General features: G+C 44.9%; 20 protein-coding genes, 2 long non-coding RNA genes and 1 other non-coding gene across 35 annotated transcripts; 14 read left to right on the top strand and 9 right to left on the bottom strand.

Moving 5' to 3' along the window:
- The first annotated feature begins 1,461 nt into the window (after positions 1-1,461).
- Positions 1,462-2,441, top strand: LOC100828058. Its single transcript, XM_003581468.4, has one exon. It carries the CDS (start codon positions 1,727-1,729, stop codon positions 2,033-2,035), a length of 309 nt encoding a protein of 102 aa, XP_003581516.1. The 5' UTR covers positions 1,462-1,726; the 3' UTR covers positions 2,036-2,441.
- A 1,658-nt stretch (positions 2,442-4,099) lies between these two features.
- Positions 4,100-6,394, top strand: LOC100842920. Its single transcript, XM_003580259.4, has 2 exons — positions 4,100-4,427; positions 5,892-6,394. Exons 1-2 carry the CDS (start codon positions 4,178-4,180, stop codon positions 6,101-6,103), a joined length of 462 nt encoding a protein of 153 aa, XP_003580307.1. The 5' UTR covers positions 4,100-4,177; the 3' UTR covers positions 6,104-6,394.
- A 205-nt stretch (positions 6,395-6,599) lies between these two features.
- Positions 6,600-13,776, bottom strand: LOC100842302 (acyl-CoA thioesterase 2). 2 transcript variants are annotated; one of them, XM_003580257.4, is made up of 17 exons: positions 13,577-13,774; positions 13,409-13,501; positions 12,832-12,899; positions 12,040-12,121; positions 11,846-11,892; positions 11,590-11,715; positions 10,907-10,984; positions 9,344-9,431; positions 9,029-9,141; positions 8,351-8,413; positions 8,225-8,280; positions 7,855-7,947; positions 7,603-7,659; positions 7,422-7,523; positions 7,267-7,315; positions 7,099-7,167; positions 6,600-7,010 (listed from the first exon to the last, which is right to left on the bottom strand). In XM_003580257.4, exons 1-17 carry the CDS (start codon positions 13,590-13,592, stop codon positions 6,933-6,935), a joined length of 1,278 nt encoding a protein of 425 aa, XP_003580305.1. In that variant the 5' UTR covers positions 13,593-13,774; the 3' UTR covers positions 6,600-6,932. The 2 variants fall into 2 exon arrangements, with proteins under 2 accessions (XP_003580305.1, XP_010240231.1); XM_010241929.3 differs by having other exon boundaries at positions 13,409-13,776.
- Positions 13,777-16,250: 2,474 nt separating this feature from the next.
- Positions 16,251-17,576, top strand: LOC100827746 (cactin). The gene has a single exon (XM_003581467.3). It carries the CDS (start codon positions 16,251-16,253, stop codon positions 17,574-17,576), a length of 1,326 nt encoding a protein of 441 aa, XP_003581515.1.
- Positions 17,577-18,128: 552 nt separating this feature from the next.
- LOC100842612 (5-amino-6-(5-phospho-D-ribitylamino)uracil phosphatase, chloroplastic) lies at positions 18,129-20,664 on the bottom strand. 3 transcript variants are annotated; one of them, XM_010241928.3, is made up of 2 exons: positions 20,507-20,664; positions 18,129-19,457 (listed from the first exon to the last, which is right to left on the bottom strand). In XM_010241928.3, the coding sequence occupies exons 1-2, from the start codon at positions 20,657-20,659 to the stop codon at positions 18,393-18,395; spliced, it is 1,218 nt and encodes a 405-aa protein (XP_010240230.2). In that variant the 5' UTR covers positions 20,660-20,664; the 3' UTR covers positions 18,129-18,392. The 3 variants fall into 3 exon arrangements, with proteins under 3 accessions (XP_010240230.2, XP_024311779.1, XP_024311778.1); XM_024456011.1 differs by having other exon boundaries at positions 18,129-19,386; positions 20,507-20,635; XM_024456010.1 differs by having other exon boundaries at positions 18,129-19,416; positions 20,507-20,620.
- A 1,997-nt stretch (positions 20,665-22,661) lies between these two features.
- LOC100827446 lies at positions 22,662-26,343 on the top strand. Of its 2 annotated transcripts, none has more exons than XM_003581466.3 (4): positions 22,662-22,769; positions 22,844-23,232; positions 24,847-24,901; positions 25,734-26,343. In XM_003581466.3, the coding sequence occupies exons 2-4, from the start codon at positions 23,074-23,076 to the stop codon at positions 26,129-26,131; spliced, it is 612 nt and encodes a 203-aa protein (XP_003581514.1). In that variant the 5' UTR covers positions 22,662-22,769; positions 22,844-23,073; the 3' UTR covers positions 26,132-26,343. The 2 variants fall into 2 exon arrangements, with proteins under 2 accessions (XP_003581514.1, XP_010240229.1); XM_010241927.3 differs by lacking the exon at positions 25,734-26,343 and adding an exon at positions 25,205-25,661.
- Positions 26,344-26,591: 248 nt separating this feature from the next.
- LOC100827131 lies at positions 26,592-29,023 on the top strand. Its single transcript, XM_024456070.1, has 3 exons — positions 26,592-27,173; positions 27,280-27,572; positions 27,688-29,023. Exons 1-3 carry the CDS (start codon positions 26,966-26,968, stop codon positions 28,972-28,974), a joined length of 1,788 nt encoding a protein of 595 aa, XP_024311838.1. The 5' UTR covers positions 26,592-26,965; the 3' UTR covers positions 28,975-29,023.
- A 1,253-nt stretch (positions 29,024-30,276) lies between these two features.
- LOC112269507 lies at positions 30,277-31,197 on the bottom strand. Its single transcript, XR_002961364.1, has 2 exons — positions 30,868-31,197; positions 30,277-30,756 (listed from the first exon to the last, which is right to left on the bottom strand). It is a non-coding gene; the product is annotated as an uncharacterized LOC112269507 (long non-coding RNA).
- An 855-nt stretch (positions 31,198-32,052) lies between these two features.
- TRNAC-GCA lies at positions 32,053-32,124 on the bottom strand. Its single transcript has one exon. It is a non-coding gene; the product is annotated as a tRNA-Cys (tRNA).
- A 1,278-nt stretch (positions 32,125-33,402) lies between these two features.
- LOC100842001 (cis-zeatin O-glucosyltransferase 1) lies at positions 33,403-35,042 on the top strand. Its single transcript, XM_003580256.4, has one exon. The coding sequence runs from the start codon at positions 33,477-33,479 to the stop codon at positions 34,896-34,898; it is 1,422 nt and encodes a 473-aa protein (XP_003580304.1). The 5' UTR covers positions 33,403-33,476; the 3' UTR covers positions 34,899-35,042.
- A 201-nt stretch (positions 35,043-35,243) lies between these two features.
- LOC100841697 (putative cis-zeatin O-glucosyltransferase) lies at positions 35,244-37,851 on the top strand. The gene has a single exon (XM_003580255.4). It carries the CDS (start codon positions 36,281-36,283, stop codon positions 37,679-37,681), a length of 1,401 nt encoding a protein of 466 aa, XP_003580303.1. The 5' UTR covers positions 35,244-36,280; the 3' UTR covers positions 37,682-37,851.
- A 1,698-nt stretch (positions 37,852-39,549) lies between these two features.
- LOC100841393 (putative cis-zeatin O-glucosyltransferase) lies at positions 39,550-41,325 on the top strand. Its single transcript, XM_003580254.4, has one exon. The coding sequence runs from the start codon at positions 39,698-39,700 to the stop codon at positions 41,111-41,113; it is 1,416 nt and encodes a 471-aa protein (XP_003580302.1). The 5' UTR covers positions 39,550-39,697; the 3' UTR covers positions 41,114-41,325.
- A 6,217-nt stretch (positions 41,326-47,542) lies between these two features.
- LOC100840786 (cis-zeatin O-glucosyltransferase 1) lies at positions 47,543-49,243 on the top strand. The gene has a single exon (XM_003580252.4). It carries the CDS (start codon positions 47,580-47,582, stop codon positions 48,978-48,980), a length of 1,401 nt encoding a protein of 466 aa, XP_003580300.4. The 5' UTR covers positions 47,543-47,579; the 3' UTR covers positions 48,981-49,243.
- Positions 49,244-49,834: 591 nt separating this feature from the next.
- On the top strand, positions 49,835-52,601 carry LOC100826515 (AT-hook motif nuclear-localized protein 9-like). The gene is made up of 5 exons (XM_014896058.2): positions 49,835-49,969; positions 50,644-50,702; positions 51,374-51,511; positions 51,739-51,900; positions 52,089-52,601. Exons 1-5 carry the CDS (start codon positions 49,867-49,869, stop codon positions 52,290-52,292), a joined length of 666 nt encoding a protein of 221 aa, XP_014751544.1. The 5' UTR covers positions 49,835-49,866; the 3' UTR covers positions 52,293-52,601.
- Positions 50,406-52,305, bottom strand: LOC112269328. The gene is made up of 2 exons (XR_002961040.1): positions 52,163-52,305; positions 50,406-51,892 (listed from the first exon to the last, which is right to left on the bottom strand). It is a non-coding gene; the product is annotated as an uncharacterized LOC112269328 (long non-coding RNA).
- A 191-nt stretch (positions 52,602-52,792) lies between the features above and the next one.
- On the bottom strand, positions 52,793-54,891 carry LOC100840484 (probable phospholipid hydroperoxide glutathione peroxidase 6, mitochondrial). Its single transcript, XM_003580251.4, has 6 exons — positions 54,657-54,891; positions 54,265-54,341; positions 53,788-53,849; positions 53,477-53,595; positions 53,094-53,261; positions 52,793-53,000 (listed from the first exon to the last, which is right to left on the bottom strand). Exons 1-6 carry the CDS (start codon positions 54,702-54,704, stop codon positions 52,968-52,970), a joined length of 507 nt encoding a protein of 168 aa, XP_003580299.1. The 5' UTR covers positions 54,705-54,891; the 3' UTR covers positions 52,793-52,967.
- Positions 54,892-56,770: 1,879 nt separating this feature from the next.
- LOC100840177 (copper-transporting ATPase HMA5) lies at positions 56,771-63,008 on the bottom strand. Of its 2 annotated transcripts, none has more exons than XM_014896192.2 (6): positions 62,502-63,008; positions 58,751-60,142; positions 58,418-58,672; positions 58,205-58,327; positions 57,514-57,990; positions 56,771-57,423 (listed from the first exon to the last, which is right to left on the bottom strand). In XM_014896192.2, exons 1-6 carry the CDS (start codon positions 62,961-62,963, stop codon positions 57,013-57,015), a joined length of 3,120 nt encoding a protein of 1,039 aa, XP_014751678.2. In that variant the 5' UTR covers positions 62,964-63,008; the 3' UTR covers positions 56,771-57,012. The 2 variants fall into 2 exon arrangements, with proteins under 2 accessions (XP_014751678.2, XP_003580298.2); XM_003580250.4 differs by having other exon boundaries at positions 62,514-63,005.
- A 3,008-nt stretch (positions 63,009-66,016) lies between these two features.
- On the top strand, positions 66,017-69,044 carry LOC100839879 (serine racemase). The gene is made up of 7 exons (XM_003580249.4): positions 66,017-66,210; positions 66,773-66,979; positions 67,071-67,157; positions 67,241-67,471; positions 68,060-68,133; positions 68,223-68,409; positions 68,648-69,044. The coding sequence occupies exons 2-7, from the start codon at positions 66,792-66,794 to the stop codon at positions 68,892-68,894; spliced, it is 1,014 nt and encodes a 337-aa protein (XP_003580297.1). The 5' UTR covers positions 66,017-66,210; positions 66,773-66,791; the 3' UTR covers positions 68,895-69,044.
- Positions 69,045-69,351: 307 nt separating this feature from the next.
- LOC100826202 (actin-depolymerizing factor 6) lies at positions 69,352-73,504 on the top strand. 2 transcript variants are annotated; one of them, XM_014895849.2, is made up of 7 exons: positions 69,352-69,822; positions 70,332-70,470; positions 70,595-70,686; positions 71,195-71,288; positions 71,795-71,878; positions 72,678-72,945; positions 73,051-73,495. In XM_014895849.2, the coding sequence occupies exons 1-7, from the start codon at positions 69,535-69,537 to the stop codon at positions 73,199-73,201; spliced, it is 1,116 nt and encodes a 371-aa protein (XP_014751335.1). In that variant the 5' UTR covers positions 69,352-69,534; the 3' UTR covers positions 73,202-73,495. The 2 variants fall into 2 exon arrangements, with proteins under 2 accessions (XP_014751335.1, XP_014751334.1); XM_014895848.2 differs by lacking the exons at positions 69,352-69,822; positions 70,332-70,470; positions 70,595-70,686; positions 71,195-71,288; positions 71,795-71,878 and adding an exon at positions 72,393-72,593 and having other exon boundaries at positions 72,680-72,945; positions 73,051-73,504.
- A 1,857-nt stretch (positions 73,505-75,361) lies between these two features.
- LOC100825574 (BEACH domain-containing protein C2) lies at positions 75,362-97,042 on the top strand. 2 transcript variants are annotated; one of them, XM_010241922.3, is made up of 31 exons: positions 75,362-77,339; positions 78,183-78,970; positions 79,787-80,488; positions 80,957-81,091; positions 82,511-82,615; positions 84,012-84,125; positions 84,258-84,334; positions 84,500-84,581; positions 85,458-85,790; positions 86,412-87,034; positions 87,457-87,541; positions 87,885-88,079; positions 88,943-89,494; positions 89,570-89,713; positions 89,935-90,429; positions 90,776-90,924; positions 91,136-91,205; positions 91,307-91,390; positions 91,476-91,532; positions 91,612-91,680; positions 91,768-91,854; positions 91,934-92,050; positions 92,468-92,617; positions 92,850-92,934; positions 93,012-93,132; positions 93,783-93,879; positions 93,974-94,087; positions 94,481-94,847; positions 95,306-96,093; positions 96,184-96,306; positions 96,490-97,042. In XM_010241922.3, exons 1-31 carry the CDS (start codon positions 75,590-75,592, stop codon positions 96,556-96,558), a joined length of 8,727 nt encoding a protein of 2,908 aa, XP_010240224.2. In that variant the 5' UTR covers positions 75,362-75,589; the 3' UTR covers positions 96,559-97,042. The 2 variants fall into 2 exon arrangements, with proteins under 2 accessions (XP_010240224.2, XP_014751333.1); XM_014895847.2 differs by lacking the exon at positions 91,307-91,390.
- A 2,175-nt stretch (positions 97,043-99,217) lies between these two features.
- On the top strand, positions 99,218-103,708 carry LOC100825268 (putative glycerol-3-phosphate transporter 1). Of its 4 annotated transcripts, XM_010241921.3 has the most exons (4): positions 99,218-99,284; positions 99,411-99,500; positions 101,635-102,706; positions 102,800-103,708. In XM_010241921.3, exons 3-4 carry the CDS (start codon positions 101,710-101,712, stop codon positions 103,363-103,365), a joined length of 1,563 nt encoding a protein of 520 aa, XP_010240223.1. In that variant the 5' UTR covers positions 99,218-99,284; positions 99,411-99,500; positions 101,635-101,709; the 3' UTR covers positions 103,366-103,708. The 4 variants fall into 4 exon arrangements, with proteins under 4 accessions (XP_010240223.1, XP_010240222.1, XP_014751668.1 ...); XM_010241920.3 differs by lacking the exons at positions 99,218-99,284; positions 99,411-99,500 and adding an exon at positions 100,481-100,635; XM_014896182.2 differs by lacking the exons at positions 99,218-99,284; positions 99,411-99,500 and adding an exon at positions 100,656-101,034.
- Positions 103,709-112,953: 9,245 nt separating this feature from the next.
- Positions 112,954-113,908, bottom strand: LOC100839363 (glycine-rich protein 5). Its single transcript, XM_003580247.4, has one exon. The coding sequence runs from the start codon at positions 113,817-113,819 to the stop codon at positions 113,247-113,249; it is 573 nt and encodes a 190-aa protein (XP_003580295.1). The 5' UTR covers positions 113,820-113,908; the 3' UTR covers positions 112,954-113,246.
- Positions 113,909-129,595: 15,687 nt separating this feature from the next.
- On the bottom strand, positions 129,596-132,227 carry LOC100839057 (vesicle-associated protein 1-3). Of its 3 annotated transcripts, XR_002961393.1 has the most exons (9): positions 131,791-132,227; positions 131,623-131,693; positions 131,450-131,531; positions 131,240-131,355; positions 130,984-131,148; positions 130,851-130,898; positions 130,414-130,476; positions 130,093-130,170; positions 129,943-130,003 (listed from the first exon to the last, which is right to left on the bottom strand). XR_002961393.1 is itself a non-coding variant. In XM_024456392.1 (8 exons), the coding sequence occupies exons 2-8, from the start codon at positions 131,662-131,664 to the stop codon at positions 129,890-129,892; spliced, it is 645 nt and encodes a 214-aa protein (XP_024312160.1). In that variant the 5' UTR covers positions 131,665-131,700; positions 131,791-132,221; the 3' UTR covers positions 129,596-129,889. The 3 variants fall into 3 exon arrangements, 2 of the variants coding, with proteins under 2 accessions (XP_024312160.1, XP_003580294.1); XM_024456392.1 differs by lacking the exon at positions 130,414-130,476 and having other exon boundaries at positions 129,596-130,003; positions 131,623-131,700; positions 131,791-132,221; XM_003580246.4 differs by lacking the exon at positions 130,414-130,476 and having other exon boundaries at positions 129,596-130,003; positions 131,791-132,221.
- Between the last annotated feature and the right edge of the window lie 3,396 nt (positions 132,228-135,623).

Here is a 135,623-nt window from a genome sequence, read left to right as displayed (position 1 = left end):
TCCTGCTGCATCCACTGCTATAACTTCTTCATTTTCTGATTCATCATCTTCTGGCAAGTCCATTTCCTCAGAATCATAGTCACTGTCACACTCTTCTTTAGCCTTTTTCTTTTTGTCAGCACTCTTATCATGCACATCATCAACCCAGTCATCAAATAGATCATCATCATCCTTCCCTATCTCATTGTCAGAGTCTACCCACTCTGAACCACCGTCATCTGAACTACTTCCATCAGCATCTACATCTCCATCTGCTGGTTCAGCATTTCTTCTGCTCCTGTGCATAACATTGTGGTCAGGCAATCTCTCTTTCCCTTTAGCTGCTTGGCTAGTTTGTGCATTGTTCATGCCTGGTTTCCTTGGGCTCAAGACAGGAGGTAGTGGTGGTGAGCCAACAATGCAAACATCATCCAAACAGATGTCGCTATAAAGCTCATCTTTATGGTCAACATACAGTGAGAAAACCACAAACTTTGGAACAACCGAAGCCATTGCTAAAGTGTCTGCATCACTGTCAACAGTGCGTAATCCATCACCCATGTTCTTCCCAGGAAGAAGCCAGTACACCTTACACTTGTCATGAATGTAGCCCAACTGTTCTAGAAAGTCCTAAATCCAAAGTGGTGACCAAGTTTCAACCTCACATCCATCAAACCATGCAACACTGCCATCTACATAAGACTTGTTCGCACTGAAGCCACAAAAGAATCCCCCATGACAGATGCTTACAGAGAACAACGAATCACTTGGTTCTAAGCAGATAAATGACAAAATTTGTGCTCAAATTCATACAAAACTACTTCTACCTATCATTCACTACAATTAATTCATACTAATACATCGCGAAAACAGCAATGGCGGCGGCTAGGGTTTTCGCCAGGCTAGGGTTTTACGTACCGTACATCGGCTGGCTGGCTCCTGGCTCCCGGCGGACTGGGGCCATCTCGGCGGAGTGGCCTGCGTCGTCCGCCGCCCGGCAATGGCGGATTTTTCGCCGTCGCACACGTCGTCGTCGGGTCGCCTCTGCGTCGCCGAGAAGAGGAACAGTGAAGAGGAACGAAGAAGAAGAGGTGGGGCTCACGGGGGAGAGAAGAGGAGAAGTGAGAGGGTTGTGTACAAAATCGCAGTCCGCGTGGCACCTGACCGGTGGGCCGAACAGCCACGTAGGCAGGCGGCACGCGACAGAGCGAGTTAGAGACCTGTGATGAACCACTTATGAAAGTGTTAGGACTAAAATGTGTAGATTTAAAAAATTGAGACTAACTTAGAACATTTGCGAAAGAATTAGGACCTCCGATGCATTTTACTCCGTGAAAAAAGAAACACGTTGCTTGCAGTCCGAAAACGAAAATCAAGATGATGTGGCCTCACGGCCCAACCGGAGGAGCACAGGCGAGCTCCACGCCAACATAGAGAATTCGCGATCATCGCTGGCACACACGACGACGGAATGTGCCTCGGCAACCCGAAGCGAACAAACCAAACCTCACACCACGCACCTGTCACGCCACCTCCCCTCCAATCGCGGCCGTCCTTATCGCATCGCACGACCCCACTCCTCCCATCCCCTGGCCGCGCGTCCCCGTCCGCCTCGATCAGCTAACCCAGACAAAGGCCAGACCAAGTGAGCAACCAACCATCAATACCCACCTTCACTCCCCGTCCCGGAACTCCATTCTGTAGTCTCGGTTCTCTCCTCTCACTCTCTCTACCTGCAAGGCCTGCCATGTGGGCCTCGCCGGGGAGGCTGCCGGCGACGGAGGAGGACGCGGGGGAGCAGCGGGCGGGCGGGGGGCAGATGGCGTCGTGCTGGGGCCGCTTCGGGGTCGCGGCGCTGTGGCAGAGGCTCCGGCAGCTCAGCCTGGCGCGGCGGAGGGCGCGGCACGGCTCCATCGTCCTCGGCGCCGGCGGCGGGCTCAACTACGACCCGCTCAGCTACGCGCAGAACTTCGACGACAGCAGCCTCGGCCTCGAGCACCACGAGCCGGACTTCACCGCCAGGTTTGCGCCCGCCCGCAACGGCACGCGGGCGTGATCGAGGACATGCCTGACGATCGACGCGCGTGAGGGCTTCTTGGCGCCTTTTTGGCATGGCATGGCATCCGTGATCCATGCGCGTGGTGTGTGGAGAATTCCTTTTGCCAGCCAGTAGAAGTGGCTTCGTTCGTCTCTTTCAGTGGTAAAACTGCCATTACTCCACAGGGCTTTTTTTCTTTCCAGCTAAATGTACATACATACATGCATGTCTTAGGGATGATGTAAGTAGTTTTCGATTGGTCTGCGGTTCCTTTTTTATCTGTCGATCAGGTACAGTGTTCTGTTCCTAAATACTTATCGCTGTTTTAGTGCAAACAAGTATTTAGGAACGGAGAGAATATATTGCTATCATCGGACCAAGCAGAAAATAACAGGATGAGAAAATGCTTGCTTGTTAGAACTTACGACAGCGTGTCAATTTGTTATAACCAAAAACTGAGGACAAATTCCTCTCTCGAATTTCTCCGCTCCAAATGAAGCCGCACATGTTCTGATAGTACTTCCCAGCTTCTGTTTCCCAACAATAACCTTGTTCCATTCTTTGTGTCCAGTACACGTCCAAATAAGTTGCTGGACTGATTTACTTGGTTGGTAGTACTTTTGCCAAGACTACCATCGACTTTTCTCTCCTGTCCTAATCGAACTGTTTGATAGTTAGCCATCTGGGTGCCTTCCTCCGTTGGAAAAGGGAAAGGGACACGACTGATATGCCAATTTATTGAGGAGTGTTCGCTACAAATTGTAGGTTAGCTTTAGGAGGGAATATTCTTGCGAAAAATCCATGATGGCGGACATTATTCCAACTCGATCGGATAGCGTATCAACGCGCAACTTGGGAGAAAATGTCAGAAATCAGGAACATCGATGACATTATTCCTTCTCCATCCGATGGATGCAAGCGGGCAATAATCAGCAGACAGACGTAGACAGACATGCTCTCCATATATCACTCGTATCGTATGCTAAAGTTATGTTTAGCACTGGTATTGCTGGATAAAAATACAGACGCAGATAGTTGCTCGCGAATACGGAATGAGATAAACATGTATAGTCTCGATAAAATATTTTAATATTTATTAAATGAAAAATATAAAAGCACGAATCATAATGAAAAGGTCAATCAATCGGTCATACACTTGCAAGGTGCCTCTCGAGGTGAATCAGGGTAGACGTGTCTTTTGTAAAAAAGAAGAAGTAAAAAAGGACATATCGCAAAACCGTGTGAGCTATACTCTTCGAATTTGGCTCACATGGAGAGGCGTCCGTTTGCATGGCTGGTTCCTGGTTCCGGTCCTGCCGCGGCAGGGTTGCGCACACAAGCTGGCCAAGTGCTTACACGGTGGCACCACTCTGGAGTTCAGTTCTTGTCACAAACCAAACATACCCATCACGCCGAGTTTCACTTCGATTGGCCAAGTATCATCCGCCGCCAGACGTTCAATGCCCTGAAGACCTGAAGTCGACATTTCAAAGAGGGGAAGGAGTGGGGTGGGGTGGGGAAGAGGAACGAATATAGCCCATCGATAAACGGGTTGTGTCGTGCTGGCCCGCTATGCCGGATGCCAGGCCCTGGCACGACACACCAGACTGGCTGGGCGGGCAGCCCGTTTAGCCGACGCAAATTGGGTTCGTGGGATTGAGATGGCTGGATCGAAGAAACGAATATAGCCCATCAGACCTGTCGATAAACGGGCCTGCGTCCCGTCCAGTACAGCCTAGGCCTAGCAAGGAGAAAAGGAAGAAAAACAAAAGGAGACAAGGGGGGATGGGCTGTGGCCTAAAGAGAGATAGGATGCAATGTAAAAATCTAAGGAAAAAAGCTAGACGGGCCATGCCGTGCTAGCCATGGGGTCGAGTCCAAGGCCCAAGTACGGGCCAATCCGGGTCGCGGACCGGCCAGGCCGGCGAGCTCTTTTAATAGGCATGCCCAGGTGGCGAGCTATAGGAGCGAACCAACAATGCGGGTCCCCAGCTCAAAAAAAGAAAATCCCCCTGAAAAAAGCTCAAAAAAAGAAAAAAACAATGCGGGTCCCCAGCTCCCGTCTCGCAAAATTGAATCGCCCCTCTACTCCTCTAGCCCTCCCCCCCTCCCCTTTCCTCCGCTTCTGCTCGACTCTGCACCCCGCGCTCCAAACTCTCCATGGCTGGGGGCTCGCTAGCAGCTGGAGCCACGCCCAACCGGCTAAAGCGCAAGGCCCCTGCCTCGTCCGCTGCCGCCACCTCCACCTCTGAAGGCGAGGAGGAGGCCATCGAGGAGGAGATAGAAGAGTTGGAGAGGGAGGTTGCCGATCTGGGCCGCCGCATACTCGACCACCGCCGTGACGCCGCCGCCCGCTTCGCCGAAGACGCAGTCTCCCGCCTCGTCGCCCTCCGTCCCCCGCCCTTCCTGGGTATGCGCACTTCCGGCCCTTGCTCTAGTACTAGGGTTTCTGGTTAGTTCGTCCACTTGTGTGGGCTTACAGCAATGTCCCCCGTTCGTGATTTTCTGGTAGTCAGGGTTCGGGATTAGGGAGACAAGGGTTTAAACCATATTTGGATCTAAGTTGACCCATCGAGAGATACGGAGGGAGGATTATTTTTTTAAAGTAGTGTTGCAAAGTAGCAAATGGATGGAGAAATTGTGGAAAGTATAAAAAATGAGAGCTTTTTCGGTTGACCAAATAATCTGAGGAATCCGTGGTTTATAGTCTAGGTAAGTTATAATTGGGACTCTGGTTGCCAGTTTGTAGCAGACAGTATTTGCTAAGGCTCGTTGTTGCTGAACTGTGTTGTGCTCAAGTTATTTTAAAATCCATGGTTAAAAAATTGGGCAGAAAAATACTTTCCGTTCCATAATTCTTGTCGAAATATTACATGTATCTAGACGCTTTTTAGGAATAGATACATCCATATTTGGGCAAATTTGAGACAAGAATTATGGAACGGAGGGAGTAGAAAATATTGGCTAGATAAAATAAGCAAAAGCTGGTTAGGAAACGGGATTATTATAATCTACCGCAATTCCAAACCTTGGAAGCACTGGTAAGGCTGGGTTAGCCGTATCCACGTGCTGACATGCCGTGATACCGGGATATGCGTATCCTGGAGCATCCCATCTTTTCTGATTAAAAAAAGAAAATAAATTGGGGATATAGTGGGACATGGTATGGGATATTCGCCGGATCCATGTTTTGGCTTTTTTTTTTTTGGAAAATGCCGTATCCCCATGTCCATATGCGTGGGTCGGTGCTCCATAGTGCCAAACACAGCCTAAATCAATGTGCTTATTCCCCTATTGACGAGTTATAGTAATACCGACGTAGTTCAGTTATGAAACAAATGCTTGACAATTTTATCATCTGGCCTTATATGATGTGCAGTGTTTACTGCAAGTGAAATGGAATTATGTGAAGTCTGGCATATTATATGAATATATGTAAGAGAACATGGTGCATGATCATGTGATAAGGTGCACCCTGGCAGAGTAGTCTGATCGGCTGTAGTTTCAACTGAGTTTGTAATTTTGTCGATAATATCTGAGAATTGCTTCTTGCTTAAGTACTTATCTGCAAGCCAGCATTATCTGCTCTTTTATACCTTAAACCTAAAACAGTGGATCATTCTTCCTTTCTTTTTTCCTGTTTTCCCCTATGCGAACTTAATTAAATATTTGTGTTACTTCATCACAAGTTAGTCCTTCACACTGTCATTCAATCAAGCACTTGAGTACAAGCTCAACCTGCTACTTTGCAATCATGGGTGATAAACATCATTTGGCATGGAATGAATAAGCGGAAAACCTAAAATAATGCAATGAGAACGAATATACGCAATATGGTAGTTCAACATAAGCTGACAATAGTTGGATATTGCAGAAGTTCCAAGTGAACCACAGTCTATTGCTGGATGGCATGCTGGAGCTGAACAACAGATGCTTGAAAAACTGAAGATCATCAAATCCAAGCTCGATCCTAATGTTGCTGTTATGCACAAGTTACTGAAGAATTTGAATGGATGTGCTGCTCGGATGGAGAAGCTGGAGCAACTGAATGTGAATATACATCCTGTTTTCCAAAGAAAACGGTAGCCATGACTATGTGTTGTTGTTTGATGCATTACGCAGAAGGCTGTGTGCTCACTCAGCAAGTGTACTATCTGTAACATGTTGGTGTTTAAATATACTGATTCAGTAGTATTTAGCAACAGACCAATTGCTGACACAAGGCATCCGTAGTTACACTTTGGGTGTGATGACTTGTTGTCTACATGTATTTAATCAGAAAGCACTGGGTGTAGCTGTTTTCGTGACCACTTCTATAGACTGTATTCTTACATTCTAACCTGTTGCTTCTAACCATTTCTATGAAAGATTACGAAAGTACCACGGAAACCTACTTGCATTGCACGTACTTCACATAGTAGTTGCGATCACACATCCGGGACAAGGTTGAGTCAAAAGCAGTTAAATACTGATTATTATTTAATTAAGATTGGCAGATACCGTCCGTTGTCTCTTCAGTTTTTTTCCTCGATTACAGGTTTGCTTGTAACTGGGACCAAACTCCAATATTTGGTAACATGCATAGCTGACCAAATTCCAACATTTTCTTTTTCCGTATAAGTACAATTCAAACAAATATGGAATCATACAGGCATGTGTACAGATGCAAACACCAAGCCTGTCTTCTAGCAATCTGCAGCGTGATATTCTGACTTGAAGAGCATATGCAACTTCTCCCTTATTGTCCAACTCATGCATATTTCTAATAAGTTACAGAAGACGCTTTGTCACTTGTTGCCAAATTTTCTAGATATATATGTAGATGCATTTTGGCTCAACGTATGTGTTACATGGAGTATATAATAGCAAAACCAGACGAAGAGAAAGGACAGATAATACATCTCTTCTGCACCTCTCAAAGCTTCGGTCTTGGGGTTTGTCCAGGCGTCTTCGCACGCCTAATCAGCGCCTCTTGGGTCAGCGACACAATGAGCTGACAATTTAAGGAAGATGATCTTAACTATTTGGATTACAAAACTAGTTAGCAGCATTCAAAGCTTTGAAACAACAAATAGGCATACCTCTCCTTGCCGGTTGAACATACGTCCAGTAACAAATCCCCTGCCACCGTGTGCAGATGGACTGTCTATCTGTGTTTGTTTCAGGAAAGATGATGTTGCAATAAGAGCTTCTTGCAGAAAGTTTATTTTCTGTCAGCAACAATTAAGAGACACAAAGTGATAGCTTACCACATATAACAACCAGTCATCGGCTTTCACTGGCTTGTGGAACCACATTCTGTGAAACATTAACAGGCAACATAAAGAGAGAATAGCGATTTACCGGTATGCTGGATGTGGTAAATTAAAAATTTCGATATCGAGTTTAGAGTGTTCAAACATACGAGTGGTCAAGACTGAGAGTGAATGTCTTCAAACCCCTCTCCCGGTGAGGATTGAGGCTGACGCCCGAATATAGTAGATCCGAAGCATATGCTACAACACATCTGTAAAACCATAGAGCAACTTAATGGACATACCCAACAATCTAGAACACGGACAGTGTATGGTGATGAAATGGCAAACCTATGCAGAGCTGGATCCTCTGAAAGTTTTCCTCTAGCTCTAAACCAATAGTACAAGCTGAAAAGAATCAGATTCAATACTGAATCAGACCAGCTAATAGCATGCAATAGGATCTATATCAACATTATGGCTATCGAGGATCTATATTGAAGCTTAGAATTTCTATTGAAAAATATCTGCGAGGTTTTGCAGTGTAGTTATGGGTTAGTTAGTGAATCTGAAGGCCACAAACAAATTTAATGGTGAACTTACCTTGGTTCATGTTGAGATGTAGAATCTTCACAGAACCTCATTTCAATGGGCCAAGGGACAAACTTCTTCTTGGCAGCCGAGTTTCTATATTGCCTGCAAATGAGTTAACTGTGAGGGCTATGAAAGCATGTGATAAAGAGCTGAACAGACTTTTAAACTCATATGATAACTGAAGTTTAAGAGATGTAATATCGAAATTTCTAAATGTGATGTTTGCTTGTTTCATTACCATTTGAAAATAGTACACATAACAATCGTCATGCTTTTCTAACTTAGCAGAAGATACTGCTTCTGAAGGCTAACATCATCTAAGGACAACGTTGATTTAGCCAATTATCAAATGAAATGCTTAAAAGTCACAAAAACTTACATTGGAAACCGTGGATCAGTGATTCTTCTTTCTCGTATCTCCTCCATATTTAGAAGCTGCATTTGATTACTTAATCTCAATACATTTTTCCCATGGGCATTAAAGGAAAGTGATGAAACTCCTTACCTGTTCTGGAGGAGGAACGTCAGGCATGATTGCAGCCTGATGCTCAAACCCTAATTCTTCCTTCTGCAACAGGATCAAATGAACATAAGTTAAGACCCCATTTTTTCTTCAGTGGTAGACTGATTTCAGGAGGTTGACCCTCCCATATATCTCAACCTAGTAGTGTCACTATAGTTTAATCATACCATAGGACAAATTTATCCCTGGGCCATGATATTTTTAGATGATTGATGTCTGAGACAAAGAATGATACTGATCTGTTGCTAATGCGAGTAAAACAACTCTTGGTTTAACACTTTAAGAACTTAACTTTGTATAGCATGATTGTTCATGTTTGATTTCGTCAGCATGGGAAGCTCTTAGGATTATATGAACCTAAAATTGAGATAGTGCACAGAATCTCTGTTAAGTCTGGCACACTCTTCGTCATTTTTCATTTTTGTGCACAGTAGGTTGGAGATATGGTGTGGCTTAGGGAGTTAAACATTAAAATGAATGAAGGGACGGCAATTTGATACAACCTTTTTGAAGCTACAAATATGGCCTACTAGCTAACATATTCTCAGCAGGAACAAGCTACAAATTTTCCCAGGTTATATCACAGGCAGTCTTGAATAAATATTTTTATTTTGCATAACAAACGCTTCTGCCATTTTTCATAAGACTAAAGATAATCACCTGGAAAGAAGCAGTTAAAGTGAATATAACAAGGCCTTTCTGCTTTGCCTCCACTTTTCTGGTGGCAAAGCTGGTTCCATCACGCTCCCGGTGAACTTGATATATTATTGGCACTACAGCAGAGGACAAAGAAAAGATAGAAAAGGACATAATTTTCTTTGGATAAAAGTAATAATGCACTAACGATCACAATAAAAAGATCATTATGTAGCAGGATATTATTATGAGCATACTAATAGCTAGAAGTAATATTATACACTTCTGCATGACAACCTGGTTATGGAAAAATGAGCACAAAAGTTTAGATATACTTACTATTATTGTCTCCTGCAATAAGAAAAATTGCATGCAAACTGTGCACAAGTTTCAGGCAATCGACCGTCTTGGATGCTGCTGCTAGTGCCTGCATGAGGGTTTAAAGATAGTGAAAACCATAGGCAATGATGTGTTTGTACATTTTATTCTACCCTTTGTTCCAAGTGTTTTCCCTGTCCTTTGGAAGTGTAGTGGAATGAGTTCTGATGACCGCTAACTAAGCATTATAATTTTTTTATCAAGCACGGATGAATGAATATGAATAAGATCGACATAATGTTGAAGAAGTATGTTTGGCCAACAACACCTTTACAAGATACTTGTCTTACGGAATTCACGTTCATCAATATACCATCACAAAACTGACTTTTTTCCATTTTGTACCTTCAGTGAACATCATTTTAAAAAGTATGCCAAAACTTACCAGGGTTCTTAGTATTGTATTGAAAATAAATCTATAGTGAACAGCAACAAGGACAAATATGGTTTCAAATTGATTATACTGTGAGTTCATATAAAAATATAGTACTCCCTCCGGTCCATATTACTTGTCTCAAATTTGCCCAAATATGGATGTATCTATGTTTACAAAGTGTCTAGATACATGTAATATTTCGACAAGTAATTCTGGCCGGAGGGAGCTATGTTGCATGGATACGGCAAAGACCTGCCGTATCAGTGCAGAAAACGTACTCAGAACGGGGATACGCACAGAACGGCTAGGATACGCATGTCCTCAGTTAGCCCGTTTTTTAATTTTAGAAAATAGGAAAAGGCTAGCTGGGGTACGCACGGGAGATACTCAGGGATACATAAAGGCCTGTTAGACTTGATCGGTGGCCCATTAGAAGACGTGCTCGATGGAAATTGACTGGACTAAAAGAATACCACGTACGCATCGACTCCTCTCGCCGTGACCTATATCTGTTTTCTGTGGCAGAGCCCTGCTTTTCCATTTTCTATGTATTTATACCTATATAATAGCCGTATCCCCGTTAGTGTATTTTTAAAAAGAGCCGTTTTCCCGTATCCCCGTATTCGTATCCCCGTACCATGTAACATAGGGAGGGAGTACAAGAATTCAAATGAAATCTGCCAGTAAGCGGTATATGAATCTTGCTATGAATTCATACAGGCATTAAAACGAACCTTTATGTGGACTTCTTTATTACTTAATTTCGTCAAAAAGGATAATTAGCAATACAGCGTCTCCCAGTTGAATACATCATGAAAGATTATATCAAAATCATAAACATCACCAACAACAAATACAATATAGCATGCATTGAAGAAAGTTGACTACACTTTTCCAAGGATAAGATGTTTGTGTGTTACTGAATTTGTCGTTGCAGAAATATTCTTGTGAACCGTATGTGATTTCCAAAGTTGAAGGAATTCAGAAGCATGCTTGATTCCTTTGTAGCATTGACTCAGTGGTTCAATGTTTCTACTTAAGTACAGGAAGTTGGGTGCCCCTTCAGAGCGTAAAAATCAAGCGGCCAAACACATGGGGTTGGCAGATATAGATGACAGAAAGTAAGAGAGAGAGTGTTTGAAGCATGCCTGCCCAATCAATTGTCCTCCAAAAACTTGCCTAAAAGTTGGAGCTTCTGGCAAAGTAAATCCACGAAAGATATCAAGCTACAAAACAGAGACAGGAATTGTGGTGAGCAAGATCACTAAATAAGGGACTTAAATGTAAATTATTATCCTAAAAGTTGGAGCTTCTGGCAAAGTAAATCCACGAAAGATATCAAGCTACAAAACAGAGACAGGAATTGTGGTGAGCAAGATCACTAAATCAGGGACTTAAATGTAAATTATTATGGTAGCATGTTTGTCTCTTTAATTTTTAAATCAGGAAATGCAAATCTGAAACTGCCGGGACTTATACTTCTTTCTTTTAGGTAAAAGAAAATAAAATCCCACGACCAATGACCATATCACATCAACTTTTAGCCTTCAGTCCGGTGAGCAAACTACAACTAGCAGGCATAACATATATGTTACTCCCTCCGTCCCATATTAAGTGACTCAAATTTGCCCAAATATGGATGTATCTATGCTTAAAAAGTGTCTAGATACATGTAATAGAAAGTCACTTAATATGGGACAGAGGGAGTACAATATTTGAGGAATTAGTATGTCTGATCATTATTCCTCCAGTTCAGTGAGAAAACTGCAACACGATTTATACCTCCTTAACAAATAGAAACGTCATAGACAACAGCATACATCAGAATTACCTCTAATGGCTCCAAATGCAAAATTTGTTCCATCAAAGTATGGTTTTCAGGTGTTTCCTCTGCATTCCAAATTGTCTTTGTTTGCAGCAGATGCCCATATTGATTTGGCAATACAAAGCAGTTCAGCTGCAAGACATGACTAACAATAAGCTAAAGCCAATTACTGTATTTGGAAAAGCCTCAGCTAATATCATTGCAAAAGGGATTCATAGCTAATAAAATGTCAAGTCTGAAATAGAAATATGGAAAATGGTACCTTCGACACTGCAATAACATTTACTTGATGAACGGAACTATTGGTCCCTGCAAAACAATGTAAAATGTTAGGAGCTACAGAGAATAATACATGAAACGTGGATTGTTTATCTTCTCATGCAAAGTATGGATGTACTTGATGAAAATAGATATAACCTGTAACAAAACTAAAAATCATGTATAGAGAGATCTTACCATAACCAAAATAGTCATATTTATTTAACACATAATCTGGGCGGTTTGCTTCTTCTGTGCTTGCAGGAGTAGAAACTTCGGCCTGCCAAATAACAAGAATATCTTTCAAGTAACAGAAAATTTTAGCACTAAGAATTCAACTTGCCTCTGCCCCCTGTCCCCTTTTGGTCCATTGCTAGAATACTTGACCTAGCATACTTTGTTTGCGACAACAAATATACTCCCTCCATCCCACATTAAGTGTGGCAACTTTGTCTAGATACGCATGTATCTACGCACTAAAACGTGTCTAGATACATGTGTATCTAAACAAAATTGCGACAATAGGATAATGTAACTAAAAAACATGACAGTAGAGTAGTCCGAATATATATCTAACAGTTTTAGCAGGGGAAGGCTAAAGAATAAAACGACCAGGTTTTTGCTCGGAAGGTCTGAAATCCCCAGATTGAGTCTTTCACCCAGAACACCAATGAAAATAATCAATGCTATAGAAATTTATAACATCATTTTGTTTGTAAATTTTTCAGTAGCTTAGAAGGAAAACAATTTTCCTAACAGATTCTGCTTTATCAGTGCTCCTCTATCTGTAATGCCCAGAAATGATGCACTCCAGCCATTCGAGTTGTGTACTGGCATAGTATTGCCTTTTTCGGCAATAGTCCCAACCACTCAAAGTGTACAGAAACAATAAAACGTCAATGCTGAAGATGAATGTTAGTCTTACAATGAACACTGTCGAAGAAAAGTATTTCGATCAATAAATGAAATAAGAACTAGCATACACTATACCTGTCCATCCAATATGATGCAAAGGCCATCTACAGGTTCACCTTCACGAGCAACGTATTCACCAGGTTCTGCAAAATACCATCATGAAAGCTAAATGCATAAATCAACTTGATTCTACGCCACACTAAAGGAATACAAGCTCAGCACCTTTCTTGGTAAGCACATACACTGAAGATGCAAGGGCTAAGTATCATCAAGTAAATGTACACTATATTATCTGGGCACTGATAGCAACTCAACAATCTTTTGTAATCTAGTTCCCAATTTACAATACATTTGCTCTAGATGATTAATGTTTAATACGTATGCTGACTATAACAGATACTACAATTAAACTAGTAGAACACCCATCGGTGAGCTCTGAGCTTGCACGCGAAATCATGTATGCAAATTTGAGAGTACAGCACTACAAATTTAGGGAATCACTAATACAGGGAGCATCTTTCAGTAGGCTAACAGTACAGAGTACTTTTAACTAAGCAGAGAGACTTAGGCTGCTGTCGCTGTTACTAGAAAACCCAATCGATCGATCGATCTAGGGGTGCTGAGACATAGCGACGGAGGCCGCACTACTTACCGTAGTGCTTGACCTGGACGGCTTCGGCGATCCTGCGGATGGACGAGCCGGGGAGGCGCTGCAGGAGGGGCACCTGCCCTAGGAATTCCGTCACTGCACACCAATGGCAACCGTCCCCCAAATTAGCCAGAGTCGCTCCCAAATTCGGTAGGCTCTGCGCTGCTTTACCTTCTTCCTGATCCATCGGTGCTGGCTGTCGTCGGCGCGCGGCGGGGAGCTCCGGGACAGCGAGGCGAGGCAGGGGCGCTTCAGAAGGCGGACAAGAAATATCTCGAATTTAAACGCGAAAGAGATTTGGCAGGTCGGAAACTTGTGGGGAGGAGTTGGAGGACGAGACGAGAGAAATAAAATTTCAGTTCATTATTGTTTTCGGGTTTCTGCACGTGGCAGATGTGGATCGGCAACGGCAAGACCGCGGGTTCGCATGTCAGGTCTGGGGTTGGTAGAGTGCAACTAGCTTTTCACAGTGGCAGTGGGGCTGGGTGATGGGAGGGCCCATTAGTCAGTGAATTGCGGACTCAAGCTTCCCGGATAAAATGGTGGTAGTTAAAGGCGTGTAGCATGTGCGCTTCCCGGATATATCCTGATGCCGCTGAAGCACGCGGCATCTCTCCCTGATTATCGTCACGTTTATATATCCTTCACATGTTGCTAAGGGACTCTTTGGATCGAAAGATTAAAAAACAAAGGAATAGAAAATAACATGGGATTGAAATGCCATGGCATCTTGAATAAGGATTCAAAACATAGAAATTGTTTGAAAAAAGTGTTTGGATGTTCCTAGGAAAAGTATAGAAATTTTGAGATTAGATGGAGTAAGAAAGGAGAGAGATAGAGAAAAGACTTTCAAAGGAAAGTTTCAAAGAGGTTAGACCTCATGCCTGAATTCTTCCAAAATTTAGAGAAAAAATTCTTGTCCTATGAGATTCCTTTGGTGCAAATCTTACAATCCAAATGACATCTATAAGAATTATTCCTTAGAATTGGAATCCTCTATTTTTTCTTAAAAAAGCCTGCAATCCACGGAGGCCCTAAAAGTCCACAGGTGAATTCGTTAGGAGTAAATATAAAATATCACATTTCAGGCAACGTACTATTAAAACTATTTTTTTAGTGTTGGTGCAAAATCATCACTGTTTCTTTTGTACCGATCGCTCTTATTACTGATCTCTCGCTTCAGCACGAATTAACAATAAATCTGATGTCATTCCAGTGTGGTGCTTTTTGTGATTCACTAGTCGTGCAAGAAAAGACACTATATCATGATATACTGATGCAGATACCTTTAAGGACGTCGACAATTAAGAAAATACATTTAATGGCATAGTTGTACGTAGAATCAATATTCACTCGTCACGTCATCTAAATTTGATGTTAAAATAATACGCACGGTGGGTTATATTTTTAAATTGGATCTACATGACTTGTTAGCATTAAATTCGATATTGTATGATGGTAATATGGTCAGCTTTTACCTAGCTCTAACTCGAGTCTTGGCTAAGAGTCTGAACCTTCACGAAAAGACGGTTATCTTTTCTCTACTATTTCTCTCTCCTTAACATCATCAATCATATAATAAAAAATCAATTGAAAGTTGACCTTTACGGATACGTTAAGCCAAATTCATGACATTAGCAAGAAGAATGAGACGCTCCTTTTAAGTACGTAAATAAGGATTCCCCTGGTGTGACTCGAACACCCTGGCTTGCGGCTTGATGTTAGCACTATCTCTCCATGCTATAAAGTGTCAATATCTCTTCTTGGTTGCTGGACCCTTGTAACTGCCGTGATTTATATATTTCTTGCTTCCTCTTTTTCGATAGAACAAAGATATTCATTAGAGTCGACATGTCCAGTGAAAAGTCCAATTCAATGCAAACTATTCTCGTAAATAACTGGATTAAGAAAGCATGGCTCTGATCAAAAGTGGAAGTCCCACCAACCACTTAAACTTGATAATAGGTGGTTATGTGCAAAAGTTTGTTCAACTGGTTGTGAGAATTCCACATTTGATTCAAGCTGTGCATTTTTAATCCAATGTACTATGATGATAGTATTCAAGTTTGCACTGGATGTTAGTTTTCGTTGGACATGTTGTCTTCGTTAAATAACTTTGGCATTACAGAGAATTCCTGGCAAAAACGAGAAAAATAACCATGTTCTTGGAGAATTCTCCACCTTCATTAAATAACTCCGGTATCATGATAGTTTTCAAGTTTGCACTGAATGTGAGTTTTTATTAGTCAAGTTGATGGCGCACCGCCCCCGCCGCTCAACTATTAGAGCCCAACTGACGGTGTTGCTTGCGGACGTACCAAGACTAAGGTCCATGAGATTGGGGACCAACCTCCCGAAAAGAAGTCATTGTCTGGACAACATGAATCTTTCGGTCCATGTCAGTCACCACCGATTAGGATGTAAGTGGGATCCGGTTATGTTGTATTTCTAGTTCATAAGAGATTTGCTAGTCCAAAATTTTGTTTAAAATTTGAACTAAAATTTAGAAATTGATCTGCAAGTGGGTTCTTTGTGGGAGATCTCACTTGACAGTTGACACCCTACACCGCTCCAAGCGACAGCATCCGCCGGCCACACCCTCACATATGGTTGTACTACTTCGCATAAGATCTTCAAGATGCAAACGCACTGACGCACGGCGTCAGCGCACCGCACGGTACTTCGCCACTTCGGGTCGGTTGTTCCCTTCGTCTTTCGCTATAGGACTCGGAGTCGGTTCACAGGCCTGATTGGAGTCGGTTACGGGGGACCGACTCGATCGGCGTCCTCCTTTTAAATAAATCTCTGACGCACGGGAGCCCTTTGGTCTTCTGTCACGCCCCCAATGGCAAATCCCAGCGCCGCCTCCCGCGCCGAGGAGATCACGCGCCCGTCGAAGTCTCTATCCAAGGCCGCCCACCGCCGCGCCGCCGCCGTGTCCCAGAAGCTCGCCGCGCGCGGCCTCTGCACTTTCATCTGGCACAAGAAGCTCGACCGCGACCTCTCCCGCGGCCTCGTCCCGGACATCGTCTCCCTCCGCTCCGAGCGCCGCCGCTGCCTCGCCCGCCGCAAGGAGGCCGCCGCCGTCAGCTCATCCTCCGCCGCTGCCTCCCGGCGGACATCCCCGCCGCCGATCACGACCGCCTTTCTGGCCAGGGCGGAGGAGGACGCCAAGGAGGCGGCATTCCTCCTCGAGCAGAGCAGGCTCCGGGCCGAGACGCGGTTCGGCCACGGCCGGCCCAAGCCCATCGACTTGCTCGTGAAATCGCTCGACGGGACGCTGCGCTGCGCGCTCTCGGCGTTCCGCGGCGCGTCGTTGGAGGACCTGCGTGAGCTCGGCAAGCAGATCGCGGAGCCTGCCGGTCTAGACAGGGCGAACGGGCCCTTCTGGGAGGCCGCCAAGGTAATGTGCGACGCCGAGATCGCCAAGGCCGCCGGGACGGCAGCAAGCCCCTGGACGGCAGGGGGCAGCGGGAGCCTGCTATACCCAGTGATCGTTGCCGACGTGAGAAGAGACGTCGGTTGCAAGAGCGCCGAAGAGCTCGACGAGATGCAGGCGACCATCGCCGCGCGGCTGGCCACCGGCCAGGCCATGGTCGTCGAGTACTGGCAGGAAGTGTTGGAGCTCATCCGGGTCGAGAGGGCCAGGAAGTTCCTCGAGGAGAATTACTCCACACGCGACGACGCGCCGCCCGCGTTCGACGGCCATGACGAGGAACCTGAGAGCGCAGACGACGACGGAGACGGCTTCGCGGACGCCGACGAGGAGGAGTCCGAAGCCATCTGCCCGGTCGCGGTGCCGCGGACGCTGACGAAGCCCAAGTACATCGCGCGGGTGCGGTCAGGGTTCGAGTGGAACAAGTACAACCGCGTGCACTACGACCATGACCGTCCCCCGCCCAAGACCGTCAAGGGCTACAAGTTCGTCGTGTTCTACCCTGGTTTCACCGGCACGAAGGCTCCCGAGTACACCATCCACAAGGACGGCGACGGGGAGAGCGGCGAGACCTGCATCATCAGGTTCCACGCCGGGCCACCGTACGAGGACATCGCGTTCAGGATTGTGAACAAGGAATGGGAGTATTCGCGGAAGGCGGGATTCAGGTGCACCTTCGACAGGGGTATCCTGCACCTGAATTTTCACTTCAAGCGCTTCTTTTACAAGCGATGAGAGTAAATAGAAGAGTGTTGAATTACTGACGCAGCAGGAGATCGATGAAATTGATACTTCATCTGTTTATCTTGTTCAAATGTACATGTTCATTTGCTAGCTACTGCTTGTTGTTTCGTTTTCGCAGTCCGATTGTTCAAGCTTCTGATTTGGAGTGAATAGTACGTCTGTACTCAGTTGAATATCCACTGATCCTTCAAGGTGGCACAGACCCGTTTCATGTAGTTAACAGTACTAGACATAACATGCGGTTAATTTGGATAAGAAGCCAGATATTCCTTCAGCAAAGAGTATCTGCAATTGTTTCAGCATCAATAGAATTTACGAAATCTGCAGGTCTACACAATCCTTGAAAGGGACAGATTTGGACCCTGAGGGTCAGTTCTCCTGTTTTCTGTAATTTAAGACACTCAAAATTATGAAGCTTTGTCAGGAACATAGAAATGTGCTTCTGTTTTCTCTGGAACAAACCTGGTAGATTGAAGGAAATTTCAAATTTCAAATCCAATATCTCAGCTCTTTTCAGTTGTAAATAATCATAGGCAACAGTACTGCAAAATAGAAGAAGTAATATAGATACTCCGTACCACACAGGCAAGAGAGTTACAAGGTGGACAGTTTCGTACCTTCCGACTCTTCGCTGTTAATAAAGCATCTTGCTAAACTCAGTTGTACATTACAAGAACCAAGAAGTTCATCCAGGCTATCCTGATCTAATGATACTACTTGGTCTGTTACAAAATGTAATGCAGTACTGAGGTTACGACATAGTTATAAAGAACGGCAATATATTAGTAGACAATGCCTGCAGAAACATCACTCCTCGATCAGAATCTCCATGTCCATGTCAGATCGTCTGCCCCTGCACCCAAGAATCTCACCATTGGCAAGCTTCTGCAGATCAACAACAGAGAGCTGATCGAGCCATCTCACAACATGGTTTGCTGCATGAAGTTCATAGGCAGGGTGTCGGCTTGCAACCGCAACACATCTCATCCCAGCAGTGTGTGCAGATTCTGTTGTCAAGTTTGAGTTGCCCATCACAAGACAAACATCAGGCTCAAGACCAAGTTGCTTTGCTGCAACCTCAAACATCTCACCATCAGGTCTCCCGCAGCGGAAGTCCTCCGCCGCCACTATAGCATCAAAGTAGCCTTGCAGACCAACAGCTTTGATCTCTTCTTCCAGGCTCGTCCGTGGGCGAGAAGTTGCAATTGCTATTGGGATGTCAAATTCCACAAGGGTGTTCAAGAAATCGAGAACACCTGGTCGCAGCTGGTAGAATCGACCTCGGAGCTTTTGATAGACTGCCTCCTTACGTGCTGCCAACCTTTTAATTTCTTTTGGATCACCAGACCAATTTAAGACTTTTGAGATAGCCTGATCAGTTCTCATTCCCTCAATTTCCTTCAGTACTGCATCCGGGGGGAAAGACTTTGACTCTTCGAGTGATAAGACATACCACACCCGGGGCTCTAGATCCGGGTCATCATCTTCGACAACAACACCCTCCCACTCCAATATCACACCAAACCGATTACCAGCCACAGCTCCTTCCTTCCGCTGTTTCTTCTTTGGGGCTGCTGGTTCCTTAGCCCTTTCTTGCGACAGGAGCAGCCAGCTGAGGCTTTCAGGGAGCCTATAAACAAATTTGTAGAACACATTGTCTTCCTCGTGGGCCTGGGGGGTCCTCTTGAAGTCAGTTGCATGGGGCTTGAGATGTGCCATCTTCACCCTCATGCTTTTACCCCCAGATTTTGCAGTTGAATGCATGCTCAGTGTGAAATGTGAGTTGCTTGGCCAGCATCTCCTGTATAATTTGTGAATGAGCTGGTGGGAACTGTCAAGTAGGCTGATGGATGAGATCATTTCTTCAAAATCCTATATAGTTGCAAATCAATTATTAAGCGCTTTGCAGCAAGGTCGGTTCAGCCCATGTGTGAATGAGCAACGAGAAGCTAGCAATTTCACCCATGTTAAGAATCTTCTATACCTAAATAGGGGATCCCCACTACATGATTTCTCTAAACATGCAAGCATGCCACCTCATCATGTCCACCACATGCATGTCACCTCATTAAGTCATGCATGCATTCTTAGGTTTTATTTTCTAAATGTAAAAAATGAGAATACTTTTACATCTTTTCCTATTAGTTTTAGTATTTTAGCATGTTTCCGTAGCAACACGCGGAGCATCATCTAGTTGAGCAAAAAGGTATAAGCAGAAAGCACAAGTATATCTTTTTTGAAGGGGAGCACACAAGTATATCATGGGATTCAGAAGTCAATCTCAAATGTTAAATCCCTAAACATGAACGGCTCGGCTTCAGTTGGGCTTTTAATTCAGTATAAGGGGACAGATTTGTTCCACTACTTCGTTAGCCAGATTGTTGTGTCCGTGTGTGCCTTTGTAAATCTAGTTCATTATTACAGCAACATGAGGTTGCTTGGACACAGTTCTTCAAACTGCTAATAATTTATAGAATCTATAATAAAGAGCGAATGCTGAGCCCAACTTATGCAAGCACCTGACGGCCTGACCTGACCATATGAACCAAGACATGGACTAAAAGTTAACCATCAAAACTTGACGGCGCCTTCTGCTAAGATATCCGCTTGCACATTCAGACAATCTTACTGTAAATGCAGTGAGGAAAGGTCTACTGAAGCATAGAAGTACGCACATACTGGAAAACAGCTGCTTAACCTGAGCAGCTAGAAACTCCTCAAAACGATAATGCTAGCAATCTGACTCGACATTACACGGTGAGCCGGTGATACAGTCCACTCCACTTAAAGCACCAAACAGCAAAATCCGAATCATTCTTGAACACAAACTCAAGAACACAGAGCTTAAGAAATGTATACTCCGCATAGCGTAGCACAAAGCAAAAAAGCTACTCCGTACTACTAGTTAAAATCTTTCTTACCCGAGGAAGAATGGGAGGGGGCGGAGGAGTTGAAGGGGGAGGGGAAGAGAGAAGAGCAGGCGAACCCCGCACTTGTCCCCTTGCTGCGCTTCCCTTGGATGGTGGAGACGGCCTCCATCCGGATAGGCAATAATGCGTCCGGCTGCCTTCCATTGGCTCCTCTTGCGGCAGTCGCCCGTGTCAATGTCATGTGGGGGCACGCAAGATTAGGGCCACTCGTCAGTGAGTGCGTAGAGCAGGAGGGTCGGGGGAGCTGCCTGTTGCTTCCGTGAGAGCTGAGACGGCGCCTCACTGGGCCGTGCGGGCCGGGCCGGTATCTCTTCAGCTCCAACTCTTTTCTTTTCAGTTAAAAAAAGGAATTTTCTTTTCTCTTTCATCTCTCCATTTTCTCGTCGAGCACTCGCGCGTCCGTCGGCTCATGGAAAGCTGTGTCTGAGTCTGGTCAACTGTACCCGGTTGGTCTGGTTCCAGTTAATGCGGATGGCTCCCTCGACGAAAAAATTATAAAAAAGAAAGAATTATAAAGAAGACGCCTATTTGTGTCTTTTCTACAAGTTATGTGCCACGTGGCTGGGAAAGCACGATACATTAGTTATAACTTTACTTTTTATAGAAATCTGAGTTGTGGTGTATTCACTCTATTGAAACTATTTTGTGCTAGCTAAAATATAATTCTAATTAGTCATTCAACATCGTAGATATATACATCATGGTATACTTTCTTCGTGCCAATTTAGATGCCGTCTTAAACATTTTTTATGCGTGAGCGATTTTACCACGCTAACGTCACCGTCAAAAGGGCTTTCGTGCACTCCTCACAGTATTAATTTCACCCAAAAACGAAAGCTCCCGTCCAGTGCATGTGGTATGAATCCATGCATCAAACACACCGATGCATCATTCATGCAGAAATAGAACGAATACTTAATCACGCCTAAAACAACATGCTTACTAGGGGAAAAACTAAAAAAAAAGTTACAGCACACATTTATTTTAGTATGGAGAGTACTCGAGAAGATGCGGAGACGTTGGAGATGATAGAAGAAATGTGTGCAAGAAAAAAAAAGTTACCGAGCGAGATGTGTTACCATGGTTCTTACCGCCTCTTTGGTTCAAAGGATTTTCGAAAACATTGATGAAGGATTTCAATCCTCAAGGATTTTTCTTATAGTATTCACCATTTGATTCGTAGTATTACAAAGTAAGATTTTTTTTCTAGAATCCATTCACAACAAGTTTTGCGTAGATATCTACTCCATTTATTGTATTTAAGACAACACGACAAATTAACTCGTGCTAATAAAAGAAGTCTCTCTTTTCTTAGGGAAATCAATAAGTTTCTTTATATGAGATTGGTGACTTAGACAAGGACCTAGGAACATGACCACACACCATATAGTTTTTTTTCGTGTCTTTGTAAAGTTTGACCCCATTGATATGTGTGCCAGCCATTGGACAAGTAATCAACGATGTCCTTGGTAGGCTAATAAAGGAAAAGTAGCAGTTTATTCTTCCTTTATGATATGACTACCTGACACCTTTTTCTCTCTTACTAGCTTTGTGCCCGTGCTTTGCTATGGAATCGTCAAGAAAAGAAAATTTACAACTAAAAACAACATGATAGTCAGTTTATGAACCAATGCCATAAAGGCTGATGATAGGGTTTGATGAATTTGAACTCTGAACCCAAACTCATGGAGATTGGAGAGTAAAGACAGCAGCATAGACTATGTAAGGGAGGGTTATGACTTGATGTTTTAACTCATGTATTTGTACAATCTACTTGTCAGGGTTGACAAAAGAAGGGTTAGGAAGAAGTGAACTGACGACCACCAACTCCAAACTTTATAAGTAGCAAAGATTTATTTCTCACTCCAACTTTTTACATGATGTGACTACATAATGACAACTTTTTCTCTCATCTCTATTTCTTTATCTAGCTTTTTGCACGTGGCACCGAAGCCTCTATGGTGTGAGGTACAAAGATTTTTTTTCCACCTAATATATCGTCATGGTACATGAAAACTACATCATCAATTTTGAGTACCTCGTCAATTTTACACATGACAAAAAGTCATCAATTTTAAATACACTGGCAATACTTACAAATAAACCAGTACTGAATACATCAACAATCATTGTTGAGGGTGGCAACATGAAATAGACAAAAGGTGTCAGAGAGATGAAAGAGATAAATGCGTCAGAGACCACTGCTAGTTCTATCTACTAATCACATGGCAGTGAGATAATGAATGGACACATGGTGAGCAAATATCACAGAAATTGATGATTTCGAATGAATAAAGAGGTGCTTTACGTGTCAAATTTTTTTCGCAGAAATAGGTATCTACAGGGCACCGAGAGGTTTGGCTACCAATGTGAAGATTTCAAGTTGAAGTTTGAACTGAAAGGAGGCAATCCTGCTTATCGCCTCGATTGCTTAGCCGCCTTCGAGCTCCTGAACCAGTGTTCAACTGATCCCCTCTCCTCCAGCAGCGTTGGCCACCCACGCCGCCACCTCCATCCCTCCTCCTCTGCCGACATCGGAGTTCACGGCCGCGACCGACATGAAGCCACCTCATCCTCCTCCGCCGCCGCCGACGCTTTCCGCTGCTGAGTCCGACGCGCCGCCAAAGAAGCGGAAGCTGGAAGAGGTGGGATTCCAAGTCTCGCCCTACTACAAGATCAGAGCAGCCATCGCCAACCTCCGCGGCCGCTTCCTTCAGGTTCCCACTAGAAACCCTAAATTTCCGTGTGCATTCAGCCATGGTAGAAGCAGCAGCAACTCGCCTAATCTTACTAGTGCAAATTGTAGGGACATCTTTTGCTTGACGAAGATCAGGTGCTGTTTATTGGCCGTTGTGCTTGCTATTGCTAGTCTAGTTGTGAGAACTTTAGATCAGCAACTAAATTCGAAAACTGTATCAAGGTTCAGTGCACTCCTTTGGTCCCTGTTCCTTTTTTAGTTGGAGTGTATGATATGATGGACAGTGGACACAAGGGCATCTGCAAAATAGAGATTACACGGGGGAGATTGTGGTGACTACTATGTTTTATAATACCAATCACACATGCTTTCTTTATCTTAACAATTTCAGTTACTGTGTTTTGGAGTTACAAACTAATCCAGAACAGATCTTCCATGGCCATTATCAAGTAAACCATATATCTGCCAAGTTTCATGAAGAAATGAGTTCATTTGTGGCCTGCACCAAAACAACAACCATGAGGAGCTAAAAGAGCATCTTTAGGTGTGGCAAACTTGTTCCTTTAATTCAGCATAGATTTACAGGGGGTAGATCTTGTTGACGTTTGAGTGTGAATTTTCTGGGTTTGGGACCAGTCGGCATCAGCATACATACTGTTGTGCTGCTTAGGTATCGCCAATTGCATTCATGCTGGCCAACAGAAGGGATATGCGAGTAAATGTGACATCAAATGGACAGGCAGACCATTTCAAAAGTTATCGAGTACTATCTTTACACTTATAAAGATTCGAGTTGGTGGTCGTCAATTCATATATTGAGACTACACCCTATCTTGTTAGATAATCACTTGATTGTCACCCATTCAATGTGATGTAGATATGTATCAAGATCTTTTATTGTAGCTGATTTGGGTTGATTATACTTTTGAGATAATTGTTTTCTCAAATAAATATTTTTAGAGAATTCTTATTTATCATAAAATTGGAAAATATGACCACACCAGAATTTAAAACAACTCATGCATTTAGCTAGTTTAACCCAAAAGACCGAGAAAGATGTACTACTGTACTGTCAGTAACTAGCTGGATTTTGAATTCTGAAGTGTGGAACACTTTGCCGTTTTGTTTTAAACTTGGTTACGGGTCATTTAGTACTAGTTTTTGTAGTCTGATGGCACGTAAGCAAAGTACGTTTGTTCAATGCATATCAGCAAACCAAACGTTTGTGAAGAGTAAATGCGTAATTTTCTCTTCTTTTTTGCACAGGGCACAGAATGCAAAATCACATGAAAATTTACTCATGCACATAATACTCAGTGGTTTATATGTGCGAGTTTTTCTGGAAATTTTGAAAGAATAAGAATTAGTAAAAAAATTTAGCTGGGCTCATGATATCCCAAGCACACACTGAATTCTGCAGTTCGGAACACTCTGACATTTTTGTTCTTGAGTTAGGGCATGATTTTTATGAGCAAGTGGGTGCTGCCATTAATGATATGCGATATTGTATTCGAACTTTTACCAAATCTGGCGACATACCTCTCGTGTGTTGTTTACTTGTTAATTGTCATGCGATTTTGTTCTGGTTAAAACTGGAATCTGCTCTAAAATGTAAAATTTTGTTTTGTTGAAGGTTTGCCAAGCTACTGATTTCCAAAAGAAAGATGCTGCTCTTGAGATTCTGAAAGGTAAATATTACATATTGTTGTTAGAACCGTGTGTATTGGCTATGATCTTGCTATCAGGTACTCCCTCCGATCCTAAATTGTTGTCGAAATATTACATGTATCTAGACGCTTTTTAAGAATAGATACATCCATATTTGGGCAAATTTGAGTCAAGAATTTGGGATCAGAGGGAGTACATATATTACTGCCCCCCAAAAAAGGTACTCCTACATATGTATAGTTTAGAGTTGTGTTGAACTGTTTGCTCTTGATCTTCTTATTTCATTTATAAGCATAACACTCGATATACTAATATTGCCTCAGGTTCATTGGCTCAAAATGTTGGTTTATAGGCCCCCGACACTGTTAATATATCTGAAGAGGTGTACTGTTGCAATTGGACACCTAAGTTTTACATCAGTCTGTTACATTTCTGTAGCATGTAAACAGTGTGATATATTACATTTTATGACGCTGCAGTTGACCAACCCTTGTTGCTTCTGTATTGTAATGTACCGTGTCAGGCTTTTAGTACTCAGGATCTGTTACATAATAATGTATTGTGTCAGGCTTCTTAGTACTCAGGATAAAAGGTTATCTTTTACATAATGTATCCTGTTGTGATTCAAATGTATCTACAGCTCTTCAGCAAAGCAGTAGGAATCCAAAATTGTAGACACTTCTCTCTGAAAAGACCACTTAAAGTGTGTGCTGTGTATTTTGGTCTAGAAATATCTTTTGATTACCTAGGGTTTAATGCTCATGTTTGAATGGTCTTTCAAACATATATGTTCTTGCGCATGCATAAAGATCGATATGTCTAATTAATCTGCCCCTGCTCTTCTTGTGTTAGAGATAAAAGTTGTCATGGAATTGTCCAAGAAAATGAGGCTTGATATGTCTACTGCTGCTGAGCCTGTAAAACCATTGGACATTCCTGCAGTTAGAGCTGCCATGAACAAGCCCACAGGAGAAGTCCTATATGGAGAGAAGAATCAAGTGCCTCAGGTTGTCCAGGAGAAGGTGCCACTCGAGCCTGTTAGCTCGCAGACTGCTGCTAAGGGGATACCTTTTGGCATTCAGCAGGAAGCAGTAAAGAACCAAACAAATCATCAGGGCGAACGAGTGCAAGGGACTTATGTCTTTGGTGGATCACCCATTGGCTGGAATTTTCGTACGTGGCCTGGAGGTAAAGCAGTCTACTATGGCCCTACCAGAGCTGAGTGGCTGGCACGCCAAGCTGCAAAGTGAAATCTCACTGTCGCGCCGCGATCTAACAGTACTTCTCTCTTAAGAGTTCCAGAGATAACGTAGTCTTTTGCTAATACCCTGCTGGGATATAACTGAATGATACTAATAGTACATGACACTAGAAAGATGGACTTGTTGGTACCTGGACATGGTGAATTGGTGAGGTATAGCAGTATTACATACATTTAGCGAAGCCTTTTGTTCCGGCTTTATTGGTCTTTTTTATTTTGAGCTGAACGAGGCAACTGATCTTACTAATGATTTTGTACTAAGCACATTGGAGGCCCGAAACATGTTCTTGTTTAAGCACGTCAGAAGCATATGACGTCACGTTTCTGTGACTTGCAACGGCTGGGTCTGATTCGAATGCCCTTGCAGAGGGAGTACAGAGAAATTCGGGTTATTTCCCACCATTGTCAGCTTAATCACATTCTTACCCATGTACAGACAGTACAGTAGCACACCTTAGCATCAGGAAGAAAATTCTGGAGAGGAAGGGCGTCGAGCTATTTAGGCCGTTTCCGTCTGAAATTTGGACGGGACAGCGAAGAACTCTACATCGATCCTTGTTCCACTCCGATCCTTTTTCAACCTGGTTCCGGACGCCGCCGCGTCCTTTTCCAAATACAAGAACGTGTGCCGTATATAGCAAAAGTGCAGACAGATTTGTGGACGAACACAGCCTAATTAATCCTCCCGTTTCCAATTTCGATCTCGACAACGACCGGAGCTCCTCGCCCCCCCGCCGCGTACGTCGTCGAAGCTGCTGCACCTGTCGTCCTCAACCTGTGATCTATCTCTTCTTGCAACCCAGTCGTCTCGTCTCTGGCTGACATGGCAGAAGGGGAGGAGCAGAAGAAAAGCGGAGAAGAAGGGGAGGAGAAGAAGAGCACGCACCCGCCGGGTTTCCGGTTCATGCCGACGGACGAGGAGCTCGTGGAGTACTATCTCCTCCCCAGGCTGCAGGGCCGGCCGCACGTGCCCAATGACTGCATCATCGAGGACAACGTGTACCGGTGCCACCCGGACGAGCTCATCGACGGTACGCATATATCGTGTTCCACGACCATTGTCTTGTCCATGCCGCCATGGCTAGCTTTATGCTATATGTATATACTTTAATTAATTAATTGGGCTTTGGATTGAAGGGCACAAGGATAAGGGCGAGACGAGCTGGTACTTCCTGACGCCGAGGTCTCGCAAGTACACGAAAGGCGACAGGCCGGACCGGTGCACGGACGACCACCGCGGGCGTTGGAAGGCGTCCACGGGCAAAACGGAGATCGAGAAGGAGACCGTCGGCAACGTCAGGGTCAAGTTCTTCGAGAGCACGCTCGGCTACCACGTCGGGCCCGTCGACACGGAGACGAAGACCAAGTGGCTGATGCGCGAGCTCAGCATCAAGGACTTCCAGATCAAGCTCGACCAGAACAGCATGAAGGTCAGTTCGCAGACACGCGCCGTCCCGGAGTGTACTCTTTTTCTTTTTCTTTTTCTTTTTCATTTTCAAGTGTATAGTGGCCTGACCAAACTTGAGAGTGGCTGCGCACGTGCAGTTGGACGAGTACGTCATGTGCAGGATCTACGTGACGCCGAGGCACAAAAGCAACAACGACGACGAGGCGGGTCCGAGTGGCACTAGCACGTGCCAAGAACAAGAAGCGAGCCCGGCCCCGTCGCAGCCCGAGCCCGTGGAAAGCGGCGCCCAAGCACAAGGGGGAGCGGCGCCGAATAAGCTTTCGGCGCGGCAGAAGGGCAAGAGGCCCGTGGAGGCTATGCGGCGGGGGCCCATGGCTACGCCCAAGCGGGGGAGCCCGTTGGACCTGCTCCTCGGCCCACCAGCGCCGCTGCACGCCGGTGGCGGCATGCAGCCGCCTTTCTGGCCCGGGCGACCGATGGTGAATAGAGCCCGTACATCAATGATGGCATTCAGCGGCCGGGTTGGGCCCAGAGCTCACACATCGATGCCGCGGCCGCCTATGGCGTTCATGGGCCAGGTGCGGCCCAGCGTTCACGCATCAATGCCGCGGCCGCCGATGGCATTCAGCGGCCAGGTGCCGCGGTTCCGGGCCGCGCACGGCGCTGCTGCAGCTGGGAATTTCGGTCAGGCAATGATGATGCAACGACACATGAATCCGGCCGGCCAAGCGTTCAGATTACCGCCGCCGCCTACCGTCACGCGATCCCCAGAGGAGCGGATGCAGCCGGAGACGGAAGAGATGAGCGAGCAGCGTGTGCTTCAACAACTTGAGAACGAATGGATGATGCATGCCGGCGGCATGGTGCAAGCGCAACAGCAGCCAGCTACAGGTAATGTGGCGGCTTACCCGACGCAGCCGATGGCGTTCACGGAGCAGCACGAGTGGATGTGTGGCACGATGGAGCAACAACCTGGTAATGTAACTTACGCCACGCAGCAACCGCACGAGCCGATGGCCTTCTTCGCCCAGCAGGAGCAGGAGCAGCAGCTATACTTCGACGGTGACGACAACCGTCATCAATATTTGGGGCAACCCATGGTACTTCAGTCTGAGTTTGAGTTCACGCCTTGCAACTATCAACATGTCGAAGTTGGACAGCAGTTCCAGAGTGGTTGCGCCGTCGTCGTCCCAGATTCTGCCGCCGCAACGACGCCGCTGGCGGCGTCGACGGCCGAGGTGCAGAGGGCGGAGGAGCCAGAACCGGAGACCGGAGCCAGAATGAGGGGGCAGACGTCGGAGGGGAATGCAACCACGATGAGGGGAAGCGCTCTGTTGAGTTGGCAACAACGAACCGGGGTGTTGCCAGACGGGACATCAGCTTCCGCTGATGACGATGGCACCCGACATGATTCGCAACGCTGATCGATGCTGCGAAATTTGGGTCGGGACGGGAGTTGAGTGACGGAGTGACCACAACTAGTACTACTAGCCTGTACAAAGCTAGTTGTACATGCTAGCCGCTAGCGTACCTTTTTTTCGGAGAAATTGTACTGTAGGAGGAACTAGGCATAATAATGTGCTTAAGATCTGTGCTTCCGTTTCTGTCAATACTATATTTCTTTTGGTATATATTCCCTCTGTTCCTAAATACTTGTCGTGGTTATAATTTGCATTATAACCACGACAAGTATTTAGGAACGGAGGGAGTATAGCATATGCAGCACTGCTAGTCCTGGGCGTACGATAATTTGTGTGCGATGTACGACATGTCCAGGCACTGTGGGTTTCGGCTTTGATCTCGACAGTTGCAGTAAAATGTGGTAAAAATGCAGTTAAAAAGATGACCTTAATTCAGCAGTAACAATTTTGTCGTGCGCAAAGTGCTTTTGTATGCTTGAAAAGGTGTCTGTTTTCTTGTCTTGTACTACAAGAACTTGCAGCTCGGAAAAAACTCTAAGTAGAAGGTTTACCTTCTTTTGGACTTGAGCTGTCTAAGACTAAAAGAAGTGGGGCTGGGCCTTTACGGTGTTGCTTAATTCTTACAGGCAAGAAGGATGCATACAAAAAAGAAGAAGAAGGAATTTAGAGGTTTGGCTCTCTCTGGCTACTATGAGCCTGGCATTTTAAAAATCACAATTAAAAGTTTCAAAAACATCTGAACTTTTTTCCAATGTAAGTACAAATAGAATACATATTTTTTTTAGAAATAGAGGGCCACGCCCCTGTTCCATTTATCATAGACAAATGAAACAACCGTCACAACAGTGTAGGTGCAGATAGTTTTAACCGCCAAAAGGCCAAAACGAAACCAAAAAACGCCCCTACTAAAACAGAGCAATGGCAATTTGGAGTAGCCAAACTAAAACGAGAGCAAGACAGTATTTTAAGACTCTGTCCACTGGTCTTCACTCCAGAACGTCAACACTTCATGCATCTGCCTCCAGACTGTCAGCAAGTGACAGCACAGTCAAAACTTGGCAGGCACAGAGAGTGAGCATACAAACAGCCTTCCTTCTCTTCATGTTCAAAGCAACCTTGGAATCTCCGCCGACTTAGATCTCCAGCCGATGCATTATAAGCTCCAGCGCTTGCAGTTTTCCTTTTGACTAAATTTCACGGAACCACAGTTTTTAAGACAGGTTTTTCAACAAGTCCTTATTTTTGCTAATTTGTCCGCAAAATCACACGTTTTGTGTCTAATTGTCTCACATCACCCAAAACAACTGTTTAAACGCATCCGATGGTATTTCTTACATGTGGGTCCCGCATGTCCGGCGTTGCATTCTTTTGTTAAACCCCCTGACTTTTTTTTATTTCTACGATCCGGGTTTTTCTCATCGATCCGCGCTGTGCTCGTCTTCCTCTTCTGTTCGCTCGACCTCCAGAGAACGCACGCACCCGCTGCCGCAATCCTCGCCAGCGCCCGTGCCTGCTTGCCCCATTCCCTGTCCAGGTGCACTGAACGGAGCCTCCTCCCTATCCCGCGCCCGGCACCGTCCCCTCACCCGCGCGCCCGCCCGCAACTGCCGCGCCCGGAATTTCCGGCGACCTGTGCTCGTGCTAGTTTTAACTTTTAATAGAACGTTCTCTGTAGGTCGAGGATTTATCTCCCGCCGGAGCAGCACGAGCAGGGGACACCTTCCGGGGCGGGATTAATTTGGCTGGGTGCCATGCGTGTGGACCGTGTGCGGCGGCGCGGGCAGGCTGCAAGAAAAAGGAAACAAGGAATAGAATTGGAAAAACTTTATTGATTGGATCCGATTACATATATAGAGGCGGTACAAACGGCCGGGAGAGATAAGCTAGGAGACCTACTCTACCGGATCTCAACAGATCGGAGACAGTTCGGCAGCAGTCTAACACAGGCGGCGCGGGCGGGAGGCAGTGCAGGGCGGGCGGCGGCGCGGGCAGTGCGTCGCGACGGTGCAGGGCGGGCGGTGCGCACGGGAGGCGCAGGCGGTGCAGGGCGGTCGGCGGCACAGGCGGCGGGCGAAGCGGGTGGTTGCCGGCTTTGTAGAAGAAGATGAGGGGATAAGGAAAAAAAATTAAAAAGTCAGGGGATTTAATGAAAAATGCAATGCCTGACATGCGGGACCCACATGTAAGAAATACCATCAAATGTGTTTAAACCGTTGTTTTGGGTGATGTGAGACAATTGGACACAAAACGTATGATTTTGCGGACAAATTAGCAAAAGTGGGGACTCGTTAAGAAACATGCCTCAAAAACTGTGATTCTGTGAAATTTGCTCTTTTCCTCTCCAAACCACCTGCATGCCAGATCAGGAAACAGATCGAAAGAAAATGTCATTACGCAGTTTCCATAAGGACCATATCACAGCAGCAGAAATCATATTAAGAACTTCATTCTTCTTATTTCCCAGCCACCAAGATGCCAGGTGTTCTAGCTTATCCCCTAGCCACTTGCCAGTTAAATCCTGTACAAACAACCATACATGTCTAGCAATAATGCATCTTGAAAATTTTGTCAAGACGCGAGATCTCTGCAAAAAAGGAAGTGTCATGACGAGTGCAAAAAAAAAAAAAATGCTTAGGCCGGCCTAGCTTAGTCAGGCCTATCAATCATTTGATTTTCTCTTGACCTGACCATCCTGCCAGATATATATGGGCTCGAGGACGACAAAAATGTGTACCGAGTTTCGCGATATCGGAAGATCGGCTGAAGAACAATTTAATTGAGTGTATATGTGTAATGGGATTTATCAATCTTGTGTTTCTAAGAACCAATCGTGCTCATGATTCGTGACCCAAGTTTTTGTTCTTATACCGTTCGTACAGATGAAACGCATCCATCATTTAGTAAGTGTTTTTTCATTCATACAACAATACGTGTTCATGAGAGTCAAAATGTCTAAAGATGTTCTCGTATGAAACCACATGCCCGTTGAGTCAAAAAAGAATGAAAAAAAATAGCAACGCGACGCAACTAGGAGGCAGTCAAAGAAATGTAAAAGATAGTTTTAAATACGAAAACAAAAGTAGGGCCCAACCGGGTTCGAACCGGTGACCTCTTGATCTGCAGTCAAATGCTCTACCACTGAGCTATGGACCCAAGTTGATTTTAAATTCAGAAAATACTTATTTATACAGTTTTTCTCTAAAAGTAAGTATTAATGATAGATCAGCGCCGCTATGGATGATCGGTTCTCGGTGGGAAGGCACCGGCCGCCGCCCGAAAACGGAACAAACCGGTCGACCGTTGAAATCTGGAGAAGGCAAATTGCATTAAGCGTCCAACGGACTGTGTTTGGCCGCGATGGTGATGGCCATGTAGCCAGAGCCCAGAGGATACGTGCTCATCGGTTGTATGATCCTGGAGAGGTTTCCGTCCTGGGAGAGGTTCCCATGCAATCGGCAACTCTCCTTCCTGTCTCCATCTCGGTCCTCAAGTTTCTGATCCATTCTCAAATCTTGAAGCCACGTGACGAAACACGACGAAATGTATGATCCTGCCTTTTTGTGTCTTTCGATCGCGAGGAAGGAGAATACGGCTTGGACAGAAAGTGGTAAAAGGTTACCATGTGTTACGCAGCAGTGGGATATTCGCTCGCTGCGGCGAAATCAAAGCACGGTGAAAGATCAGTTTTGTAATCTGACGTGTGCCGCAACAAAGCCGGCAGTCGCCTCGCCAAGTGTGCCGTAACAGAGCCCGGGTGATGCGCCCAAGAATCCCAATGGTATCAGGAGACCGGGCAAACATGACGATGCTGTTCAGAAGTACTACTCTACTGCGGCTTTTGTTTGAACTTGACGGTCAAGTCCAGTGCTTTGCTCCGCACTCCAAGTCTTCCGCGTACCTGTGCTCTAGGCCGCAACTGGCTGCTCCCGACAGAAAGAGGAGCAATCGATACGCAACGAACTTAGCCAACGTTAATTGGTCCGTTCCCGCTTCGGGCCCTCGGTTGCAGTAGATCGGCGGTTCTGGATCCTTCAGTCGTCACCGATGACGAAGCCGGAGCGTCCAATTCCGCAGAATGGCACTTTCCCGCTAGCGTCGTCGCCGATGATCTTTCTGTGAACAATACAATTCCAGTGCTCCGGGCATTTCTCTACCATGCGCTAATTAAGCAATTCGTGGTTGCTCACGTCAGACGTCACTGCATATGCTGCACCTATCGATTCACGCCGCTATAGCCAATATGGTCTGGCTTTAAATTACGGGACATAAATACAGTATCTCCGATGATACGGTCCTGATAGATTATCCTCCTAGTATGCGACGTCACCAGTGGAAATTGGACCCGCAAGCACATGTCGCCTAGATTAATTGGATTAATCACGCCCATTTATTATTGGCGGACAGACCGATTTCTTGTCCATATATAGCCTGTCCAACGAGGTTCTACGCCGCAGGAAGTCGTCTACTGTAGTATTCGTACTTCACATCCAGAAACTCGATCATCGATGGCGGTTGACTCGACGGAGAACTCGGTGGCCATCGTGGCGGTGCCGTTCCCGGCGCAGGGCCACCTGAACCAGCTGATGCACCTGTCTCTGCTGCTCGCGTCGCGGGGGCTCCCGGTGCACTACGCGGCGCCCGCGGCGCACGTCCGGCAGGCGCGGTCGCGCGTGCACGGCTGGGACCCGAAGTCCCTCGTCTCCATCCACTTCCACGACCTCGACGTCCCGGCCTTCGAGTCCCCGGCGCCCGACCCGGCCGCGCCGTCTCCCTTCCCCAACCACCTCATGCCGCTCTGGGAGACATTCACGACCGCCGCGCGCGCCCCGCTCGCGGCTCTCCTGGAGACGCTCTCGGCCACCCACCGCCGCGTGGTCGTCGTCTACGACCGGCTGAACAGCTTCGCGGCCGTCGAGGCGGCGCGGGTGGGCAAGGGCAACGCCGAGGCGTTCGCGCTGCAGTGCGTCGCCATCTCGTACAACATCGGGTGGCTGGACCCCGGGCACCAGCTCCTGCGCGACCACGGCCTCGAGTTCCTCCCCATCGATGTTTGCATGTCCAAGGAGTTCGTGGAGTTCGTGTTCCGGACGGAGAAGGAGATGCAGGAGGAGGGTGGCGCCGGCGCGGCCCCCGCAGGCATGGTGATGAACACGAGCCGCGCGATTGAGGGCGAGTTCATCGACACGATCGCCGCGCACCCGGTGTTCGAAAACCAGAAGCTCTTCGCGGTCGGCCCACTGAATCCGCTGCTGGACGCCAGCGCCCGGACGCCCGGGAAGGCGCGGCACGAGTGCATGGACTGGCTCGACGAGCAGCCGGCGGCGTCGGTGCTCTATGTGTCCTTCGGGACGACGTCGTCTTTCCTGGGGGAGCAGATCGCGGAGCTTGCCGCGGCGCTGAAGGGAAGCAAGCAGCGGTTCATCTGGGTGCTGCGCGAGGCCGACCGGGCCGACATATTCGCGGACTCCGGCGAGAGCCGGAACCACGACAAGATGCTGGCCGAGTTCACCAAGGAAACAGAGGGGACGGGGCTGGTGATCACCGGGTGGGCGCCGCAGCTGGAGATCCTGGCGCACGGCGCCACGGCGGCGTTCATGAGCCACTGCGGCTGGAACTCGACCATGGAGAGCCTGAGCCACGGCAAGCCGATCCTCGCCTGGCCGATGCACTCGGACCAGCCGTGGGACGCGGAGCTTCTCTGCAAGTACCACAAGGCCGGCCTCCTCGTGAGGCCATGGGAGAAGCACAATGAGGTGGTGCCGGCAGAGGATATCCAGAAGGTGATCGAGGAAGCGATGCTCTCTGACAATGGGATGGCCGTGCGGCAGCGGGCCAAGGTGCTTGGTGAGGCCGTCCGCGCCTCCGTGGCAGATGGCGGCACCTCGAGCCAAGGCCTGGACGACTTTGTTGCTCACATCTCTAGGTGATTGGCTTGTTGCTAAAATCTTCAATGTCTTGGCTGTTTCATCAGATGAATTCGATTTCCTTTCGTGAAAATTCATTTCGAATTATAAAATTGTGGCAAGCATTTGAGTACTTCATGATATGTATGTTCGAGTTATTATTTATGACGGTTTATCGTTGATCCATACATGACACCTATTACTATCTTTTTGTAAGAACGCACGCTGCTTTGGTCTTTGATTAGAATTGCATATATTATGTATTGCTGGTGCCACATTCAGATAAGATCTTAGATGATCTATAAAAAGAACTGGTGCTGCATTCAGATCTCATTTTTTGGATAATCTATGCAAAAATGGTGCCACAATCAGACCGATTATGACACAGCGCCACCTCTGAATAAAAGTTTGGTCTGCAGTTTGGCGAATTCCCCGTTAATGGAACCGAGTTTATTAAGTTTCTATGAGAAATAAGTCATATCAAGAAGTCTTAGAAACATTTACTTATATGCAGACATTCGTAAGCATTAGGAATATATGGAAGTTTATGAAGCACGTGTTCTATAATCTAGACCCGAACTTTCCCCTCTGAAGAGTCTCTGGGAAAGACATCTAATTAACATTACTGCCAAAAAGAAGAATTTAATCGTCTATCTATCGGCCTCAACATCTAAGGCACCCAACTATGTGACAACGAACCTCTTTGACCATCGATGCAGAGGTCGCGGGGATTTCTCCTTTTTGAAATAAGTCCTTCCTCTGTTCCATAAAGATTGGCACAGTTTTAAACTAGAGCTAGTTCAAAGCCGTGCCAATCTTTATAGGATGGAAGGAGGACGTAACAATGATCTTTTATTCGTGGAGGATAGAATTGCTACCGACTAATTGTAGCGTGTATCGATCTGCTGTGTTGACCCGGAGACATGGTGAAGTATCTTGGGCTCTTCGAAAAGAGAAAAGTCCATTCTGAACCCTGAACTCGTAAAACTTGTCTGAATCAAACCCTAATCTTCTAATTCTGGGTTTTTAGCCCTTGACCTGTCTGATACCGGGTTGAAAATAGATTTTTCTCTTTAGAAAACAACAAGCGACTGGAAATTTGGGTTGAATTTTACCTGGGTCGCGTCAGCATCACCCCCTGCTTATCGTTTACTCTGAAACTGGAGGTAAGCGTGGATGCATCCGTGCATGCCGTTAGCTCCACGTGACGAAGAGCTATTGCCTGGGTCCAGGAAGCTTCAGCCGGGCCCAGCTACGCTGCCAACTGTTTTGTCTCGATCGATCGCGGCCGGCCTGCCGCCTGCATGTATAACTTCCATCTCCCATCGTGCCGTTCAGGACCATCAGCAAACAACTCAGCTCATCACCACAGCCACAGCCCCCAGGAGCACTGAAAAGGCACGGCGATGGTGAGAGGGAACAACCAGCCATTGGATCCGGTCGCCGTCGTGGCGGTGCCGTTCCCGGCGCAGGGCCACCTGAACCAGCTGCTGCACCTGTCGCTGCTGCTCGCGTCCCGCGGGGGGCTGCAAGTGCACTACGCCGCGCCCGCCCAGCATGTCCGCCAGGCCCGCGCGCGCGTGCACGGCTGGGACGAGGACGCGCTACTCTCCATCCGGTTCCACGAGCTCGGCATCTCCTCCTACGTCTCCCCGCCTCCGAACCCCACCGCCGACTCGCCGTTCCCCTCCCACCTCATGCCGCTCTTCGAGGCCTTCACCGCGGACGCGCGCGGCCCGCTCGCGGCTCTCCTCGGCAAGCTCTCCGCTTCCTGCCGCCGCGTGGTCGTGGTGCACGACCGCATCAACGCCTTCGCCGGCGAGGAGGCGGCGCGGCTGCCCAACGGCGAGGCGTTTGGGCTGCACTGCTTGGCCGTGTCGACGCTCGTCGGCAAGATGGACGCCGACCACAGGCTGATGCGCGAGAACGGCCTCACCTTCGCCCCCATCGAGAACTGTGCGACCAAGGAGTTCGTGGAGTACGCCAACCGGGCCAGACCGCTGGCACAGATCTCGCCCGGCGTAGGCATTCTGACAAACACATGCCGGGCGCTCGAGGGTGATTTCATCGACGTTGTCGCCGAGGACCTGGCCGCAGACGGCAAGAAGGTCTTCGCCATCGGGCCTTTAAACCCGCTGCTCCACGCGAGCGCGTCGAAGCAGCGGCCGCACGAGTGCCTTGATTGGCTCGACAAGCAGCCCCCGGCATCGGTGTTGTACGTGTCCTTCGGCACGACGTCGTCGTTGCGGGCGGAGCAGATTGAAGAGCTCGCAGCAGCACTGCGCGGCAGCAAGCAACGATTCATCTGGGTGCTGCGCGACGCCGACCGCGGCGACATATTCGCGGAGGCCGGCGAGAGCCGCCACGAGAAGCTGCTGTCGGAGTTCACGAAGCAGACACAAGGGACGGGGCTGGTGATCACCGGGTGGGCGCCGCAGCTGGAGATCCTGGCACACGGCGCCACGGCGGCGTTCATGAGCCACTGCGGCTGGAACTCGACCATGGAGAGCCTGAGCCACGGCAAGCCGATCCTCGCCTGGCCAATGCACTGCGACCAGCCGTGGGACGCGGAGCTGGTGTGCAACTACCTCAAGGCCGGCATCCTCGTGCGTCCATGGGAGAAGCACAGTGAGGTGATTACGGCGAAGGCCATACAGGAAGTCATCGAGGAGGCCATGCTCTCTGACAAAGGAATGGCTGTGCAGCAGCGGGCAAGGGTGCTGGGGGATGCCGTCCGCGCCGCCGTGGCTCCCGGCGGTTCGTCGCGCAAAGACCTTGATGACCTCATTGCTTACATGACAAGGTGATTAGGAATGCCATGTGAGAAGGTTCCTTTTGATGCTGGCACCTCAGCCAGTTTGTCCGTAGACTCGATAGTCTACTGCAAAAAACATTGAATCATGCATCCGGATAAACAATGCATCAGTCTTGCTGTCAAACAAAAAACAATGCATCAGTCTTTGAGCTTCCGTACTTATACATTTTGATCTCCCTTATCTTCCACATTATTTAGATAAAATAATTAAACATGTTAAACAATGGATCATCTACTAAATGCCCTATGGAGTATATTCTAATTAATGTTTAAGTCAAAGAAATTAATTAAATTAATGTCAGAAAATGAAATATAAACAATGAGAAAAATAACCTATCCCATCAAGAGATCATCTCTTAGTTAAGAAAAGGCTCGAGCCTTTGTATTTCTCTCCTTCCCATATCATCATCCTTTGTGGCACTATCGCTAGAAGTATGGCTGACATTACCCATTTCACATGCCCTAAATGCCATTTGTTAGATCTGTGCATTTTGTTTGCCATTGGCTAATTCAAAATCCGCCGGTGGAGACGACCTACACCAATAGTAATGGCTGTGTAGCACCCAACACCAAATTTCGTGAATGGACCGGTACTTAACTTAACCATGAACTACATACCAATCTACCCACAAAATTTACACTTTTCTAAACAACCCTACTAGGTGTCGGTTAAAACAATATAGGAATTGTAGCTTGGGGGCCAGAAGGCCTTAAAATTATTTATATATAGGAAACTATAAGGGAGATCCATACAGTATACTCTCTCCGTCCCATATTATGTGACTTTCTATCACATGTATCTAAACATTTTTTAGGTATAGATACATCCATATTTGAAAAAATTTGAGTCACTTATTATGGGACGGAGGAAGTAATAGTAATAGTAATAGTAATAGGAAGATATATTCGCATCCCGGAGGATTTAAACCTACAAGGTTTGAGTATTCGGATTGTGCACCCACTCCTCCAACCAAGTAAGATAGACTCACTACTTGAAGACCTACAAGGTTTGGTTTTAGTCTAGACAATTGGCGGCTTGTCTCCAAGTCCATGGTCCGGACATTTTTCCTACACACACTTTGATTGAGACGACTTTATATTTTCCATCTTATTTCCTGAACTTTAAAGTTCCTTGGAGAACTTCGGACCAGTTTATTGACTTTTGACTGAACTCGAGAGAAACTTCCAACCAGAAAGGAGTTTTCAGCTGAGTTAGTGACTTTTCAACTCTGTTCAGAAAAAGTTCATTAAGTTCATAGCCTCAAACTAAAAGTTACTGGTCTTCGAGCAAATTTCAAACTCTAAACTAACTTTAAAACCTCATTCCCTCCGTATGAATCACGTCTTTTCAATCAAAACGCACCCAGGCTGTATAAAAAAGTATTTTCTCATTTAGCTTGGAAATATTTTCTCAGCTTCTGTCTTACTATGCACATCAGGTGCACAAGTTTAATACTCAGTAAGGCACGAGGGAGTAGAATTTAGCATTGCATTTTCTTTTCCTGGGCATTGCAAGCACGAGGTGAATGGGCTGCTTCCCTCGTCCAATTTTTTTCGTTTTCTTTGAAGTGGACATAATGTTTTGTAAACCGCCGATTGTAGACGCACTTCGCAAACCTGCTATCTGGTGATTACGTTTTCTTTGAAGGGGACATAACGTTCTGTAAACCGGCGATTGTAGACGCAGTTAGCAAACCTGTTATCTAGTGATTATGTGTCCTTTTCGGATCGGCAACGATGTTCAATGATGATGGAAAAAGTCAAAGGAAAGAATTGTAGTAGTACACCCATATTATGCAGTCAAACAAAACACTGCGACTAGCCATAGCTGGACGTGGCGCTTCACGCACTTGAACGCGACAACGGTTCTAGATTTTCAACGCTGATATCGTTTAAGAAAGGGCCGAGCCTGGTTCCGTCACTACACCGCCCCTCACTGCGCCAAGCATCGATACAGACGCCCATACTGCCCTGCTCCACTCATCCACTGCACGAACAGAACACCGAAATGGCTGGGATGAACGCAGCGGAGTCGTCGGTCGCCGTCGTGGCGGTGCCGTTCCCGGCGCAGGGCCACCTGAACCAGCTGCTGCACCTGTCGCTGCAGCTCGCGTCCCGCGGCGGGCTGGACGTGCACTACGCCGCGCCCACGCCGCACGTCCGCCAGGCCCGCGCGCGTGTGCACGGCTGGGGCGAGGACGCGCTCCTCTCCATCCGGTTCCACGACCTCGGCATCTCCTCCTACGTCTCGCCGCCTCCGGACCCCACCGCGGGCTCGCCGTTCCCCTCCCACCTCATGCCGCTCTTCGAGGCCTTCACCGCGGACGCGCGCGCCCCGCTGGCCGCCGTGCTCCGCGAGCTCTCGGCCTCCCGCCGCCGCGTCGTCGTCGTGCACGACCTCATGAACACCTTCGCGGCCGAGGAGGCCGCGGGGCTCCCCAACGGGGAGGCCGTCGGGCTGCACTGCACCGCCGTGTCGTCCATCGTGGGGCGGATCGACGCCGGGCACCGGCTCCTGCGCGACAACGGCCTGAACTACCACCCATTCGACGCCTGCGTGCCGGGGGAGGTCATGGAGTACATCATGAAACGCGCGCGCGTGGCGGAGTCGATGGCGTCCTGCGTCGGCATCGTCTGCAACACGTGCCGCGCGCTCGAGGGCGAGTTCATCGACGCCGCCGCCGAGAGTCTGGCGGCCGGCGGCAAGAAGATCTTCGCCGTCGGGCCGTTGAACCCTCTGCTCGACGCGCACGCGACAGCGGGGGAGAAGCAGGGGAAGGAGCAGCGGCAGCGGCACGAGTGCCTGGACTGGCTCGACAAGCAGCCTGCGGCGTCGGTGCTCTACGTGTCGTTCGGCTCCACGTCGTCGCTCCGCGAGGAGCAGGTCGCGGAGCTCGCGGCGGCGCTGCACGGCAGCAAGCAGCGGTTCATCTGGGTGCTGCGTGACGCCGACCGCGGCAACATTTACACGGACGACCGCGACGACCGGCACGCCAAGCTGCTGTCCGAGTTCACCAGGCGAACCGAAGGCACGGGTCTGGTGATCACCGGGTGGGCGCCGCAGCTGGAGATCCTGGCGCACGGCGCCACGGCGGCGTTCATGAGCCACTGCGGCTGGAACTCCACCATGGAGAGCATGAGCCATGGGAAGCCGATCCTGGCGTGGCCCATGCACTCTGACCAGCCGTGGGACGCGGAGCTGGTGTGCGGGTACCTCAAGGCCGGCCTGCTAGTGAGGCCGTGGGAGAAACACAACGAGGTGATACCGGTGGCCGCCATACAAGAGGTGATTGAAACTATGATGGTCGCCGAGGAAGGGCTCGCGGTGAGGCAGCGCGCAAAGGCGCTCGGGGAGGCCGTCCGGTCTGAAGGCGGGTCGTCACGCAAGGAACTGGAGGATTTCATTGCATACATGACAAGGTGATTCAAGAAGTCAGCTGCACTGAGATTTCACAGCGGGGAGTTCCAGGTAGGGTCGCATAGGATTTTCTTGCTTGAAGAACGCTTGCAAAACAAATGAATCTTCTTAAATCTGAACTTAAGACAGGCGTATCTTAATTAAACTTTTGGCTGGTTGGGTTGAGTTTGCGTTGTACTACAAGCTTGTTCATGGAATTGTAGGCAGTTGTCTTTTAAGTTGACACTGGCGTGGGGCATTGGAAAGGTTAAGATTTACAGTGAACCTCGGCGCCTCCTTCACAGTGAACCAAACAACAAATTAGAAGACTAGAGCCCATCCCCTTCGTAGTTTTTGACTATCGTTTTTGGAGAGAGGTTCAGTGTTTTAGAGGTCTGAACATGAAAAAACAAAACTTCACTGAAATCTTTGACTATATCTTGGATCCAGCAACAATTAATAAAGATTTCTGCACCAGCTTGCGACCGGTGGTGGACCAAGAAAGAAAGAAAATGATGTAATTTTTGTCCTATTAAATGAAGCGCCTAGGATCATACTCTTGTCCAACGTGGCACATAAATGAAGACGATGTACTCCCTCCATCCCGAAATAAGTGATACGGATTTGTATAAGAATCTACGCAAATTTAATTCACTTGTTTTGGGACGGAGCAAATGATGTAAATGAATCGTCTAGTATTTTTTGTCCTATAAATGGAAATGATGTAGTATCTTGCTATGATATACTTAGTACTTAGTACTTTCTTGTGACTCGTACGATTTGCGTCATCACCAATTGCCATGACGACCACCCCTGTTCAACATGGCACACGAACCTCGGCGCCTCGCACCAATCTAAGGGTCTGTTACCAAAGTGTTGGTGTGATCAAGTAAGGGCATAACCAAAAGATTGGAAACTTCTTGTTGTTTGTATTAGCCACAGTATGTGCCAAAAATTTGCTAAAAGTCACAGGCTTCTGCTTGGTTTATAATTTTATGTTGTTTCGAAGCCTCTGAGCCAAGGTCTTAGGCACGCACCGCCGCATTGGGCCTACGGGTGGCTACAAGGCTTGTCGAATTGGGGTTTCATTTGACTACTTTTTGAGGAAATACTGATTACAACGCGGACACACACCACCACACTCACACAACAACTGTCAAAGTTGTGGTCGTTGGATCCCGGTATGAACGAAGTCACCACTGATACCTTGAGCTCGATTCACCTACCATTGTAGGATAATCCGTCTTTTACGAGCACATACGACGTCAAACGTACGTGATGCGTGATCTCTGGTGTCCATGAACAGAGCTAGGGTTTACACGCTACTACATAGACTGTATCACGAGATTAACAAACACTCTCAACTTGATGCATTGAACTCGTTAGCCTGGTCACTCTTCTTCCTCCACTTTCATCGACACGTGGGCCTGCACGTGGGAGTTGTTACAAACCAGAAGAAACAGAAAAAGACAAATAAGCTAAGTTTCAAACTCAAGATGAGTTCAAGATTCTTCCAACTAACCAACTCTCGCACTGGCATATCGACGCGTGGCTGAACGCATGAATAGAACCATCGTATCAAGAGCCCGTTGCATGCTGTCCAATGCATGTTTGGGCATGCGTTTTTGGGCTGAGGCAGCTTCCACCGCATGCTATCTCATGAACAGGTCACCTTCTATTCCACTTGACAAGAAAACTCCCATTGAGATATGGTCTGGTAAACCTGTTGATTATTCACAGTTGAGAGTTTTTGGTTGCACCGCTCATGCTCACGTTGATAATGGAAAGCTAGAGCTTAGAGCTGTTAAGTGCATTTTTCTTGGCTATGGTTCTGGAGTTAAAGTTTTCAGGTTGTGGAATCCTGAAACTAAAAAGATTTTACTGAGCAGGAATGTTGTCTTTAATGAAAAAGTTATGTATCATGATACATTTGTCCACTTATGCCTCTCGCATTGAAGAGGAGAGACTTAAAGTGCAGGTGGAGCACGTTGATGAAATTGTTGACAACGATGATGCTCAGGTTGATCATGGCAATGATGATGGGAATAGTGATAATGATGATATTGTTCCACCCTCACCACCTGTTTTGCAGCAACCCACACGATCTATTGCAGCTGACCGTCCAAAGAGAAATAAAGGTCCTCGCCCACGTTTAATTGAAGAGTGTGATCTTGTTTATTATGCTTTGAGTTGTGCAGAACAGGTGGAGCATGATAGTGAACCGGCCACATATAATGAAGCAGTTGTTTCCGGCGATCATGTGAAGTGGTTATCTGCCATGCAAGAGGAGATGCAATCTCTTGAGAAGAATGACACATGGGATGTTGTGCCCTTGCCTAAACAAAAGAAGGCCGTTCGTTGCAAGTGGATTTTCAAGAGAAAGGAGGGTTTGTCTCCTAATGAACCGATGAGGTTTAAGGCAAGGTTAGTGGCAAAAGGTTTCGGTCAAATACCAGGTATTGATTATAATGATGTGTTCTCTCCAGTCGTAAAGCATAGTTCCATCTGTACTTTCTTTGGTATTGTTGCTATGCATGATCTTGAGCTTGAGCGGTTAGATGTGAAGACTGCATTTTTGCATGGAGAGCTTGAGGAGGAAATATACATGGACCAACCTGAAGGGTTCATAGTTCCTGGTAAAGAGGAGTTTGTTTGCAAGTTGAAGAAGTCCCTTTATGGTTTGAAACAATCTCCTAGACAGTGGTATAAAAAGTTTGATTCATTTATGATCTCACGTGGCTTTAGTAGATCTCAGTATGACAGTTGTGTCTACATTAAATTTGTTGATGGATCACCTATATACTTGCTGTTATATGTTGATGATATTTAATTGCTGCTAAGAGCATGAAAGTAATCACTACTTTGAAGGCACAACTAAGTAGTGAATTTGAGATGAAGGATCTTGGTGCTGCTAAGAAAATCTTAGGTATGGAAATTAAAAGGGACAGAAAATCTAGGTTGCTATTTCTTAGTCAGCAAAGTTACATTGAGAAAGTACTTCACCGTTTTAATATGCATGATGCAAAGTGTGTTAGTACTCCTATTGCTTCTCATTTCAAGTTGTCAGCGTTGCAATGTCCTACTTCTCATGAAAATATTGAGTACATGTCACGAGTTTTCTATTCTAGTGCTGTTGGTTCCTTGATGTATGCCATGGTTTGTTCACGTCCTGATTTATCATATGCTATGAGTTTGGTCAGTCGTTACATGGCTAATCCCGGTAAAGAACATTGCAAAACTGTTCAGTGGATTTTCAGGTACCTCCGTGGCACATCCAATGCTTACTTGAAGTTTGGCAAGACTGATGAGGGACTCGCTGGCTATGTGGACACAAATTTTGCTGCCGACTTAGATAAGATGAGATCCCTCACAGGTTAGGTGCTCACGGTAGGTGGATGTGCTGTGAGTTGGAAGGCAACACTGCAACCAGTTGTTGCTCAATCTACAACCGAAGCAGAACATATGGCTATTGCTGAACCTTGCAAAGAATCTGTTTGGTTGTCAAGATGTTTCATGCATTAACCTGTTTTGTGACAGTTAAAGTGCAATTTACCTTACTAAGGATCAGATGCTCCATGAGAGAACCAAGCACATTGATGTCAAGTACCATTTTGTTCGCGATGTTGTTGCACAAGGTAAATTGAAGGTATGCAGGATCAACACTCATGATAATCCTGCTGATATGATGACAAAGCCTGTTCCTATTGCTAAGTTTGAGCTATGCTCAAGCTTAGTTGGTATAACTGTTTAGCCCCTAGTGGCTGTTGGCGCCGAAAATGTTCTTCTTTGTTGTTTCAGGAGTTGTTGTTGTTCATGCTACAAGGAGGAATAGGAATTTGTCTCAAGGTGGAGTTTGTTGATTGTGATCCAAATCCCAGTGGCCGGAAGTTCTGAACTTCCGGCCATTCCAGGCGTCGGAAGTTCCGGCCCAACTTCCAACCGAACCTCCGGGTGCTCTCTGTTACTTTTCGGGAAATTGCGGAACTTGCTGCGGAACTTCCGGATATTCAAGAATATGCGGAACTTCCGGCCTCCAACCGGAACTTCCGGTGTGCCCGTTACGGATCTGACTTGCCCTAATGCTCCTGCTATATATTACCCTTGTATGACGCCGTTTTGGGATGAGTTGAGTTCGTGAAATCTTCCTGGCGTTGTAAACACTCCCATATAGTGAAGTTTCGCTGGCTGGCGCCCGTGGTTTTTCCCTCTCGTTGTTTGAGAGGGTTTTCCACGTTAAATCCATGTGTCCTTGTGCTGTGATTTCTTCTTCGTTCTTCGTTCTTGCTTGTCGCGTTCATAACATTCTCGACCTGCTCCTTCACGGTCCAGGTGTGGAACTCCCTCCTACCCCGACTTCGGCTTGCGTCGCTCCTCTGCGCTGCCGCTCCGGCCTGCGACCTTATCTCCTGGTGGGACTAGGCCACCTCCCACCTCACCTGCGCCGCCAACAGGGAGAGCTTCAGCGGTTCTGGTGGTTCGTTTGGCTTGAGAGGAACCAGCGTGTTTTCAGATCCTCAGGTTGCCCACCCTCCGCTGTGGCTGCTGATGTTGTTGAAGAAATCCGCATGTGGCAGGCGGCAGGCCTTCGCGGTGTCGCCAAACTCTAATGGATAAGGAGACCTGGTTCGAGACCGTGAGAGCCCCCGAGTAGCCGCTAGGGTTTACTATTCTCTGCTCTGTAGCTCTGTCTCTTCCCTTTTGCTTTGCGCTTTGCGCTTGTATATTCCAACTCTTAATTAATGAATTGGTGCTGCCGCTTTCGTCAAAAAAAATTTGGTGTGGTGTCTTGTCCACTTATCATGTACTCCATCCGTCTCATAATTAGTGATTCAAATTTGTCTAGATATGAACGTATATACTAAAATACGTCTAGATACATGAAATATTTCGACAATTAATATGGGATGGAGGGAGTAGTTTTTTTTAACTGAAACTTATCATGTAGTTGAACATGTACTTTATAATGAACAGCTTCGGGCTTCACCATGCTAACTTATAGATTCCTTTTTGATGAATAGTTGGTGCTTCAAGAAGCTCGTGTAATCCACAGCCCTAGCCCATGCTTCATAGTTTCAATTTTAGAAATACAATAAAATGGTTTTTAAATAAAATTTTTTGTTTCTGTATATCTTGTTAAATTCTCTGATTTTAATATATATGTAAGACAAAATCCCTTTTTCCATTTAATTTAGGGTTAGTAACTTCAAGCAAGTTGATCTTTGACTATCGTGTGACCTATTTTTTAAAGTCGAGTGGCAAACTCATCAAGACTAATACGAAATGGCATCAAAGAGAATATCTAGTGCTAAAATGTTATGATCTTTTTGAAATATCTTGAGAGAATAGATATCTGGTCTCTTCAATCCTATAAAATTTCCAACAATGAATGATATTTGAAATTTTGTCTTTCGTGCACTATTTGCACTAGAATTATCTTTCTTTTTTTCATGTGGCTAAATCGAGTTTGAATTTTAAATTTTGCAGGATTACATATCCTGTGGAAGTCTCTCAATTCTTTAAAACAAATCATAGTTTGTTTTAGCCTCCTTCATTTCAAATTAGTTGTACGAACAACCTTTTAGAAATAATTGGACAATTCATTGCACAATCTATTCGACCTTTCTCCAACCTACTTATCCACGCCTCATTGTATCCAATCCAATCATAGTTGTCTGAAATAAAAGCATAATACTAATTAACTAGGTTTAAAACTCTAGGTCATACAAGCATCAAGACTTGTATATAAGCATTATATACAAGTAAATGGACGTAAAAAATATCATAACTTAGCACGTAGCGGGTTGGAGCACTGCATATTCTCTCTGCACGGACAGCAGGCAGCTCTAACAAAATCTTTGATGTGTGCATGTGGCTCCAGTCCCAGGCCAGGAGTAGGTTCCATCCGATCGTTCAAGATACTTGTCTCGAGTCAGCAACTCACATGTTGTTGTTTTTCCTTTTTCTCTTTTCTTGCGAAGAAACTGGCATGTCCCACGACAATGATACGTGTCGTCCACTCTCACCGTCTCAATTCTCAGGCTGGTCATAGTATCATACACTGCCATCTAGACACTTGGTTGATGTGGCACGTCATTAAATAAAAAAAAAGATAGTGCTAATATTATAATCGTGATCGGGGAGAAGAGGGCTGGATCAGGGACGCGAATATTTTGAGGAGGCAATAGGGATCCGCTGGACATCGGTTTTTAACTCTACTCCCACGACCAGCCACACGGCTGGAACAGGAGACTCCGGATTAGTTGATGTTCCAACTTCCGAGCCCCGGTGTAGAAGACTAGAATATTCGAAGTCTTGACGCAGTCTGGCTAGCGCTAGCCAATGGCCACTTGGCTACTCTCTACGTGACATCATGCGACAGTGTATGTGGCCGCTGTGTATGTGTACTCCCGGCGGGCCCTTGCTGCGCATCACGGACGCGCAACCGCGAGATCTGAGAAGTGCCTCATTTTGCGTCCACGCGAACTCAATCGTCATGGAGTCCGTCGCGGTCGTGGCAGTGCCGTTCCCGGCGCAGGGCCACCTGAACCAGCTGCTACACCTGTCGCTGCATCTCGCGTCCCGGGGCCTGCCCGTGCACTACGCCGCGCCGGCGCCGCACGTCCGCCAGGCGCGGTCGCGCGTGCACGGCTGGGATCCCCAGGCCCTGGCCTCCGTCCACTTCCACGACCTCGACCTGCCGGCGTACGAGCAGCCGCCGCCGGACCCAACCGTCCCGACGTCCTTCCCGTCCCACCTGATGCCCATGCTGGACGCCTTCGTGTCCCACGCGGGGGCCCCGTTGGCCAGGCTCCTCGCACGTCTCTCCGCCCGCCACCGCCGCGTCGTCGTGGTTTACGACCGCCTGAGCTCCTTCGCGGCCGTCGAAGCGGCGGGGCTGCCCAACGGCGAGGCGTTCTGCGTGCAGTGCGTGTCCGTGTCGTACAACGTCGCGTTCAAGGACGCCGCGCACCGGCTCCTGCGCGGCCACGGCCTGGAGTTCCACCCCGTGGACGCGTGCGTATCCAAGGAGTTCGAGGAGTACATCGCCAAGACGTGGCAGGACGGGCAGGGAACGACGGTGCGCGGGCTTGTCGTGAACACCTGCCGCGCGCTGGAGGGCGAGTTCATCGACGTGGAAGCCCACAGTCCGGAGTACGGCGGTCAGAGGATCTTCGCCGTCGGGCCATTAAACCCGCTGCTCCTCGACGCGACAACGACGACAACGACGACGCCAGGGCTGCCGCGTCACGAGTGCCTGGACTGGCTGGACAGGCAGCCGCCGGCGTCGGTGCTGTACGTGTCCTTCGGCACCACGTCCTCGCTGCTCGCCGAGCAAGTTGCGGAGATCGGCGCGGCGCTGCGCGACAGCAAGCACCGCTTCATCTGGGTGCTCCGGGACGCCGACCGCGCCTCACACGATGAGGAAGCTACCGAAAGCCGGCACGCCAGGGCGCTGTCCTCCCTGCCCGGATTTGCGAGGCAAACCCAAGGGACGGGGCTCGTGATCACCGGGTGGGCGCCGCAGCTGGAGATCCTGGCGCACGGCTCCACGGCGGCCTTCATGAGCCACTGCGGCTGGAACTCCACCGTGGAGAGCCTGAGCCACGGCAAGCCGATCCTCGCCTGGCCCATGCACTCGGACCAGCCGTGGGACGCCGAGCTCCTCTGCAAGTACCTCAAGGCCGGCCTTCTCGTGCGGCCGCTGGAGAAGCGCGACACGGTGGTACCGGCGGAGGCCATCCGGGAGGTCATCGAGAAGGCGCTGGTGTCCGACGAAGGATTGCAAACGAGGGAGCGAGCCAAGGCGCTTGGCGAGTCCATCCGCGCATCCGTGGCCGATGGCGGATCGTCGCACAAGGACCTGGAGGAATTCATCACTTATATTGCAAGGTGAAGCAACTTACCAGGAGGCCTTTACCATGACTTGCAAAAACACACGGGCACGCCGGGTCATGTGTTCGGTACTTTAGTGCCCGCATGGTTATTTCGATTTTGTTCAGCACGATGGGAGCGTGGGCTGGCAATGTCTTTATTGTAACATTGTGTAACAATATGTTATGAATCAGCAGAACATTTTGCCTGTTCCAGCACTTTATTTTGCTTTGTATTGATGAACTCCTTGTTCAGTTATAAATCAAACCCGAGTTGATGGAAAAACGCCAGACAAATTACTTCAACAGTGCGAAATAATAATATTTGCGAAATTAAACCCGTTAAACTTTTCTTATTTTCAGAACAAACCTCAGTAATGCGTTCTCTTCGTTATTTGGTGCATGCTGTTTTCCTTCTGACTTGTAGCTTGATTGTGACAAGCTGGGCTGTTGTTACAGTATTTTCCTTTTTTTAGAGTGGATTTTTCTTACAGAATTTTCCTGGAGTGGATGTCATTTGCACTTTGCAGGTAGTAATGGCCAGGTTTTATTTATTTATCATTAGAACAGTGATGCCCAGAATTTCTTTTTTTAAGGGCTGACTATTGCCTATTGGCTGGATTTAAGCCCAACCAAGCCCAAATTTAGACATCGCCCAGCCCATGATTTACAAGCAGTGTCACTGTGTCAGTACTCAAAGAGACATCACGCTACAGTATCTTCTTCTGCTTAACCATCCAAAATCTGCAACCAACTGTATAGCTGTCACCCCTAACCTTCCACCGGCAACCCGAAACACCTGCAGGCTGCAGCTCTGCAAAGCCACTGCCCTGTACGCAAACGCCAAAAGGATCAGGCAACTAGGGTTCGCCCACACCTCTCTTCACCGAAGGCGGCGGCGTCTTGGCAATGCGCGCACCAGCGGTGATGGCTCCCTCGCCGGAGAAGAAGACGATGAAGCGGAGAGGCCGGCCGCCGAAGTCTGGGGGGAAGTCGCAGCTCGCCCTTCTTGGTGAGTACCGTGCACCGAGTACCGTACCGTGCAAGAGGAGCAGAGGGCTCCTTGTTTGCTTGATATTCACTTCGTTTCTTTGCGGTCTTCTGGTTTTGCTGCTGCAATATTGTAACTGGGCAACGCGGTGCTGTACTTATAGAGTTATAGTGTTTAATTATGGTGTGGGGATGAGTTGGATGTGGTGTCCCTGATGCGTAGGGGATTAATTAAAAGGATAATCTTGGAAGCGAACCTAGAGAACAACATCCTAATTGGAGCTTTCTGTCACATGCTTACAATGTAGTGATATATTGATATTATGAATTCATCATGGACCATGTTCTTGTCACAAGTGTTTTGGATAAAATATGCTACATTTCCGTGTCCAATCTAGCACCATGAAGTCCTAAGAGATGTGCAAATGTCACGTGATCATAAATATAATGTCTTTATGTTACTAAAAAAAATACATTATGTTTTTCCTCTTAGTAGACCGGTACGAGTGTCAACTCTAAGTGTCTGGAAATTTGACAGTTCGAAGCATGTGATGTGCTTGTGCTTGTATATAGCTGGAGGTTCGTCGTATTTATGAAGCTTGCTGCTCGAGAAATTTCATCATCTCCTAAAATAGAAAACTTGCCCTTCTGTATGTGCATTAAGTAGCCCTGAATTTATACATGTTTTAATCACAGGAGGATGTTCACCTGGAAATGCATTTGCTCCGCATGTACTGCATATAAATCAGGGAGAGGTATGCCCCTTCAAGCGCCTGCCTAGCTTCTTATGTTGCAAATCACTTTAGCTTAATCTGGAGCTTCAGTTGCCGAGCAATGTTCAAATTTTCTCTGTATAACGTGGTTTAGTGTGTTTCTTATTTTCTCGAGTGCTTCAACCTGTATGATGTGTGAAAATATACAGCATTGTCAATTTGCTGTTCCTTGGACTGTATTATCTGCATCATGATCGATGTTAATGTTTGCCAGCTGTCCTTGTTCACTAGCAAACTTCTAAATTTAGATGGATCCAAAGCTTCATTCTAGCAACCTGTGTGTTCTCAACATTAACGTAGTACCATATTTATTGACTACCCATAGTATACTTCTTGGTGTTTATGCAATGCTATATGTATTCTGTTCATGTTTTTTATGCAACTGAGTGTCCTTGATCTATATACCATGGACTACGATATTTTTCTCTCCCTGGGCTTATACACAAACCTTTACTATGGTTGTGTTTTAGATCGTAGAAACATCACTTGCTTTCTTGCTTTCTCACTCTCTACCTATTTCTTAAGAAAAAAAATGGTGGGTTCAAAACTATTTGCCACAGAAGATTCGGTATCTGCATTGTTCATGTGTTCTCTACTCGCAGGAGTATAATTTAGCAAACTAACAGCAACAATGAAAATACTTATACTCGCAGGATATTACCTCCAAGATCATGTCGTTCTCAGAGCTGCATGCCAAATCCATCTGCATTCTATCAGCTAATGGTACTGTGTCAACTGTAACTCTCCGTCTATCTTCACATTCTGACGGCCTTGACAATGCAGTTTACCAGGTTTGCTTCACATTCTGACCTCTAGATTTTACTACTCCGCTGTCTTCAGCAACACATTGCTGTCTTGTCTCAGTTCCTTATAGGCTTAATTTAGCCTATTAGTCTAGTACAAAGTCTTGAGCCCCTTGTGTAGTGTGAAAAGAGCAGCTACATTTCCTTCACTCCTTCATGGATTCTAAAAGAAGCCGCTTCCACCTCTTGGTGATTACTTTGCACTGATTTTGCAGGGTCATTTTGAGATAATTTCACTAAAAGGCTCTTGTCTGCTGTCTGATGAGGGTGACTCAGGAAACCATGGTGGGGGTTTAAGCATTGTAGTTTCTACTCCCTGCGGCACCATATTTGGAGGTAGCATTGGAGGGCCGCTGATTGCTGCAGACCCTGTGCAGGTACATGCCATAATTTGTCATTGTCAAGTTGAACTGCAGGTACATACCATAGACACATGAACTAAGACAAAAATTCTCCAAAGAGTTGAGATATTATAGTTGATGATATGTTCATGCTGTTATTTTTTGCCTTTTCTTGCGTGCATAAAGTCATATAGTGAATTTTTTATTGCCTGTTCTTCCCTCAGGTGATTGCCGGAAGCTTCAATTACAGGGTGACAGAGGAAAAGAAGGAACCAAAGATCAGTGACAGCCAACTTACCGAGCTGAAAGTACCTTGGGAGCTGGATTCAGAGCCTTATGAACCATTTTCACCTTTGCCTCATTTTGGGTGGTCCAGGATTGAAGACGTCAAATTTGAGCGGCATGGCTTCGACCTGACCAATGGTTAGCACTGGGCACTATATGTATGAAGATAGTACATGATGCAGGTATCAAAACAACTGTTAGGCCGAGTTGTTGAAAACATGGAATCCCAAGGATTATTTGTGGACGGAGTAGTGCTTCCAAACACTTATTTCAAACTCTAATTCCAATGCATACTTAGCAGAGGAGAAGTAGTTCTAACTCTAATTCCAATGAAGAGTAGTTTTAGTGTTTATATCGACATAAATATGGAAATGAGAACTAAATTGTCAGAGCAACTTATTTTATGTCTGAGGACTTGAGATGGCCAAAGCGTCTTATTAGCATTTGTATCATGTAGAATTCATCTTAACTATCCATGATTGGGGCATTAAAGCAGGCTAAGATCATGTGTTCGGTATCTGCTGTGAATCAAATGCAGATTTGCATTATGCCATGAAGCTGATGAAGTAATGAGATAGATACGGTTCTTCAGGAACATAACCAGACAAGACAACACAGGATTCCATGAAAGGCGCACAACCCAATCGGCTACAACATGTGAATTCATTAAAACAACATATACACATACGGATTAGGATCCAGAAAATATAGCAGCTGCAACCCCTGAAGTGCTAGGTATTATTTTTTTATTCAACACAAAATTATTTTCATTTCGCAGTACAGAAGTGTTGTGCTTTCTACAGGCTCCAGCCTTAGGGTTATGAGATCCCAAGCAGCTTCTTGATATCCTTCTGCAGATATAAAAGCAAGTGGTATGTTAACCGCCTGGTGTTTCACAATTTTGCTTGTGCAAAGGGAGTGTGAATCAGCATCCGGTAAGTTACCTCAATGCTCAGCGGGGAAGTGGTGGGAGCATAGCGGTCCACAACGCGACCCTCCTTGTCAACCAAGAACTTGGAGAAGTTCCATTTGACACTATCGCCAAAAATTCCGCCTTTGCTAGACTTCAGGAACTTGTACAGGGGGGAAGCATTGCTGCCATTGACGTCAACCTGACGGACGATAGGAGCTAGGCATCAATACTAGAGCACTCCACAGTAAAACATTCTTCTAGGATGGAATTTCAATAAAGCGTTTCCCATTGAAACATTTGCTAACAATTATGACACTGAAAAGATTGTCCAACTCAAGCAGGATCATATTTTTGTTTCACACTGAAACAGTAAAACAGATAAATGTATTACTCCAAATAACTGCACAAATTTACCTTGTCAAAAATGGGGTACTCGGCCTTGAAGCGAGTGCAGGCAAACTGGACAATCTCCTCATTGGTGCCAGGCTCCTGCCCAGCAAACTGATTGCATGGGAAAGCCAAGATCTCAAGGCCTATAAAACCACACATGGCAACAGAACATAGTGATTAGCATACCAACAACCAGACTTTGTTATTTAAAGCGAATAAACAAACCGCTATTAAGAAGACAAAAGCCCAGTAGCTCATATGACAATGACAGAACCAGATAGATATTACAAGGTAAAGGAACTATATACAGAAGTAATGGCCGGTGAAGAGATCACCTTGGTCCTTGTACTTCTCATAAACCTGGCTCAGCTCGGTGTAGTTGGAGTTAGTTAAGCCGCTGAAACAATTGGTCACGCACAATAATTAATAGCGTAGCTGAAGGATTAGTGTTCTATGGAATTTCTTTTGTAGATGTGTACACCACACAGGGAAGGAACTAGAGGTCATTATTTTGGACAATCAAGTACTCCCTCGTTCCATAATTCTCGTCTCAAATTTGCTCAAAAATGGATGTATCTATTTCTAAAAAATGTCTTGATACATGTAAAATTTCGACAAGAATTATGGAACGGAGGGAGTGCTAGCGTCTAGCAGACAACAGCAAACTTATTGATCGGGCCATTTTTGCTGTGGACAACACGATGGTAATTTGATATAAACATGATGTGCATGTGAAACTGAAGATGTCGCATACATAGGCGAGCAGCTCAGAAAGAAAGGATCGAATGCGAAGTAACAGAGATAAGTCGTACCACTGGGATGCGACGTTAACGATGAGAAGAACCTTCCCCTTGTAGACGCTCAGATCGACGTCCTTCCCGCTTGCATCCTGCACGACAAGCGAAACGTGTTCCTTAGCCTCATAATGCACAATTTTTTCACCTTGCATCTTTCAGAAATGACGTGAAACGTCGAACTACTTGTTAGCGAATTCAGGCGGTTTAGCGGCCTGATCCGATGGATCGGCAGCGCAATTCACAGGAAGCTTCACCCGATTAGCAAAGCGCAAAGTAAGCACGTCTCGAACTGCTAGCTCGGAGTTGGGGGCGGGGCATCTGGGTAGCGTGTGAAAGATACAGAGGACCTGCGGGGCTTGCGCTACAGAATCGTGTCCAGTTCAGGAGTAGTGGAGCGCGGAGCTTACCTTGACGGTAAAGTCGTAGACGGAGGTGGCCGACGATGCGGTGGCCATGCTGGGGCGGAGGCGCGGCCGGACGGAGCGGCGGCGGTGGCGGAGATCGAGCGTGTTGAGAACTGAGGGGTAGTTGGGAGTTGGGAGGGCGGTAGCGTGGAGCCGACGAAGAAGGTGGGCAGAGAGAGAATATGATGACGAGCCGTGGGCCGAGACGTCACCGGCCGGAAATATTTATAAGTCAAGGCCCACGTCCGGGGGGCAGGGGAGGAAGGAAGTTGGGGCTTGGAATCTTATGGGCGAGGGTTACGGAAGTGTGAACGCCCGCGGCTGCGACTGCGTGGCCCGCGATGGAGGCGTCGACCGGCCGGGCCCGCACGTGTGAACGGCATCGATGCGCGAGTGGCTGCGGCGTCAGGTCGGATCGGACGGTCTCAATCGCCTCTCTCATTTCGCAGGCTTGGTGGGAAGGCAGAGGTCAGCGAAGGTCGTAGAAGCGTCTAGAAGAATCCGTGTCAAGGGGATCACGTACGTGCAGTTGGCACCTAGCAGCTAGCAGCACCTGGCGTTGTACGTCCGCGCGGTATACGTCGCGGTTCTTCTAACCGAGCAAGAGCTTTTTGTTTGGGAATCTGGAATTCTGTTTTGCGCGTTTTCGGGCATGGCAGGCGTCACGCATGAGCGCGTGCACCGATCATTCTGGTGGGTGTACGGTTCTCGCGAGATGCAACGCGCATCAATGCACGGCGCCGGTGGAGCGAGCGATGGTCCTGAAGCGCGACACGTTTTCTGACTCTATCGGATCTTCACAAATTGAGCCACAACTCTTTTGAATGAAGAAGTCTTCAGGATCGACGCATGAGGAAAGTAACAACTTGTTGCTTCCTCTGGATTTGGTGGGCTCAAAGAAAGGTACGTTATCCTGGGCTTCTATGGTACGTCTCAGGATAAGCCCGGCCCACTAGCCCAGTAAATCGACACGCACCGTGTGGTTGGGAAGTTCTTGGCATTCCGTTGTACTGGCCCAGCACTGCGTCTCAGGAAGGCAAGCGAGCTGGCTGCCTAAACGACCAGAACTTGTTCGGGCCGGGTGTTGGCATTCCGTTGACCAGAACTTGTTCGGACCTGGCACGCATCACGCATGGGGCGGACTCCCTGATGCCGATGACACTATTTTTTTTTGAGCTGATGCCGATGACACTACGGTTGTACTGTTGGTGCGAAAAATGCAAAGTCCCAGCAGCGATTGGCACGAAGCACGCTGCATACGTGGATCAACCAACGATCAGGTCGACCGGATGACGGCATGGCGCAACCGTGCAAAGCAACGAGCCTGGCAAGCAAAAGTGTCTGATTTGATCGGTGGATGCCTTTGGATTTGGGGTTTGCGTGCCTTGAGATGGACGGCAACGGCATGGAGGTTGGTCATCGGTCGCCATCGGATCGGATCGGCCATGCACATGGCGTTGGCGAGACGGGAGGTAAACTGAGCTGAGCGAGTTTGCTGGAGATGTGGTATACAGCGCGTCTTTTTGCTTTGCCCACATTTATTTACGACTACGACTACCAGCTGGACCATCACTTTATATTCCTGTCTAAAGAAAGGAGCGACACTTTATATCATGATTGTTTTGGTTGCAAAGTGTGCGCGCATTGCGTTCTTAATGGCTTGGTTAGTTAGGTTACCGGCATCACACACAGGGAAGACAAGTGGACAATCCACCGTGAATAAGCATCCCTTCTACTAGGATGAGATCTACTAGCATCGTCACAAGGCACCAGCTTTAACTCCATCTTTTGAATTTGACCCCCGGTCACACCTTGACCCTGACCCTTCCCGAGTTGTTCGATCCCCTTCTTGAAAGGTCAAGTTCAGACTGGATATTTGCAAAGCAGATCGTTCCTCGGACTGTCATTGGCTTTGATCCCTTTCTTCACTGATACTCGCTCCGTATTTGCAAAGCGGCTCGTTCCTCTGCTCCTGCTTGGTGCTCTAGCGAAATCTTAATTAGTGCCTGCTGGCATCTTTAACCAACTGCGACCCTCCAGAGCTTCTTGGTTAAGGTGAACCGGTGTAGCACAACAGAAATGCAAGTAGTTCCCGTTCAAAAAAAGAAGAAAAGAAATGCAAGTAGTGTGCTGCCTGACTTGCTAAAAAAAGGATTACTAGGCAGTAGTCCAGCACGCACACATATTTAAAGATAGAGGATTATATTTACATCAGAGAACTGCTACCCTTGTCGTGCTCCAAGATTTTCATTTTTCACCCAACATATACCACGGAGTTACAAATATCTACTCCTACAACCCTTGTAATTCTTCAAGATTTTCACCCAACATATACCACGGAGTTCCGGATATCTGCAGTTTATCCACTTGTGTATGATTGTCGCTCCTGCGTGATCAATGGCCTCTTGTAGTACCTCAACAGCAGGGACCAGCAAACGACACTGACGGAGGATGCCGCCATTGCAGCGCCAGCGACCCACGGCGGCAATCGGAAGCGGGTCGATGGGAATAGCACCCCAGCAGCAATTGGTATGCCGAGGATGTTGTAGCCGAGCGCCCACACATAGTTCATCCGTATGCGGAAGAAGGTTTTCCTCGACAGATCGATAGCGGTGATCACATCCTCCAAGTTGCTCTTCATGAGGACAATGTCCGCAGCTTCAATGGCAATATCAGTGCCAGCGCCAATAGCCATACCCACGTCTGCTGCGACAAGCGCTGGGGAGTCATTGATTCCATCACCAACCATCGCCACGGTTCTTCCAGACAACTGCAACAATCAAAATTCAAAGGCAATGAGTTACTGAGTAACTGTATGACAAAAGCAAGACAGTGAGACAACAAAGATATACTAGCTCACCTGAAGTTCCTTCACCTTCTCAGCCTTCTGCTCCGGTTTCGCTTCAGCTATGATCTTTTCAATGCCAACCTCTTTTCCGATGGCATTGGCCGTTCCCCAGTTGTCCCCAGTCACCATTATACACTCCACCTTCATTGACTTGAGGTATGATATCACTTCATGGGCATTTGGTTTTATTGGATCAGACACAGAGATTATGCCCACAATTTCTTGGTCCATAGCCACAATGATCCCTGTTTGCGCCTTGTCTTCTTCTTCCACGAGGATTTCTGAAGCTTCCACGGGAACATTAATATGTGATGACAACATAAAGCTCTTGTTGCCCACAATGACACTCTTGTCACTGATTTTTGCCTTGACACCGTGTCCGGTGACTGAAATGAAATCCCTTGCTTCAGGCCAGATATGGTTTTCTTCTGAGTGGAACTTCTTGGCATGCTCCACTATCGCCTTCGCCAGCGGATGTTCACTGTTGACCTGATTAAGACCATAACCAATGAAATTTGAGCAAGGTATCATTCCAAGACACAGAAACATACTCCCTCCGATCCATAAAAAGTGTCGCCAATTTAGTACTAAGTTAGTACAAATTTTGCACTAAGTGGGCCACACTGTGGCGACACTTTTTATGGATCGGAGGGAGTATCTTCTTGGAAGATATTAAAGATATATGTAGAGTTGGAAAGCATACCTCTGCTGCTGCAACATAGTCATAGAATTCACGTAAGACCATGTTTTTTAAAAGCCTGGTGTTCACAACAACAGGTTTCCCAATCGTTAGTGTTCCTGTCTTGTCAAAAACAATGCAGTCCACCTGTAAAACGTCATGCAAAGTAATGTTTGTCAGCAATTCGAAACACTTTTTCAAACATGTGTGTTCACATGTATAATGTATTTTGTAGACCTTCTGTGCACTCTCCAGAGCTTGCCCACCCTTAATCAGAACACCCTGCGAGGCACCAACTCCAGTAGCAACCATCACGGCAGTTGGAGTGGCCAACCCAAGGGCACAAGGACAGGCGATCACCATAACTGATATCCCAAACTGAAGAGCTAGCTGAAAGCTATCCATGGAAGATGGTATCCACGATTTTGGGTATCCATTGAACCTCCCAGCTAAAAACCATGAAAGCCAAGTAAGCAAAGAAAGGACGATCACCTGCAAACAGGAAGCAGATTGTTCAGCATGGAGAAGAGCACACCTTTCATTGGATTACCACAATGCAACTGAACTTACCAGGGGGACAAAGACTTTAGATATCTGATCAGCAAATTTCTGCACAGGAGCTTTTGCCATCTGTGCCGATTCTACTAGCCTTACGATCTGTGCCAGGGCACTCTCTGATCCAACAAATGTTGCACGGACATGGAGCACACCATTCTCGTTCACTGTCCCTCCGATCACAGTGTCACCCTTTCTCTTTGCCACAGGCCGTGATTCTCCGGTGATCATGCTTTCATTCACATGGCTCTGACCCCATATAACAAAGCCATCGGAAGCAACTTTGCCACCTGGAACTACTTTGATCACATCATTTTTTTGAATCAATCTACTGTCAATCTCCTTCTCACCTACAACATGCCCTTTGTTGTCGTGCATCAGCACTGTTGCAGTTTCCGGCGCAAGATCCATCAGCTTGGCAATAGCCTCAGAGGTTTTTCCTTTTGCCAAGATCTCAAGGTACTTCCCAAGAAGGATAAAAGATATGAGCATGGAACTAGTCTCAAAAAAATCAGTTGCCATGTAGTTCTCAGATGTAGCAGCTCGGAGAACCGAGTAAACTGAGTAGAAGTAAGCTGTGTTGGTCCCTAGAGCAATGAGCACATCCATGTTCGGCGAGATGTGGCACAAGGCTTTGTAAGCACCAGTATAAAATCTGCGGCCAATCACAAATTGGACAGGTGTCGACAAAATCCATCGCAGTAATTCACCAATGCTCATCATGTTGATAACCTTTTTGTCCAGCCCATTCTTCAGCCCTGGGATGTACATGAACACCATGGAGGTGAGGAACACTGGGATCGTGAATACTAAGCTCCATAATAAAGAATTCTTGTATTGCCTGATCTCCTCATTTCTATGCTGCTCTCTCCCGTCTGCTTCTGGGTATATTGACACGGTAACATGACCAGATGTAGCAGACTCGATGACTTCGATGAGGTCCCGGGGACCAGTCTGGTCAGGCTTGTATGAGATGGTAAGCTTGTGGAGCTCAGTGTCAACTTTTATGTCTTCCACACCAGGAAGAGCTTGAACAGAGCTTTTCACTATCATTATTGATCTCTCGTCAAGAATGCCATGCACTTTGAGGTCTATCCTGCTCTGATCTTCTCCTGTGGTGACCAGTATAGCTTCAAAGCCAGTTTCTTCGACTGCATGAATTAGTTGGGTAGCAGAGATGACCCTGCGATCATAACGGATTTCTGCCTCTTCAATAGCCAGCGCAACCGAAGCTCTCTGAACCCCTGGAACAACTTGCAAGGCAGACTCGACCGTGCTTGCACAAGATGTACAGGTCATACCTTTTATGTGCAGCCTGCATACTAGAATGCTCTTTTCCTTGACCTCCTCATCAATCAGTTTAGCTCCAAAACCAGCATCTTCGATGGTTTCCTTAATTTTTTCCTCCTGTAAAAAGGCATCCATGAACTCAATCTCCAAATATATAGGGAAAGGAATAACATGAGCATGTACTAATATATTAGAGCACGAAGTAAAGTTACTGAAAGAACACAAATGAGGTTTGCTCCAAATAACATATTCAGTGTTGATCTTATTGGCCAATAAATAAAATGAGCAGAAACCTACTAGTAACTACAACAATCAAATTTGTTCTGATCAGCTGTAACAGTTGTCATATAGGAATAATGTTTTGACCATGTGTATCTGTATGTATTTTCTTGAGTATGTCAAGTACTGTACTACTTTCTAGGGAACGTTGGCAGGAATAAGAAAAGTATAGTGTATAAAATAAACAAGAAAGTAGAAGTATCTGTGAGACAGAATTGAGAACTAATACACAAATCAAATTTTATACGTTATCGGAGTAATGTCTAAATTGACCGTTGCCTGTAGTGATGAATCATCAAAATGGTCTGTAGTTCACTTGAAATGGCCTAAGGTGCCCATATGTTGATCATTCTCAAATTGTAGTGAGGTATAAAGAGACAAGCTTTTACTTGTAGTGGGGATCTTAACAAACAAAAGTAAAATATTGCTTGGTGACCAGTAGGATTTTTCCAATACTCAATCACTAGAAAGCGATATTGGAAAAGAAGTATCCAGGCCTAAGGTGTCCATATGCTGATCATTCTCAAATTGTACTAATGCATATAGATACAACACAAGCTTTTACTTGTAGTGGGATCTTAACAAAGAAAACTGAAATATTGACGATTCCATTCTTGAGAAAAACTTATTCCTCAAATAGTAATTTCATTCTTTAATCTCTATACTTTTATCCGTAAATGGAATATCCGGTACGTCTCATTCTCTTATTACAAGGTGCAGCGAGAATTGACAGCAGCCAAATCATCGGTGCTATCCAACAAGAAAGTGTCTGAGCAAGCAAGCATGTATTTTGTTGAAAAAGAGGTACTCTTTTCGGGACCCTATAATTGCAACCAAATTAAGGATCTCTCATCATCCAACCGTAACGGCGCACCGCAGGAAAATGACTTCCAATAAAAGAGAAGGCGCAAAAGGCACTCCTTTTGTGCTAATACATTTCGCGATATTACAAGGTAACGGGGCGGGGCGGGGAAAGGGGGGTGGGGGCAAGACCACACCCCAAATGTTCCACTGATGGAAGGAAATAATTATGACCTATGAGATGAGAAATGTGAATGAAAAATTCTTCCAGAATAAGAAAAATATTATTACAGCGTCGTATTTAATAATTGCACTTGTTGTCTTGTAAATACAAATTATACGAAGGAACCACCAACTTATTTTGAACATAAATTCAAATCAAGCTTCACAGGCTTGCACACATCACATATTTGCAACTAGGAAGTGTCATGAGATCCCAATTGACCAATCAATGTTTTAAGGGCAAGCTAGGTGGTTAGCAGTTCTACATCAGAAGGAAAGTTGTTTATATGTAACCTCCTAAACCACAACAAAGCAAATAAATGCAAATACAACTTCCCTCTCATTTTAAACATTTCTCAACTGGTGAAGCATCAATTAAGGCTGGGTGATGCTATCAACTATCAATCAAGTTGAACTCAATAACAGCCCCTCCCAAAAAAAATACAACACTCGAAGCAGGCCTAAGGTGTTGGAAGAGAACAGGTGTAGCAGATCTCTCGGATAATTAGGATTGCCAAGTAGGGTCAGCTTCATTCGCTGCCAAATTAAGCTAAAGTTCGGGCATGCCCAATTACAGGCAGTTCTCTTTCTGAATTGACATAAAAACATCCTCTAACTGGTGGATCCCATCAGACAGCTCATAAACCTCGAAGGCCGAAGCCTGTGTGGTTGTGTCAATCGATTTTCATGAGGAAATTTTCTTCAGAAACAAATACATACATAGAGTATTTCAACAGCTACACATTTGCCTCTACACTGTACAGTGTTGCTAATGTTCACAAATGAAAACAATTTTGTGTAACTGTGACATCCAAAGTTAAACACCCCCGTGTTCTAGGCTTCATTTTTAGAGGTGTTCTACGCTTTATTTGGAAGCACCTTCAGTTCTCTTTACGTATAAGCAATTAAGCACCCAGCCACCCACACCTAACGAGATGAACTACTGTACAGTTGCACCCATCTATATTGCATTAAATCAAAAACATATAACTGCGTACCAAAATTTCACTCAACGAACTTCAAAGAAGAATAGCACACAAGCATCGAAATTCATTTTGTTTCCCCTTAAAATATGCCTACCGGAATCAATCGATCTGATGAAAACGGCATCTGAGAAAGACGAGGATAATAAATGCAGGCCCAACAATTGCGAGTGGCGCAAACCGCAAAGTACCCCGATGCTCACCGAGACCGATGCCGGGTAGAAGGCGACCTGCGCGCGGCCCCCGAGGACGTCGACCGCGGCTTCGTGGATGCCTGGGAGCCGCTTGACGGCCTTCTCCACCGACCCAGCGCACGCGGCGCACGTCATCCCTGATACCGCGAACACCGCCACCTTCTCCTCCTCCTCCTCCGCTGCCTCCAGATCGCCCCCACCTCCACTACTACCAGCACCCTCGCCAGCGACCACGGCCGACCTGGGGCGCCGCGGCATCGACGGGTACCGCGACCGCAGCGCGAGGTGGCCGCTCGCATCGGAGCCGCCGTGGAAGCACGAGAGGAAGAGGGCCCGGGTGGTCGCCGCCATTGGGAGCACGAATTCCCACCAAAATGGAGAAAGGGTTTTAGTATGGGGATTTTGGTGGGGGCGGAGGGTGATCACGGATGTGGCTTCGAGAAAATGGTTTAAACACATTGGCGGATTTATAGGCGGTAGCCCGGCGCAAGCTGGCCCGGATTGTGCGTGCTTTGGCACAGATCAAGCAAGTGCTCGTCGTTGTACTACCGCTAAAGCGTCGAAACGGAAATTTACGTCACGTCCATAGCCGAGTGGGGAATTCAGTTACGCTTTAACCAATTTTGTAATAGTGGGCTTGGGCCGCAAGAAAGCCTGGATCGGTTTTCGACTCTGTGGATTGGACGGTTAGTTTTCTAAAATGGGCTGGGATGACCTGGAACTCAGCCCAGGATCCCCTCTCACGTAAGTGGCAAGAAATTCCTTCTGAAAATGATGCTGTCCTTGTCACCGGGCAAGAAATCCGGACAGAAATCCGTACGAAGGCAAAAGCGTGGCATTTGAATCTTTAAAATTCTCGCTGGCGTTTCAAAGTTCTACACGCATTCATTCGTGTTGCATAGAAATGCAAGCATGGATGGTCGATTGATTGTAGGCTAGCACGCCACATAATTAAAAATCTCAAATTCAAATTTGACTTCCAATTGCTTGCGGTAGCAGCATGCCTACGCACCTAGCCTCAAAGCCAAGCAATCTCAGGTCAAATTCGAATTAAGTTATCGGGAAACTCTCCCGTGCCCACGAATCAAATTCGACAATTCGAGCCTGATTTGTCGTGGAGATCCCGCGTTTCAAAAGCAAAGGAAGGCAAATCAAACGGGACAGGTGAACTGATAAAACTAATAACGCGTTGTTTTCACATCGCGCCACCATCGAGCAGGTGATTCGGCGAAACAAACTGCAGGCTGTATTCTGGAGTTATTTTACTGGTCAGGAAATCAAAATGTCAACTCCGGCACCTGAGCGCCTGCGTATACTTGTAGGAGTAGAACAAAATCTCCCTCGGTTGCAGGAGCCAAATCATAAAACCTGTTATGCATTTCAGCATTTGCACGTCTTCTCTTTCTCGCTGCCGTTGTTTGACGAAATACATGTATATTTGCATGATGTGAACACAAATAATTCAGAAATACACAGGAGGATGAAGAACTGTCTTGGTTCACTGAATCTTGTTTCAAAGGGTTTGGTTCACTGAATCTTGACTCCTCAACACTTACTCTTCGAATCTTATTCTTTTCTTAACAACCTGATGTTGCCATTACGTTAAACTACATGCTCAATTGCTTAGTTTGGATAATGTTCTGCAATCTCCATGAAAACTTGAAAAGAGGCTCTATCAGCAGGAGCCTGACATGCGACGTTGTCGTTTTCAGTGTCTTCGCCTGATAGAAGTCAGGTCACAGTGTTGTATAAAGGGTTAAACAGTTAATATCTATCACTTTGCCTCAAAATACTTGTTCAACATACTAATATTGACGTGGCCCTCAATGCGACACGTTATGACAGACTTAATAGTATCAATTTGATGATTTCAATGTTGATAAATTCTTTTTTGAAATCATAGCCACAGCATAAGAAGTTTGATCAGCACATATTCTAAAAGAACAAGTAAGTTGGAACAGCGCGCGGGAGCATATGATAGATCTAGATTTTGGTTTGAAATCCTCTCAAAGGATTCTAATTTGAGTTTCTTTGAGTAACAACATGCACACATGACCTCAGAACCAAGCAAAGTAGGATCAAATTTTCGGATTTAATTAAAAGAAGGGTGCAGAAGTAAGAATAAAATTCAGGCCATATTTGTTTTATTTGCGGTTTGAATGGCCGTATTTTTTAATATTTGATATAGCAAAATCGTATTTATTTATAAAGCACAAACCATGTTTGTATGTATATTTGATACTATGAGCCAACAAAATAAGAATAAAACATTTTTTTAAAACATTTAACATATTTATCCTATATGCCACGAACCGCGGGACATATGGTTTACTGCTAGAAGCGCACGCCTCTGAAGATGTAACACACCAATACTCGATACAAGTATTAGACCCAAGTGGACAATTCTTTCCCCACCTCGCTAGCCCGACAAATCCCGCCACCGACAGCCACGCCGTCCGCTCTAGTGTTGCAAACATGAGTATTTTTACCCCGGCTTACACGTCTACTCTGTCGAGTACTCGAGTGACAGGTACGAAAAAACATTTAACACGGCCACTAGTATGGGTATGGCTAATGGGTAAGATAATATGGAGCGGATTACAATATGTAGTGGCTCAACCCGAACCAGGTAGGTTCAATCTTGAGATGTGTTTGCTCGAAGAAGATACATAATTTTTTAAAGAGTAACCCAAAAAAGAGTGACCGAAATTTCCTCAAGAAAAGAAAAAAGATTGTCCGAAATTACTGACCCTTACAGCCCGTTTCGTAGCCCTCATTCCATTTCATTTGGTAGACATGAAATGAAATCAATTTTTTGATATGATTTTATTTGGCTGATTTTGAATTCTGGATTCAAAAATCATGTGTTTGCCACATGGATTTGTAGAATGTGAGACAATTCTAGAGAAATAATGGCTTTTAGAGAGAAATTGGGATTAGTTATTGTGTGATTTTTATACCCAATTCTGCACCCGCCAAACAGGTTGATTTCTGAAATCCAAAATGAATTTCAGGATTTCAGACCCAAATAATGGGTGCCAAACAATCTTGCCCGTTTGGCACCCATCATTTGAGGCTAGAATTATGGAATTCATTTTGAATTCTAAAAACTAACTTGTTTGGTGGAACGGAATTGGCTACATGAATTTAATTTGCAATTTCATGAAATCACATTATAACTAAACGCAATTCCTCTCTAAAAGACCTCATTTCTCTGAAATTGTCTCTCACTCTACAAATCCATGTGGTAGACAAACATGATTTTTTAACTTGTAATTCAAATTCAACCAAATAAAATCCTATCAAAAATTAGATTTAATTTCATTTCTACCAAATGAAATGAAAGGGTGGGTGCCAAACGAGCTCTCAGGGTCTTTCTTCGCTCTGAAACAGCCCTGTTAACCTCAATAATGTTGGCCGTGCATGAAAATTATATGAAAAAACAAAAACTCAATGTCGGCCCGTGATACGATAATAGCCCAATAACAAAAGGCCAAATTAGAGCCCGTGGCCTGCCAAACCTAACGGCATATCGCGAGGCTGCTCTCGTTCGGTCGGTTGCTCCTCGATTTTGTTCTTGGGAGGATTCCTCTACCTTTTCCACCTCCAGCAGAATCCGCCTCCAAATCTCCACTACCTCCCTTCTTCAGATTCCTCTCGACGCTAAATTCTTGCATCTCCCCTTCCGAATCGTCCGCTAGCTTCGGTAACGTCAAAGCTTCACTTGCCTGTACGAGACCTTTTTTTTTTTGAAAAGGAGTGAAACCCCCGGCCTTTGGCTAAATTAGTTTGTTAGCTGATTCGTGTTAGTTAGTGACCCCCCCGGCCTTTGCCTTTCCATGTAGGTGACTACATGGGTAGTTAATTAGCTGCGTAGATATGTTTCTCTTTTGCTCCCTGCGTAGTAACTAGTAAGTCAGCAGATTTGTTGGCGGCCACAAATTGGAAACTGTGAATAGTAGAACTAGAATCCACTGTTTTTCTGTGTATTTTATACTGTATGCAATTCAATCTGCTGGGACGATACGGCTTACTAGTACTGGTCAGTTTTTACTTTTATGTATTTTTTTCTTCAGCAAGTATAACCAAGTAGTGGAACACAAACAACTGTGAATCGCTGAACTTTATCCAGATTTTGTTCTGTGTTCACTTTATTCCGATGAATGCTATCATTTACTAATACCGATCCTATTAGTAGCGTTATACGAAATATCCTAAACTGAAAATGTTTATACCTAAGCGAAGGACGGTATTTTTTTTTTATGTAGCTGATAATTATTAGGCTTAATGGGAAGCAGAGATGACGATGGCCCAACCACTGAGGATCAAGGCTATGCCGCAGACATCCATTCCATCAGGGAGGCGCAGGTCCGCATCGCGCCGTATGTGCACAAGACAACCATTCTGTCATCGACATCTATCAATGCCATAGTGGGGAAGCAGTTGTTCTTTAAGTGCGAGTGCTTCCAGAAGGCGTGAGAATTACTTACTCATGTGCTGTTTGCCTCTGCAATGTCTTGGAGTTCATGGTGATAAATGTTTGTGGACCTATGTTGTGTTGTGTAGAGGGGCATTCAAGATCCGAGGGGCATCCAATTCAATATTTGCCCTTGATGATGCCCAGGCATCGAAGGGTGTTGTAACGCATAGCAGGTTGATGCTAGGTTCACCCTTTTTTGCGACTGTTTGTGACATCTGAAGAAATTTAAGATACTGATAATATGGTTTCTTCTCAGTGGAAACCATGCTGCTGCCGTGGCTCTGGCTGCAAAGTTGCGTGGCATACCTGCTTACATTGTCATACCCAAAAATGCACCAGAATGTAAGGTTGACAACGTTAAGCGTTATGGTGGCCGTATTATCTGGAGTGATGTCACAATGGAATCAAGAGAATCTATTGCTAAAAAAGTTCAGGAGGAAACTGGTGCCATTCTTATTCATCCATTCAATGACAAGTATACTATCAGGTAGTCTTTTTCTTTTGCAATCTAAAGCTTCTCATTGTTGAATTCTTCTGTGCCATGTGAAAATCTGTCTAAGGTACCATAGACATCGCTTCTGGTAAGATTTAGTATTCCACTAGTCCTATATTCTTTATCTGGTAGTCCTAATTCCCAGGCTACTGTGTTGATGCAAAAACTTAGTTGACGTCTGTAGAGAGTATGAAGAAATTTGATCACATGCTTACTCAAGACTGATGAACTCTTCTTCCGGTGAAATAATCACAATGAGTTACTTGGTCTAACCTCGGCACACACCATCTAAATGTATGATCTTATGACTCTTCACTAACTTGTTTCATTTGGTAACACAACATCCAGCATTTTCTATATTTCTAATGTAGGACCATTTTAAAATTTAAACTAAAGGGGATGTCAACCCATTTTTTCACACAAATAAATGAATATGTTTTATGCTCTATATAAAAAATCCCCAAGATTTTTTTATGCGTTTCCATTTGATTGGTTGCTCTAAGCACATAGAGTAGCGCATGAGCAATTTCGTTTCCCTTCAATTTTCCAGGAAATCTGAAAATTTATTTGATTCTTTTTCAGTGGTCAGGGTACAGTATTCCTTGAACTATTGGAGCAGGTCCCTGAGATTGACACTGTTATTGTTCCAATTAGTGGTTTGTACTCTCTTATCTTCTTCTTAACGTAAATATTACGGAGTATTTTCTAATTTGAAAGTTGGCAAATATTTTTGTCTAAACCTCAGGTGGTGGTTTAATTTCTGGTGTGGCATTGGCTGCAAAGGCCATAAACCCTTCAATACGCATTCTGGCAGCAGAACCAAAGGGTGCTGATGATTCAGCCCAATCCAAGGTTGCTGGAAAGATCATCAAACTACCTGCAACCAACACCATTGCTGATGGACTACGAGCTTTTCTCGGTGACTTGACATGGTAAAGCAGTATCTATAAATTGAGCACGTTTACATCTTATTCTTTTGCACATCCTTATTGTCCTGGATTCATACTAAAATGTTGATTTTCCCCCACTCATTTTAAAGACTTTCATGAAAACATGAATTTTAATTGGATAATTTGTTTCACTAAAACTCGTCTTGGCCTAAATGTATTCTAGTGGACGGAACCGCCATATGTTTCAAGACATGTTTTACATTCTATCTTTATATTCTAGGCCGGTGGTGCGTGATTTGGTGGATGATGTCATCGTTGTGGATGACAGTGCCATTGTCAACGCCATGAAAATGTGCTACGAGACTCTCAAGGTAGCTGTGGAGCCTAGTGGAGCCATTGGCCTTGCTGCTGCCCTTTCCGATGAGTTCAAGCAAAGCTCTTATTGGCATGAGAGCAGCAAGATAGGTATCATTGTTTCTGGAGGCAATGTAGACCTCCGTGTGCTTTGGGAGTCCCTCTATAAATGACGATTGGACCATACAAAGTTGTACTATATTTGAATTTGAAATGCACGAGGTCAGTTGTTGTAAAATTGTAACCTACTTATTTCTCACATGGAACTGTATTGTCTGTTGAGTTACTCGGTGCAAAAAAATTCATCATGCACTTTGACAGTTCATCGGTTTCCTTAGAAAAACTATGGTTTGTTTTCAGTTTTTAGGGTGACAGTGGCGGCTGAAGCCTGAAGCAATATGAATCGAAACAATCTCCATTGATCCCCTGTCCATCAAAGCAATTTGTTTGCCAAGTCGATAAACTAATTTGGTTGATTCAAGGTGTATTTTTTTAGCGTATGTATCTGCAGATACGCCAACACCAGTGTTCTCTTTTTTGGGGTGTCGCTGATGCTTGCTAGTATACTACAGAAGTGCATCAGATCGGAGCCCCTATTTCTGCGATACACGAATCTTGAAGCACCCCTTCCACAGTTCCACCCAAAAGAAAGGGCAAAAGCCAAGTTGCCACCCGAACCAGTACACGTCCGTTCCCCCGTTCCACGCCCCCTTCTTCCTCCCCTCCGCCGCCGCCGCCACCGCCGCAAAGAGAGATACTGCTTGCTCGGAGCACGCGCGCGCGAGAAAGCGAGTGGGGCGGCTGTAGCGAACGATGCCGAACAAGCGTCAGCGGGAGGCGCGAAAGCGCTTCCGCGAGGCGAACCCCGACCTCTGTCAACCAGCACCCGCCCCTCCCGCCGACGGCACCAAAAAGAAGAGCAAGAAAAGCATGTTCAAGAAGGTGAAGAAGGCGGGCGGCGGCGGAAGCGGTGGCGCGGGGAGGTCGAAGCACCCGCTGCGGGTTCCCGGGATGCGGCCCGGGGAAAGGTGCTTCATCTGCAAGTCCACCGACCACGTAGCCAAGACCTGCCCCGAGAAGTCCCTCTGGGATAAGAATAAGGTACCAGCCCACGAATGCTCGGATAAATTGCCGTGTTTAGAAGCTTGGGGGTGATAATTTTGTTCCCGGTAGTGTCAATTGCTTGTGATAAACTAGCTTAACCGAAGACTAGGTTGTTTATAGCAGCTTAGTGCTAATTGATGGGGGTAGTAAAAACGTAGAGAGGCAGATGTTTTTCCTCTAGCTTGACCTTGTTGGGCAAGATTGTCAGCATGTTCACTAGGGTGTGTTTGTTCTGCGACTGCCAGGAGCTATGCCTACCATATAAAGTCACCACAATAGTCAGGAATAAATCTTGATCAGTGCTTATATGATGAGCTGGCAGCTACTTGTGGTCAAATGAATACTCCTACATCTACATGGTATTGCTGAAAAATGTTTGTTATAGCTAAATGGTGTTTGGTTATAAACCTATTTCTCCATCAGTTGATTTGATGCTCTATTTCTCTATTTGCAAGGGTCCAGTTTCACAATCTTTTAACAATGTATTATTATTGTGTTCTTTTCAGATCTGCTTGCTCTGCAGGGAGCGGGGCCATAGTCTGAAGAACTGCCCTGAGAAAAGTGATGGGGATTTGAAGAAATTTTGCTACAATTGTGGTGGATCTGGACATTCCCTTTCCAAGTGCCCCAAACCCATTGAAAATGGTACTCTTCATCCACACTTCTTACTCATAGAGCTGCTAGTTCTAGTGCTGAATACCTGCCAGCACTATTATCCTTATACATGTGGTTTCTTCATGTGTTTAACATTGTTTTATATTTTTTGCAGGTGGTACAAACTTTGCGAGCTGCTTTGTCTGCAAACAGCAGGGACATTTGAGCAAGGATTGTCCTGAAAATAAACATGGCATTTATCCGAAGGTATTACACATGCTTCCTTGTCCCTTCTCATGATCCTACTGCTACTGCTACCAATGTAGGGTGTTGAAATCAAAGCACATTTGCCTTCAATTTGCATCTAGAGTTTAGTACAGAAGTGTTTGGCGCAATGCAAACAAATGGATTGATAATCTTGAGATATAACTTCCAATTGATAAGTACCTGCTTCTAGGGCTTTTTCTTCTTTGTCTGAGTTTGGAGGTACATAACCAGTTTGTTGTGGTGCCTAAGTTTGTTATAGCTTTGAAAACTAAATAAAAGTTTGTGAAACTAGGTAAGTCTGGTTTTCCTGGTAGTCCTATACAAAGCCTATCCTTGGGTAGAGCCTCACAGGGAGATAGTGCTTGGAGACGTCGATCATTTCCTGTGAGGCTCAATAGTCTAAACTTTCTGTTATTGCTTTTGTTACAGTTAAACTGTTCTACCTGGATTATCTTTATATTGTTGATTTACTGCTCCCTTATACATTTTTAATTCTATACAATGTTAGGGTGGTTGCTGTAAGGTATGTGGTGAAGTCACACACTTGGCCAGGCATTGTCCAAACAAACGGCAACAGGACTTCATGTACTCCAGAGATGATGGTAAGAAATTGCAATTACTCTACTCCCTTGACATATCTTGCAATATCACAGGTTCCACATATTCTTGGCATATGGAGTGCTTGTGGTTGATCTGCATATTCAAATTATCTTCATTATCATCTAAATTCTGCAAAAAATATTTGAAGAACAATACTTGTTTGTAAGCAGGCTGGCCAAAGTTAAAAGTTCAGATTATACAACTACGTTTTTTTTCTTAAGGCTTCTTTTGTTTTGTTACATAACATGATTTCTCATAGTTATGTCCAAGATAGAAATATATCTGTAGGAGTGTAGCCATGCAGGTTTGTACTGTAAGGTAGAGGCTGTGGATTTGCACTTACTTTCTTCAGTCCTTCGTAATGACTAACTATGCGGACAGCATTATCTTAGATGAATTCTGCTGTAATATATATTGAGATGGTCAGTAAGCTGAGGTGCAATTAAATTTCTACTGTAGTTGTTCCGTGCAAGAATTTGTGTTTAATTGGCACTGGTTCTTATTTTAGATACGAATATGGAGGGAGACCACCAGGAGGACCATGCTCTGCGGGGTGGAGATGATCTTGAAGATGATTTCATCGACGAAGAAGAGACAAAACCCACCAAAACAAAGAAGGGGAAGCTACCTAGTTCGGACTCCGCAACAGCAGCAGGCAACGGCGAGAAGACTGCCAACGCAAAGACAAAAGGAAAACAAGCTCCGAAGGTTGTAAAATTCTTTGGTTAAACAGTGACATTTTTGTAGCTTATATGAAGTGATCCTTCTGGACAATTTATTTTTAGGGGAAATCACGACTGTGTAACTCACAGTGAGGATTTATCTGTTTACAACGTGATGTTCGAGAAGTGTCATCTTTTGATATATCTGATGAGTGATGATCCTCCAATTAGGATACAGACACGCAACTGCAATCTAAAAAAGAAACGCTGTTGCTGTCAAAATTATTCCGTTGTAACCAGGGGCGTTCCGGTTTGTTTTAGGCTCAAGAGTGATGGGTGGTGGCGCTGGCGCGTAGGTTGGTCAGGCGAGTTCTCAATCGCTCATGGCCATTCGCTCAATCTCTCGCGAGGAGGGAACGTGCTTGGTCAAACCCCCCCCCCCCCCCCCCCCCCCTCTTCCTGCTCCTAACATGCCGGCATGAATGCATGCAAATGGAAGCCTCAGGTTCCCCTATATTACGCCTGACCCCTCCTCTCTTCCGGGCCTTGAGACTCTCGCCCGCCGCCTGCGCCTGCGCCGTTGCCGTTGCGCACCACCGTCGTGTCCGGCTGTGGAAAGAAGAGAAACCCCGCGCGTCAGCCATGGTGAGCGCGCCGCCTCGTCGTGTTCGATCTATCGAACCCCTTTCGAAGCCAATGTAACTGTTGTTGTTGTTGTTTGTTGTTGCAAGGCGAACTCGGCGTCGGGGATGGCCGTGAGCGACGAGTGCAAGCACAAGTTCCAGGAGCTCAAGGCCAAGAGGAGCTTCCGGTTCATCACGTTCAAGGTGAACGAGAACACGCAGCAGGTGGTGGTGGACAGGGTGGGCCAGCCGGGCGAGACCTACGCCGACTTCACCGCCTCTATCCCCGCCGACGAGTGCCGCTACGCCGTCTTCGACTTCGACTTCGTCACCGACGAGAACTGCCAGAAGAGCAAGATCTTCTTCATCTCCTGGTACAGACTACAGAGAGATCTCCTCCTTCGGTTCCATTTTCCATCGGTTGTTGTAACATAACAAGTACTGTATGTGCTGAAGCTTGATTATTGCTGTCGCTGCAGGTCCCCGGACACATCGAGGGTGAGGAGCAAGATGCTGTACGCCAGCTCCAAGGACCGGTTCAAGAGGGAGCTCGACGGCATCCAGGTGGAGCTGCAGGCGACCGAACCCAGCGAGATGAGCATGGACATCGTCAAGGCCAGAGCCCTCTGAATTAAAATCGTTTCCGATTAAGACCTCCATCCACATACGTACGTACATGCCCCCGCACCCTGCAGGAACGATAAAGCTTTTTTTTTCTGCGTCAGTTCCAGCCCGTATGCCGTTTCATCTCCCTCGGTGTCAGTTGCAGCGCATGCCAGCCACCCCTGTAAACTAGACGGTCGCGTCTTTCCCGTTCCAAGATTTTAGACGGCGTCTCGATCTTTTCCTTGTTGTTGCTCGGGTACCGTATGTATAATGTATGTACGTATATGTATTGATGCGTCCGTGCCCGTTAAGTACTCCCTTCGTGTCTGTTTGCATTAAAACAGCGACGAGTATTTAAGAAACGAAGCAAATACGTGAGAGACCGGCTCCACGCGGACAGACGATGGCATTTCACGAAAAGAGAAGAATATACTACTCCGGTCCTGGCCCGGAGTAGCTTGATTCTGGTCGTATACTCGTATTTCTGCACGGCTTTGCTGGGCCTCGGCGTGTGCGTGAGCAATCCGGTCCTGTCCAGTTCGATCGAGCGATGAATCTACTACTCTGACTTCCTCGTCACTTGGAAGTAAACAAAACGGAAGCTTTTTTTATCAGTACACAAACCAAGAGCATCATCCAGAGAGATCAGCCACCGTTTCCTGTGCCCCTCTGCGACTTGAATGGTCCTGTCCCCGGAGGCTCGGAATAACCCACGATCGACTGAATATTGTGAATGCAGCACATGATCAGTAGCAGCAAGCCAGTGAGCAGCTCTGCTTCTATAAGACATACCCGTGTTAGGGTGTTACAAAATCGTCAATTTAAATAACAAAATATGTACTGCATTCACAAAAAATATATCATTAGGTTCGTAATCAACTGAACATTTGAATGGTATATTTTTATGCCATGTAATATATATTTTGTTACAGTTAGATTGATGATCTTAGAACACGTGCATGTCTTGTAAAAGGGGACGGAGGTATTTGCACAAGTTCTGCCTCCTCGTGCACTTGGCCTAATTCCTTCATTTTATTTCTCTTTCTGCAGGTTTTGTCCGACTCTATAATGTCTCGTCAGATGCTGTGGCAATCTAGTTATCTCCCTCCGAGCTATATTTTCATACAGTTTATTTCACCGGTAGTAAAATGGGTGAGTCTCCGGGTAGTGGGGTGATGAGACCATGATCCCTTGTGAACTGTGGTCAAACAAAATTCCATTTCACGTGTCGTGCAACCTGTATCCACCACACATTATTTGTATAACAACTTTTCCTCGTGTCTCTCTTAAGCAAAACATGAATACTTTGTTGAGAATTTCTCCGATGCTTTGTCTGCACATCGGTAGTCCACCGTAAACACATGGTTGCTTTAACCAGTCGTTTGATAATGGCTTCATTACCGGCTTAATGGAAGAACACATTGTTCGGTAAGCCACTAGGCGCGCCAATTCATAAGACAAACTTTATGAGATTCTAAAAACTTAATCGGAAAACACATGAATAACAACAAATTTGTATGAAGAAAGGTGATTGAAAAACACAATAATTACATGAGCATTTTATCACAAGAATTAGAAATGAAGCCTAGAAAGCAAGTCAAATTAGGACAGTCCCAATGCTCCGCCATGTACCGTATTTTAATATGCCACATAGGTAAAATATGACATGGCATCCTATTTAATGAAGAAAGTGAGAGTCATGGTATCTTAATCTAGATATCCCTCCGTTTCATGATATAATGTGCTCATGTATTTCGAGGTCGAACTTTGACCATCAATTACATCAACCAAATGGGAGTTCAACTCTTAGCGCTAAACCCAAGAAAAATCATAACTTCTCTCTCACAAAACATAATAAATGAGAGTTTGTTTAGATACAACATTAAGATACAAACCATTGAAAGAGTTGTATCTAAACATGTGGTTAATGCATATGATACAGTTTAAGATACGATGCATTCAAAGTGTCCTTATGGTCCAACCCCTTGCAGGAAAGAATTTTTTTATTCCGGAGAACATTTAATAAACTGCTAAATGTTCATCTATTTTTCGCAAAATTATAAAATCCGTGTGTTTTCTTAAAAAAAAATCAAACTCAAAAAAATATTTTCAGCCTAGAAAAGAAAAAACTGGCACTGTTATTTATTTAATGAAAATCTGTTCTCCGTTCAGAGTCAAGATCCATCTCCACGGTGCCTTCTCCTTCCTCTCCCTCTCGCGAGCACCTACCCCAATCCGCCCCAATGTGGCTCTAGAGCCGCCGCCGTGCCCTACCTCTCCCCCGCGGTGGCCATTGGTTTCTGAGGTATGAGCATTTTATCATCCATGACTAGGTAAACACCACTCTAGTCCAGAAATTTCGGGTGTGCCGGTGGACACTCGGCACACAATCCAGATCCGCTACCTGAGGAGATGGCATCGAGTCAGGAGATGAGCACTGAGGAGATGGCATCGACCCAGGAGATGAGCACGGGCACGTCGCTGCCCCCGCCCTCGCCCCCGCCCCCGCCCCCGCCCCCGCTGATTAGTGGGGAGCAGGGCTCCGTGGAGCAGTTAGCGGCGCTTCCGCTTACCGATGAGTTAGGTGCCGAGGAAGGGGCGCCAAGTTCGAAGATGAGCACGGGCACGCCGAAGACGCCGTCGGATCCTTTGCCATCGATGAGGAGTAGGCATCGGCCACCGGGAGTGCCAGCTGACGCGCCGCTTGAAGTGGTGCGGGCCGTGGACGCGGCGATCATGGGCAGTCGTGGGGGCGGGGTGGACCGCCTCCGCGAGATGCTTTATGAGGAGCAGGGAGAATTACCTCACTCCGTCGTCGACGTGCTGCTCGGAACCATGGGCGGTGTGGATGGCCTCGACAAGGTTGGCGACGGCACCGGCACCGGTGCTCCCCCCAGCATAATGTCCAACTCGCATGCCGCCGTCACTGCCGCTGAGCTCCTGCCTGACCTCCCCTGCGGCGAGGAGCCATCACCACGCACTCGTATGGCCATTGGGCTTCATGCTGCCCTCAGGGCCTGCACCCGCAACCGCGCCATGTGCTCTTTGTCAGGCCTCCTAGCCATACTTCTTGAGTCTGCTGAGAAGCTATTCATAGGAACGGGTCAGAGTAGTAGTGGTAGCTGGGACGGGACACCACTGCTTCAGAGCATTCAGCTCTTGGGCGGGCACTCGCTTAGTGTGAAGGATCTCCATTCCTGGCTTGGCTTGGTTAAGAAGTCGCTCGGGACGAGCTGGGCCACACCACTGATGCTGGCGCTTGAGAAAGCCATGGGGAGTGAGGAAGCAAGAGGTCCTGCTGTGACATTCGAATTTGATGGGGAGAGCTCTGGTCTGCTTGGTCCTGGAGATAGCAGGTGGCCCTTCTCGAGTGGTTACGGATTTGCTACTTGGATTTATATAGAGTCGTTCTCGGACACACTTAGCACAGCAACAGCTGCAGCTGCCATTGCTGCTGCTGCAGCAGCGACATCTGGAAAATCATCAGCAATGTCAGCAGCTGCAGCAGCCAGCGCCCTTGCAGGAGAAGGTACAACACACATGCCTCGGCTTTTCAGCTTTCTGTCTTCGGATAACCAGGGTGTGGAGGCTTACTTCCATGGCCAGTTCTTGGTGGTGGAGAGTGGGGGTGGGAAAGGTAAGAAGGCTTCTTTGCACTTCACATACGCCTTTAAGCCTCAGCGTTGGTACTTTGTTGGGTTGGAGCACACAAACAAGCACGGTTTGCTTGGGAAGGGCGACAGTGAGTTGAGGTTATATGTTGACGGTAGTCTGCATGAGAGCCGTGCTTTTGATTTCCCACGCATATCAAAACCACTGGCGTTTTGCTGCATTGGGACGAATCCGCCACCAACTATTGCAGGCCTGCAGAGACGCCGCCGGCAGTGTCCATTGTTTGCCGAAATGGGCCCCGTCTACATCTTCCGGGAGCCAATTGGTCCAGATAGAATGTGTCGGCTGGCACTCCGGGGAGGAGATATACTTCCGAGTTTTGGAAATGGTGCTGGTTTGCCATGGAAGGCAACCAATGACCACATTAAGAACATGGCAGAAGAGAGCTTTGCACTGAACCATGAGATTGGAGGCTGCTTGCATCTTCTTTATCACCCTAGTCTTCTCAATGGTCGTTTTTGTCCAGATGCTTCCCCGTCTGGTTCAGCAGGTTCGTTTCATTTCCTCCTTTCTCCTTGGTTTTCACTATAATCCTTCTCCCTTATCAGCATTACATTCTATGTTTTTGGACAATTAAACTGTGGCCTAATTTACCCGAGTGAAATAGCTATGCAGATACAAAAACACTATGAACTTAGGAACTGATGAACATATGATATAGCTTCTACCTCTAGACTATTGCATTTCTCATTTTCAATATTTTAATATACATTTATTTCTTGAAGAAAACATACTATTACGCTTTAAGCCATATAAAGTGGTGTTTTCTATCATGCACACAAGGGACCCATCAATGTTGGGCTCTAGTCTGTCTTAGGACCTTTTTATGGGAAAAACTGTAGGGGAGGCCCTTTTGAATGTCATTGTCGATCCAGCAACTTTCTCATTTTGGCCCCATAATTGTATCCTTGGAAAGTTTGGTCCGATAAAACTATATGCCAAAATTGAATTACCGAAAATAAGGCTATTCGCATAAGGTCAGAGAATTTTCTATCAGAAAAGTACTACCTTTGTTTCTAAATATAAGATGTTCTAGCTTTGTCCTAAGTCAAACTTTGTAAAGTTTGACCAAGTTTATAGAAAATATACTAATTCTGATGAGTCAGTTCTTCAATCCAAACATTACTACGAAATATTGAAAAATCACTGAGGCTGGATTACACTGTCTTGAATCATCGATTTTCAGTGTGCAAAGCTATTGAATAATCATGTTCCACTTATCGTATTTGTCATTGCTAATATGATGTCTTGCACTATACCTCTGAAACTGAATGTACGGGGTGATGTTCTGTTACATATGCAATTTTACTGATACTCTGCTGTTGAATTTTAGGCACTCATCGAAGGCCTGCAGAGGTTCTTGGGTTGGTTTATGTTTCATCTCGTGTGCGGCCTGCAGAATCTTTGTGGGCCTTAGCTTATGGGGGTCCAATGGCTTTACTTCCATTGACTGTAAGCAGTGTGCAGACGGATAGTCTTGAACCTGCACTTGGCGAACTGCCATTGTCACTTGGAACTGCTTCCCTTTCTGCCCCAATTTTCAGGATTATTTCCCTGGCTATTCAACATCCTGGCAATAATGAAGAATTATGCAGGACATGTGCACCTGAGCTTCTGTCACGTGTTTTACATTATCTGTTGCAAGCAATTTCAAAGCTGGAAAGTGGAGAAGAAGAGGCAGTGACTGATGAGGAGCTAGTTACCGCAATTGTATCTTTATGCCAGTCTCAAGGAAACAATCATGAGCTTAAGGTGCAGCTTTTCGGCACTTTGCTGTTGGACTTGAAGATGTGGAGTTCATGTAACTACGGTTTACAGAAGAAGCTTCTGTCCTCACTTGCAGACATGGTATTTACGGAGTCTGGTTGCATGCAAGATGCAAATGCATTGCAGATGCTTCTGGATGGCTGCAGAAGGTGTTACTGGGCGATTCGGGAATCAGATTCAATCGATAACTTACCACGTACTGGTATGGAGAGATCCTTGGGTGAGGTGAATGCTCTGATTGATGAACTTTTGGTTGTTATCGAACTTCTATTAGGAGCAGCATCTTCCACAGCAGCTTCCGATGATGTTCGCTGTTTGATCGGATTTATTGTTGACTGCCCACAGCCTAATCAGGTAGATGACGCTGCCTTACTAGACATATTTTCACCAGTGCTTCTATTGTTTCCCGTTGAGCTATATGTTTGAACTTTCAACTCTACACATTTAAGTGTTGTTGGATTAACAATTTCATAAGTATAGTAGATTATGATGCACATATACTGCAAACCTTAAAGTCACTTCAAAGTTCAAATCCTGGCCCATATGTTCTCATACAGATTAAGGAAGAAGTAGGTTTCATATTAATGATAAGTTGTGGCTAATTTTTACATTACATTGGCTGTTTGCTCTTAATTATTGTGCAACATTCTGCTTTTGGGATATATTGCATATGATCTTATTTAAGCTGCAACATCGTATGTTCAAGGTATTGAAAGCAGGTTCAACAGACTGTATATTAGGTCATATACTCATACTTGGTACCCTCACCGTTGCTACGAATAAAGCCAATTATTTACCAGGTTTAACTGGCCTATTAATCAGCATAATCATCCTAAAATGCTGTGCACAAGTTGTCGGATGTTTGTGGAAGGGGTTTAGATTTAGTGAATGCATTGATTTGTCACTGTTGTGTACCACTGCCAATGCTTCCTTTGTGATTTTGTGCATGGGAATTAGCGGTGGTACTTTTATTACTCTTAAACCTCTTAAGCATGAGTTGAATCTTTCAACGATCCGCTTACTCAGTTACAGTGCTACAAGGTCAGGGACCTGTTGAGCACCGGTTACCTATTTTCAGTATCGATCATGTGTAGAATTTCTTTATCTGTCTGGCTTAGTTGACTATCTAGTATGAAGCTTTTATGATATCACAAATGTGCTTGTTGGCAGGTAGCAAGGTTGCTTCACCTCATCTATAGGCTGATTGTGCAGCCTAACATTTCTAGGGCCAACATGTTTGGTCAGTCATTCATATCTAGTGGTGGTGTGGAAGCACTTCTTGTTCTTTTACAGCGTGAAGCTAAAGCCGGTAATAATCCTGGTGCAACATTAAGTGAATGTGATGTATTGAATAATGGGGATTCTGACGCAAAAGCCACCACCGGTGATAAAGATCACCAGGATGATGAAATTCAGTTAGCCGAACAGCATGAATCCATCCTTCATGAAGAAGACACTGAACAGGAAGCTACAAGCACAAAGGGTGCTTCGTTTAAAATGTTGGGAGCAAATATAGGAAGAAAGATCTCCAACTCTGAGAATCAGCTCCTGAAGAATTTGGGTGGTATCAGATTCTCAATAACTGCTGACAATGTCCGGAATAATGTATACAATGTTGACAAAGCTGATGGAATTGTTGTTGGAATCATTCACATTCTGGGTGCTCTAGTTGCATCAGGTCACCTAAAATTTGCCTCGAGTGCTTCAAATCAACATTTAGCGGGTGGTGGTCTGCCGACAGTTCATGATGAAGGAAATACTATGTCAGAAGATAGAGTATCACTGTTACTTTTTGCATTGCAGAAAGCATTCCAAGCAGCCCCAAGGAGGCTAATGACTGCAAATATTTATATGGCTTTAATTTCTGCTGCGGTATGATGTTTGCTAATTGACTATGTTTTTGTCTTGTATTGAAATATTTCATGTGATTAAATGACCTAGTTGTCTGCTAGTTTTGATTATCACCTTCTATATAGACAACTTTTCTTCACACAAATCAAAATAAATTACTTGCTATCAGATAAACATAGAAAATGACATATTGTGCTTTTATGGTATTCCAACAAAAAATGAGCCTGGATGCTAAATGTCTGCCCAGACGAGGGGTTGAGAGCCTGGATGACAATCAGTTTCAGTTGGTTTGTTTTCCCTGTTCTGTATTTTTTTAGGGGACACCCCACCCATCCAGTTGCATCACCAGTTTTTGCCCATTTAGAGAATTGAGCACTGCGTTTCAAGTTTGACGATATGGTTTAGTTTGTTCTTTCAACCTTGCTGATTGAATTTTTGCCTCAAAGTCTGAAGTTTCTAGCTTTGATGTTGTTATTGTGTTGAATGCAGATTAACGTTTCTTCAGTTGATGAAAATCTAAACCTTTATGATTGTGGCCACCGTTTTGAACATATTCAACTTTTGCTAGTGCTGCTCCGTACGCTTCCATATGCATCAAGGTCATTCCAAGCTCGTGCTATACAGGTGTGTTTTGTTACTGTATAACATATTGCATGATTGTTTTCTTATGTCGAAGCTAGTTTGTGCTATACTAGGACAAGCCCCCTGCGTTGCTATAGAATATTTTGATACATGTTTAAGAAGACTACACTATCGTTTGTACATTAAAAATCTACAACCCATACCCGCTCCCATTATAAATGTAATGCGAGATCTAACAAGGGGTAGGCAGGTTCAAAGGTGAACAGACCGCTGCTACCGATTGACATCTTTATACTATAGTAACATAGCAGTATAGATAAACATAGAGTGGCTGTCTTGTTTTGTGATAGTTTTGGACTGCCATTGGTTACAGAAAAATATTGATCCAGTTTGCCTTGTATTTTTTGATTTTACTAGGAGTACGAGAGTATCCAAACACCGAACACATCTTCTTTTCATTGATGGATACAATAATGCTGCCGTCTAGTAGGGATTAAAGTTTCATTTCATAACATATGCTACAGTTTAAATAGTTCCCTGCAATTGTAGTGTCTTGGCTACTTGAATGACTCGTGGTGGTAGAGATTGATATAGTGCGCACTTCAGTGGTGGGTGGCATTAAGGCACCACTCATAGAAGAGGAGGGAGATTTGTTGCTTAATATAGGGCATGGCCAGCTGCCCAGCTCCCTTGCTATCCCAAGAAATTGCCATATAATGTTTTCTATCAAGGTTATGTGTTCATTTGACCTCAAAAACCTTAGTTGCTGAGAAAACTTGCCCATATGGGCAGGAAACGTACCTACTGAGGATAGTCAATTAGCTCTATAATGTGGGCATTGGCAGGTACCAACCATTTATCATGTTGTGGCTACCAAACAGGTCAAACAAATGCTGCACTTTTTTTACTTGGTGTTAAACATACACCCATTATTCATTTTACGCTTAGTATTGCTTTCCTTTCCTGAGCTATTGCTCATGTGAGCTAATTTTTTCTTGCCAACCAAGGTGGCATATATCCTAGCGTGCTTTCAGGCTCTGGGCTTGTTACTTACAATATTAGACTATAGGGTATTATTTAGCTTTATTTGCATTACTCAAACCATTCTCAGTACAACCACATGAAGGTGTGGCTTAGATCTGAATGCCTATACATCTTCATGAGATCCATAACCAGCAGTTGTCCTTCTCATCAGTAGAAGTAAGACAAGAAGTGAAAAGTGTATTCGACAGATATCCATGTCACCTGCATCCGTTAGGCCATAGGGGGTAGGAACATTGTTGATGTCATGTAGCCAAACACCTGCACATATGCTGCACACTTATTTGCATGCATATATGCTCACAATCTGCGTTAACATTGTTTCATCTTATCCAGTAGTTACTTTTTCTGTAAACTTGTTTACCATCTTACCTGCTTTAATTTCTTATGGTGTCAAAATTTCCTTCTATATCATTTCAGGATATTCTGTTTTTGGCTTGCAGTCATCCGGAGAATAGAACCACATTGACCTCAATTGCAGAATGGCCAGAATGGATTTTAGAGGTTTTGATTTATAATCATGAGGTAAGTACCAAATGTTTTGACATCATAATATATTGTAATGAGAACTGTAGAGTAAAATGCATTTGAAATCTCCAAACTTGCTCTGTGTGGTCAGTTTAGTACTCCATTCTCAAATTACAATTTGGCTCCATAAACTATGTAATGTGGTCTACTGTGGCAACCATTCTCTGATTTGTCCCTTATTTGGTCATCCCAATTGATCCGCCCATCGACGGGGTAGCGCCAGATCCAACGGCACCTGCCTCTCCGACGTGCACGTTTGCCATTGACGCTCCGGAAACCACTCCGTTCCTTCGCCAGCCGCCTTGACCCTCTGCTTCCCAACAGCAGTAGCTGCAGACACACAGCCGCCTCCCCTGCGGCACTCTCCATGTGACAGAGTGAGACTCTGGTACAGCTACTTCAAGCACTACTGCCTGAAAAGCCAAGTTGGCTGTTGGCTTGGTCTTCACAAGGCATTCGTTGTCTCTCTGCCTTACTCAACTTCTTTTCTCCTTCTTCCCCATGTGAATCTGTGAGGACACAGTGAATTATTTCTTCATGTCAGCTGTGGCCTTCATGTGATTTCTCTGTACAGCACACCCATTGATCAATTTGTTGTTGCTATCCAGTCCAACCAACTATGGCACTTCAAGTATACCATGGCCATTGCTGTCAAGTTGCACGCGCAGTTGTCCATGGTCACAATTCGTTCAGATATTAAACCCATGTTCATGCTGTCCATCTGCTACTATTAGGGTAAATCTCAGTGCCGTGCAATCAGCACCGCTGGAAAAATCTGAGCTCCTCAGCAGGAGCCACCCTCCGCACTGCCTCTTCCCTGGAGAGCTCCCTCGGTGACGTGCATCTGGAAGTGGGCCTGCTCTCCTAGCCTGACCCAACGGGGATGAGTGGGGTTGGCGCTGCAGAGACAAGGAGGAGGACGTGGGCAGGGTTGTCCGGTTTTAGCGGAACACAGTGCTTCTATCCAGGGATGTCGGAGGTGGTGGCATGTTGTTGGTGCTGGAGGCTCAACAGGAGAGGAGGGCAAGATCGGTGACTCTGGTCACGGAGGTGAGCCCTTATGCCGGCTCAGCGAACAACACCCGTGCAGAATAGCCCTGCCGCTGCCTGGAAGAGAGATGGGAGAGACAGGAGGGAGATAACAGAGTTTTTAGACTGTTAAGGTGGACGCCATGTCAGAAATTCGCCACTGTAGCTTGTTCTGGATTGTACTAGTGGACCCCTTTACAGAGTTTTTAGACTCGGAGGACTATACTGAGAACACCGCAGGACGCAGTTTGAGGGACTACAAGCGCATTTTACTCAGAATTATAGTAGGATGCATTATAGTTTCATCAACTACATTTTGTACTCTGTGCGACTCATTGTTCTGATTCAGAAATTTCTAATACAGAAGGGTAGTAAAAGAAATGTTGATGGTGTCAGCATTGGTGAGATTGAAGATCTCGTACATAATTTCCTGATTATCATGTTAGAGCATTCAATGCGACAAAAAGATGGGTGGAAGGTAAGATAACTTCTTTGGTAGATCAGTTTATTCCTAAACCTTTTCCCTTAGAGTCATGCAACCTTCTTTCTGGTGTGCTTCGGCTGGTTGTATAACTTATCAACTCTGGTTTTTGTATTGTTGTGACACTAGGATGTAGAGGCTACGATTCATTGTGCGGACTGGCTTTCAATGGTTGGGGGATCTAGCACTGGAGACCAACGGAGCAGGTATATGCTATCTCGCTAAACCTCTCTGTTTGTGTGTACGTGTTCTTTTGTAGTTGAACTAGCCAATTGGGCTAACTAGTGTAAGTTTTTCCTCTATGCTAGTTTCCCCTTTTTGTTAGGTTATTGTTGTGTACTTTTTTAATGACATGCTATTTTTGTTTTTAGGCGTGAAGAATCATTACCAATTTTCAAAAGGAGGCTATTAAGCAGTCTGCTTGATTTCTGTGCCAGGGAGCTTCAAGTTCAGGTATTTGTACTTTTCTTGACAAGATTTTCTTTGCATTTTAAAAAGATGTTTTATGTATACGTCCAAACTGTTGTTTCTTATTGTTTTAACTTCTTTCTATAATTGAATATTACTTTGTCATGTGTTAGGGTGTCTTTGTATTGTAGGGATAGAAATCAAGAGCAGAAAAAGTACAGTAAATTTGGTGAGCATGCAAATGCAGAAGACAATATTACAAATCACGTGCAAATTGCCGGAATATTCATTTGGATAGAACACATGAAAAGTGCCTGAATCATACATGAATGAGCGGATTGTAAAATTGCTATGGAATTGGGGCACAGGAAAGCAGTTCATAGAAATTTGATAGCATAGTTCCTAGACGGATTATAGGAAACAGACCTAAGGATTGGAATCCTACAAAAATAATTTGGTAATTCTGTTATCCAAAGAGGGCCTTAAATGTTGATAATTCTGGGAAAATTTCAGCATAAACCTAGAGGGATTATGGGGGATCCTTACGATTGAATTAGTGGAATACTACAACTGGTAGCTTGAGTTCCACTATCTATTCCCTTTGAACAAGAAAACAGCAGTTGAGTGTTTGAGAAAACGAAAACAGCAGTCGACACCTTGATGTAGCACACTAGCACAACCATGCAACATTGGACTGTTATTGGTAATGTTACTGGGAATACATATATCCAACTCAATTCGATTTTTGTGTTTCGAACTTTGACAATAATGACCATAACATGCATGTTGTTTTGGGCGATGTGCATTTCTCATGATGATGCTAGTTGTTGTAGTTTGACATGTCACTATTTATGTGGATACTGCTATATACTTCTATTAGTGTCTCTCTATAATGTCTCCATTTGCTTGTCTCCACACCAGACTGAAGTAATTGCAGCTGCTGCTGCTGGTGTTGCAGCCGAGGGCTTGTCTCCTGAAGAAGCAAAAGTACAAGCAGAAAATGCTGCTCATCTCTCAGTAGCACTAGCTGAAAACGCAATAGTTATTCTCATGCTTGTAGAAGATCATCTGAGGTCACAAGGTCAACACTTTTGCATGTCCCGTGTACTCAATAGCTTTTTATCTTCTGCCTCCATGGCTTCATCTGCTCCCAGTCGGTCAAATTCATTGAGCAGAACTGGTAGCGAACATATTGATGCTGGGCTCTCAAGGCGGTCATCTTTGTCCAGTGATGCTGGTGGCCTTCCACTAGATGTAAGTAATGCAGAAAGGCTATATGCTACATTCGGTCGGTTATTGGCACTAATTCTGATCACACGGATATATATTTCTAAATGTGCTTGAAATTTGAGTAGTTATACTTTGTCTTTATAAGCATATACACAGTAGTCATCTTGCATACATGTGTTTCCTTCAACATGATGTTTGATGTTTTGGAAAATCATAATTATTAACCCAGGTTTAGAATCTTAGATTGACTTCAAACTTGAACCATGTTCCTGGCATATCATTTCTAGCTTTAGAGAATAGCTATCTTGGTCTCATGGCTGGATATTTTACAAAAGCTATTATTTAAGCTTAGTCACCTTTGGCCACCTTGTCCTGCATTGGTATTTAACAGGAGCAATTTATTACATAGTGAATGCTAGGATATCTGTCGTAAAAGGTATTGATCATGTTTGCTATATTTCAAATTGCATGAAGGAAGATCTAGAGTGTGTGTTCATGTTTGTTTAACAGATGAGAGCTAATATGTGAGTCCACTCTATTGAAGAGGCTTTCTGCAAGAGTTGTAGTTCCGTACTACCATAGGCTTTTCGTATTTTACTCATATGAATGCTGCATTTATTCTTGTTTACTGTGTGACCAAAACAGGTGCTTACTTCTATGGCTGATGCAAATGGACAAATTTCTGCTGCCGTGATGGAACGTCTTACAGCAGCAGCGGCAGCTGAGCCATATGAATCTGTGAAGCATGCATTTGTGTCTTATGGGAGCTGCATTGCAGATCTTGCGGAAAGCTGGAAATACAGGAGCCGACTATGGTATGGTGTAGGCATTCCATCCAAATCTGATTTATTTGGTGGCGGTGGAAGTGATTGGGAGTCTTGGAAATACGTTCTAGAGAAGGACTCAAATGGGAATTGGGTTGAGCTTCCACTTGTGAAGAAATCAGTCGAAGTTCTGCGGGCACTCTTGTTAGATGATTCTGGACTTGGTGGTGGTCTTGGTATTGGAGGGGGATCTGGCCCTGGTATGGGGGTGATGGCTGCACTTTATCAGTTGCTAGATAGTGATCAGCCATTCCTTTGCATGCTCAGAATGACTCTTGTTTCGATGAGGGAGGATGACAATGGTGAAGGTGATGCTCTTTTGAAGAACACTAGTATAAAGGATGTCATATCAGAAGGGACGGGCCATCAAGCTGGAAATATGATGCCATTTGATGGCAACAGTCCCTCATTTACAAGAAAACCCCGACCTGCACTTCTTTGGAGGTGTGTACCATCAAGTATCAATTGTCTAATTGGAAATTTTTATGTTTTCGACTGCTGAAAAATGGGATCTGCAAACTGTATCTTTCCATTGAACTACCATCTATCCATTTTGAGAGGAAAAGCATTAACAAAACCAATAATCCATTTTGGCACAATGATGTGCTAATGATCTTTGACAGGAGCTGAACATGTGGTGTATTGAAAATTGAAAAGTCTTTCATGCTGATTTTTTCAGATGCTCATTTCTCTACTTGAAAAACTTCTTGTTCTTAATACTGTTATCTTAATTAATTAGTTACCAGAACTTGATGGAATAACAGTTGCCTTAATATATTACAACATAGATGTTCACCCAGTCTATTCTGGGCAATTATCATGTCAACTCTTGTTTCATTAGGACTTCTCTAATTCTAATTCTGCAGTGTGCTTGGCCCCATCCTGAATATGCCAATTTCCGAGTCAAAGAGACAGAGGGTGTTGGTTGCTTCCTCTATTCTCTATTCAGAGGTGAGTTTGTAAGTTTGCGTTTCGTTCTGCACTTAAACATGTGAACTACTCCCTCCATTCCTCAATATAAGATGTTCTAGCTTTGTCCTAACTCAAATTTCTTAAAGTTTTACCAAGTTTATAGAAAAATATACTAACATCTGCAATATCAAATCATTATACTATAAACATATCATGATGTATGCAATAAAACTAATTTAGAGTCGTAGACATTGGGAGAATTTTTATAAACTTGGTAAAGGTCACATAAGAGTTTATTTTCAAATTTTAGTTTCACAATATTCTAATTCTTAGTGAAAATAAAGGTCACATAAGAGTTCATGCTATCTTACTCATGATGTAGGTATGGCACGCTATTGGTAGGGACAGAAGTCCCCTCAGGAAACAGTACATCGAGCTGATTTTACCACCATTTGTAGCCATCCTAAGAAGGTGGCGACCGCTTTTGGCTGGTGTTCATGAGCTTACTTCATATGATGGACGAAATCCACTGATTGCTGATGACCGTGCTTTGGCAGCAGATGCACTGCCCCTTGAGGTACTTCCTGACTCTTTGTAAGCCAACCATAGCCCGCAAGTGATGTCACATGTTCTTAATGCCGAATTCTATCAGTGACATTGATACTAGTACTATAGTATACGCAGTAAATCCTGGATATCGATCTCTTTAAGCTGGTAAAAAGCTTAAGTGGAAGGTTGGAGTGGGTCCAACTACCCATAGACCTACCATAAGCTGGTAATCATAACCTAATCTGAGGGTGCGTTCTTTTCGGCTTCTAGGACCGGCTTCTCCTAGAAGCTGCCCTCACCTAGCTTCCTGGAGAAGCCGCATCACAAATTTAGCTAGATTTTCAAAATAGTTTAGGCCAAACTAGTTTGGTAGTCTAATCAAATTTAGGTGACGGCTTCTCCAAGAAGCTGGGGGAGGGCAGCTTCTCTGAGAAGCCGGTCCAGGAAGCCGTAAAGAACTGGCCCTGAATATGATTCTATCCAGGTTCTCCTTATCTGGTAACCTTGACTGTAGGCAAGGATAGACAAACCCAGAAGCTGACATCAACTAGCTTATTTGAATCTATTGACACTTGCCGTAACTTCTGATCCTTGCTTTATTCTCTCTGACTCGTTAGCCTTCGGCTGCTTGACTTTCGTTAGCTTTTCTTATTGAAATTCAATTAGTATTTTTGTAGTGGACACTTAAATATCTAACCGGAGCTCACACGTCTTAATATTCAAGTGGCTTCATTCCATTTATCATAGCTATGCCCTCCTTGTCATGAACTTTGTGTAAAAATAAGTTATTGGTCTTGGTTGGTTTAAAGATTACTATCAGATTGTTTTCTTGGTTTTTCTTCAAAGAAAAAAAATCCTTTAATGGGTCTTTTTCCACTTTTGCGTTGTCAGGCTGCTCTTTCAATGATATCACCTGGATGGGCTGCTGCTTTTGCGTCACCACCAGTTGCAATGGCATTAGCCATGATGGCTGCTGGTGCCTCCGGAACAGAAACAATAACAACCCCAAGGAATACCTTGAATAGGCGTGACACGTCTTTGCCGGAGCGTAAAGCAGCTGCAAGACTACAGACTTTCTCAAGTTTCCAGAAGCCTATTGAAATTGCACCCATCAAGCCTGGGTCCACCCCAAAGGACAAAGCAGGGGCTAAAGCTGCTGCATTAGCTGCTACACGTGACCTCGAGCGGACGGCTAAGATTGGTTCAGGAAGGGGTCTTAGTGCTGTAGCAATGGCAACATCAGGACAGAGGAGGAGCGCAAGTGATGTTGAGCGTGCAAAGAGGTGGAATACATCTGAGGCTATGAGTGCTGCTTGGATGGAATGCCTGCAATCAGCTGATTCTAAGCCAGTTTCAGGAAGGGAATTTTCAGCCCTTTCATACAAATATGTCGCAATTCTTGTTTCCGGGTTTGCATTAGCACGAAACTTACAGCGCGTTGAGGTAAATCTACTTGAAACATTTTCATTTCTGTTTCGTAGAATTTACCATACATCCTATAAACTTAGTAACATGCAGATGGAGAGGCAAACACAAGCTGATATGTTAAATCGGCATCGTGCATCAACTGGAGTTCGAGCGTGGCGACATCTTCTTCACTGCCTAACAGAGATGGGAAGACTATATGGACCTTTTGAAGGACCTCTGTGTGCTCCTGATCGTGTATGTTCTGTTACTACTTATTTTTTCTGTCTCTGTTTTCCTGCCCAGTGTCTTCTTTATGAAGGCAAAGCAATTTGTTGACCATTACATTTAGGAATAGATGATTGTTTCCATGCAACATTTTTTCTATCTGGATGAGAAAGAAGCACTCCCTGTGAAAAGAGGGGGAAAAGCACTCCAGTATGTGTTCTTATATTTTTTTTCACTCCTGCATTTTGCAGATTTTCTGGAAATTAGATTTTACTGAAAGTTCTTCAAGAATGAGAAGATTTATGAAAAGGAACTATAAGGGATCTGATCATTTGGGTGCAGCTGCCGATTATGATGATCGAAAGCTTCTTAGTGCTGCCGCACAATCCAATGAAAGCAATCCTGAGGGTGCAGATTCTTCATTAACAGATACTATTCCATCAAACGCATCAGTAATAATGGTTGAGGCCATGTCAGTGGATGATAGAAATGAGGAGAACGAGCAGATAGAATCCGATACTACTACTGGCAGTGTTGATCAACTTCCACATTCCTCGTCAGCGGATCAACAATCTGTGAAAGGATCAGTAGATTCAAGAAGTTCTGGCATTTCTACTAATCGCAATTTGGTTCGATCCGCAGTTGTTGCACCTGGATATGTGCCTAGTGAAGCTGATGAGAGAATTATTGTTGAACTTCCATCATTGATGGTGCGGCCATTGAAAGTTGTTCGTGGGACCTTCCAAGTAAGCACTGAGTAGTTTTAGTACTTGCTTCTTACAAAGTTTATATATCATTATCTATCCCCTGCCATGATATATATCGTGTTTCTATTGCCATTGTTTGATTCATGCATTCCCTATGTTGTGAGTAAATGTGCACGTAATATGTGTGCATGCAAAACTTTGTGCAAAAATACGATGTAAATGAGTAGGGCGCACCAAATCTGCTTTGTGCTCAACTAAATATCTTTTTCATATGAAATTATGTTGATGGAACCACAAGGATTATATGGTGGCATAATATCCTTTGTCTTCAACTCCCACTTTAGCTTTTAACTGATACCATCTGCTCCTGTAATTTCGTTCTCAGGTAACATCAAAGAGGATTAACTTTATAATTGATGAGCATGGAAGTGAGACTCACATGGATGATCATGCATGCACTAGTGGCGAATATTACCAGCAAGATAAAGACAGGAGCTGGTTGGTCTCTTCTCTACATCAGATATATAGCAGGAGGTAAATTATATTTTCTGATCTGGTTCCAGTGTTAGAAGCTGATTTTTGATATACTCCTACTATGCATATTTCCTATTTTGTTCTAACAAAATATGTATATTCTGTGCTGTTAGAGTGAATAACTCAATGCAGCATCTGTGAATCAACGCACCATATAGTTTAGCTTTTATTTTTCATCCACTCAGTTGGTGATTTTGATGACTTGTTGCAGATACTTGTTACGGCGAAGTGCTTTGGAATTATTTATGGTAGATAGGTCAAATTTCTTCTTTGATTTCGGGGTATGACCTTTACGAACTCTACTCTATAGTCTGAATTCCATGCATGACACAGCTGAATGGCTTTCCTAGACTTGTGTCTGATTTTCTGGTGCTTCATCTAGGATATGGAAGCGCGCAAAAATGCTTATCGGGCTATTATTCAGACCAAGCCACCTAATTTGAATGACATTTTTCTAGCCACCCAGGTTTGTGTAAAGTGTTTTTATCCTAAATTTCCAGTAATATCAATATATAATGATGATTGACAGTAATCTATGTTATCTTCTTCAGAGAGCCGAGCAAATCCTTAAAAGAACTCAATTGATGGAGCGCTGGGCTAACTGGGAGGTACACAAGCACTAAATATGTTTTTTTTCTTCCATGTGTGTTGGTAGTTTCAAGATCTAAATACGTCCAATTTCTTCAGATTAGCAATTTTGAGTACTTGATGGAACTGAACACTCTTGCTGGTCGCAGTTATAATGACATAACTCAGGTCAGCTTACTGCACAAATGTATTTCTAGCCTAAATAAATGTCTGATAAAGTAACCTGTGATTCGAATAATCTTTATGATTGTGCAGTATCCTGTTTTCCCTTGGATAATAGCTGATTACCAATCCAAAGTGTTGAATCTTGATGATCCTTCTACGTACCGAGATCTTTCAAAGGTTGATCTACACCTGTTGTTGCATCAGTTATTTCGCCAATTTCTTAAACTGTTAACCATAACGGATATTATTGATGCAGCCAATTGGAGCACTAAATCCTGAACGATTAAAGAAGTTCCAAGAGCGGTACTCCACGTTTGAGGATCCAATCATCCCAAAGTTTCATTATGGTTCACATTACTCCAGTGCTGGCACGGTATATCTTCTTCGCATAGCTGGACCAAATGTTTACATATAAAATTGGTTAGCATATTTAATTCTCTGGGTCTCTGTACACTCTACAATAATTTGTAGCTAGATTAAGTTGTAATACGCAGACTGAAAGAGGTTATCTGAATTACCATAGAAGGGCCTACAGGTTATATTTGCGTATCGTTTTGTCTGCACTTTGCTTGTGGCTCATATTAGTATTAAGATGAATGTTGGCAGGTTCACCCTTCTATAAAATTTTGTTTCTGTATGCAGTCTGCTTTTGTTAATATATGTTCATAAATTTAGAAGATATAACCTCGAAACTTGATTTCTGTGGCCTAGTTTTTATTTTGTAGTTCAAATGCATTTCTTGGTCGCAAAAACGTTTCATCTCCGTACTGATAACTAATATTTGTTGCAGGTCTTGTATTACCTTTTCAGGGTGGAGCCTTTTACTACACTCTCTATACAGCTGCAAGGCGGCAAATTTGACCATGCTGATCGCATGTTTTCTGATCTTTCTGGCACATGGGATAGTGTTCTTGAAGACATGAGTGATGTAAAAGAGCTAGTAAGTCGCTAATATCTTTAGTATGTTTTCCTGGATGTTGATTGGGTTGTAACCAAAATCCATTCGGACCTGCTTGGATTGTTTATTTCTATAGTGGGAGGGCTGGTATTTAGTTCAACTTTGGGGGGAGTTAAACTATATACTAGCCCCTCCAACAAATAAAAAATACAACAATCCAGCAGGGCCTCCAAAGACTTTACTGCAATTTTATTATGTGATGATATTTATGTAGGTCCCGGAGATGTTTTACCTTCCTGAGGTATTTACCAATATAAATTCTATTGACTTTGGGACAACTCAACTTGGTGGGAAGCTAGGTAAATGCATTTCCCCTATATAAAGTATGTTTCAGAATACATAAATGCATAGCTATATATTCTGAACAGAATTACAGATTTTGTAGAATTGCCTCATTGGGCTGAGAGCCCTGTTGATTTTATCCACAAACACCGGAAGGCTCTTGAGAGTGAGCATGTTTCCACTCATTTACATGAGTGGATTGATCTAATATTTGGGTACGTTTGATTCTATTATATTTTTACCACTTTTGTAAATACTCTTCGTGGAAGGTTGTCTGTGTGTGTTTGTACGCACATCACAAATTTAGCGGAGACTGTTTAGTATATGTATTGTGTATATAAGATGACTTGGCTTATATGGCCCATTTAATAGGTTTGGTCCAGGTGACACAACTCTCTTTTGTATCTCTCTTGCTACCCTTTCTTTCGAGCATTACCTTTTTTTTATCACTGTTAGTAGATTTTTCGATTCTCCCGACAATTTGACCTGTCAGTTTGAGAGTGTTCTCTTAGGCGTTGAGGTGGATGGGTACATCATAATGATTTCAAGCCCTTTCTATGCTATAAAAAACCTCAAGTCCTTCAGATGGGAACATCCTGTATTAGTTCTGAAAATAAAATTTATGTAATGTGGCAAGTTGAAGGATCTGGATTTTCTATACTGGAACTCCAGTCCTTCATTCTTTTGTGCTTATATTTTAGTAGAAAGATCATGTTACATACCTCAAGTAATTTATCAAATTATGTGTTACGGCATCCATGAATGAGGTGGCCAGGCAGGACATCTGTTTAGTTGTTTTAAACATCACTTGTCATGTTCTTTCTTTACAATGTCACTGTTTTATCATGGAAACTCCCTTTTACAGATATAAACAGAGGGGTAAAGAAGCAGTAATGGCCAACAATGTGTTCTTCTACATCACATATGAGGGAACTGTGGATATTGACAAAATAGCAGATCCGGTTAGTATCAATGTATCATGCATTTAATGTAGTGTATATATAGTTTGTGTACCACTTTTATTTAGCTGCTGATATTTTACTGAAAATCCTGAAGGTGCAACGGCGAGCCATGCAAGATCAAATAGCCTACTTTGGACAAACACCATCTCAATTGCTGACTGTTCCACACATGAAGAGAAAGTCATTGACAGATGTCTTACAGTTACAGGTACTCTATCAGCTGATGTTCAAGTTTAACTATAATTATGCTGGGTTTGTGTAGCTGATGGATTTTTGCGTTTTCCCATGTTGGAACTGGCATTGCAATGTCAAGCAAAGAATTAATATAAAAACTATTGATGTAGCCTTTGATCACCGGTTCTAGGTATAGTTCTTTTTGAAATTATTGTTCTCTCCATTTCTTTTATCATGCTTAGAAAAGCACTCCGTCCCCACAAAAAATATAATTAAATAGACAATCACTCTAATAGCTCTTGTACTGCATAAGTAATAAGCTCTAAATGTGATACAAATATGTAAGATGTGCTGTTGTATTGCATGACTGCTAATGACTTGTCTTGCTGGACTTCTACATGACCTGACACTGTGATTTACCATGCAGACCATATTCAGGAATCCAAGTGAACTTAAATCATACGTACTGCCCAATCCAGATCGTTGCAATGTCCCTGCAAGTACCATGTTTGTATCAAATGATTCTATTGTAGTTGTAGATGTAAATGTTCCCGCAGCACATGTGGCACTTCACCATTGGCAACCTAATACTCCAGATGGCCAAGGAACACCTTTCCTTTTTCATCATGGTAGAAATGCTGCAAATTCAACAAGCGGTGCATTCATGCGAATTTTTAAGGGATCCACTACTTCTGGAGAAGATTATGAATTCCCAAGAGCTATAGCATTTGCTGCTTCTGCAATCCGTAGTTCAGCTATTGTTGCTGTCACGTCTGACAAAGATATTATCACTGGTGATTATTTCTTCTCACTACTTATCTCTTAGATTTATTATTTGTATACTTGTCAGACAGTTAATGATCTTCCTTCCTCTTCATTCGTCCTTTTCGTTTCAATTCCTTTGTGGTGAACTGATAACATTGCTGCAAGTCAATGAGCTCTGTATAGTCTGAATTCTGATGTACAAGGGTAGAATTGGAGGAGAATACTAATGCACTACCTTGTGAAGACACCTCAAACTAAAACATTTAGGATTAACAATGCCTTGTTCATCTGGGTTTGCGCCTCAAAATCAGCCTACTTTGCTTTGTATCTTATGTAGAGATATCATCTACCCAAATATAGTGACATTCTGAATTTTCTCTGTTTCCTAATGAAGTTTGCTATGGTACTTTTTAGGTGCTTCTATAGTTTTGTGGTCCTTCCATGATGCTGCATATGCTGTTTCTAATGTCACTTTATTGAATAATAGGTGGGCATGTGGATGGTTCGGTGAAGTTGATATCACCAGATGGAGCAAAGACAATTGAAAGTGCTTCTGGGCATCTTGCTCCTGTTACCTGCGTCGCACTTTCTCCTGATAGCAACTACCTTGTGACTGGGTCTCGAGATACGACAGTTATACTCTGGAGGGTACATCAGGCAGGCTCCATACATAAGAAAAACCAGCCTGAACCTCCACAGGCAACACCAACAACACCACGTAGCCCTCTTCCCATCAGTCCTAGTAGCATGGGCAACCTTTTAGAAACAAGGAGACGTCGAATTGAAGGTCCTATGCATGTGCTAAGAGGACATCTTGGAGAAGTACTTAGCTGTTCAGTTAGTCCGGACTTGGGGCTTGTTGTATCCTCGTCAAAAATGTCAGGTGTGCTTCTACATTCTTTGCGAACAGGCCGGCTGATAAAGAAGATTCATGTAGCGGAGGCACATACTGTATCCTTATCTTCTCAGGGAGTGATTTTGGTATGGAGTGAATCAAAGAAAAGACTATCTAGCTTCACTGTCAATGGGCTTCCTATTGCTACCTCAGTTCTATCACCTTTTTCTGGGCGAGTTAGTTGCATTGAGATTTCTATGGATGGCCATTTTGCTCTAATAGGAACATGTTCGTCTAGCAATTACAAGTGTGAGGACAGCACTGAGAATCCAGATCATGAGCTCAACAAACCCAGTGGCAATGATATATCTGAACAAACTGAAACTGCCCAGTCTGTTCACGTGCCTTCGATCTGCTTTGTTGATCTGCATAAGCTTAAGGTTAATATTAAGAACAGAATATATAAAAACATTTTTCCAATTCATCTTTTTTGTCAGTTATGGAAGTCACCAGAAACCTTTTCCTCCTAGGTATTACATACGCTGAAGCTGGAAAAGGGCCAAGACATCACAGCAATTGCTCTAAACAAAGAGAACACTAACCTTCTAGTTTCCACTGCTGATAAGCATCTAATGGTCTTCACTGATCCTGCTGTGAGTATCCTAGATTTCTGTAATTTTAGTATGAATTTTGCATCACCTCCTTTACATGAGTACTTTCTTTTAGGTCTACATGAATACTTAACTAATTAGAATGTTACCAGTTGCATGAAGATTTGACTGTTTTGTGCTCCTTCGAACCATTTTTCTGACATGGTAGAGTTGGTGGTGTTGCAGTTGAGCCTGAAGGTAGTAGATCAAATGCTACGGCTTGGTTGGGAAGGGGATGGACTTCTTCAGTCATAAGCAAAGCAGTGATGTTTGGCGAATCATTACTTGCTTAAAGACGTAGGATGCCCAATTTGTAGCATAGTTAGGAGCAGGGTTATGAAGAAATGGTGTGGTGGAATATGGCATCTGTACAAAATGGTGATTGATAGGGATTGCGAGTTAGGCTAGGTCGTATACTGCATCCAACAGGGTCATTTAGCCAGAGATAAAAGGAGTGAACGAGCAGACTTGCTGAGGAACTGCAAAATCCTTTTTTCTTTTGCACCAGTTTTGCCTTGTAAAGTCTCCGTTATTTTTGTAGAGTGGGTGAGTAATGATTCTACATCTTTGGCAATGTATTTGTGGTTGCCGTATCATACAGTTGTGGCTTGTGTCGGTCGGTCACCCTTAGCGACCTTGAAAGTTGGAAAGGAATTAATCACCATAACTATCAGTACCATATATGCGTTAGACATGTTATCATGATATTTTGATTAGTTTATTTGGTTGATTATTTTGATATTTTTATTTTGCACTAAATTAGGTACTACGATGATGCAAATGTTTTAGGAAAACATGAGCATTTAGCTTTATGTAGTACTTTCTTTTTTTGATACTTCGTCAACTTTGTTGGTTTCTTTGCCTAGCCTGAAATTGTGGCAGTCTCTTGATATTTATTGTATCACATCACTGTTGCTTGATGAAAAAAATATGTTTCGTTTAGTTTGGCTTAACCTGATGTCTGTTCTTCAGTTAAAACATGATCAAAATTGCTTCGGATATTTTGTTAACTTACTATGAATCAATAGTGCTTTACAAAAAAATTATGTATTGGCGAGTAGTTGTTAAGGTTGGACAATTTCTGTCTACCATTAGCCGTTTTATTATGTGCATGGGATTGATACTGAGTAGGCGAGCGATTTATTGTGGAACACTGAAGGAATTGGCCTTAACCTCATTGCAAGCTAGAGCTTTAAACGCAATCGGTTCAGAGAGACCTCGAATTGTCACAAGGCCCCATGGAAATTCCTAATGTCAAATTGACAAATAGTACCACTAGCTCCAGACCGGAAATAGCAGCAATCAAGCATCTCTAGCAGATTTCTTATATGACCGGTTTTGCCCGAAAAACAAAACATATCCCTTATATTGATCCAGCCCGTAAAATTTATTGCGGTAAACCCTAAAAGCCTTTCCACACAGGATATATCTACCACACGGGGGTGGGGGGTTGCGGATTGATCTCCTCGTTACTCCGTTGCGAAAAATACACTACCACTTGCCACTTACGAGAAATTGCCGCCACACCCAGCAAAGCCCAGCACCGATGTACCCTGTCAAAAGCTCCGTTGGGGCGGGACGAGATCAGGGAGCTCGCTCCGCATTCTGCGCGGCCAGGGAACGCCAGCGGCAAGGGCAGGCAGGCCGCCGATGAGGTGGAGTGTCGTCGTCGCCGCGTCCAGCCGAAGGCAACGCGGAAGTGCGGTGCCCGCCAGGTCCTCCGGGTGTTCTGAGGTCCTCGCCACGAGGAGGAGCGGCGGAGGGGAGCTCCCGATCCGCCTCCGCCGCCTCGATTCACACACTGTTGTCTCCTCTGACGACTCGGGCAACGTGGGTGAGCTCACAATGTGCAAGTCAAGGGCCAACTGTCATGCCGAGCAGGACCACCGCAACACACATTAAACATTAAACTTCTATAAATATATTTTTAAACCGCATAAGTTTTAAGAGCCGGCGATATATTCCCTCTGTTTTTTAAAAGATGTCATATTAGTTTTGATTAAAACAAGACTTTGATCACAAATTACTATGTCAAGGTGTGATTTATACTTCCTCCGATCCTAAATTGTTGTCGAAATATTACATGTATCTAGACACTTTTTAAAAATAGATACATTCGTATTTGGACAAATTTGAGTTAAAAATTTAGGATCAGAGGGACTATGACATGAATTTAGTATCGCTAGATTCGTTATCAAAAGTTCTTCATAATAATTGTGATTTAATGTCATATAAACAACACTTTATCATAGAATTTGTGATCAAAGGTTTATCTTAATGAAAACTAATACGTCATCTTATTTTAAAGAAATCGGAGGGAGTAAATTGGAAGAGTCCGGTCGACAGAAGCATCCAGCGGGACGGGGCAGGCCGCGTCAACCAGTAACTCACGGGAGCATAGGAGCCGGCCTTCAACCGGCCCGGCGTTGGGGACACGTCTCGGGTTAGCAATCTTCGCTAAATCCGATCGAACCAGCGTCCGGTGCATGATTGGTCGCTACGTACGACGGCCGGACGCCCCGTCCGTGTCACGCGCGCGCGAGGGTGCGGCGGATCAATGCGCGCAGTTGAGATGCTTCTTCATCCATCTGTTCCCCGGGTCGACTTCCATCGACATGACCCAGATCGATCATTGCGGTGCGAAGCTGGCGCCGTTGTGAGTGACCACTCGTAGAATATTCACGATCCATGGGTGAGAGCCGTGCCGTATTCGATCATTGTATCTTTTGATCTCCTGATAAAACAATCGTTTATGCTACTCCGTACTAGTTTACCGGAGGGGCGCAGGATATGGTTTCAGCTGTTGTATATACACCGTAAACGCATGGATACACAGTTTTTTCGTTTCTGCCCTTTTCGCATTTCTGAAACCCGGTGGTTACTAATTCTCCTGGCATAAATAGGCCAAGGCGTTTCTCCCTCGTTTGCCCGCTCGCTGCCCCTGAGCGATGGAGCTCCGGGACTCCCCTGGACGAACCGAGGTAACCTACCTACCTTTCTCCTCCCTCCGTGTTATCATCTCTGGACACCTTCTCGATCCTTCGGACTTTTAACCAATCAATCGCGCCCTACATTCTCACTCGATTTCCTTCCCTCCTCATGTGCAGACACGCCACGCCGGACAGCTGCATGCGCCTCCGGCCATCAACTGTCGAGCTCCCTGTTCCCGTCGGCAGCAGAGGTGATCAAAAGCAAAGGTTCGTTTTATGATCTTCGCCACAAGGGGAATTAAGAATGTCAACAAAAGTTAAAACTGCGATTATGGCCTGTAAAATCAAAAGCCAACAACACCCACATGACGTGAGGCACAGGGTTGCGTTCGCAGGGGCCCTACAGCTGTTGGGATCCGGTACGAGGCATAATTTTAGCTCAAGGAATATCCGTCTCAAAAAAGAATATCCACTCTCAATATTCCCTTCTAATACTCTATTCTTAGCGTCTCAGCCCCGTAACAAATCCGCGGAACCGGCGAACCTAGGTGTGTGTCGTCACCACCGGTATGAACAAGGAGCAGCCCCGTTGTCTTCACGTTTGCGTGCGTTCCTTCAATTTCGCAGTAGTTTCGGTTAAGAGTCAACTGTTGAGGCGGGCTATAGGATAAGGTGATACTCCGCTTATCCGGTCAAACAAAATGTACACGCTTATATTTGAAAAAGAGAGCTGTGTTCAAAACAAAATAAAGAAATAAGTTATACATTTTTGCCATGTAAAATAGAGATATGTATATATCCTCTCCATAGAAAATAGCTAGCTAGCAGACTGACAATATATGGGTTATGAGTCTATGACCCCTCCACTTCTCATATGCATGTCATACTATTTTATTGAATTTTGACTATATTTTATTGATGCGTGATCTATATGCTATAATTGTAATTATCAGTAAGTATGTTTTAAGACGAAACCAATGGTATAACTTATTAACTTCTTGTTATAGAAAACACATTTTAACATATTTTTGCTGTCAAACCCATACCTTAAAAATTCTATCACGACCGTAGATGCACAAAGTTAAAGATACGCCACCGTTGTTAAGCGGTAGCGGCGACCTAGGAATTAGGCAGCACGAGAAAGCGTGGATGTGCTTACCGGCAAAAGAGCCGATTCAGCAGCAGCCTTGCCAGCCCGCGACCACGGGCACCACGAGCAACCAAAGGAAACGCTGTCGCAAACTCCTATAAAAGACCAGCAACTCCCTTGAAGCTACGGCCGAGGCGCCTCAGAAAGCTGCCTTCCACGGCCCGCTCCCCACGAAAGCGCGAGGTCAAGGACCGCCGCCGACAAGAACAGACTCTGTTTCGTGGACGACTTTTCAGGCAGGCACTTCCTCAGGTAATTGCTCTCCCCAAGCGTCTGCGTAATCTCGTTTCTCGTGGCCTCCACATCTTGCTTGCAGCTCCGCTTCTTTTGGCCGCATCAGAAAAAAGAAAGAAAAACGAGGGGCTTCTTCCCGAATCCAGATGGTGCCCGGCTGACGGATCGCCCATCTTCTACGCCTACCTTGCAAGTTTGCAAGTTTTTAGGCAGCTTCTGCCCTGCTCATTCCACTTTCCTTTCTGAAGATTGCGATCCGTTGGTTCCGTTGCTTCTTTGTTGGGCTTTCTTGGCTTGCTTGCAAGGCTGGTTTTGTCTTGCTTCCTGTTTATGTTCGTGCCGTTGAGCTAATAGGACAGGTGGAAGGGGGTACGCATCTGTATCTTGACTTCTCCTCTCCCCATTTCAGAATTGGAGGTGAGAGGCTGCTCTGGTTGTGGGAGATAGTTTGTTTCTTTTGCAACCAGTATTTCAGTTGAGATCAAGACAAGTTCTGTCGCAGTTCTTGATTTTGGGAGTCATTAGATGCCGCCCCCTTTTTTTATCGACCAATTTTGCCAACTAATTTTCAAGTTAATTTTAGCTGTACATATTGGTTGTTTTCTCTGCTCAATCCGCGGTTGTATCTGAGATTCTGAGGTGGGGCTTGATCTATCCTCTTGGATTGGTTCTGATGAATAGTGTTTATTTGTAGGTGCATGCTGATGTCAATGATCGCTCAAATAAATGATTCGGTCATTAATAATATAATTAGTTGTGCATATCGTAACATCCTACCTATTCATATATGGAAATGCAATAAGGGGTAGGAGTACTATTATGTTTTAGAAGAACCCACTAGTCCCTGCCCTTAATAATTCATCCAAACATGTTATAGGATGATTACTCTTTGTTGCAAAATAAGCATTGCATCTGTCACTATCATTTTCTTCAATGCAAGTTCCCCATTTGTGTCAAGTAGTCAGCTCTTCTGATCTTATGGATAATTCTGATATTTGCTCTACTTGGCCTTTTCAGATAAGGCAATAATACCAGCCGGCCTTCTTCCTGGCTGCAGTTATAGTTGTGGCGAAACCAAATTCAGATTCACTCATGGGCTCCTCAAGTGGATGCAGAAGCAAAATGGGCACCACAAAACCCTTGGGGATTCAACTATTCGAGTGTGTCCGAGGGGGTCCTCTGTCCTTCAGATCATCCCAGGCTCTCGTGTTGATACTGACCTTCCTGTCGTACGCTAGCTACCATGCCACGAGGAAAACTACGAGCATTGTCAAGAGTGTTCTTGATCCTAAGACAGCAAATGTAGGCATGTTGCACTGGCCAAGCAATCTGTATCTCCAACATCTAAACAAAGCAGAGAACAACAACACTGCTATCCACAATGGCTGGGCTCCGTTTAATGGCGACGGTGGCACCGCGTTGCTCGGCGAGATCGACCTGGCTTTCCTTGGGGTCTATGCGATTGGCATGTTCTTCGCTGGCCATTTGGGTGACCGAGTGGATCTGAGGATCCTTCTGACCATCGGAATGGTAGGAACCGGGCTGTTCACCGCTGCTTTCGGAGCCGGCTACTGGTTCAACATACACAGCTTCTACTACTTCCTGGGCGTCCAGATGATCGCCGGCCTGTTTCAGTCATCCGGCTGGCCTTCCGTCGTCGCCGTAGTCGGCAACTGGTTTGGGAAGAGCAAGAGGGGCCTGATCATGGGGATCTGGAACGCTCATACATCTGTGGGAAACATATCCGGGTCTCTGATCGCGGCCGCGATGCTCAAGTTCGGATGGTGTTGGTCGTTCGCAGTGCCCGGCGCCATGATCGCTTTGGTTGGGATCGCCGTGTTTCTCTTCTTGCCCGTCGGTCCAGAGGTGATTGGGATCGAGGAGGATCGCCGTGTGAAGGATTCCGAGAAGGATGACATGGATGCCCCGCTGCTGGAAAAAAGACAATCAGATGCAAGAGACGAGGCAGTGGGGTTCATTCAGGCATGGAGAATCCCTGGCGTCGCTCCGTTTGCTCTCTGCCTCTTCTTCTGCAAGCTTGTCGCCTACACCTTCCTGTACTGGCTCCCCTTTTATCTCAGCCACACAGGTGCGTTTAGTTCCATACCAAAATTTATCCGAGGGATCGAATCTTGTACTAGTACCTGACCACCGTTTTGTAATTTTGTTCCCCACATTGCAGCGATTGGGGGCGAATATCTGTCGGACTCTGCCGCGGGGGTGCTGTCGACCCTGTTCGACGTGGGCGGCGTCGTAGGCGGCATCCTGGCGGGCCACATCTCGGACCGCCTGGACGCGCGGGCGCTGACGGCGGCGAGCTTCACCTTCTCGGCGATCCCGGCGCTCTTCTTCTACCGGATCTACGGGAGCGTCTCGCTGGCCTGGAACGTGGCGCTCATGTTCCTGACGGGGGTGCTGGTGAACGGGCCGTACGCGCTCATCACAACGGCCGTCTCCGCCGACCTCGGCACGCACAGCTCGCTCAACGGCAACTCCCGCGCGCTGGCCACCGTGACGGCGATCATCGACGGGACCGGGTCCATCGGCGCCGCGGTCGGGCCGCTGCTGACGGGGTACATCTCTGCGAAAAGCTGGAGCGGCGTGTTCACGATGCTCATGGCGTCGGCGCTCATCGCCGGGCTGCTGCTGTCGAGGCTCGTCGTGGCGGAGATCTCCGCGAAGATGGAGTCACGGAGGGCTGCTGATCATGCTAGTGATCTGCCCGTGTCCTCCTTGGAGGAAGCTTAGGCGCTGGAGATGGTTGGACACTTGGGACTGTCTCGATCGATCTGCTGTGTGCTTTACATGGAGGAGCGGACACGGCCGACGGGCTGTGAACTTTCGAGGCGTGACAGGAGGAAGAGGGAACTACTCTCCTCTGATTTGACAACAGGGGTGTAGGGCAGGCGCTCTACTCTTCAGTGTCTGAACTGCAGCACCTCTGGCTTCTGATGTGCTTGTGTTGTACTGTCTGTGCATAGGGGAGTGGTTACTAAATTCGATTGGAAGTGCGGATAATTGCACGGTCTGTTCGTCGACGTCGAGCCGTCCATCGGCTATCTAATGAAAATGAAACGGTTACAAGACCTCACATCTCGTTTGGCACCCGTTTTGAGCTTAGAATTCTAATTTTAATTCACAAAAACCAACTTGTTCGGCTCGCACATAATTGCCTTAAGAAACTCAACTTGAAGTTTCATGGAATTAACCCCAATTCCTCACAAAAAATAGATGAGATGTTACTCTCTTCTACCGGTATTACTTGTCTCAAATTTGCTCAAATACGGTAATATTTCGACAAGTAATTCCGGTCAGAGGGGTAGTTGTTTTGAAGTTGTTTCAAAAAAGCGTCAGCCGAGCAGCGGGAGAGGTGAGGCCTTGTCTGAAAAAAAAAACTTACTGTAGCAAACCTTGTTGCATTTAACTTATTTTTTTCTTTCTGAACATTTGAAGATAGCTTGCCACGTTTGCCATCTTTTAGAAAAGTGTTGCATGTACTTCAGTTTTCTTCCCTGAGGGGATATGAATCGCCACGTTACTGGTTAAGGTTTTACTTCGGTACCACTTTACGTTTGCGTTACTAAAAACCATCGGATTTATCTAACCGCTCGGTCGTTAGCGTCTAAGCCCAAAACTGACAGCGATGGCCCACTGTCGGGCCAGCATGGCTTGCCATCCTGTCGCCAGCGTGGCGAGTGCGCCTTGGTGCCGCAGCCTTCTTCTCCAAGTCCGTGCCGTGCCGGAGGAAGTGGAGTCCTGCAGGGCCGAGATGTGCAACGTCCTCAGCGTGGCCCTGCTCTACGTGTCCAGCCGTCTCGAAGTCCTTGGACAGCAAGGAGAAGAAGCTTGGAGTTTGGCCCTCGACGGCAGCAGGCGGCGGCCGGAATATGGCGCCGACGCGGGGGCAGCTCGGGGCTTTAGAGAGACCATGAGGAGCACCGGAAGATTCAGAACGTTGACGCCGAGCCGAGGGAGTTGGCGTTCGAGTCCGGGACTCGCCGGACGAGGAGATCGAGCGGCGGTGGTACTCGGCCGTCGTCAGGGAAGATGAACGCGGCGCCGACGATTCGCTGAAGATGGCATCGATTCCTCCGAGGGGGAGCTTCACCATGACAAGGCAGAGCTCGGGGACACGTTGATGCGGCTCGGCGAGGTCTCTAGCTGCGGCGGCGCGCGGACGCGCTCTGGACGTAGGTGCGCCCGCTCGTACGGCAACTCCGATGCCATATCCCTCCACGATGGCAGCCAACTCCGAGCCAAGTCCATGGCGGCCAACTCCGTGCGCCCGCTTGTGGCCGGGGCCCTTGACCCCCTCGTGCGCGACCATGGAAGGATCGGGAGGAGGAAAGGGCATGCGAGGGCGAAGTGAGAGAGAGAGGAGGAGATGGATTCAGGCATTCAGCTGCCGCTCCTGAGGACGAAGATGCGGTCGGGCGAGATGATGGAGCCCTCTCCCTTCCCTGTCCGCGACCATGGCAGCTCGCCTGATTGGATCTGCTCCTCGACAGCGGCCGGCCACGGGGGCGTTGGCGTTGAGTGGGCGTGCGAGAGGCCCCGTGCACGCTGCTGCTCGACGGCGGCCACGGTGGCGTTGGCGTTGGGCGGGTGGAGAGAGAGAGGGAGGGAGGAAGGGAGGAGAGAGTTGGCCGCTGCAGCTTCTGAGGAGGAACGAGAGAGATGTCGATTGTTCGGTCAGTTGCCGATGCCACGTTGACCTGATCGGTGGATCTGCGGCGTCAGTTTTGAGTTTAGACGCCAGTGACCGAGGGGTTAATTGAATCTGGTGGTTTATAATAAACTGGTACCGAAGCGAAGCCCTAGTCACTAATGTGGTGATTTTTTTAATTTACTCTATAAACCAATGTGGTGCCGCGATGGTTTTGCTCATTGCGGGCCGCGGCCCATTAATGCATGAATTATCAGATGCCGCGATACAGATTACGTCCTCCGTGCCCCACTCTCATCTACTAGGCCCACTACGGCCCATTGTGAAATCATGATCGATGCACATGGTGCCCCGGCGCTGTTCAGTGATCCAATCCACGTAGCAGCAGCCAGCAGGTACGCGTCGTGTTGACAACGGAGACGGAAACACCGGGGGAGATGTTCGGTCGGGTGGGCGCTCGGCGCACGACTTGCGCGGCAAGACACGCTCTCCTGCGGGCCGCGGCAGCTTTCCGCGACATCCATCTCGCTGTCTCCAACGCTCCCCACACCACTTCGCCCAAGCAAAAACCTCTCGTGTGGCGACGCATGTCACGTAAATCCCCACGGTTATCGTCGTCGGTTTGCTAATGGAGCGCGTCGAGCTGGTGTTGTACCGGTTGTTGCAAGTCTCGTCACAGCGAGGAGTAACTTAAAGTATTAGGCGAAGTATCCGGTAAAAACCATCTCTACGGTGCAAACTATGAAAACTGCATGAAAAAAGTTCAAAAATTCTCAAAAAAGTCACATATGTTATAAAAGTAATGTTTTATATATGTGTAGAATTTCAAGTTCAAACTCAATTTCGTTTGGTAGCAGCGAAAAAATCAAATTCTGCATGAACAGTGGTCTTCTAGTGTTTGACACTATTCATTGGAAATTTCTCTTTTTAATTCCTTCCAAATGCTTTTGATTTTAAACTTGAAATTTTGCAGGTTTGTAGAACATCACACTCCCAACATATTTATTTTTGTAGAATTTTTTTGAAACTTTAAACATGGTTTTTATGAAGTTTGCACGGTTTACACCGAATGAAGTTTGCATGGTTATGTTATTAGTCTAATTATTATACTTATAGTGGATAGTAATTTATATGTGGTGTTATGTATTGCATCATTTATTAGGTTGTAAACTCATTTTGTTTTGATTTATGTGATGTTATGCTAACACATCTAGTTACCACCTTCTTCCAAGGGCGGAGCTAGAGAAAAGAATGACCTGATGCACAATAGTTCTCTTGGGTTGCTTAATTACTCTATGAATTTTCAGGACATGACCCATTTTTCTTGATTTAACCTGGTGCACATTGCAACCTTTTGTCCTTTTTTTTTGAAAAGGGGAAGCGATCCCCGGCTTCTGCATCAATTGATGCACACAACCATTTTTATTGCAAAGTGATCAAAAGTCATAAAATTCACTAATCAACGATAGTCGATACAAAGATAAGCTAACGAAATAGCTCTAACAAGACGAAATTATGCATCTAGGCGTCTTGTACACCGCCGGCCAACCTGGTTGAAGATATCCCGAACGACCATCTCCAGTCGGTAGCAACCTTTTGTCCTAATTGCTAGTAAAAAGAAATCTGAAACTTGACGAAGAGGGAGAGGCTATGTAACTCCGTCCCAACCTGCCTCCTTCTCTCTTTTTTTCATGATAATTATCATCACATGTTATCAAAATGGCTGCTAGCTGGCATTACATGTTGCGATGTAAAGTTACTCCTGACATGAGCAGCGTAAAAGGCGGCATGCGCCGCAATCCGCATGCATGCGTGTGACGGCTACTTGGGATGCACGTGTGAGACGTACGCGCGGGAGGTGGGAACAGCATTGCGTAGAATCCGAACGCACGGACCATGCATGTGCATGCAAAGCGGTCAGAGGGCAAGTTAAGCGTCCACGGTAGCCTCGCGAACGGGGGCCACGCTGGCTAAGCATTCCGTGTGTACACGGGATGGATCGGAACACCGTGCGTGGCTTCGCTGGGTTCCTCTGCATGCCCTGTTCGTCTGTTCCTTGCCTTCGATGCATGCACCCATTCTTGTCTTCAGATTACTGTACTAGTAGTACTCATGTCTCAGCAGAATTAAGGTAGGTACATAGTATCAAAAGTGGTAAACCTTTCTAACACGTAATTGCCTATTAGGCGAAGGAGCCATTGCTCAACGAAGGTCTTCAGGGCACTAATCCCTCTTTAAGTAGTGAGTAATCACATCGCAGCCTGTTGATTGTTGGGACACGAATTAATAAGGTCTTCTGGGTGTTCTCACCATCATCCTGATACAAAAAGCACAAAGACAACGTAGCACATCGTTTGCCGTGTTATAGAACTTTGGGAGACAACATGCAAACTCCAACAACTTACAAAACCATATATAGTATATGGTGGGTTCAACCATGCACTTGTATATATCCCCAACGGCAAGCTCCGTTTGTCCCTTCTCCCCTTCTGTTTGCACGCGCACTCTCCTGTCCTAGCTAGTTTACACGATCCTCTCGCTAGATCTTCGGTCTCTCCTCATGTTTATCTCCATAGGCGCCGCTTCTCTTGCCTTTCATCACAGACACTCGTGCCTTGCCATGCCGACGTTCAGCTCTCCTCTGCCCCCTAAGACGAGGCAGCTGAAGGTCACTGCTGCCACTCCCACTACTGTTCTCATCACGCTCGTATTCCTTGCTCTGTTCGTTCGCTCATGCGAGCCGCGGCACCTTCTTCCCCATGGCAAGGACAGTTCAAGCAGGTCACCTCCTCCTGCACCGTGTAAGGTACCATGAATGCATGAAGCAAGTTTCCCTGGTTATAGCTAGAATCATTGCAGTTGTCTTTCCTGTTGGTTGTCCTAAGTCCTATTATTTCCCTGTTTGTGATCTTCCTAAACTTGAAGGCCGATGGTTCTCCGATAAACCAGAAGAAGAATCTATCAAATGCAGTAGACGCTACGGGTACTCTCGTGGATCAGGTGGATGCCAAGGTGAAGAAGGGAGTGCCAATGGCAATGGCATCATCGGGTGCAGGCGTTCAAACCACGATTGCCAGTAGGGTTTCGCGACGGCTTTCTCAGAGGGAGTTGCAAGGGGAGGGCACAGAGTTTCATCTGGATTATGCTGGACCTATAACCCATCCCCCTTCTCACAACTGATTCAAGTGTGATGATATCTCATTCTGTGATGTTCTCTTACTGGTTAGTACTGTACTAATTTATTTACATCTGAAGTGATCGATGTATATATATATACATGCATGAGTGTCCGATAGAGCCCTAATTCTGGCGAAGACTCAGGTCTGCTTGACCTGTCCTTGTATAACTGCTATCTTTCTAGCTTCAACAATGCATGGCAGAGAGATGGGTCGACAAGCGCTAGCTAGGATTTTTATTTCTTGCTTTTTTTACCGCTTTATTTTTTTTGTTTTGTTTTTAAGAACAGATCACACTGGATACATATTCTTTGTTGTGTTATAGCTAGCACACAATTGACTTCTTTACAAGGAAACACACTCACAACAATTTTCTGTGAAGCATTTTGAATCAAAACCCGTGCATGTTTCTGGCTAGAAACTTCTCTTTTGTCACAAAATGGAACAAATCACACTGAATGCATATTGATTTGTTCTGTAACCAGCTAGTACCATTTTGTTGTTGTAACTAGCTAGCCAGTAATAATTAATTGACTGTTTTCATCAGCCCACACTCATCTTCTATGTAGATCCATGAACCAAGACCCATGTTTCTTCTGCTGCCTTACCTCTCCAGTCTCCACAGCACCATGCCACACCCTAAATTCTGCGCTAACTTCCTTTTTCCATGTGAGGCCACCGCCACCGTCCTTCCTTGTCTTTGGTTGGTGACAATACCCCATGGTCGATGGTGCTAAAGCCCCACCACACACTAGTTGAATTTCCATCACCCTCGGTCCATGGCACCCCCGGTTTCCTTTAAATTGAGGGCCCTCGAAACCTAACCCTAACTCTCGTTATCATGGGTTATCGCGGAATATTCTCTATGCAGAAAGCCCATCTTCTGGGTCAAGAAATAATGAAGCATGTACGACCACATGAGGCCCCTTCCCATATTGCTCCAGGCCGCTATCTCACACCAATCGCGATGAAACTAATATTTACCCCTCCACATCATTGGTATTTCCTTCTCATTCAATTTCATTTAAAAATGAAAAGTTTCAATGAGGTTTTTTATTCTAATCTCATCTGGGTTTCACAAAATTCAAATTTCGTTAATGATTCGTTCCATTTTTTTATAAGTAAAGGTCTATATTCATTCGTCCCTACCGTAAAAAAACCTCTAGACTTCATCGAGAGTTTCGATCTGCGTAATGAAAAGTCTATATTCATTCGTCTCTGCCGTAAAAAACCTCTAGCCTTCATCGAGACTCCTCGGCCGGACAAGCAAGTTGTACCGTAAAAGACCTCTAGATTTTATTAAGACAAAGCTTTGACCAAGACTTGCTCTATTAATATGTGGCTTGTAAGATATGAAACCACAAGCATTATGAAATACTTTTGATAACGAATGTAACGATATTAATTTCATGTCATATAAATCACATCTTAACGTAATAATTTGTGGTCAAAGCCTTGTTGTCTTAATGAAAACTAATATGGGCTCTTTAAAGGGGCGAAGTATTTGGTGAAAACCACCTCTACGGTGCAAACTGTGCAAACTCTATCGAAAAAAGTTCAAAAAATTCTCAAAAAAATCACATATGTTAGAAAAGTGATGTTTTATATAGGTGTAAAATTTCAAGTCCAAACTCAATTTCGTTTGGTATCAGCGAAAAAGACAAATTCTGCATGAATAGTTGTTTTTTAGTGTTTGACACTATTCGTTGTAAATTTCTCTTTTTAATTTTTCCCAAATGCTTTTGATTTTGAACTTGAAATTTTGCAGATTTGTAGAACATCACAGTCCCAACATATAATATTTCTTTAGAATTTTTTTGAAACTTCTAAATGTGGTATTTATGTAGTTTGCATGGTTTGCACCAAATGAGAGTTTTCACCGGATACTCCGTCCTTCTAAGGAGCGGAGGGAATACAGTACCATTTCTCTTACCGCTAAAGAAGTTACGTCTTAAAAACCGCTCACGACACTGATGCTTTGGGAAAATATGTTTGGCCTCGAATACAACTCACCATTTGTCCTGCTGGTAAATCTAGGACATGAACATTGCTTCGAGCAAACATAACAGAGCTTGCGCACGCCGAGCTTTGTCCATCCCCTGTGCCGCTTCCGAGGTCCGAGCATGCTTTCCATAAATCCTCGACTCCCCAGAGGCCAAGATTTACACGAGACGCAAGCAAGATCAGTCAATCAGACAAGAATGCTTTAGCGTAAAAAGCGTTGACCTGACAGAGTTTAATCAAAAGTAAACTTCGATTTCTGCAACCGTGTGTCTAGAGCCCGTGGAGCTAGCCATTCATGTGCGTTGGGGGCACAAATTGCAAAAACTAATGCGTGTCCAGTTGAGACTTGAGACACGTTGCACATAACCCAATCTTCCAAGAATGTTTTCCCTGCACCTAAATCCTGTGGAGTGGAGTACTGTAAGTAGTAGTAGTACAAACAATCGACTAGACTAGACAAAGAATGCGATTAACATGGCAGGGGCGATCGGGATGCAAACCCCTGCTCCAAAAAAGAACAGACATCCCCAACCTCGGATCCAAACAGCAAAAGACCAACTGCTTGCTGCTGCACCTCCCTCCTAGGCGTCCAGTACTTCAGTCGGCTTGGGCTCCATGTCAGGTACGTGTCTACGGTAATGTTATGGGTGATTAGCGCGCGCCGCGCGCATACATACATGCTGCCGGTGTTACCCTGTATATCCATTATTTGTTCAGACGCATGCATGGGACAAACTGCATATGCATTAGCATTACATAACGTTGTGATCCTGAAGACTCGACTGGTATGCTGTAAACAAAATCTTAGTAGGACCAATGCCCTATATATCTGTTGTTTCTGGTTGTCACAAATTATAAATGTAGATTTGCTAAAAAAAAGCATATATATATATATATATATATATATATATATAGAGAGAGAGAGAGAGAGAGAGAGAGAGAGAGAGAGAGAGAGACACACACACACACATATATATAGCCAGCTATAGGATTCTTCTTGCCTGTCTGTTTCAAGTATACGCGGACGACGACAATCGACGAATAATCCTCTTTCTGCATGCGGCTAAAAGCTAGCTAGATATGCCGGTATGCAGCGAGTGACTACTCAGCTAAAAAGTCGGCTTCTCATGATGACTCCGGCCGCTCCAATCTTCCTAACTTGAGCTCTGGTTCATAGGGCGAGAGGCCTATCGACGTACGGGCAATAACAATGTGACGCCGGAAAGGAAATTAGGATCGACGTGTCAACCGATCGAATTAAGGCTAGCCCTGAGGACTTGAAAGGATGACATTTCCATGATTTCCTTGCACTATATATATTTCATCTATATGTGACCTGAACTATGGCTGTGTGCATCGATTGATGCAGAAGCCGGGAGATGATTTTCCTCTTTTTTGAAAAAAATATGTGACCTGAACCTTTGTGTCAAGATTTTCTAATGAATGATGTAACCAAACCGTATTGGTTGCAATTCCTGTGATGTTCAACACTGCCTGTTGGTAGAGACCCTCTAGTAGCATTATTCCCCTTTTAATTCATGATGTTAATATGACGACTTCGCATTGCACATATATATTTTTCACTATTGAAAATTATTTTATTCCCCTAAAAAATGAATTCGAGCAAACAGGTTTGAGCTGATGTAGATTTTCCTTCAAATTAGAGTGCAAATGGATCCGTAGAAAAATTTCTTACGGACTCTATGTGAATCAAATGAAATCCTCCAAAAATCCTATCGATTTTCTTTGAATCAAAAGAGCCCTAACACTTTGGAAATATTTCCTATGAACCACTTTTGCACTCAACCCCAAAGAACAAATATATATATGTTGGGTCTGACTTCTTTAAAGAATTCATAGGAACACTTGTAATATTGCACATTAATCTACTTTTTATCAGTTGTTACTACTACCTCCATCTCTTTTTATAAAATGTCCTACCTTTGTCCCAAAATTCGAAGTTATTAAATAAGTACACTATGAAAGGAATTATATCATGATAAATTTAATAAACTAATTTAGAGTTGTACACATTGGTAGATTTTTCTATAAACTTAGTCACTTAGCATAAAGCTAAAACATCTTATCTTTACACTTATGAAGATCTGAGTTGGTAGTCGTCCGTTCACTCGAACAAGACTACTCATCAATTGCTACGGAATCATCTAATTGCCACTCATTCTACGTTGTAGCTATATATATCACGTCTTTTAACTATATATGGTCGATTGGTCTTGAACATTTTTCAAGATCATTGTTTTTATCAAATAAATATTTTGAGATAATCTTATTCACCACAAATTTAGAATAATATGTAGAGCAGAAATGTCTAAACAACTCATGCATAATAGCGATTTTTAATTTCTTAGTACGTAAAGCATGGGTAAATTCATCCAAGCATAAAGGATGAGTAAACCTTAATTGAATGGCTATGATTGTCGACTGAAAAATAACCATTTTCAAGTCATGTGAGAAATAGACACTCTCATATGAAAATCATGAAATTGACAAAGCTCCTTTATTCAAATCGAAGACAGCATGCGAGCAGTACACAAGAACAACACCACACGTGTAGTACATATATAAACCAAGCTCACAACTCACAAACATATATGTGAAATACAAATGTACAATAACATATCTCACACACCGAAACCGTACGTACGCGCGTACGTATAGTACTTAGAACTGGAGAAGTCGTATCCTCTCCTCAATTGATTCAATCACAAAGAGAAAACCAGCAAATGATTAAACAAGTAGGTACGACCGTACTGATGGTTTGATCAGTTGCACTGGAAGCCGGAGGGGACGGTCCCACCGCAGTAGTTGATGAGGAGGCTGAGGTCGATGGGGATGTTGAGGTTGATGATGCCCAGGATGTTGGCGCGCAGCGCCGTGCAGAGGCACACGGCCGCCTCCAGGTCCAGCAGGCCCCTGATGACCGAGCAGCACGGCAGCGCCGGCGGCGTCCCCAGCTGCAGGTTGAGCAGCCCGTTGAGCAAGTTCGCGCACACCCCCAGCTTCAGCGCGTCGATCGGGCAACTACTACTGTTGCCTCCGTTGCCCCCTCCACCGTTGTTACCTCCGCCACCGTTTCCGCCCCCACCACAGTTTCCGCAGTTTCCGCCTCCACAAGTGCCGCCGCCACCGTTTCCAGTGCCGCCACAATTGCCGCTGCCGCCGCCACCACAGTTTCCGCCTCCGCAATTGCCGCCGCCACCGCCTCCGTTCCCCCCACCGCCGCCGCCCCCTCCCCCGGCTGCTGGAGGGTAGGAGCGTCTGCTGGCATCGGAGAAGGTGAAGAAGAGAAGGTTCAGGGCCAGAAGCGCAACGATCAGTTCCACTTTCTTCGCCATGGCTGCGTACGTAGCTAGCTAGCTAGGTCGTTGATGCACGTCTACAGAGTGCGTGTTATTAGCGTGTGGCAGTGCAAGGGAGCTTTGGGTGGTATTTATAGGGAAAGGAAGGGGATCTAATTGCTTCTAGCTCCCGGCATCTGAAGATCAGGTAGCTACGTACGCCCGGGGTGCAAATGCATGTGCCAGATAGCTCGATGATGGATCATGTCGCGTGGAGTTGTGTGGACTGGGTGAACCAGTGTCCGCCGATCGGTCGTACTATCAGATAGTGGGGAAGGATCTAGACAAGGGGGTGGCATCACAGAACGTGTATGGGTCATGGACTCATGGGTGTAGTGATGAGAAAAGTGAATTAATTAATCATCAGTTTCTTTGTGCATTACCAGTCTCAACTTTCCAGTTCTTTCCCAGTACAACGTGCCCCAGCTAGCTAGCTAGCTAGCTTGCTGTTGCTGATTGCACGTACGTACATGGTATGTAGCGTGCGTCGTTTCCATGATTCGATCTCGAGCGCGCATTATCGTCATCGATCATATCATTGTTCAGTTCGCAACCTAGCTATGTAGGTATCCATCTCGTGACATGTACTATACCCAGCAACCGTGCAAGGATAGGGGTAATCTCCCATGACATGCATGCATGCCAATAAGTTTTTTTGTATGGTATCTTAAATCGATTGTTCCGAAGAGTAAAGGGCGCTGCTAGTCCACGGACGACCTAATGAAAACTCCCATGCGGTCAGCTCGGAAACCCCTCCATCTTGCTGTACATAACTTCCGGCTTTTATATAATCAACTTTCTGAAATGCAAACCAGGTTCCAAAATCCAGAGAGATGAACTTTCAGTTTTCTGTGGAATACGGATGAGTTTTCGAAATTTGAGAACTTTCAATAAACATTAGGACGAGTCAAGATTCAAAATTGTGGATGAACTTTTCACAAATATTGAAATACTTCCAGTTTTTTAGGGACAAACTTAATTTCTATTTTGTTTTACAATTTTTCAAACTTCTAGGATAGAATTCAGTTTTTTTGGACAATCTTTCAAATTTTCTAGGATGGAATTTTCAAATAAATTGGACAAACTTTGAACCTTTTTCACATGGACTTCCATTTTTGTAACTTCCAAATTTTCAAGGATGGACTTCAATCCTTTTTTTTTTACAAAATTTCAAATTTCTAGGACGGACTGGGCTGCTTTGCTTGACCGCAACAATCCCTTGTCTTGTTACATAGTTAATAAGGAAACATGATAAAATCGCCCCTTGTACTAAATATCGGTCGCCTCTTCACACAAACCAATACAGGCATCATTAAATCTCCCTCTCGAATATATCATGACCACTATTTTAGTTATAACACTATGAAACATGATGAAGCTGACGTGTTGTAGCACCGGTTTCAATTGACACTGCTTATTTGTTGCAGATTCTTGATAAATCAGTACATTTTTTTATTTATTTGTAAGAATAATACTGTCGGATTAGTTATGACACCAATTAATAGCCCCCCTCGGCCAGCTTAGTTGTACCTTAAGGATAATGTATTGTGTGAGATGCCTAACTATGTCAAAACTATGCAAGCCAAATTAAGTCCTTCAAATGTTGCTTGCTTAGCTAAACAATAGTTCTATGACATGTGGGTCATGTGACCAAGGCGTGGAAAACCAGAATTATTGCACGGAATCAAACACTAGCAAGGCTGTCCTTTCTCACACCTTACTTGTTTAGCACTAGTGTTTTTCAGTTGATGTGATTTTACATCCACTCTCCCAACTCCCGTGAGAGAAATTTGTGATTTTCCCTTATGATCCGTACTTTTACAAACGGCTCATTCAGAGTTTCTTGTGTTTCTGAATTTGAAATAAATAATACTATACAAACTCTAAAATAACACTAATGCCAAACAAGACTATAATGATCTTTCCTTCTCTATTGTTATTAAGATCTATTTTCTAGACGGGTGACACGTGCTACCTTTGGAAGCATGAAACTGATCAACTGACCAGAAACCCGGCCGGGACCCCGGACGCGTGTGGGGGCACTCTTGCGAGTCACGGGACGCAGGAATCAAAACCAACTCTTGGACCGATCAAGACGATGGTGCCAACTGCCGAATTGTCTGCTTGCCTTCATCTTTTGCATGCCGCGCGGACATTTGCTGCGGTACGTCACCGGTCGTTCACTCGCTATTCCAGCATGTATGCTTCTTAGTTCTTACGTGTGATAACAATCAGGACGTTCGCCGGCACCAACCGCGCTAGCTCGACCGGTCCGTCGCTTCCCGTGATGGTTACTCAGGAGTAGTTCGTTACCCGGCCAGGTGGGATCGATGCTTGCTTAATTATCGTTTCCGCCCGTGATCGATCTAGACGATGGAATTAACAGGTTTGGTCATGTGCAAGTATGTCAGTATGCGTGCGTGGTAGCTGTCTGTATATATTTCCTCTGTAATTTTGTGTACTCACTCTGCCCAACAAAATGTGGCTCAAGTTTGTTAAAATTTGAATGTATGTAGACATGACTTAGTGTATAGATGCAATCAAATTTAGTTAAAGTTGAGACATATTTTTTTGGACGGAGAGAGTATATGATGTCGAAGAACTTCACGCACTACTCACTGTACTCAATATACTCATGCCGATCGCTAGCGTGTGTGTTGGCTTAGCTAGCTAGCTAAGTTCGGTAGTTACGTCCAGCCATCAGATCAACCATTCGGCACTCGATCGTATCTGCCTTAGACCTTAATGATGGACAGAAAGCTTGTGGCGCTGAGAGATGATGTATATGTATTCGTTGATTAGGTAGGGTCTATGTATCTGTAGTTCTCTTCTACACATATAATGTATCAGGCGACTAAGAGTAAGGATAATAATATACTCCCAGTCATCTGTTAGTTTTTTTTAGTGGAGTCATCTGTTAGATATATCTTATTCTCAATTTCTCATGTCAGACAAGGCCCAGTCCAGATCTTTGTGTGTGTGTTTTCTATTTTTTTATTTTCGAAATTGCGTTGGCCCGTGTTCTAGGACTGCCCAGGAGCTTTTTCCGGCCCATGCCCAAGGCCCATCCAGATCTGTGGAGTACTCCGTACCGTCGTGTGGGTGTTGGACGAAAATTCGTGCGTATAGGACCGTTGTTCTTTTTTCCCCGGGCTAGGCTAACATGCACACGCCCATGAGCATCGTTCCCCTAAAACACTCATTCAGATTGCAGTTACCGAACCGATCCCCCATCGGAAACGCGCGCACACTCGCTCCACGAGGCACGAAGCAACCAGTGTGCACACGCACGCACGCACCGATGCGGTTACCGGAAGCGCGCGCGCTCGCGCACGTTCCGACGAAGAGTCGCAACTCCTCAAACGTCACCCGCGGCCGCTCGCTCAAACCGTGTTCAAAACCGCTCATCACTCCCCCCACAAAATTACTTGCGTGCGTGCACCGCCGATGACCGGCGCCGTTGCCGACCCAGAAACGGAAGAAGAAGCCCTGCCGCCGCCCATGGACAAGTCGCCGGAGGCGCGGACGACGGCGCGCCTGTTGCGCCCGAACCTCGTGGTGGAGAGGAAGCTGGGCGCGCTGGACGCCGTCCTCGCCGAGGCGCTCTCCTACCGGCCGCGCCGCTCCGACGTGGACGACAGCCTCTTCGCGGAGATCAACGCCCGGACCGACTTCCTCCGCACGCTCATCGCCGCCGAGCGGGACTGCCACGGCGACGCGCGGCCCGAGCACCAGGTCGAAGCCGAGGCGCGCTTCGCCGTACTCGAGCGCGCGTTCCGGCAGTGGGCCGCGCAGAGCGGCCCCGTCCTCGCGCCCCCCGCGCGAACCGAGGAAGAAGAAGAAGATCAGCGGGGTGATGATCAGCCGAGAGCGCCCGGGTCGGGTTCCACGGGCTGCTCGTGCACGGAGTCCTGCTTCGGCTTCGATTTCACGGGCCAGGACCTGCAGGAGGCGACGTTCGACGGCAAGCGCGATTTGGAGCTGCAGGATCGAGCCGCGGACGCGCGCAAGGCGGCGCCGGTAGAGGTGGCGGCTGCGGCCACGAGGAGTACCACCGCTCGGTGGAGGCGGCGCGCTGCCGCGCTGTGCGGTGCTGCCGGCGTCTTGGCGGCGGTAGCGCTCGCGGCCGGGCTGGCGTTGGAGTTCGCCGCCGTGGCTCAGCAATCTGTTTACCTTGTTCCGACGTAGAGTAGGTGCGTTACCGCAGGTGTTTGATTAGTCATTCCTGTTCTTCGATCCACTGTTGTGAAATTTGTGATCTCTACTTTGATCTGTCTGATGGCTAAGTATGCTGTTCTTACTGTTTTCTGAACAGGCGAATTTAAGCTGTGTTTTTATAACTGAAGTGATCCTCCTCTGCGTCTATTGCAAGCAAGTGTATATTCTTACGGAAAATTCTAACGAGCTAACGTCCGCTAGCTCGTCTTTGTGCGCGACACTGCTTTGAGTCGTCTGATCTAGCCCTGGCAAATGGTTTCGTATCGAATGGTTACAATGGTTTGGATCGTTTAATGGGTTTCCTCTGGACGGGTGCGATTGGGCTGAGTTCACAAAAAGTCTGGTCTGGTTTGGTTTTTTATTCAAATGCGGTTTGATTCGGTTCGGTCTGGGCCCAAATGGTTCGGTTTAACGTGGGTTCAACCCGTGGGTGTAGAACGGTTTCAGCCTGAATCAGCCCAACGCCCCAGCGAGTCCCGACCCTATTCGGGACTCCCCGCCGCCGCCCGTCTCCTCCGGGCCACTCCACCGCACACCGCAACCTCGTCCACCTCGAGAAGCAAGGCCGGGACACAAGCCCGGCGTGCGGACGCCGGAGGCCGCCCTCCCCAATTCGGCTGGATCTTGGAGGAGGAGGAGGAGGGGCGGCCGGCGGCGAGGCCATATATCCAGGGATTCAACGACGGCGCGCAGGTCGGTGCTCTCCGTCCCTCCTTCCCCTCCCTGTCCCCTCTCTCTCCCATGGCACTTTCTCCAGTCCGTGCTCGCCCCCAACTTCTCCACGTGCAAAGCAGCTCCGCTGGAGCCAGGCCTCCTCGCCATGCTCCCCATGGCGGGATCCCCTTCGCCCCCTTCCTCTTCCACTCCCCTTCAGAGGATGCTATGACTCGTGCTGAAGCCTAGCTTACCATGGATTCAATGGCTGTTTCTGAACCGTGCTGTGAATCTTTTTGTATGTAAGAATATTTAAGTTCCAATAGGGATTAGTTAGAATAACACAATTTTCTATCTGCAGGAGCTATCAACATTAGCAAACTTGAAATTGTTGAATCAGTCATCAAGAGAAGATCAAGACCGATATCTCGGAAAAGGTTCTGATGTCACATGTTCATGCTCATATACCAACAGTAGTTGTTCTCAGCTAATAAGCCGTTCCAACTTAATTAAAGAACATAGTTACATATTGATTTTAGTTCTGCCATTAGAGTACTTGGTAGCAGCATATCTTATTCTAGTTAGAATGTGATGAGTTATGGACTGGTAGCAGCACTTTTATATACTATGCATTCAGTTACAACCTATAGTTCAACTTCCAGAGGTGATAGTACCAACTGTAGTTAAACTTGATGTCATATGATGTTTGATTGATACCAGCCTGCACTATATATAAAGAGAACAGAAGTAGCTAAGATGTCATTACAGATGGGGGATAGCTCAGATGTTGCTGAATCAACGGGTGTTCTTCCAGAGACACCTCGTGGCAGAAAGTCCATAGCTTGGCAGCATTTTGAAGAAGAGTTGGTAATGGTTAATGATGTGCCGATGGCTGTCTGCAAATATTGTGGTCTAAAGATGAAAGCTACTGCAAGGTCAGGCACTAGTAGTTTCAGAAACCACATTGGGGAGTCATGTCCTAAAATTGGAGATGTTGAGAGACGCAAATTCTTAGCAGCAATAAAGAAACAATCAGCAGATGTGTTCGTGTTCAATCCAGAAAGAACATGTGAGCTTATTGCCATGTTTTGTATAGATGGTGAGATTCCCTTCAACAAGTTCAACAATCCGTATTTCCAAGAGTTTATGGCCTCAATGCAGCCTACCTTTTTTGTCCCTGATCGTCATGTTGTTAGAGATGACTGTATTAGATTGTATGAGAACATGAAGAAAGATTTGCGCGATGAATTTCAGAATATTGATTCCCGTGTCAGTCTCACTTCCGATCTGTGGACTTCAAACCAGAAGCTAGGATATATGTGTGTAACAGCACATTACATAGATGCAAACTATAAGCTTCATAAGAAGATTATTTCTTTCAAAAATGTCAAGTATCCTCATACCGGTTTAGCTATTGAAGATGCACTTTCAAGATCAGTTGCAGATTGGGGGATCAAAAGGAAGTTGCTCACAATCACTTTGGACAATGCATCTAACAACACCAAGGCAGTGACATCATACTTACATAATGAAGATCATGGTCTTTTGCTAGATGGACTAGACTTTCATGTGAGGTGTTCTGCACATATTCTGAACATTTTAGTCCAAGACGGGTTAGTTCATGTTAAGGAAGCAATAAAGAAAATCAGGGAGTTGTATAGACATATTGAAACTTCACCTTCTCGCCTGCAAACATTCAATTCTATTGCTGATCTGAAGGGACTCCCAAAGAAGGCCGGTTTAACTCTTGATCTTCCGCATCGCTGGAATTCTACCTTTGACATGATCGAAGAAGCTTATCCATACAAACATGTTTTGAATAGTTATGCAGATGAAACTAAGGAAGTGGCTGCACCAACTGAAGAAGAATGGGCTGCTGCAATGTCAATTGGGAAAGTCCTTAAAGCATTTGAAGAGGCTACACTTATAGTATCAACTGATAGGAAACCATCAGCCCATATGTTTTTGAATATGGTGTTGTGTATAAAAAATGCTTTACTAGATGCAGCATGGCAAACCGATCATGTGTTGAACAATCTGGCTGATAGTATGGCTACAAAATTCAGCAAGTATTGGGCTGAGGCTTCAATGAACACAACGCTTGTGATTGCTGCTATTCTGGATCCAACACAAAAGATGGATTATGTGGAGTTCTTTTATGGAAGAGTGTGTTTGTCCGAAGATCGCATTGAAAGCAATATAGAACGCACAATACAAAAATTGAAGCAGTACTATGACTTGTATGCAGAAAATGTGAAGAGAACCGTTGAGAAGTCAATGCCTTGTCAACCTGAAATTTTGTTGGGTTCACCGGTGCTAGGAAAAAGGAAACTTGATGAGGAATTTATAAGGTACAAGGCTAGGAGAAGAGCGAGGAAGGAGCCCGGTTCAGAGCTTGATGCTTATCTTGAGGAACCAGCTTTGCATACTGTGAAGGACTTTGATGTTTTGGGATTTTGGGAGCAAAACACGGTAAAATACCCTGTACTTGCAGCAATGGCCAGAGACTTCCTCGCAATACCTCTAAGTACAGTCTCGTCGGAATCGGCATTCAGTCTTGGTGGTCGCATCCTTGGGGACACACGAGCCTCTCTAAAACCTGATAGTCTTGAGGCCCTCGTATGTGGAAAGGACTGGCTGACCAAGCGTCGGTGAGTGAGATGGCCTGACAATGTTTACCCGTAGGCCTGTGGGTAAGTATCATGATTAGTTTATTGTTATGTAGTCATAATCATTGAATATTTTTTGTGGACATGATTGAAGTTCTCTTGCTGAACCAGCTTGCATAGTCTTAATTACATCATCATTATTTAGCTTGCCTAGCTCTCTTGCTGAACCTTGAATAAAGGGGCTCCTAAAGAGCAACTCTTAAACCTGTGTTGTAAGATCTTTTGTTTCAGGTGAACAGTGTTTCTTTCTTCAATTTAATTTGTTTATAAGATGTTCAGTTTGCTTTCTTCAAGCTCAGTTCCATCTTCACATGTACCTTAATTTGTGCTGAAAGTAGTTATCAATTTTTGTTCTCAATTGTCAGAACAAGCAAAATTAAGCCACCAGATTTGTTCACTAGGTATATAAATGACAACCTCACTCCAAAAGTTACTTTGATGATGTTTGATTGACCTGCCTTTGATGTTTTTACTTGGCTGATGCTTTTAGCTTCAGGCCTGTGAGTTTGATTGGCCTGTCTGCATGTGATTATCTTACTCTTTGAGTTTGCAGGGTTTGTCCGGGGTGCAGAACTTCACAAAAAAATGTCATGCTCTGTAAAGTATAACAAATGCTATCTTTTTAATTGATCCTCGAAGGCTAGCTCCCACTACAGGATCTTTTTTCCTAGTCTAGTGTAAGATTTTATCATGTTTGCTCTTGTTTATTTTGATTTATTATTAGCATTTTCTTTTATTTTGTACTCCAAACAGAAATGGAGTACTGAACCTGAAACTGTTCATATCATTTGCCATCATGGGCTTCCTTAATGCCTTTTTCTTTTCTATGCAGAGGATGATCGACACGGGCAGTCACGGCTAGCAGTTTATGGAATCATTGTTGTCTTCATTGATAGACTCTTGATGAACTTCAGAAGGACTATTTATAGTGACTAATGTAATAATACTCCGCATATAAAGTTTGACAATGATTTGCTTGTAGAGCCTGATTTGCATGTATCAATCTTGCTGAAATTAACATGCAATTATCGATCAACAATATTCTTGTTTTTTTTACCGGAATAGTATTCATGGGTTGTTACAGCGGCAGCTGCATTTGCATGTACCAATCTTGCTAATGGACTCTTCATTAGCTTGTTTGCTCCTATCGATAGCCAAATGTTGTGAAACACCAACCCGTCCCAGCTGCACGCCACCATCCATGGGTTCAAACCGCGTGCATAAAATGGGTTTGATTTGGTCCGGGGGAAAAACTAGTCTGGATTGGTGCGGTTTGGATTTTGAGGAGTGAGTTTTGGTTTGGTGCAGTTTGGTTAATTCACGTATGCTTGAATGGTTTGGGCTGGATACGGGGTGGGTTTCAACCATTTACCAGGCTTAGTCTGATCTGGGATGCTTTGCACTTCATGTACAGCTCCTGTGCTGATTTTTCTGTTCCATTCAATTTCGACCAAGATCAACATAGTACATGACCCTTCTAAGATGGTTGGCTGAACTTAACCTTTTAGGAATTTTCAAGCAGCATTGCATTGGCCATGGGCGGGCCCAGGATTTGAGAGTTTGGTAATCAAAATTTCAAAGTGAAAAGAAGAGATTTTTTTACAATAAAACTTGACAATTTTTTAATTTGGTTCGGTTAAAATTGAAAATTGTGCCACTGAACCAAGTAAGGAGGTAGCCGAAGATGTGGCCTTAGTTGTTTTTTGGGCTGAATTGCTTGAATGCCTTGTTATTTTGATCTATTTTCTTTTGTTCTTACATGTACATACTACTATATAACGTATATATCTAGTTTCTTGGTGAAAATAATTGTCATTCAGCTGAATACCTTTCCCTAAATCTGTGCCAGCCCCTGGCATTGGTAATTCAGCAACTTGCCCTTCGAGTTTAGAACATTATAACCCTCTTTTTTAGAAAATGAAAATAGTTTTTTATGTTTTTTTTAAATACTCCCTCCGATCATTAATAAGCGTTTGTACAAAACCTAAGACACTTATTATGGATCCGAGGGAGGTTTTTTTTATGGGTGTGACTATATTTAGGCGCCTAATTTTTAAGCAAAATGCGTAAATTATAAGTTGACAATCAGATCCGTTGGATTAGTATCTAGATGTCATTTTTATTTTATTTTTTCATCATTCATTTCGAATCTTAAAACACGGAAAATTAATTTATTTCTAATTAAAATCTTACGACTCAGATATAGCAAAACCGTTTTTTATTATCAGGGGCTCTCCTTGGATTTCATTAAAGGAAATCGTTGTGTCTAAAACTGAAAAAGAGTTACATTCAACGTTCCGTTACAACATTACCTGTTTCCGTTAATATTCCCTCGTATGCTTCATTTTACCAAGCACTCCAACATCTTATGAAACAATGGGTTTTTCTCTTGACGCATATTCAAAAGAGTTTGCTAATACTGTTCTAATATGCATTTTATTCCTATGTTCGCAAATTTTACATGGAAAACGTCCTCAACGTGAGAAGTAAAAACCACGAGACTAATCGGTCCACTCCAAATTCCACTATTAGCAAATGGACACAATTGAGTCTTCTAGAACTTCTAAAGAATAAAAACAACACCATTACAAGTTACAAACTTGCTGCCACCATCAACAACGACCACTCTTAAGTCTTAACAAGAGCAAAAGGATATAGCTCAAAATCATGTAAACAGAGAAATGCAGTTTCTACCCCCTTCGGTTTTCATATTACTGTTCTTAAACGGCTAGACCAAAATACGTGAAACTTGACAGATATGTAGTTCTATGAGTCCTCAACACGCTAGCAAAATTGCAGTTCAATCCGACATCGTTTGATCCCTCAAACTGACAATATTCCAACACTACACATCTCTGAAGTTCCAGCAAACAGATCTCACGAAACCACTCACTAATTTGGCTCCCTGACCGCTTAATCCTCAAACCAACATACCAAATCGAAGTGCTCTAAGTGTGGAACGAACACACCAAGTTTGGAGCTGATCAAACCACGTTTGATCCTCCTACGAACAAGTTTGGTGAAAACTTCACACGGAGCTCGAATTTAGACAGATTTTCTCTTTCTTTTTTTTCTCCTCTCTTTGGTTGTAGGTGTGTGCTGCTCTCTTCCTTGCTCTCTCACTCTCAAGAGGCAGCAAAAAAAACACTCAACTGAGGAGGTAAGGGTTAGATTTTTGTTCATCTCCTCTCTCTAGGAGGCATCTCAGTCATTGGATTGGACTGCAGCACACCACCTCCATGTGGAGAGATCAGCCCAACAATTACATTAATAGTCTACACTCAGTGAACTGGTATCCACCTCCATGTGGAGGGATCAGCCCAACAATGATCAGCTCACATTGTTAATAGTCTCAGTTCAACGAACGGATGACCACCAGCTCTCCTTAAAACTGGTATCCCGTGATCCCAAGTAAAAAATAGCCACCAAAACAGTTGCAATATCCATCGGATCAACGTCATAGCGCACCAATCTCCATGCAGACAAGGACAAAAAAATGGTTTAAATTAAGTGATACTATATCAGGTCGCCTGATGAGGACGAAGCAAAGAAGGAAGCTGCTTTATGGAGTTACAAATAAAAAAGGGAAGCTTTGCAATTGGACGCCATAATACTGTACTATCTTAGGAGGAGTGCATTACTACAATCTACAAGTTCCCATCTTATTCCTCCCAACAAAACCTACTCCACCTAACCTTACGGCGGCACATCTTTTTTTGCGAGGCAAGAACCACAATCCCAAAGCTATCCATGACGAAGCACCTCTCCATGGCCATGGTCAACATCTTCTTCTGCATCCTTCTGCTGTCATCGCTCATCCCTTCACCTCTGGTGGAGTCATCAACCATCAACGATGGGCACGACGCCCCCATCGTTGCAGGTACTACCACTATTTATATAGGCAGCGAAAAAGCCTTATACATTCCAGTCAAGTCATCACGAGTTTAGACAGACATGACAATCGACATCTGACGGCTTTGGAGAAATCAAGGCGCCGCCCCGTATGGTTAACTGTTTGTGCTAGCCTGAAGAACAGTGTCTTTTATTAATAATTGTACTGTACTAGGGGTTGGGCCGTGCCCTTGCACGCCTCCTGTGGCGGTATTTGGAGGACGTGCGTTTCTGCAGTGGGCGGATGCAGCCGTAAAAAAATTTATGCGGGACATATACAGGTTTCTGCCAGTGATAGCAATCAGTGCAGTAAAAAATGAAGCAATGGCAGGCCAGACGACTCAGCATATCCCCCCCCCCCCCCCCCCGCCTAATTGTTTCTTGACATGGGTCAGTTTAGAGGAAATTAAGTCAATTACAAGAGGAGATCAAGGATTTGTATTACTGCTGATCTCTCAAGGTATATGTATGAAGTTCAGTTAACCAAAAAAATAAAGGATGCAAAACGATAAAGCACACACGCCCGGCTCAGTCATCTATTCTTCAACTATTTACATTCGGGCTTCCACATTCTTTTTGAACAAAAAAACAGCATAGCAAATCAAACGAGAACCATTTTAGCCTCTTCTTTCGACAGGAAAGATCGTATGCTTGTAAATCTGCATCTCATCAGAGCACCTAAGAGCACCCCAAACATTTAGTGGCTGGGCTTAGGAACTCTAGAACACCCGGAGATGGTGGAGGTGAACTTGGTTCTGTTCTTTAAGGCAGATATTTGAGGAATGCCCTAATTGGGCCGTCACACCATCTTCAGATTCCATAGTCTTCTTTTACCTAAAATTAGATGGGAAGTTGTTTAGACAGTAATTTACTAACCAAGAGACTATATACAAAAACCAGCGGTAGGTAATAAATAAGTTTTGGATTTGGCAATTTTAGTCTGCTGCTGGTTCGTTATCTCTCACAAGCTGGTCAAATTTGAAAACTACAAATAAAAATTTTGGACATTTTAAGATCAAATTTAACACAACATGAGCAAGTATCAAGTGTGTGCTGCAAATCTACAGAGCAACAATAACAACCTGCTGGCTGCTACAGCTAATATTTATGATCAGGAAAAACACAACAATCGTGTGTTACTTGCAGGCACATGCATGTTCCGTCCTTACTCTGGTAAGAATGCAGAGTTAATGTTCAATTCTAAAAGGTGTTGTTTAATCCTTATTATCATATTTCAAAAAGAAAACCCAATCCTATCCTAAAAAGAGTTGGTCCTTCGGTCATGATATGATCAGAATTCAGAACTTGTTTGTGCCACCTAGATGCTCAAATGACACAAAAACAACAAGTTCAAGATTGAACTTGATATGATCAACTAAGCTTTATGGGGCAGTAGATGTATGGGTTTTTAGCTTACACAGTGAAGTATAATAAGTCTTGGAGGTCACACATGACACTAAGTTAGTTAGAGTAGAAGCAACTAATTACATTGACCGTCATTCCTTATTTAACTTGAATTAACATGCTAGGATACAAAACATGCAACAACTGAAGGAATCTATATATTTTCAGAAAAAGGATAATTAAAACAAAGTATATTTGGGTCAACTTTTCATGTACAAACAGTCAAGGTCATAAGTTGTGAATGGATCATGGACGCAAGATTCTAGTTCATAATTCTGCAGGTTTCAAATAGGAAACCGAACACTCACACATGATCCTTTTCAAGTCTGTTTACACTTGGTAAAACAAAGAGAAGAGAACACACTTCTATTTCATAGGCTCTTTTTGGTCCAAATCCAGTGACAGAGCAACCACACAGTACTAAATCCAAAGAGCACCAGACAGGGCACGATAATAGCCCCCCATGGTTGCGGAACTGACACCACTAGGTTGATCAAGTATTAAAAATAAGACAATAGAGGCTCTGGTTGAAATTTCATTTCCATACTTTACTGTTTGAAGAGAATATCAACAATTTTCTGTTGTTAGTTAGCAAGGCTATGCATATTGGGCTAGTACGAAGTGGAATCTGGAAATAGAAGCATGGACTGATCCAGATTATATTGTGTTCATAGCAGGAAGCCAGGAAACATTAACTATATTAGATGCATATCTCATTGCACGATGGACAGGCCTATACCACAAATCAGGTACAATAAAGGAATTCCAAGCATTCCATATATAGCCAGGGAAAAAAGTTTGGAGTCTAAGAAAATCCAAAGATTTAGTGGTTTGCTGCACTAAAGGACAGGGCTATTATTGTGCCATAAAAGTAGCACTTGGTGATAATCGAACTGCAAATAAACAAATTACCTTGAGACGATACTCCAACACTTTGACCATCAGGGGAAAACTGTATATCTTCTCATCTGTCAAGATTAAGTGATCATGTAGTTCCTATGAAAAATAACATAAAAAAGTTTAAGTAGCAAGCTAATCCTAGGAGCTATAAACCTGGAATGTTCTAGCTTGCAAGTTGCAACTACAATTAAATGCAGATATATCCAAAATCCTCGTGTATGAACTTCTGAAAAAGAGATATATTGCTTACCTCTTACTCCCTCCGTTCCATAAAGATTCGCATGAATTTGAACTACCCTCCGTTCCATAAAGATTGGCATGAATTTGAACTAGAGCTAGTTTAAATTCGTGCCAATCTTTATGGAACGGAGGGAGTAACTATTTGCTTCCCCTCACTGTGTTTTTTGTCCTCGACTCCTGAGGCCACTTTTAGGATTAACACTAAGAAGTGGGGAAAGGAAGGTTTCATTTAAAATCCAAGCTGATTATCAACTGTCATGCATCATGGAGACCATAAAAGCTTATGGAGGAAAATATTACTAAATAGTATTATCTAGAGAAATCAACAAAGCACAAAAACAGAATATTGCCACTACAATTTTCTCAAAGGTCCGAGTACCCAACTCACTATTATGGTTTGAAGCCACCTTTTCCTAGAAGGCAATCAGCTTTGAACTTGCTCGAGGCTGCCGCGAGCTCCCTAAAGGTGATGAACTGCTCCTCAATCAGCTGCAGGTCCTCATCGCCAGAGTGAATTCCTGATGGTGCTAGAAACTACTTCCAAGAACCAATATCATTTTCTACAACCAGATAGTAGTTTAGTCAGGATAAGGGAAATCATTATGGAAATAGGAACCCTGTGGCTCCTTTAACTGCTAAAAATCATGCAGTCGTCCAAATTCAATGCCTGGTCCCCTTAGAGTTATCAGTTCTTTTAAATGGTTTTCTAGCCCGATACTTCTTCACCCTCAATTTTGTGCAGTTCATTTGCTATTTCCAGTGGATACCAAAGTAAATATCAAGATGAATCCATTCGTGAAACCAAGAATGTGACAGTGCCCTTCATTTTTCCCTGGTAGACAAGAGAAGTACCTGATCATGATTCTCAGCCGGTGGATCAGGACAGACAATTTTGACATCCTTCCTTGTCTTCGTCTTTAGCCATTGGTAAAGCTCTCGACGCACGGACTTCTATCACACCAAAATTCAAGCAAAATGTCCCCGAGAATCAAAGTATTTTCAGGCAACAAAAATACATAAAGTAAATCATATACGGAGTCAGGGAGGCTGTTGGTACTCGGTACCTCCGAAACTCCAGATGGAGGCCATCACCTTCTCGACCTTCCTGGTGCAGCCCGCGCACTGGCACGGCATCTGCATGTACCAAATCCCACCCAAAAAATACGAAAGCAATCAGATCGGGAGCCCTAGGAGCCTAGATCGAGGAGGGATCTTACGGATCGGAGGAGGACGGCTCGTCCTAGGTAGGTGGCGGGGGGCTCCATGGCAGACAGGACTCGAGGTCGGCGGTGCTAGGCTTCGGTCTCTCTGCGTAGAGTGCGGTGTGGAGCAGCAGAGGCAGGCCGACGGGCAGAGAGAGTGAAAGGGGGCAGGTCGCCGGGGAGGGTGGAGAGACGGGGCTAGGGGGAGAAAAGGAAGGCTGCGAGGAGGCTTTACGACGGACTGGACCGGATAAGAACAACACACCGACGAATGCACAGTGGCCATCGACATGCATCCAGCAGAGCCACGCACGAAAACGCACCGATGAATGCACAGTATCCGTCGATGTGCACCCAGCAAAGCCACGCCCGAAGAACGCGCGCTCCCTTCACACTGCGACAGAAAGGTACAGGAACCGTCGGCGTGGCCTAGCCCATCGGCGCCCCTTTCTTCGCGGCTTACTTGTATAGATGAGTTTTCTGTGCTTTTGATGGTGCATGGTTCTCTGTATCTTGAGTACATCACTGATGTGATTTTTCTGTTGAATTTGTTGATGAAATATGCGAAAACGCAAACGCAAATTTGGAGCATACCTTTCTTGGGAAACCAGCTCTGCTATCAGCGATTCTGAGACATTGGATATCAGTACTACTAGTACATCACAAGGATAACTAGTTCTGGAACTCCTACAAAATTGAAGCATATTTATATACATGAATACGATTGATGTTGTCCTTCTCTGTGAAAAATTTACAGCCTGAGGATCCCTCTGTAGTTCCAGCCTCCAGGATGCTCGTATGAGAAAGCCCAAGAATAATGGAGACAGAGCCCCACCACGGTGGGAGCACAGGCATAAAGATCCCTTTCTTTCAGTAATTTTTTTTGTAGCTAAACCTTGATGTGCTTCATCAAGTGTCCAATGAAGACAGATGACATGAAGACTAACAGCACAAACATTACTGAGAAACCCTGTTGAGATGATCTTGCTTCCCTCAGGAGTTCCTGAAACAAGGTCAAATACAAATGTTCAGCACACCATATGAGGGGTAATATAGATAAGTACTCGAGTACATCTGAAGGGGAATTCTTACAATATCCTGCTGAAGCTTCTGATTTTCATCCACTGAATATACTCTCTCTCCAACCAGCTTTGATACTACAGAGGCACCCTAAACAGACGCATAGGATAAATAATGTAGCAAAAATAAACCAATGGATTAAATTTATAAGTTTAGTGCAAATTGATTATGTCCAACTCAATGAACTGTACTTGATTAATCAAATCATGTAACATACAAGTTCAAAAAAATATAGTGCAAATTGATTCTGATTACCAACTCAATGAACTGTACTTGATTAATCTAATAATGTACAAACAAGGCACCCTGAGGGGGGTGGGGGTAGAAGTTTACATTTTTTTTAGGGTATCATATTGCTATATTGAAAATGACACGGTGCTGCGACAAGGTCCTGATCTGCCCGGAAACAAAATGGAACATTAAAAGAATTTTCTTTAACTCAAAAGAAGATATCAATTACTAAACGTAAACTCTGCTGAAAACAAGTTTTTTTCTTGTTTTCAGCAAACGGAATAAATACATTGTAATTACATTATTCGATGAGATGGATTATCATGAACCCGAAGGATTTGTCCAAAAGAATATCAGTCGGATATTTGTAGCGTTGTGCATTTTTCAAACAATTCAAGAAAAAAATGTTGAATATATGCACACCCAACATGTCGAAAATTCCTGAAGCCTAGATATCAATGCAAATAATGATAAGAGCTCTTTCCGTCAACCACTGCAAAACTATATACCAAGTGTGTGTTAACTGAACGACGAATTACCTCCGCACATGGAAGTTTGGTTCCAGAATTATCCATGTATCTAGACGCCTGAGACAGAAATGAAAATATCATCAGAAAGAACAGTGATAATATTTTCATGTGGCACCCCAAAACAATGGTGCTTATTACTTACAGCATCAAACGCTGATGATATTTTCACTTCATAGTCCATCACCTCTGACCGAGGGGATGCCTTTTCTTCCTCTGCCTCCTCGGGCACTGGCGAGGGAGGGTTAGCAGCAATGTAAACCACCCGAAGCTTGAACTCCTCGATTAACCTGCCCGGTGTTCTAGTGAACTACATACCGCAACAGACCGCCGCATTACACATAAGAACTTGATTACTAGAGAGTCTTCATCAGATCAACATGAACATTCCCTGAGTTTACCAGTTCAGGGAGAAAATCTCTCATGGTAGCCCCATCTCTCGCCACGACGCTCTGCACGAGGAATTTGTCCTTGCAATGATAATCCAACTGCATCTCCTTGGGAGCCTGCATCGTAACTGCACCAATTCCAGCACTTCAGTAACAATGGCACGATGGACAATGCGTATCAAGCAAATTGAGGAGAAGATAACTCTGCAAAGCAAACAGCACCTGTGACGCTGCAAGAGCTCCGCGGCAGCAGTATGCCGCAGGTGTGCCGCACCGAGTACTTCCTCGGGTTCGTCGTCTTCACCTAAGGATTTGGCACACAGGACAGAAATCCATCACCCATCCTTCCTCCCGATACACCGCAGAGTGCCAGGACAGTATAAGAGGGTATTCACCTTGAACGCCACGTACTTGTCGGTCTTGTTGATCAGCTGCATGCAGCAAGATCGCTGCCTCTTGACCTCATCTTAATTCTCAGGGCACAGAAAGCAAGAAGAAAATCAGTCCAGGACTCCGGAGAAGACCACCATGAAGCCTCACTGAACTCTGTCGAGAACACTTACAGGGGATCTTGAGCTCTGAAGGGTAGACTCGAAGCAGCGTGCTGCTCATGGCTCCGGCCACTACCAGAGCACTAGAGGAGAAACAAGAACAGCAGAAAGATTCGATATTTTCCCTCTACTACTTGGCAAGAACCAGTGAACTGGACGGCGCGAGAAGTGGCAGTCCTGGTGTGGTTCCTGCCTCCAGAAGCAAAGTGCGCGAATAAATCGCAATGATGATGAGGCAGGGTGATCTGAAAACGCAGGGGAGCAGCTCCGTAACCGGAGGAATAGGATATTGCTGGGGTGGGGATCGATCTCCGCGGCTATATTCCTGGCGAATAGTGCTGATTTCGGCTGCTTCTTATTTAGATGTTCCAGCTTCCGGGGTGGTGGAATTGCAAAGCCGGCGACGGGAGGATGTGATTTCGCAATCGCATCGGTAGGATGCGCCGTCCACGTTAGCTCTATGCCTCCTCCGGATTTATTTATTTTTCTTCTTCTTCCCCTTGCGTTTCCTTTCGGGCACAACTTTGGGACAATTGGATGTGACTTTTTTGTTTGATGCTTGTGGGATGTGATGCATTACCACACTACTTAACTTTGTAACTGAGCAGTGGTCTTATCGCTTCTTGTTCTGGGACACTGTCAAGAGAGAAAAGATATCCTGTGTACTAGTTAGACCAGGGTAACGAACTGATGGATTTCTCTACAGCTTCAAAATGGAGCTGGTGGTGATTCGTGTCTCTCTTTCTTTAAAGGCCGCCAGGGGCCCCGGGCCAAGGTAGTGGTTGTGGAATCAATTATCGGTGAGATATCAGCTTCAGCATTACCACAATGAACTCGAATGTCTTCAGAGCTGTGTCAACAAAATTTTTGTTTAGAGGCGACTGGATTCACCCGAAATTTTCCTGAACGACTACCAGGTTTGATTGTGATTAAAGGAGTTTTGTAGCTGTGCTTTGTGAGACACCCATAAGGCCATAACATTCGCTGCAGGTCTGCTTTTCTACTCTAGGTTTGTAGTCGCTGACTCACTGTCCACTAATCCTGTTGATATACTACGTACTTTATTATGACCGTAATCCACAATGCTTCGTCACCAAAGTCATGTATGGTGCGTGCGTCTTAATTGAAAATTGAACATATTCCTGACTTGTTTCTGCAAGCAACATAAAGTAGCAGCGCCGTCAGACATTGTTCACCTTTTTGAATTGCATTAGAACACAAATCTTGTGCCAGAGAGCTCGATAGTCCATACCTAAGTATCTGAAGTAGCAATGCGTAGAAGCTTTGCACAAAAAAAAAAGCAGCTCTCCTCTGCCATCATTTTTGAAGGAAAAATATGTCCTTTTTGTTAATGTTATCTAGATTCTAGAGACATAGGTAGAACGTGTGTGTCCGGCGACTGGATCAACCAAACACGGTGTCCTGGATCTATAGAGCAAACTAATTTTACAAGACTATTTAGCATCATAATTCGACTTTCTCCCTTCAGGTATACATGCCACATGGTGAACTAGTACTTCACCGTTCCTTGAACGCTGCACGCGGGTTTATGTTCTCAACATCTTTTCTAAACTACTCAAAATGTACGAGCTTGTCTAGTTTGTGCATGTCTGATTTTCTAAAGTTTCATGGAAGAAGAAATATTAAGATGCAGATAATAAATCTAAAAATTCAGATCTGAAAAAAGTTATGTCTGGTTTGCTGCCTTCAAGGACAAGGTTAATCGATCGCAAAAAAAAGGGCAAGGTTTAATCAGTTGAATGGCACTGTGGCCGCCACCGGCGTCCCGCGTCCGGCCGCGGGAGAAGGCTCGCTGGACCAGGCAGGGTAGCCCACTTCTGCGCTGAACAAGTAATTGTCAAGGCCTCAAGTGTGTGTTATGAACGCGACAAGCAATTACGAAAAACGAAGAACAAATCACAACACAAGAACACACGGATTTAATGTGGAAAACCCTCTCAAACAACAAAGGGGAAAAACCACGGACGCCAGCCAGCGAAACTTCACTATATGAGAGTGTTTATAATGCCAGGGAGATTTCATGAACTCAACTCGTGCGAACTCTACCCAAAACGGCGGCATACAAAGGGTATTTAAAGCAGGAGCATTAAGGCAAGTCAGATCCGTAACGGTCACACCGAAAGTTTCGGTTGGAGAACGGAAGTTCCGCATATTCTTGAATATCCGGAAGTTCCGCAGCAAGTTCCGCAATTTCCCGAAAAGTAACAGAGAGCATCCAGAGGTTCGGCCGAAAGTTGGGCCCGAACTTCCGGCCACTGGGATTTTGGATCAGAACCCAACAAACTCCACCTTGAGACAGATTTCTCCTTATAACAAATTTCTGCTTGTAGCATGAACATCAACAACTCCTGAAACAAACAAAGAACACTTTTGGCACCAACACCCACTAGGGACTAAACAGTTATACCAACTAAGCTTCAACATAGTTCAAACTTAGCAATAGAAACAGGCTTTGTCATCATATCAGCAGGATTATCATGAGTGCTGATCTTGCATACTTTCAATTTACCTTGTGCAACAACGTCGCGAACAAAATAGTACTTGACATCAATGTGTTTGGTTCTCTCATGGAACATCTGATCCTTAGTAAGGTAAATAGCACTTTGACTGTCACAAAACAGGTTAATGCAAAAAACATCTTGACAAAGCTCAGCATATAAACCCTTCAACCAAACAGATTATTTGCAAGTTTCAGCAATAGCCATATATTCTGCTTCGGTTGTAGATTGAGCAACAACTAGTTGCAGTGTTGCCTTCCAACTCACAGCACATCCACCTATCGTGAACACATAAACTGTGAGGGATCTCCTCTTATCCAAGTTGGCAGCAAAATCTGTGTCCACATAGCCAGCGAGTTCCTCATCAGTTTTGCCAAACTTCACGCAAGCATTGCATGTGCCATGAAGATACCTGAAAATCCACTGAACAGCTTTCCAATGTTCTTTACAGGAATTAGCCATGTAACGACTGACCAAGCTCATAGCATATGATAAATCAGGACGTGAACAAACCATGGCATACATCAAGGAACCAACAGCACTAGAATAGGGAACTCGTGAAATGTACTCAATATCTTCATCAGAAGTAGGACATTGAAACGCTAACAACTTGAAATGAGAAGCAATAGGAGTACTAACACACTTTGCATCATGCATATTAAAACGGTGAAATACTTTCTCGATGTAACTTTGCTGACTAAGAAATAGCAATCTAGATTTTCTGTCCCTTTTAATTTCCATACCTAAGATTTTCTTAGCAGCACCAAGATCCTTCATCTCCAATTCACTACTTAGTTGTGCCTTCAAAGTAGTGATTATTTTCATGCTCTTGACAGCGATTAACATATCATCAACATATAACAGCAAGTATATAGGTGATCCATCAACAAATTTAATGTAGACACAACTGTCATACTGAGATCTACTAAAGCCACGTGAGATCATAAATGAATCAAACATTTTATACCACTGTCTAGGAGATTGCTTCAAACCATAAAGGGACTTCTTCAACTTAAAAACAAACTCCTCTTTACCAGAAACTATGAACCCTTCAGGTTGGTCCATATATATTTCCTCGTCAATCTCTCCATGCAAAAATGCAGTCTTCACATCTAACTGTTCAAGCTCAAAATCATGCATAGCAACAATACCAAAGAAAGTATGGATGGAACAATGCTTTACCACTGGAGAGAACACATCACTATAATCAATACCTGGTATTTGACTGAAACCTTTTGTCACTAACCTTGCCTTAAACCTCATAGACTCATTAGGAGACATACACTCATTTCTCTTGAAAACCATTTGCAGCGAACGGCCTTCTTT

This window comes from Brachypodium distachyon, chromosome 5 (genome assembly GCF_000005505.3).
Source record: "Brachypodium distachyon strain Bd21 chromosome 5, Brachypodium_distachyon_v3.0, whole genome shotgun sequence".
Lineage (NCBI taxonomy): Eukaryota > Viridiplantae > Streptophyta > Magnoliopsida > Poales > Poaceae > Brachypodium > Brachypodium distachyon.
Note: the sequence above shows the minus strand (reverse complement) of the source record. Positions and strands in the feature narration are given on the sequence as shown.

Coding starts and splice junctions, on each gene's coding strand:
- LOC100842612 (XM_010241928.3), bottom strand. CDS start 20,659: ATGGAAGGCAGCCGGACGCATTATTGCCTATCCGGATGGAGGCCGTCT. Junction 19,458..20,506: donor CCCCTCCCATTCTTCCTCGG/GTAAGAAAGATT, acceptor GCAACTATATAG/GATTTTGAAGAAATGATCTC.
- LOC100840177 (XM_014896192.2), bottom strand. CDS start 62,963: ATGTGTTTAAACCATTTTCTCGAAGCCACATCCGTGATCACCCTCCGC. Junction 58,673..58,750: donor CTAAAGTCTTTGTCCCCCTG/GTAAGTTCAGTT, acceptor TCCTGTTTGCAG/GTGATCGTCCTTTCTTTGCT. Junction 57,424..57,513: donor AGAAGGTGAAGGAACTTCAG/GTGAGCTAGTAT, acceptor TGATTGTTGCAG/TTGTCTGGAAGAACCGTGGC.
- LOC100828058 (XM_003581468.4), top strand. CDS start 1,727: ATGTGGGCCTCGCCGGGGAGGCTGCCGGCGACGGAGGAGGACGCGGGG.
- LOC100842302 (XM_010241929.3), bottom strand. CDS start 13,592: ATGGATCAGGAAGAAGGTAAAGCAGCGCAGAGCCTACCGAATTTGGGA. Junction 11,716..11,845: donor ATGTTATTGCAGTGTCGAAG/GTACCATTTTCC, acceptor CATGTCTTGCAG/CTGAACTGCTTTGTATTGCC. Junction 9,432..10,906: donor GAGGACAATTGATTGGGCAG/GCATGCTTCAAA, acceptor ACCCTCATGCAG/GCACTAGCAGCAGCATCCAA.
- LOC100827131 (XM_024456070.1), top strand. CDS start 26,966: ATGGCAGAAGGGGAGGAGCAGAAGAAAAGCGGAGAAGAAGGGGAGGAG. Junction 27,174..27,279: donor CCCGGACGAGCTCATCGACG/GTACGCATATAT, acceptor TTTGGATTGAAG/GGCACAAGGATAAGGGCGAG. Junction 27,573..27,687: donor TCGACCAGAACAGCATGAAG/GTCAGTTCGCAG, acceptor GCGCACGTGCAG/TTGGACGAGTACGTCATGTG.
- LOC100825574 (XM_010241922.3), top strand. CDS start 75,590: ATGGCATCGAGTCAGGAGATGAGCACTGAGGAGATGGCATCGACCCAG. Junction 77,340..78,182: donor TTCCCCGTCTGGTTCAGCAG/GTTCGTTTCATT, acceptor GTTGAATTTTAG/GCACTCATCGAAGGCCTGCA. Junction 78,971..79,786: donor ACTGCCCACAGCCTAATCAG/GTAGATGACGCT, acceptor GCTTGTTGGCAG/GTAGCAAGGTTGCTTCACCT.
- LOC100839879 (XM_003580249.4), top strand. CDS start 66,792: ATGGGAAGCAGAGATGACGATGGCCCAACCACTGAGGATCAAGGCTAT. Junction 67,158..67,240: donor GGTGTTGTAACGCATAGCAG/GTTGATGCTAGG, acceptor GTTTCTTCTCAG/TGGAAACCATGCTGCTGCCG. Junction 67,472..68,059: donor AATGACAAGTATACTATCAG/GTAGTCTTTTTC, acceptor ATTCTTTTTCAG/TGGTCAGGGTACAGTATTCC.
- LOC100826202 (XM_014895849.2), top strand. CDS start 69,535: ATGCCGAACAAGCGTCAGCGGGAGGCGCGAAAGCGCTTCCGCGAGGCG. Junction 69,823..70,331: donor CCCTCTGGGATAAGAATAAG/GTACCAGCCCAC, acceptor TGTTCTTTTCAG/ATCTGCTTGCTCTGCAGGGA. Junction 71,879..72,677: donor TGATTTCATCGACGAAGAAG/AGACAAAACCCA, acceptor TTTGTTGTTGCA/AGGCGAACTCGGCGTCGGGG.
- LOC100839363 (XM_003580247.4), bottom strand. CDS start 113,819: ATGGCGAAGAAAGTGGAACTGATCGTTGCGCTTCTGGCCCTGAACCTT.
- LOC100825268 (XM_010241921.3), top strand. CDS start 101,710: ATGGGCTCCTCAAGTGGATGCAGAAGCAAAATGGGCACCACAAAACCC. Junction 102,707..102,799: donor CTTTTATCTCAGCCACACAG/GTGCGTTTAGTT, acceptor CCCACATTGCAG/CGATTGGGGGCGAATATCTG.
- LOC100827446 (XM_003581466.3), top strand. CDS start 23,074: ATGAAGCCACCTCATCCTCCTCCGCCGCCGCCGACGCTTTCCGCTGCT. Junction 23,233..24,846: donor TCCGCGGCCGCTTCCTTCAG/GTTCCCACTAGA, acceptor GTTTTGTTGAAG/GTTTGCCAAGCTACTGATTT. Junction 24,902..25,733: donor TGCTCTTGAGATTCTGAAAG/GTAAATATTACA, acceptor TTCTTGTGTTAG/AGATAAAAGTTGTCATGGAA.
- LOC100839057 (XM_003580246.4), bottom strand. CDS start 131,839: ATGAGCAGCACGCTGCTTCGAGTCTACCCTTCAGAGCTCAAGATCCCC. Junction 130,899..130,983: donor TATCATCAGCGTTTGATGCT/GTAAGTAATAAG, acceptor TTTCTGTCTCAG/GCGTCTAGATACATGGATAA. Junction 130,004..130,092: donor AGAAGCTTCAGCAGGATATT/GTAAGAATTCCC, acceptor ACCTTGTTTCAG/GAACTCCTGAGGGAAGCAAG.
- LOC100827746 (XM_003581467.3), top strand. CDS start 16,251: ATGGCAAATCCCAGCGCCGCCTCCCGCGCCGAGGAGATCACGCGCCCG.
- LOC100840786 (XM_003580252.4), top strand. CDS start 47,580: ATGGAGTCCGTCGCGGTCGTGGCAGTGCCGTTCCCGGCGCAGGGCCAC.
- LOC100840484 (XM_003580251.4), bottom strand. CDS start 54,704: ATGGCCACCGCATCGTCGGCCACCTCCGTCTACGACTTTACCGTCAAG. Junction 53,850..54,264: donor GTTAACGTCGCATCCCAGTG/GTACGACTTATC, acceptor CAATTGTTTCAG/CGGCTTAACTAACTCCAACT. Junction 53,596..53,787: donor TGAGAAGTACAAGGACCAAG/GTGATCTCTTCA, acceptor GTGGTTTTATAG/GCCTTGAGATCTTGGCTTTC.
- LOC100841697 (XM_003580255.4), top strand. CDS start 36,281: ATGGTGAGAGGGAACAACCAGCCATTGGATCCGGTCGCCGTCGTGGCG.
- LOC100841393 (XM_003580254.4), top strand. CDS start 39,698: ATGGCTGGGATGAACGCAGCGGAGTCGTCGGTCGCCGTCGTGGCGGTG.
- LOC100842001 (XM_003580256.4), top strand. CDS start 33,477: ATGGCGGTTGACTCGACGGAGAACTCGGTGGCCATCGTGGCGGTGCCG.
- LOC100842920 (XM_003580259.4), top strand. CDS start 4,178: ATGGCTGGGGGCTCGCTAGCAGCTGGAGCCACGCCCAACCGGCTAAAG. Junction 4,428..5,891: donor CCGTCCCCCGCCCTTCCTGG/GTATGCGCACTT, acceptor TGGATATTGCAG/AAGTTCCAAGTGAACCACAG.
- LOC100826515 (XM_014896058.2), top strand. CDS start 49,867: ATGCGCGCACCAGCGGTGATGGCTCCCTCGCCGGAGAAGAAGACGATG. Junction 50,703..51,373: donor TGCATATAAATCAGGGAGAG/GTATGCCCCTTC, acceptor TTATACTCGCAG/GATATTACCTCCAAGATCAT. Junction 51,901..52,088: donor TTGCTGCAGACCCTGTGCAG/GTACATGCCATA, acceptor TTCTTCCCTCAG/GTGATTGCCGGAAGCTTCAA.